The 144179-nt window shown below is 37.6% G+C and overlaps 2 protein-coding genes across 2 annotated transcripts; one reads left to right on the forward strand and one right to left on the reverse strand.

Annotated features, from left to right (window-relative positions):
* The first annotated feature begins 19019 nt into the window (after window positions 1–19019).
* Window positions 19020–68520, forward strand: ITGA4 (integrin subunit alpha 4). Its single transcript, XM_053471944.1, has 28 exons — window positions 19020–19311; window positions 19864–19985; window positions 33870–33973; window positions 35349–35478; window positions 35894–35961; window positions 36428–36557; window positions 39379–39464; window positions 40539–40601; window positions 40690–40827; window positions 43571–43679; window positions 46691–46785; window positions 47801–47891; window positions 48539–48584; window positions 51988–52142; window positions 53229–53383; window positions 53661–53813; window positions 58637–58713; window positions 61880–62030; window positions 62820–62918; window positions 64284–64363; window positions 64690–64779; window positions 64906–64993; window positions 65213–65320; window positions 65431–65550; window positions 66785–66904; window positions 67356–67451; window positions 67941–68060; window positions 68368–68520. Exons 1-28 carry the CDS (start codon window positions 19124–19126, stop codon window positions 68458–68460), a joined length of 3075 nt encoding a protein of 1024 aa, XP_053327919.1. The 5' UTR covers window positions 19020–19123; the 3' UTR covers window positions 68461–68520.
* Window positions 68521–71533: 3013 nt separating this feature from the next.
* CERKL (ceramide kinase like) lies at window positions 71534–119079 on the reverse strand. Its single transcript, XM_053471945.1, has 13 exons — window positions 118626–119079; window positions 100863–101096; window positions 88533–88664; window positions 85471–85534; window positions 81840–81982; window positions 79647–79721; window positions 77673–77850; window positions 77364–77432; window positions 75948–75976; window positions 75752–75860; window positions 73403–73499; window positions 72494–72672; window positions 71534–71761 (listed from the first exon to the last, which is right to left on the reverse strand). The coding sequence occupies exons 1-13, from the start codon at window positions 119077–119079 to the stop codon at window positions 71680–71682; spliced, it is 1845 nt and encodes a 614-aa protein (XP_053327920.1). The 3' UTR covers window positions 71534–71679.
* Between the last annotated feature and the right edge of the window lie 25100 nt (window positions 119080–144179).

The raw sequence follows: 144179 nt of genomic DNA on the forward strand, positions 1-144179 counted from the left end.
CATTAGGATTCGTCATTGTCACATGTACCCACCGTCGTTACAGGCCGTTTTGGCGCTCCTTGATGAGGTAAAGTGGAAGGGACTAATGCCAATCAGCATTTACAAGGGGAACGGACCAGCATTAGACATATAAGTGTACTCAGAGCCGGCCTTAGGTGTTCCGGCGCCCTGTGCGAACTACTCCTCTGGCGCCCCCCCTCACTACCCCCCCTCTGCCCCATCAAACTACCCCCCCTGTGCCTTCAAACTACTCCCCTCTGCCCCTTCAAACTACCCCCCCCTCTGCCCCTTCAAACTACCCCCCCTCTGCCCCTTCAAACTACCCCCCCTCTGCCCCTTCAAACTACCCCCCCTCTGCCCCTTCAAACTACCCCCCTCTGCCCCTTCAAACTACCCCCCCTCTGCCCCTTCAAACTACCCCCCCTCTGCCCCTTCAAACTACCCCCCTCTGCCCCTTCAAACTACCCCCCCTCTGCCCCTTCAAACCGCACAGGGCGCCACACTCCAGGGGGCGCCGGCGCCGCCGCCGCCGCCGGGTCTTCCCCCGCCGCCGCCGGGTCTTCCCCCGCCGCCGCTGCCGCCGGGTCCTCCCCCGCCGCCGCTGCTGCCGCCGCCGCCACGGGGTCCTCCTCCGCCGCCCCCTCTGCACCTAAATGAAAACGTTGTTTTTTTTGTTGTTGGTTTTTTTAACTTTATTTAACATCCTCCATGTTAAATAAAGTTAAAAAAACTTTATTTAACATGGAGGTTATTAAATAAAGTTAAAAAAACCAACAACAAAAAAAACAACGTTTTCATTTAGGTGCAGAGGGGGCGGCAGCGGAGGAGGACCCCGCGGCGGCGGCAGCGGAGGAGGACCCCGCGGCGGCGGCGGAGGACCCCGTGGCGGCGGAGGACCCCGTGGCGGCGGCGGCGGCGCCCCCTGGAGTGTGGCGCCCTGTGCGGTCGCACAGGTCGCACACCCCAAAGGCCGGCCCTGAGTGTACTGAGGCTGAGATTATTGCTCATATACAATACTACAAGTTCATTAATAAAGTAATAATAGTCTATTTTAGAAATAAAAAATGTACTAATGTGAGGTGGATTGGAGGAGCTGTAGGGTACTGCTGCATTCTATGTATATCAGGCGAAAGGCTCGAAGCTATCAGAGATCAGACAAGATTAAATACTGGTAATAACAATAACCTGGAAAAGTGCACCCAGAGATCACAAAAACTGTCTCATTTAACGTCAATGAGGTACTGAGTGTTACGTTCCTGAACACGGAAGGGTAGAAAAGGGGAAATACATGCAGAATTATGATAAAATATTATGGAAGTAAGGGCAAAGGAGAAAGGTAAATGGTTATGGAATAATCTATCTATATATATATATGTATTTACTAAGGGGAGGGTTATGTACACTGAAGTGGGGATGGAGGCAGAGGTGTACAGGCACTGTGGATTTAGGAAGGCAACAGAATATGGACACAGTAGGGGAAAGGAAAGCAGAGAGGTAGGAGGCCTCCATCATTTTATACCCTTATTTCATTGTCAGTGGCTAGAAACCCCAGCCAGACACAGACGGACATGAATACAGACAGGGAAAGTGAGGGACAGAAACATGGAAATACGAGACTGAGAAGAGAAGTGAGATTCGCGATTGCGACCCTGGTCCCATATTCACAAAATGAAGTCTGTGTGAGTGCTTCGTAAATACATTTTTGGTACATTAATATTACGCCTTCATAAAACATTTTGGTAGATTGTTTTTTCCTTTAAAAAAGGTATAAAATTGTAGCTTCAGATCGTTCTCAGGCCATCCCACAGGGCAGCTATTACTGTAGATAGACACAGATGTCTGGTCTTGGAAGACTTTAGTTTGAACATCTGGCTGATCTGCTACTTTAAGTAGGCCACTTTACTAATAACACAATGTTTGCCTTTGGGATTATCACGTGGGCCACATTTTCATCATTATTTACAGGCAGCTATCATCTGTTATTATATGTTAATAATATTTTAATTCCCCTTCCTCGTTAAATTGAAATTGACATTTTTCCGTTACAATTGATATTTCTCTACATGTGTAAAATATTGTTATATCGGAGATAATCGAATGATGTTGATGCTTCTGAATAAGACTTCTTCCATTCAGTTATAACATTAGATATATAAAGTGACCTAGTTTTCTCTAGTTGAGTCATAGGGAGCATCATTGTTCATACTGTACCCGCCTTATGCATCATATGATTTCTTACAATTAACACAAGCTGCGAGATAAGTGGCTAAAACTGAATTAGGTTATCCTAGCCATCGAAATAAATTGCATATAAAGACTATAAAAGAAGCACAGGAACGATCAAGTCATAATAAATGCTGCCTAAATTCCTGATTTTAGTAGTGGCCCTAAAACTTCAACCATCCCCAGCCAGCTCAGAAGATATATTTCCACTTTGGCACAGAAAATAAGCTAAAAGGGATCATACCTATATGTTACACACCGTAAAACTGTTGCTATACCAACCATAGAGGGAACATTATAGCTGCGCATGTGTTCATGATTTTTATTTTATGTATTTTGGGTCACCACACAAACAGAAAAACTTCTTCCCAAAAGTGCCTCGTTTACAAAATAGCTTTGTGTAAAACTATGCATATACTGTATATTCCTAACGAGCAATATATGGTTCTAATGTTGAACTTCCCACAAAAACATTTGTATGTATATCCATATCATTCTAGGATTGTTAGCTAGGAAATTGAATACAAGATAAAAGTGGTAAAGAACTCATAAAGAAACAAATACGGCTTTTCATTATTTATTTTTTACTAACCAAAAAAGCATCGTGACAGCGAAAGAAAAAGTATCCCCCAATTGTAAATTATTGGAAATATCTAACTCACGAAATAGAGACCTGTCTGAGGTATATTTTACGAAAGTTAAGAAACTGCAGGTTGCTGCAAGTAATACACAAAGAAACTAATTTTGATCTCTAAGGTAACCAGGCAACACCATCGTTCTTAGAGTTGTAGACTACGAATTTTGTATTTTTTTAACTGTCTCCTGTAGAGAAAATGGTCCTCCTAGTTTCCATAAACACCAAATATGCCAATAAACGGAAGTTTCAGTGCCTGTTCCATTAGATTTTCGGAATATTTAACTCATATGTATATTCTTTGTTGAATGTGCCACCCCACTGAATATAATATTCATAGGTAACAATGATAAAAAAAATGTAGTGCATCCGTTCCAAAACTATTAGATGCACATTATTTAAATATAATTGTAAAGGATCCTGACTTCTAGGGGAACAAAATATATTGATAGTCTGATTCTTCTCTGCCCCTTGTGTCTTGTCATTTTAACCCCTTAAGGACAATGGGCGGTCCCTTAACCCATTGAAAACAATGCATTTTGAGGCCGTACATGTCATTAAGGGGTTAAGGAGCCATGGTATTTTTTCCTTTCCCTCTTTTTCATCTTCCTTATTCGTTTCATTTTGCTGTTTATCTATGTTGGAATTCTAATTATTCCTTTCTCTATTATAAATTGCCCAATTCAGAGAGAAATGTGTGCTTTTTTAAGTTATTTTATATTCCTTTACAGTGCTCCCAACCATCATCCTGATCAAAGCCATCTGAACAAACAGCTTCAACACATCATCGCAACCAGAACAACTCTTCCCCATCCAAGCCGTCCTCTCCTATTGTCTCACTCCCCTCAACCACCGACTAGATTGTAAGCTCGCAAGAGCAGGGCCCTCTTCTCCTTTGCACCAGTTTGTTATTGTATGTGTTTAACAGCGCTGCGGAATCGGCCGGCGCTTTATACATAAATATAATGTCATGTAATAAATAAATATACTTGTGTATATAATCTTTTGAAATAGATGTAAGGAGTCCAAACCTTTACTAAGCACAAGCTTACATGACATTAGTCAGTAGGCTTGTGCATTCAGATTCATATGAATTTTGGTAAATTCAGCAATTTGTCGAAGCTTCTCCCTTCTCTTTTTCTCTTCTTTATTCTGTCTTCAAATTCAGTCCTTAATCTGGTATCACATCCATTTGATAGCTCCTCTTGTCTTGGCAGTGAGTTCCATGTCTTTATTGTCCTTACTGTAAAGAACCCCTTCTTTTGTATATGAAATCATCGCTCTTCCAGTCTCAGAGGGTGACCTCTTGTTCTTTGTACATTTCTGTTAATGAACAGGTCACTGGAGAGCTCTTTAAATTGGCCCTGCATATATTTATACAATGTATCCCCTCTAAGATGCCATTTCTCTAGTGTACAGTGATGAAACTTTTTAGTCTCTCTTCATAACTAAGATCCTCTTAACACTTTTTCTGGTTCCATAATATCCTTTTTAAGGAATTACCATTGACTTGTGAAGAGGCAAAATTATATTCTTCTCCTGTGAGTCAATACCCGTTTTAAACATGCCAATATCTTATTGGCCTTTGCAGCTGCTGACTGGCATTGCTCGCTGTTGTCTATAATTATTACTAAATCCTTCACCTGCCCTCAGAGTAATAATATTTAAAGTATATGTAGAATTGTCAGTATTTTTCCTATAATGCACAACTTTACATTTATCTATCTAAGTCTTTACTGTAATACCTCAGATTGCTATTCTTTGGAAAAAAAACATACCAGACTGAGTGAGAGTCATGGGAAATGTAATCTCATTAGATGGAATACATGTTTGAAATAAACTGCCTTGTGTCTGCAGCATGCAAACTGTGTCTCTCTCCAGGCAGGAACTCTGTGCCTGTGGAGGAGAAGCTGCCAAAGTGAACGGGAGGAGACAAGCTAGAGGGAGAGAAATAGAGCAGACCAAACCACTCTGACAGCAGGGAGTGTATATAATTAAATAAAAGCTTTTTTGCTGCAACCCCCCCCCCCGACTACTGAATGTCCAGCAAATCTACTCTAAACAGCCTACTGTTTCTCCCCGCTGCTTCTCCAGTGGACCTCTTTCAATTTTCAGGTGGCCTCTTGCCCCCTCCTCCAGACGCCAATGGTCCAGGCCTGTGTGTTTCTATTGCATTCCTCCAAAAACCACACAGCTAAAAGTTTAAGGTAAAAAAATGTTTTCAAAATTATTTTTGTAAGATTTCATACATTCTTTGCAAAATAAACTGTATTCTCCAATTACAACATCTGTGTGAAAATCCCCAGGACTCTGTTAGGTGTAGTCTGTCAGATTATTAAACCCACATATTTGGCAAAGGCATATTATATATTGAGACGATTGTCTCTTTGTGATGTAATACTTAGTAATGCCGTGTGCATATGTATAATATCAGTAAAAAAAAAACTGCTCAATGACATTTATGGAATTTCACATTTTCTTGCCAAATAACATGTGAGGTTTGGGCAAGGTATCTGCTATTCAGATAGGTCAATCACAATCTATGATATTATCCAAGATACTTCATGCTATACTTATTTCTATGAAGGGGGTAATGTGGTTTATAGTTTACATCTGGGGAGTATTATTCTTTTAGCTTTCTAACATAGAATTCCCATGGGTTGATATGCTCAGCAGAAATTATTGCATGATTGACTCATGAAGTAATATCACTGATCAAATATGCCGCTCCACATGGAGAGGCTTATCACATATCTTACTATGACTTCACCATTAGAGCATGGTCTTCTGTCTGCTCTTTATATAGGCACTTTGTGACAGCTTTTCAGCAATATGTAAAAATTTTATGTGTCCTGGAAAACATGGCTAATGTGCTCCCCCTAATTATACCAAGTTCCCAACACCCAGTTAGCTGCAATCCAGACTGTACCAGCATCTGCCACAGATCTTAACTAGAAAAGTGTTATAAATATTGGCGAATTAAAGTAGCCACAACGCAAAAAAACACAGGAACACAGAAGGAGTCAGAGGGTTGGCTCTTCGGGGAACATTTTTATTAATAGACTGATGGAAAGCAGTAAAGTATGTCATAGCATAAACAAGTTGTGATTGCAATACTGAAAGACTGGGATATTCAGGACACACATTGGCTGATGTTTAAACTTTATTTCAACTGCTATTACTAAATATTTAGCATGGGAATGTTCTTAGTGTGACATTAAATTGCCTGCATAGGGAAATATGGTAAAGTAAAGCAATTAATTATAGTTATAAATAAATAATAATCTAACCATTTTCCCAACGTCTGAAAATGTTAACTATTGAGCATATTTGTTAACAAAAAACAATATCTTATTTTGCCCTTGAAATGATTTTGGTTGTTTTTTTCCCCAATCATTTAAACTTTTGAGAATTGCCCTGCATCTATATTAGTAGGGATTCTTCAAAATCCTTATCACATTTTAAACATAAAGCACAATGGTCTTCCTTAATTGCTGCTGTATATAATACATCCAGAGAAAAAAAGAATAATACGCTTGAATAATACATATTTTAGTATTTTAAAATTAGTTCCAAGATTACTGAAACTGTTCCTAGCACAAGGTGAAATGTTTTCAAAACAGTTACTGTTCCAAAAGAAAATAAAGAAAAATAATTCATATACATTTTACCGTGATAAAACCATTTGAGACACAGAATATTGTGTACGCAAAACATGGTACCACAAATGTAATACTCCCCATACTCCTCACTTAAATCTACCCCATTAGCATTTAGCCAGCTTTAAACCCTTAACTCTTAATTCACCCTTCTGCACTTGGTAAGTGACAGATGACAAACATGTGTACCTATGTTAGTTTGGGACCTTTGATGCCACAAAGAATTCTATGAAGCAACCATGTAAACAAAGGTCAGCTGTAAAAATAGTTTCAGTGTGTGCCAGATTTCCCGTGAGTGATACCTGCTTTTGATTACCAAGCCTGTGGATACACACCAACTCAACAATGCCTTCCAAAAAACCTCTGGCAATTATACTATTCTCTCTGCATGCATATATATATTTACGCAATATAAGAGCATTCTTAAAAAATAAATTATTTTTTTTTATATCCGCATAGATTAATATACGGCTTAATATGTGGCTTCATAGAAAGCTCATGTATTGCAAATATGCCATATTCTATCAAGACAGTTAACCCACAATGCCTAGAGGTCTGCAGCTGTGAGAAGAATTGAAATCCTTAAGGGAAAACATATTGACAATTGCCATATTTCCTTCTTTCTCTCCTCTGGTGGAAGAAATTGGGCCTTTTTTGCTGTTAGCATTTTAGAATAGCAATTAATTAGAGAGACATATTATGAAGCACATATGCCAGGGAGTTAGAGTTTCCTGGTGCAAAACACATCGCTGGCAAAGAAACAGAGATTTTACTCCCATCAAGAAAATTATACATGCATTTTAAATTGGGGAATTATAAAAGTGTAAGATGTCACTAATTAACAAATGTTGTGCCAAGTCATTTTGCTAGCACAGTAAAATTACTGTTTAGTAGCCTTGTGACTGCATCCTCTTTTGAACAGAATGTATTTATAATGTTCAATTATTTCTTAATTCATACTTATCTTAAATCAAACTATTTTCAAGAAAAATGTATGAAATTTTATTTACCTTTTTGGCAAAACTGCCTAATCTATGGGTTGATTTAATAATATAGATTATTTTTTTTCTGCCAAGGAAAAAATGAAATACAGTGTAATTTAATCATCTTTACTATCTGAATAAGTACAAGCGTCTTAAAAGAGAAGGGTGAGGCATATTATTTTTATTGGAAGAATTAATCTGTAATTAAACCACATATTGGCATAGAAGAGTGTCTCCATGCCTAGCCCGAATCAGCCTGCCGGGGCGTAAGGCAAGGCATGGAAACACTCTGCTATGCCAATATGTGGTTTTATGCTGTTTTATCTGAGTGCTTGATGGGCAGCAGCTGCAAAAGTCCTTAAGAAAGATTTATTATTATATCACACAGTTTAGGTTATCACTTAAGGAGCATGCAGAAATCTATTTAAGAATGTTGTGCAGTGGTCAGCAGGAGATCTATCTATCTGACAGAACAGGCAAATGAATAAGGACAGAGATTCTGCACTTTTGGTGCTCCCCTGTTTTTTTCTAGCTATTCACATCTTTTCTGTATAATAAATGAAGGCACAAATTTGGAAGAACCTTCACTGATGACTCTGCAGTTTCACCATTTAATGGACAGAATGGATCTGTTTGGTTATGCAAAAAAAAAAACTGCTCCTGAACAAAAATTAAAATAATCAAGTCAAAACACACTAGGGCAGAGGTTCTCAACATTTTAACAATAACAGAACCTCAATGCCCAATATGTCCACATACCCCCTTTGTGTACTGAGGTGTGGTTTTTTTATGTAATTTCACCACAAATCTGTAAAAATAATAAAAATTAATAAACGCAAAATGCAAATTAATTGTTTATGATGTAACAGTATGCAAGCAATATAATTTTGAGACACTTATTTGTAACAAAAAAAAGATGTTCATAATGGCTGGCAATCTAACTCCAACCATGCTCCAACAGATGAGCTGGCAACGCTGGGAAGTGGGAAGACGATGGTGTTGAGTGATCTGATTGATGATTGATTAGCGACCTTGTCTCCTCATTCTGTATTGATAATGAAGATGGTTAATAATATAACATTTTTAAATATCCCATCCAGTCCCATACCCCCATGATTTGGTTCCCATACTCCCAATGGGTATGAATATCCATGGTTCAGAACCCCTGCACTTTTGCCTTCACTACAAACCTGCCTCTGCTTGCGACAAGATGAAATTCCCACGGATGGTTTCCAACAGCTGAGCTTGTTGTTGTAGGCAATTATCAGGAGTGTGGCCATGACAAGGCCTGGATTTAAATATTGTTTAAAAGAGAAAATCCCACTACCCATGTTTTTAAAAAAATGGGGGTACCATTTTATTACATTGACCCACTGAAATATACTCAGCCAAACACACTGACCCCTGATCATTCTAGCTCTACACAAACTCATTTTGACCACTCTTTGCCACACTAAACTAAACTTAAACTTTTCTTATTTAGTAATTTTCTTTGACAAACCCAATTATTTTTAAAGAGGTAAAGCTTGTAATTGAGAAAGTACGATGACATATTCGGATCAAAATCACTTCTTAAACAGCAACTATGTTGTAAATCTAAAAGAGTTGAATTACAGGTCTGTTGGATATTTTTTTTAACAAACATGCCCATCAAAATGGGTGATAATAAGAGTTCTTACTATTTAGCAGGCCAAAGTAGATACCTCTAATTAAAGCATGGTTCAATCGCTCAGGAATGTCAACCACCCACTAAACTCAAAGTAACTGTACTGGAGTATTACGGTAACCATAGCAATAAAAACAGTTCACAAATATGTATCATTTGCTGTTTTTACATGAAAACCATATTGTGTACATACGTATTTACATTTAAAAGGCTAATTGGTCATTAGAAATCCTTTTGCAATTACATTAGCACAGCTTTTCCTTGAAAACAGGAAGTGACCCCAAACTTTTGAACAGCAATATACTGTATATATATATATATATATATATATATATATATATATATATATATAACCATATATATATATATACATTAATACATATATATATATGTCATTTTTAAATACAACATTTCAGAAATTAGATGCCAAAGCTGAAGTGTTCTGTCATCTATGTAGAACATACGTCTGAAATCAAGTTTGTTTATGTATAATGTTAGTGGTTAGCTGTTTGGCATTTTTGCTATCAAAGGTCATGGGAAGTCTCTAATTTCAGAGGAGGAAGAGGATATTTGGAATCTCATGCTACTGAATTAATATCATGTTTACAAATCCAGTCATTTTAAATATATATATTAAAAAATAAAAAGTAATTTAAGTGAGGACAAAGATTTTACCGACAGAAAGGAGTTAAAACAAGAAAGCTGTAATTTAGTTATAGAAAGGAATTTTCAGCATTAAAAAAGCTGCTTAATGTTTCAAAAAATAAAACAAACCACAATGAACTGATGGACAGGAAATTGTATTCCCTGTGTTTCGTGTATCTATTCATTTAGGGTATTATTACAAAAAAAAAAAGTTTCACTTGGCAGACCAAGTCTGATTATTAGGTCATGAATAAGAGATTTATCTTTTGAGACTGGATTTTTTCTAGTGAATTTGAGCTCCAGTAGCTCATCTGTTGGATATGACCACATGGACCAGCCTTTGCCCCCCACATGCATCAATGAGCCTTGGCCGCCCATGACCCTGTTGCCGGTTCACCGTTTTTTCTTCCTGGCACCACTTTTTATAGGTACAGACCACTGCAGACCAAGAACACCTCACAAGAGGTGCAGTTTTGGGGATGCTCTGACCCAGTCATCCAGTCATCACAATTTGGCTCTTGTCAAAACCGCTAGGATTCTTACACTTGCTTGTTTTTCTTGTCTCTAGCAAAATGCTTTGAGGACAAAATGCTGCCTAATATATTCCACCCACTGACAGCTGCCATGATAGCACGATCATCAGTGTTATTCACTTCACTTGTCATAATGTTATGGATGACCGGTGTAAGTATGTAATTGTGTGTGTGTGTGTAAGAGGATCTTGGGGGTCTCAATTGTACGTCTCACAGGCATTTTTTGTTATGCCACTGAGCATGGGGGACAGGACTCTGCAAGGTGGGATGGGGAGAGTGTGTGTATATGTATGTGTACTATACTGTTATGTTAGAGTAAGTATGTATGTAAAGTGTGCCAGTGTGTGTGTGTATGGATGATGTGCGATGACGGCATTCGCGCAATACTGAACGAGTTGCCACGGTGTGAGATACCATTGCATGAGAAAAAAAAATTGAGAAACACAATTGTGGAAGTTTGTAATTCTTTCAGTGACTGCCAGTTGAGAAACAAAGGAAACATTATTGCACAGTAACTTTAAATTCGTAGAACCTCAGCTTTTTCCCACAGCAAGCTAAATCTAATGATTTAGAATTTCTGTTAGGCCTCACACAGCCTTGGAAACAAACACGAGTACAGAGAACTTACCTGATTACCAAAAAAACATCCATACAATTATTATATATAAGGATATGGTAATACATGTCAATTTGAATGGCATTGTTTTGTTTAAAATCTGCACCTCCTTCAAAACATTTTATGAATTGTTGAATTTTTTTTTACACTTTTGTTACACTTAATTTATTTTTTTATTTTTCCCAAAAATAATTACAATGGATTTTAATATCTGTCCCTCTAGCCTTTAGAAGCAAATATAAAAACAATGAACACAATGAACATTATATGCACATGATTGTTGCATGGTCCCTTTACATTTTCAAAAAGAGTCCCTCTTGCGAATGCATTGGTGGGGGGGGGTTCTATAGAATTGGCTCCTTCAAGCGAACATAATAATCCATATAATTTTTTTGCTTAATACTAACATGATAATATGTACATGGTAATGTTTTTTTTATGTAAAACTTTGTTTTGGGGGAAAAGCAATATATAGTTTAGGTGGATATTCTAAATGAGAACATTTCTGTTGGAAAAAGACAGAGAAAATTATAAAAACGCTCTTACAATCAGGTATAAAAAAAATGATTTTTGTGATAGTTTACACATTTGGTGTACATTAAAGGGAAGTGTCATATTCACTTTTAGAGGAACTAAGTTAATTTAAACTGTTTAGCTTGTCCTTTGTTTTTTTGTAAAGGAGCTGAAGTTTGAAACTTTCAATTTCAATTTCAAGCTTTAATCAAAATGTAATAGGCTAATAATACTCATTTAAAAGATTGTTAGAACAAATGTGTTTTAGTTTATCAGACACTGGGATATATTAACCAATTTGCAAATCAGTTTTTTTAACCTCTTTCCTTATTTTGTGTGTTTCTTCCTTGGTTACTTCAAACAACAGGAAGGGCCCACAAATAGCCATTCATAATACTAAGACAAACAAAACACATCCGATGGCTTGTACAAAAAAGATCATTTCAAAACATTACTATTCTGCAGTTTGGTTTGCAGGAACAGCTGTTCCAAACTATATATGATTCCACTATAGTATGCTTTGTGAAAGAATTTTAGTTATTCGCTATAATACAAAATAGTAATAATTCCTCTTGATAGCTGTATCTAGAAAAGCGAACATTCCATTGGTGATAAAAAATGTATCAGGGATGAATATTCAATAAACACAGACTGTAGAGGATTTTGTGCTGTACTGGCCCCACCGTGACAAAAAAGTATTTTTTACGAAGCAGGAGTTTCCACAAGAGCAACAGTTTCAATATCTTACTTAACTATAAATGAGCTTCTCCTGCAAGAGTGACCTGGTTGGTCTTTTGTAATACTGGATAATAAGGCACACAGTACCAAGGACAGAGAGGACGGGATGATAATTCTTACTAAATCTCTTTGTAAACAACATTTGGGGTATGAAACTAGGGGTTTTGTGGCCTCTTGGGTGAAAGGACAAATTTGAAAAATGTTTTTTAGGTGCAAGAGGCAGAATCTGGCGAGAGATTGCATGTGACGGATGAAGGAGAGGGCTTAATCAAAAATAACAAGCAGTTAGTAATACAGGACATGAGAGAAAGAGAGCGATCTGGGGAAGACAGGTAGATTTGGGTATCATCTGCATTTAGGAGATACCGGAAGCAAAATTAGTTGATTAGTTTTCCAAGAGATGAGGTGTATAGAAAGAAGGGCAGAGGGCTAAGGACTGATCCTTAGGAATCTAACAGAAAGTGGACAGTGTAATGTTGTATTGGCAGAGATAGTGACAGAGGAAGAACGATGAAAAAGATATGATGAGATCCAAGACAGAGCGGTGTCTCATATGCCTATGAAGAAGAAAGTGGTGATCAACAGTGTCCAAAGTAGCAAAAGATACAGGAGTATTAGCGGGGAGAAGTAACCTTCATTGGATACTTTTGTTAGGGCCGTTTTTGTGGCATGAAGGGGCCTGAAACCGGAATAAAGAAGGTCAAGAAGTAAGTTAAAAGGAGAGGAAGTTAGTTAAGCGATTTATCAGGTGAGGTGGTGGTGAGTGGGGTAGGAAGTAAGGTCCCATCTGATGTGTTTGATATTCTCTTTGAAGTGGGTGGCAAGGTCTTGGACATTGAGAGAGGTTGTGGTGAGGGTATTGAGGAGCAAAGAAGAGAATTAAAGTTGGAGAAAAGTCATTGTGATTACTAGAAAGGGAGGAGATAAGGGTGGAGAGGTAGAGTTGTGTAACAAGTGAGAGATTGCAAAATTGAAGAAGCAAAGCATTTATATTGAATAAAGTACTCACTAGATTTGGACTTTCTGAAGATGTGTTCTGCAGTGCGGTAACAGGAGAAAAGGTTTAAGGGTGGTGGTCAGAAAGAGGAAAGGGGGAGATAGATAAATCAGAGAATGAGATAACCAGAAGAGGCTAGGGAGAGGCGCTTGTAGCTTGTGGATTTATGAGATGAGTCAAGAGGATTGTCAAAATCATACAGAATGAGACATAGGATGTCAGAGAGAGAAATGAGGGGAGCCAAGCACAAAAATAGTCAAGGAGGTACAGGATAGGCGATATATCATTGCAATGTTAAGAGCACAGAGACAAATTGTATGAGCCTAAAAAGAACAGAATGACAGCGAAGGAATAGTGGATATCTGCTCAAAGGTTCAGTTAGGGAGAACTGCGGCACCCCCTTTTCTATCACCAGGCCTAGGAGTGGAGCTGAAGTCTAGGCCCCCAAAGAAGAGTGCAGCATAAGAGGTAATATCTGCGCAGAGGATCCAGGTTTCAGTAAGAGCAAGGAGGCTAAAGGCATGAGAGAGAAATAGGTCATATATGGTAGTCAGTTTGTGACAGACAGAGCGGGGATGTCACAGTGCACCTGTCACCTGCTCCCGTGGATCCGCTGTCCCCCGTCGTCCTGCGTCCGTCCGCTCGGCTCCCGGCTCGCCGCTACACTTACCTCGTGGCGAGGTCAGGAGGAAGCGTCGGCCGGGTGCTCGGCATTGCGGTCGTGCTCCCCCTGCTGGACATGCGCGTAACTGCAGCTAGGTTTAGCTGCAGCTGCCGCGTTTTGGCAGGTAGGGGGCGCGTGTGACGTCAGCGTTGGGGGCGTGGTGTCTACTGGCGCCAAATTTAAAAATCCGGAAGCCCTGTTACCGGTACCCTGGTGTGGTCTTTTGCTGGTTACCGTTGCTGTGCGTTCTATGAGTTATCTGACCCTTTGGCTTGTCCTGACTACCCTCTGCTCTACGATTTGGCTGTGTTTGTTCCTCTACGTGTATGACCTGGATCGTCTGACTACCCGCTTTGGATTTGAACCACCTTCTGGCTGACTACCCGTCCTGTGTATGACCTGGATCGTCTGACTACCCGCTTCGGATCTGACCCACCTTCTGGCTGACTACCCGTCCTGTGTATGACCCCTGGCTCGTTTGACTCTGCGTTTGTTTTGCTCTCCTCCTACACTATTTTGGTGGAGATCTCTCCAGCTGTACCCAGACACTATCTACCTCTCCATATCTACCTACTCCAGGGGCCTCCTCACTGTTGGGATCATCGAATACCTGGGTGTTGCGTCTCTGCGCACTCCTCCAGGAGAAGAACTTCCGCGGGGAGTGCTCTGGCTTGTGGTAGACGTGACAGCACCGTTGAAGATGGGAGGGAGTTTGACCTAGATATAGGTATGAGATTAGAGATTCGACCTGGAAATACAAATCTAAAATGGGTGCAGTTAACCAGTCCAACATACAGATTTAATGCATGTACAGTCTAGAATCAGCCGTACAACCATACAAAATGGTTAAAAATATAACCATTACATTTTTTTTTATCTCTCCCCTCCCTATTTTCCTTTTCGTATCCCTTTTTAATAAAAATGTATTGTATATAAAAATATATATATGTAACCATTACAAAGAGTACAAAGAGTGCATCATCACACTACCTGTATTAAACATCACAATTTTACTTTATAACATTGTTGCATATGTTTTATAACACTGTCTCACTGCCAATGTAGTAACGCACTGCTCTGCATATACACAAATGCCCGTGCAAGGTAGGAATTAGAGGGCTATAACAACCAGAATGATGCAAGATTATTACTAACAATCCTTTTACTCACATTTGTGAGACAGTTTAAGGTCACCGCAGGTCACCTCAGGGTATTCTGCTTTAGCGTAAATGCTTTATAAGCAGTATTGGTTAGCAGGTTAATAATAGACGAATGAGACCGGTCAAATTATATATCAAGATAAAAGTCAAGTAGTACAAGCCATAGCCCTTTATAATCTCATGGCTTTTTTTATAAGGACTTCATTTAATAGTCTATGGTCATTATCTCTTAATAGGCTTTTCTCCACAGCATTGGGCAATAGGTTGTGTTTTAGGGTGGTCACTTAAAGATGCTGGGCACCAATTGTGTCATGTTGTATATGTTAATGTATGTATTTATGGCTTGTATTTTGCTTTTTTAATTTGTCCTAGCAATGAAAGGCTTTTTTGAATGGTGTGTATGCACAGTTCAGGACTCTCTCCGTTAACTGAAAACATACTTGATCTTGGTCAAAATGAAGATGTCACAATATCATTTTAGAGATGCTTACACATATTAGAGCCAGAGAGCTTTTTCCCAAGCAGTATATTTTTTGCAGGTTCTATCTAGATTCAGCAAATGCTAAATGCATATTAGTGGCCTCCTTAAACACCACACTGTCCAATTATCCGATTCACCGTCTTTTTTCTCTCTTAAATGGAGCATCATTACCTCTGGTTTTAGAATACTGACCAAGTCTACCTTGTGGGAAAAAACCCAAATACAAAAAAGTAAACAAGGAAATAAAACAATACACTTAAACCAAAATGGAAAGCATTAGTTAAATAGAAAAAGGATATAAATAATTAACTGTGTTTATGTTTAGTATACACGTTAAACCTCATTAACCAACTGGCTCTTTGTACTAGTATGTTATATAGAAGACCTACAAGGCATTACCCCTGCCTGGTTATGTTTAGCATCCCCAGCCTAACACAACCCGACTAATTGGAGTTCCCTTGCAGGGGTTGGCACCTACATGTTTTATGGTAAACATCTGACTTAATTTAGAATGTTTTCAAGGAATGTGGAGAAATGTTGTATGATTAGTTTGAAGTCTGAGTCTGAGTGCTCTGTTAGTTGAGGAGAGCTGTGCACTTGGCACTAAACAGCTAAGCATGACAGCTTTGTATTATTAAGCCATCCTTAATAAAGAAGTCTATTTAAACATAAAAGTGAGAGTCTAGTGTTGTGTGGAATAGGAGATGGCTAAATGGGGGGCGGGTATAAACACAGCCCTGAGCAATTCCCAGCCATTATGTTGGGTTTTCCAAATGTGCCCAAATTTACCTCTTTGGGGTTTGACTCCAATGTGAACTAAACAAGGTTGTAGAGTCTCCAATGCCCATGTGTTTTCCTTATGCACTCTATATACAGATATATTAACTCACTTTAAAGATTGAAATGTCCAGGAACAGCTGGTGAGATGACTGTCCAAATAAGCAGTACATATACAGTAAGTGTGCATATACACATAATATGTATGCCATGTTCTGCTCCCATGTGCTGTTGCAGGTTTGTGTACTGTGGTCCTGCTCTGTTCACAGTAGCCTACATAGGGCAGCTCCTGCTTTGTGGCTGGTGGCATTGCACCAGAAGTCTATCCATTAGCACACAGGGGATCTCAGGCACATGTGTGTGGCTAATTATCTACACGAATAAGCAATATTCTCAACCTATTTACAGCTCTCAAGGAACTATGGAACTACTGTAACACAGCCCTACTGTATAAGGATAACGAATTCCAACTAGATACTGATTAATTAACCTGAGTTTAAATATTTTCCGTGCCAGAGCATCGCAGTGGGTTACTCACTCCTATCTGGTATTAAAACTGTTAAAAACTGTGTTTTTTTTCTCTCAGTACACACTCCACAATATACTTCATCTTGTAGGTCATGTCCAAAGTCATGAATGAAAACACTTTCCAGCCAAAGAAAACATATCAAAATAAAGAGGGCCAATTACAAGTATGAAATATAATGCACTATTGTTTTAAACCGGAACATGCATCTATACAATTTGGCAAGTATTCAGTATTTAACATTTCTAGTGACATTTCATCATCAAATAAGTGCAGTTTTACACAATTTAAAGCATATCAATTATTATTTGATTTTTATATAGCACCATCATAATAATTAATGCTTCTTGTTATGCTTCCTACTGTACTTGAAGTGCCTGTCGTAAAGGTGGGGTAAAGAGATGAAGGATAAGTTCATGACATAAAACACTGATTGGCAAACACAAAGCACAACTTATAGGTAGTTTCAAAGACTGCATTAAGTTATGGTACGAGTTGTGACAGGACCTCATTTTAGAGAAATTACCTTGAATAGATAATAAATCTCTAAAATAACACAAAAGCAAATTTGTTATTGAATTCTAGGATATTGATTTAAATCTACTTTTGTATATGTCAAATTCTAATACATAATGCTACACAAGTGCAGTGTATTTTTGCATATTTAAAACACACACACACATACTGTATACTTATTTCTAGTAAAGTGTTGATATTTTTTTCGCGCACAGAGATTGGATCATACTTGATGAATGATGTAATAATGTCTGCACAGAGTTTAGAGATTGGTGTGCATTTGGAAGTACTGGGACTTTGAGAAAAGTATTAAGGATCACACCCGCCAGATTATAGACGACCTGAAATATGAAAGAGCTCGAGCCAACACAGCGTCAACGCAAAATCAAAACTCACAAGGAATTCCCTATCCATTAAGCAGCTCTGTGAGTTGTCCAGAGCCGAGTTCCCATTTAATTGATTCAAGACAAGGGCTCAGTAACATGTATACATACATGCATACTCATAGTGGCATATTCTAGACAAGACCTAGGGTGGTAGCCACTCTATCGTTTACCCAAGGACAGATCTCCCTGTTAGGGAATCAGGCTCCCTATGGCTTTGTTACTCTATGGGCTCTTTTGGGATTTATAGATCAGAGATGTCCCTTGTAACTGCCCCAGTTACACTACTAAGGTCAAAGTGAGTACAGCCTCCATAGCCATACCCCATGTGTTTTTTTAAGAGACCATGAAGTCATGCCTCAGCATACAGAGCATTGAGGCCATGGAGGTAAATTACAGCTTACTAACTAATTACTAATACATGTTTCTCAAATGAATTCATAGGGGTGTCAATAATTGTGCCACGCATAGATTTCCAGTTCTGTTTGGATAAACCTGCGTTGTGTTTGCAATTGTTTCATATCTATGAGAGAATAGTTACTTTTGTGTATATTTTGAAGAAAAGATCAAAAGGTCAAACAATAAATAAAGCCTGCTTTGCTCATATTTACCAAGAGTGCCAATATTAGAGGAGGGCCCTGTATATAATTATATATATATATGATGTATTTATATATCTACATGTATTCATATATATTTTATATATATTTATATACAAACATTGACACTGTAGTTTGTATTACTAGCTAGCATTTGTAAATATTGCATTTGTTTATATATTTAGATTTAAAATATTACTATTTGTTTTGCTTCTTGCAATGTATGCATGCACCATGGATATGAATGTATGAGCTGTAACACATGCGTAATATGAGTACAACCCGCATGACATAACCCATGGGTTTAAATGCCGCGATCAGCCGGCCCGTTTCATTTGCATGAGGCTGGCAGCTTTCTGTCGTTTATGCGACCAGGCGGCTCCGTTTCTCACACATATGATTTTTTTTTTTATCTGCAATAAACATCCTTTTTAACTAAGAGTCTGGAACCGTTTCTGCCCTGTAATGTAACGGCTACAGGACGGAGCGGCCTGGCTTCCTTGCGCCTCGGGCCATGTGGAGTTCATGATGAATTACCGCACGCGCAGCCTTTCATTAAGGGGGAGAGCAGCGGAGACTGAGCTGAGTTTTGGGAATTACAAGGAGTTGGGTGGAACCAATCCCATGAAGGGATCTGATAAAGGGGCGGGGCTTGACTGCATGCTTGAAGGAAATTGGTAGTATGCGGTGGGGATAGAAGGATTCCCTGACTTTACAAACTTTTCTCAACTATTTAGTCTTTACTTTTTTCTGTAACCAGATCGCTCTCCCCCAGCAGCAAGGAGGGACTTTGTCTCTGCAGAGATTAGGATGCCGGACAAAGTTTGGAAATCCTTCATACTGGATCCCATCTGGATTGTGGTACTCGCATGGACTGTGATCACAAGACCCACTGAATCTTACAATATAGAGGTATCGGATCGCCTGCTTTTTAAAGGACCCTCTGGCTCACTCTTTGGATACTCAGCTGTGCTGCACAGCTACAATGAAGATAAGTGGTAAGGATACAGAGATTTCACATCTGTTCTGCTAAGTGATATGCAGACTGTAGCTGCTGTGGACTGCAACCCCAGACACTCTCAGCCTACAAGATCGATTTGTCTGTACGGATGCTGTTTGCACATATATAAAAAATATAGTCTAAAACTAGGGAAAATGTACTTTACTGAGAGGGTGGTGGATAAGTGGACCAGCCTCCTAGCAGAAGTGGTAGCAGTTAAAAAAAGTAAGGGAATGTATACATGTATGGAATAGGCATATGTCTATCCTGGATCTAAAACAAGACTGGGGACTTATTAAGGGAACTCAGCTGCTGTGGACCACCTCATGCTTGATGGGCTGTAGTTACGGCATATGATTCCATATGTAATGAATGGTAATAAAATGTCAGATTTGAATCGTGTTGTAAATGATGGTATTTTTGGAATTACAGATGTGTCTTTGAGCTCTGCTGTAGCAGCTGTAATTTTTATAATTATACAGTATGAAAGCAGCAGAGGGTTTCTGGGTAATGCACCGAGAATCATTCTTTCCATTTATTTTTGTTCCAGGATTGTAGTGGGTGCTCCACGGTCCAACTGGAGTTCACACGTTGACATCACTAGCCCTGGTGCCATATTTAAATGCAAAATTGGAAATAACCCGGATGGCAAGTGTGACCTAGTAGATCTGAGTAAGTTTCAGAAAAGGGTGGGATCTGAAAGTAAAAATGTTTCTGGATACAAACATATGAACACATTCCCTGATGAGCGTCAAGAGTGCAAAACGTTAGGGTTTTTGCATGTGGAACTGGTCCATCTACTGCATTTCTAGTACTAAATTAAATTAAATTAATTAACACCCCGGAGATAATAGATGAATAATCTAAAGATTGTTTTCAGAGTATGTTTAGACAAATACGTATAGCAGTCAGCTTTATAGAACCCAGAAAGAAGTACAGCCATAGACATATGGTACAAAAAGTTAGGAGCAAGATCAAAAAACTACCTGGCTCCTGGGATTTGTCAAGCCCCGGTTTAAAAGTCATATGAAACAAAGTTGGACACTGATAGGTCGTTACCATAGAAACTGAAAAACTTCTTTAAAGTTTCTGTGCGGTTTTTTGTTCAGAACATTAAGATTAAGGAAGCCATTGACAGATCTGGTTTATTTGTTTAGCCGAGTAGATCATGCCCTGGACCTTCTAAGCATTTTCATGGGTATTATTAGCAGGGGTCAGCTGGCCTGGAGGGCAGGGGGCAATTACCCCAGGGCCAGTTTGAATTCTTCAAACAGGGCTGGTCTGACTTGGACTGGTCTGCTCTGAGTCAGGAGCGCAGTGGTGCCACATACGATCTCAGTAACAGCACAGGCGCTTGGACTATTCGTGCGTGGCTATAAGGAAAATCTTTGGGCAAGAAAAGGGTGTGAGGTTTGAAAGACTGAGATGTGGTGATAGAGTGGGGTTGGGAGTGTGTATGTGTTACAGTAAGTGTGTGTAAGTTAATGTGCTAGTGTCTATGATAGTTACTGGAGGGGTAAGGGGCCAATGGGTCACTCAACTGTACTGGCCCCAGGGCCATTAGGTTCCAGGTCTCCCCTGACTATTATGAATTTGGCACACAGACTCACTTTCGGTATTGCCCAAACATGACCTGTATATAAAGTCCATAGAGGAAGCACAAACATAATCTAGTCATGTCTTGTGTGCATGATAATATCCTGGTAGCCCAAATACGATCTGCTCAGGGGCGGTTGCACCACAGTTCTTTTGGGATCTCCAGCTTTATTTTAAGCCCTCTTATAGTCCGAGACACGGTCAGTAATATCGCACAGTGTAAAGGTGATTCAATCATTTTTGTTGTTGTTTTTAGTTCACGGAGTTGATGGTGCTGTGATTTGGTTTGTTGGTTTTATTTATGGAAGTGAGTCTGTTGTATAATCCGCAAACCTCTTGAGTTTTTGGTGTTAAAGTTTCACTTCCTTTATATGCAGAATGTAGGTGAAAAATCAAGACTGACCCATCAGAGACCGACACATAAACTTTAAGAAAATATTTTCCGTCTACAAATAGAAACATTGATTGCAGAACTGTTGGCCCATCTCATCCACCCTTCTGCGTAATTGATTTCTGTTTAATGAATCTGATTAATATTGAAAAAGTTGTTTTTTTTAAACATTTGCTCACAATTTCTGCAGTTAATATGATTTGCGAGCTCGTTACTTAGCCGCAAAAAGGCTTCTGATGTAAAATAGTTTTCGTTTACTGCAGCGCCTATAAAATGACTTCATCGCAATTGTGACTTCGAGAACAGTTATCTGGTTGTTTAAAAAAAAAAAAAAAAACTTTAACTCTCTCAGTGCCCCGAGGACAAGGAGGAAATGGTAACAATATGTAATGCTATAAGCAGACATCTTGTGTGTTAAATAGACCTTAAGCACTTTTGTTTTACGATTCTCGCCCCATTTGGCACGTTAAGGGTAATCGATTTTAGCGAGAAAAGTAAAAAAATCAAATATTACTTTTGTATAAATGGGTTGTATAGATTGTATTAATGGTTTAACAGCTGGTAACTAAGATTAATGTTCATAGTGACATTGATGTCAGGGGATAAAGCACATTTTATTAAATAAATGACAGCTAACATGTTTAATGGACATTTGAAGTCGTGTTGCTGTACTCCAGCATGTCGGGTAAAGCATCTATACAGCGTTCACATCCTGCTGAAACGTGCAGCAGTTTCCTATTCAGGACATATGCAGGATGTGCTCTTAAAGGGACAGTCATGCTTTTCTTTACATATCAGGAGGTTTGCACAGCTATCCATGTAGGCTGACAAGTGTTTCCGTGCATGTGTGTGCCGCCAGTGTGTTTCCTCCTCGTGACTCGAGCCGTAGTTGCCAACTCTTGAAAGAAAATTTCCATGGACGCTTTGCAGCGTAGTTATTAATTACTTTGTCTACACTGACCACACCCACTGCCCCAAAGTCCCACCCACTTTGCCCATTATTTGCCTAATATGTAATTATTCGATTAATATAAATTAATCTCTTTTTTGCACCTCTTTTACTGACTTCTCTGCCTCTTTTTTCTGTTTTTCAGGTCCCTCTCTCATTTTTAATTTATTCTTCTCTCTTGCTGTCTTCTTTTATTCTTACTTGCCTGTTTTTTTTCCTTTCTTTTCTGCTCTACATTCTATTCTGCTTCAATCTTAACAATTAACTACCCTTACCAGCTCCCCAGAAAAAGCCACCACCACTACTTATTGCCTCCAGGGTCCTCCCACACGCTACTGGCGGCCTGGCAGTCAGCTATCTCCCCTGCTGCACTGCGCACCCGGAAATGACATCACTTCCCGTCGCACAGTGTAGAGAGAAGACTGCCTTAAAAGAGTTTACATTTTCCAGTGGTCTGAGTTTACTTCTTTGTGGCGGATGCGGGGGTCCCTGTATGGACATCTTGCCGACCACTGCCCGCGACTGCTGATTTCCCAGGACATGTCCCAGGCAAAGTGTACTCCAATCATTTTAACAATACATTTAAAATACCAAGGTGTGAAACATGATAGTACTATATAAATCCATTAATAATAATAATAATAATAACAATAAAGGTGCTAATTATTATTGACCATTGGTGCTAGAGCCTGTACCCTATGCCCTTCTTAGATTGCTTTTATCTATACTTTGATCTAGAGCTGAAACAACGAATCGATAAAATCGATAATAATCGATAACGGAAATCATCGATAACGATTTCCGTTATCGATTAATCGAGTGATCAATTCGTTGTTGGAGCACTCGGCTCCTTTTACTTACCTCCGCGAGCGTTCCCCGCTTCTGCTACACGCTCTGCAGTCTCCGCCTTCTAGCTACGTGACGGATGTGACGCGTTCCGGAGGTAAGTATTCTTCATGTCTATGTGCACGGATCGCACAGAGCCACTCGCACAGAGCGAATCGCTCTGTGCGAATGGAGCCACTCCATTCGCACAGAGCGGTTCGTGAGTGTGGGTGCAGGGCAGAGTGGGGGTGGGGGTGCAGGGCAGAGTGGGGGTGGGGGTTGCAGGGCAGAGTGGGGGTGGGGGGTGCAGGGCAGGAGACTGGGTGCAGGGCAGAGTGGGGGTGGGGATGCAGGGTGTGAGTGTGGGTGCAGAGCAGAGTGGGAGACTGGGTGCAGGGCAGAGTGGGGGTGGGGATGCAGGGCAGGGTGTGAGTGTGGGTGCAGGGCAGAGTGGGTGCAGGGCAGAGTGTGAGTGTGGGGGCAGGGCAGAATGTGGGGGCAGGGCTGGGTGCAGGGCAGAGTTAGAGACTGGGTGCAGGGGCACAGTGCAAAGTGCTGGGTGCAAAGTGCCAGTGCTGGGTGCAAAGTGCCAGGGCTGGGTGCAAAGTGCTGGGTGCAAAGTGCCAGGGCTGGGTGCAAAGTGCAAAGTGCTGGTGCAAAGTGCTGAATGCTGGGTGCAAAGTGCTGGATGCAAAGTGCCAGGGCTGGGGCAAAGTGCTGGGTGCAAAGTGCTGGGTGCAAAGTGCCAGGGCTGGGTGCAAAGTGCTGGGTGCAAAGTGCTGGGTGCAAAGTGCTGGGTGCAAAGTGCTGGGTGCAAAGTGCTGGGTGCAAAGTGCAAAGTGCTGGGGCAAAGTTTCTTGAACAGTAATAGTCCACCTCTTTTCAGAATGTTTGGGGTTATTTTGTTTCATAAATATTGTGTTTGGGTTCTTGTACTTTGAAAATATTGTTTTTTATTACATCATAACAAAATAAGAATGTTAATGTAAATTTTAAGTTGTTTTTTAACATCCAGTTCATTAAATTCTTTTAAATAAACGAAAAATTTGCATATTGTTTTTTTTTATCCGATTAATCGATTAATCGAAAAAATAATCGGCCGATTAATCGATTATTAAAATAATCGTTAGTTGCAGCCCTACTTTGATCACTGGGGTGGAGGGACAGGAGCTTGAATTGAAAGAATTAACAGGATTCTGAGAACACATATTACAGGTCTAATGGGTTCTTTCACTTCTTAGGCTTGATTTGTTCATCCTAAAAGTTAAAACAGTAAAACCTAAAAAGCATTTTTCAATAGCGATGTAATTTAAAGCAGAGCCTCCCTCTCTATTAAATTAGCTCAGCAAAATAACCTATAATAATCATATACCTTCCCTATTCTGGTATTTTATCCTCCCCCAGAACAAATCAGCTGCTGCCAGAAGGATAGCTATTTTACAAAAAAGAGAGAAATAACAGATACTATGAAATGAAGTGATGTCCACTGGTTTAACCCCTTCAGGACCAGAGCTATTTTACACTACAGAACTACAGCTTTTTTTTTTTAAAAGAAAATGGCAAGTTACAGTTTTACATTTATATAAATTTTACACAACTCTGATTGCAGTTTGCTGCTTCATAGGAGCCGCAGCATACATGTTCAGGAGACCCAGTCGGGGTCTCTACAGCCCCTGCAAGTCCCTGCCGCAGAAAGGGACGTCACTGTCAGGAAATACCCAAACTTTCATTTGGGCATTTAAATCGCTTTGATTTGAACATAACTTTGTGCACTGCCACATTCAATCTGACAGCTCAGGGCCACACATTTTAGCCCCAGCTGTCAAAAGGGTGACTAGGTCTAACAGCCTGATCTCCCATGTACAAGCAGGGATTCACTCCTGCCAGTGTAAAATAATTTACAATGTACGTCATTGGTCCTTAACCCCTTCATGACAAAGCCCGCATTGTTTTTAATGGGTTTAAGGACAACCCATTGTCCTTAAGGGGGGGGACATGTTTGTTTTTATTTGTTACCAATATTATATAATTAGTTGCAGGAAAGTACTTGCATTAAAATGAATAGGACCTTCCACACATGCGCACTGGTGACTGAAAAGACCCCATCCGTCGCGTGTCTTCTGAGCCAACACTGGAGCCGACTGGAGAAAGTGGCAACTGCATTTGCAAAACAGACTGCACACATTTTAAGGGACCACGCAGTCTTATTTATTAAAGTGCAAATGATGGCTACGTTGTCCCGTTAAGTCAACTATGTCTAAGTGTAATGTGCAAGGCCTGCCCTTTCTCAACAGGCACTGTCTGTACTAAAAGTACTATTGTTACAGTGTTTATATATTATTTATACAAAACAGTACCCTTGTCAGCATCATGTACTGTGTGTGTGATTAGAACTGTTCTCCAAATGGAACTATGTACACCATAAATCAATAAAGACACATAGTTTCCAGCAAACAGCTGCCGAGAGGTACAAGGGTGATCAAAAACCTCTTAAATAAAATCTGCTTTCACTTGTAACCTCTGTTGTGCATCTTTATCCAGATACTTCTTCTTTCGTGCTACCGGACTATCTTACTGCTACTGGAGACCTAGGCAGTTCTTTGTTGGAGGCTGCTTTATAACAGTTTGAAAATCTTTTACAGAAGACACAGAGTTATTTTTGCATGTGTGGTGAGCAGGAGCCGGGGGCCAAATAAGGTGCCTTGGATCCTTAAAGGGACATTACCCTAGGTACCAGCCTACCCTGCAAAGTTTTTCCAGCATGTCTACCAGTCTAGGGTGCTAATGGGATGGACTAGTTTCAGCTATAGGGAAAACGCATTGGGAACAAGGGAATGCTCGTTCCCAAAGCCCACGTTCTATTCATGCAGATGCCCAAAAGTGATCTTTCCTATAGTTTGGCTGAAAGAGGGTCAGTAAAACAAATGCAAACATGGGGCATTGTCATTACTTACTGATTTATATGGTGCCACCATATTCTGCTGTGCTGTGAACAAAGGTATATGGCATTTTAGAATCACAAATATGTAATGTAAATGAATAGGACCCAAAGAAATATTCTTTGCTTATAAACATTTCATTTCAAAATATGTATTGAAATTAGGAACAGGAAAGGGCCTTTGTCACTCTGTATGCATTGTATTCTAAATGTATATAGAATCAAGATGTCAGCAAATATTGGATGCAATGATGAAAACTGGTGTTTCATGCAGTTCTGTTTTTGATATTGTTCTGCATGATGAACAGTGTGTTAAACAAGTCATACATCTTTAATGATGTTTTTATTGTTGTAATAAAAGTCAACACTAAGGATAGGAGCTTACCTTTGGGTAGCGCTGGTGTTCCAGCATCTTGGCGTTTTATACTTATACTCCTGCTTATTAGAAATAAATGTGTAAAATAAGCTCTTGACTACTCATTTGTTTTGTTTTTGTTTTTCATTGCGGACATTTAAAAAGTTACTGGACTCCGTGAAGGACACTATACTTTTTTTTATTTGAATCAATGCGGAAATGGGTTCCTTTAGGTTAAAATATGTTAGAATGAATCATTCTTTTCACACTATGACCAAAATAGAAATAGTAATGGATAGACTGTCAAAGCTCATACACATACACTTGACCTTATACACACCTGCCCATAAAAACACGTATACACACTAGGCTTGTGCTTTTGTATTTCATTGCTTTTTCAATCTTACTCACTTATTCTCACACTCTCTTACACTCTCGCTCATTATATCTCATGCTCTGTCTCAATATCTCCCTACCTTGTCCGACTCATCCGTCTGCATTATTTTGACCTCTTGGACTGCTTCTGCAAAAGAGAGGAGCTATGATGGATTCCTCCATTCTGTTAGATGGCGTGTCCAAAGGCTCCGACCTTTTGCTGAAGCGCTCCTAGAGGCATGGTTAACAGAGCTGATACTGAGGAGAATGGGATGAAGAAAGAAGACTAAAGAACAAGAAGAGGCAGGACAAGAAGTGCAGCTGGGGAAAAGGAGATAGGGACACAGAGGCGATCGGCAGAAAAAAATAATTTACTAATATATTATTTCTTTAAATACCAAAAAAACCATTTAAATATCAGCTTTACAATGAATTTCCTTTCCCCATGTAGTAGACTCCTGGACTTCCTCTTTCCACAAAAGCCCCATATTTCTTTTTCTTGTAATTTTTATACATTTCTTGGTGTAATCTATAATATTTGATGAAACAGGAACTATGTGCCTGCTTTAGGTGATTTTTTAAATTATTTATTGATAATACAACATATATATATACAACATATATATACAACATTATCATATTTTGAGGTGCTGTAATGTAAAATGGTGGGTGGGTGTTTGGTTAACATGTTTTTATCCTCCTGTCCATATTAGCATTTTGTTATCATGGAATCTTCATCTTCAATATTGAAACATATCTTCACCTAAACAATTAATAATTAGATATATCTCAACAACCTTGTAGGAATCTATCACACTAATTGATATTCATTTTTACATGAAAATAGCAAAAGTCTATAGTTAGTGAAACTGAGAAAATCTGGTTTATAGTCTAGCTTTCTGTACCTTTTCTTCTTCTTAGATACGGCTATACTACGGAAAATTATTGCTTATTCATGTGCTTATTTATGTGGGTTAAAAATTGAAATTCTTGCAGCCCTAAACTTTATAAGAAATAAATATCCATGTTTGCATAGGTACTGGCATCACTGGTATTCTGAATATCTTTGAGTCTTGGGCTTACTTCACCTTTGCTGGTTATGACTGGGTCCCCCAAGGCCCACTGCAGCCTTGTGGCCCCCTACCAGGAAGAAGTACCTTGAGGCACACCATTCGTGCCTAGGCCCTTACAGGCTTTGGGACCTGGATGACCCGTTTTGGGGCATTGTAGCCTGGTGGCCCCATTATGAGGTGTAAAGCCTAGTGGCCCCGTTGCGAGCATGGGGTGGGACAGTGGGAGGATCATGGTGTTGGACAGGACAGGGGGTGGCCTTTAGGTTTATACTGGGCCCCAAGATTTCTCATGGCAGAGAGATCGCTTTTGCTTAATAGAAGTCTTGCTATGTTGTCACTGGGTATAACCAGAAACAGCTCCATAAAGATAATCAGTGTATCTGTGTCTTCTACCAGAAGAAAAAAACTTATACACTACAGACTCTTTTCAATCGTTTTAGCAGAGACAGCAGACACATGTTCCTAGATTGTTAGCAAGTAATTACTAAACTGCAATATAAACGAAAGAAACCAAAAGGCGCAGATAACACAAAACAGTTAATTGCACAAGCAGAAGTTTTGCTTCATGATAGCAGTCCGTTTGAAATGACAATTTGTCTCATGAAATTCCTGATCTCTCCAGCAGTTTGTTTGCTTAACCAAGTGTCTTCTCCTTTTCATCGCTGCTGACATGTGCTAAACTGTGTGTCCTTTTTTTCTTGCTTTGCAATATTGTAAATTAGATCACAAAGTAGTTTGTTTTATGTCCGTTCTATGTTCTTTACCATTGTCAGTAGAGTTGATTACCTGCCTTATCTCGATTTAAAAAGATATTATATCTCAGATAAATTACAGGGTGATATAACTGGCTTTTGTAGTATAAGTGATAACACAAAACACTACTCTACTTAATGACTGCGACTGTCACACATCCTGTGGTGGAATCAAACAATGTGAAAGAGGTGACAAACAGCAACATCCCTTGTTTAAAGCCATCTAACCGGAAATGGCAGTGCATATGCTCTTTTCAACGTTTTTTATTTTCAATTACCCAACCACATGTTTTTTGTCATCTTCAGCATGCATCTTCTGCATTTGTGGTTATACTCACATACACGGTTCTGTGCTGAGTTATGTGTTATATAGTCAATAGCAAGCAGCTTTCCAGACTTTAACTACAACTCCTTTTATATGAAGTCGAACAGTGCACAGCTTTTCTTGTAGGATGCATGCTGCCGAGGATTCATAGCTATTGGCTATATTTGGTCTAGAATCTCCATTCTTTTCAGCTAGGCTGAAGATGACCGACGTCATATATATGATAAGGCATTGCATTATAAAATATAATGGCACATTAAAAAAGATTGTCTCAAAGGAAATATCATCTGGCCAGAGAATAGTCTTATACATGTACAGAAATGTTCATAAATCATATGAATTAAATTGTAATTGTTGCGTTATTGTCGTTACTATTGGTAACTCGCTGAGTTTAGATTAGGGGATTCATTATTTTGAATCATGTGATTTGAAATAAGGATATTCAGTTTGGGATGCAATTTGTGTGAGGTGGGCCTTGTTAAACAGCAGCATTAGCCCCTTTTAGTATAAAATTGCAATCTGGTAGAAGAAAGAAAATTACCCAACCCCGATCTGTCTTTCCATGGAAAACATGCTTCCTGATGTGGTTTCAGTTAAACAGTTATACCAGCTTTAGAGGAAGAGAGGCCAATATGTGTGAAAATTAGGTGTAAATGCCTCTTTTTCAAATACTGTTGTAGAAAACATTAGGAAATAAACAGCTACAGAATATAATTGTGACCTGATTAATGTATAACTGCCAGCTATTACCATATTTTTGGATTAGTTTTTTGGTTATATTATTGTATGGCTTCCATTGTAAAGGAAGAATAAACGTTATGTCCTTTCAAGAATGGTTGGACTTTTATTCTGGATTTGTCTTAGCTTTTTCTCTGTTAGAGTGAAATTGGCTTTTTTTTTGTTCCAACCACCATAAAAATGTAAAATATAAAGATATAAAGTTATGCTAAGTGTAACAATCTGAATAATTATGTTTTTAATGTTTTAAAATTGTATGGAAGAATACATTTATTAAACTAGTACTTAAAAAATGACTGTTAAACCAAGGTTTTTAACCAAACCTCAAACCACTAAACCACTTGTACCAACATCACCATGGAGATTAATATTATGGTTTTTCGAGAGGGCACTGGTGGTAAAAGGGAAACTCCCACTATACGTTTATATCAACGTTATTATCCTATGGTTGTAAGGAATTTGTATGTAATGTTTGCCATAAAAGTTGCTTAAATGGCAACTGCTATATGAGAAGCTAGTTCTTTGGGACATGGGAGGCTCTGGGAGATCAAAAGATCTCAGCACAATCAGCAGCTGATTGTGTCACATTCACAGCATGTGATGTAATGATGTAAATACTGATGTCGCAAGCATCCTTACGCAAGCTATGTATATTTATGACCACACTCTGGATTTGTGTACCGCGTTTCTGGCATCAGCTCAGGCAAGAACTTCTGTTTACAGCCACCATAACTACCAAACACTGGATAAACTCCCTGTAAACCACACTGGAAAAATAGATACAAAATGTTATGCATGCTGCCTTGCTCTTTTGTTTAAAGTAACAAACCTGGCATATACATTGGCATATAAATATGTCAGTTGAGGAACATACTGAGAACACTATCTACCATGTTATTACATATTTGAATAAATCAACTAGAAGGTGACAAATTAATAAACCAACCATAATAATAAATGATGGATGACAAAAATATTATAATGCATTCACAAACATAATTAATATTGGGGTTATAGAAACAAATCCTTTCAGACGCTCCCACTCAGGTGCATATATTGTGCAAAGAAATAAAAATCCAATAGTTTAATTCATCCTAAAATATTTTAATAAAGAAATCTCTAGATTGTAAGCTTGTCTTAGCAGGACCCTCCACCTCACCTGTTGTTTCTGTAGTCAAATTGTTATGTTATATATTATTTGTTATGTCCTGTCTACCCATTGTACCGCGATATGAAATAAAACAATAAAATAATAATAAATAATAGTAATAAAATTACAATTAAAGGGCCCCAAAAGATGAACCTTTACAAAAACACCATTACACAAAAGAGACATAACTGAAGCGTAAATGAGGGAAGCCATTTGGTCCATAATTTAAAAATAATAATCATGCAAAAATATAAACAATATACAAATAAAAATTCTATATATTTTTTTAACAGCCTTAATGTTAGATCCAAATTGAAACCTCCCAGGGTATGTGTTCCCATTTTGTGTAGGCACATAGATTATATTTAAGAAATAAATCATAAGCCCACCTTTCTAGTTTGAAATATAATATCGATACCTTCAGCCTGTAGTGTATCAAAAATGAAGTCTATCATTGATTGCAATGTCTAAAACCACATTGTAATAGGAATCATCTTTCTATACAAGAGACGGATAAGAATCTACCCAGTCTTCCAGTTTTTACTGCTGTAATCAGAGTGCGAAGGAAGCCCTGCTTAATTCTTTGCTCAATACAGAAGTCACAGTGTCCGTCTGAATAGTTAGTACTGAGCCATTCTATTGTTTAAAGTTAGGCTGTATGATAAGGAACCAAGTTGTTTGTCTAGTAGATAGGGCTAAGATACCCATGACATACTTAGCTGGCTGGAAATATTGTCTGAATTATCTAAATCTGTAACTGTTTTAGAACAGAAAAACAATAAAATGATATACAATAAAATAACAATTTTGAAAACTTAATTTTAATGTAATAAAAAAATAGTGGAACATCCCTCTAAAAGATATGGTCCTTTAAATATATAAATATATAATCCTAATATTTTACAACACTGGAGTTTTGTCACTCAGAATTATGTATAGCTTCGAGATAAAAGATAACGCCACGCTTGAATGAAATTGGAACAACAGAGGGTGACTTATGTGATAAATATTCTGGCGGATGGAGTGTCCTACAGAGTGAAGGGGCTGAGGAAATCAGCGAGCAGGATTAAAGGAGGCTCTATAAATATAGATGCTTAGAAGTGATACTATATTCAGCCTGCTTTGTTTAGTTAAGATTGTTTTCATCTCTGTTGCCCTTAACAGTCCGTGAATTTATTTTCTTAGTAAAGACATCAGACCACATCTCACTTTGATAGGCTTCAAAGGTTATCTCCTAATCTAACAGAAACTGAGTCTAGAGTCACGAAAAAAACAACTGCTTTGCTAAGTTATCTTGATAAAAGATAAAATGGTTATAGACATATTCCCTCCAGAGAACACGGGCTCCTTAGTTGAAATAGATAGAACAAATTTCAACATAGAAAGTTGCATAAGATATAATGGAAGATACCGGTATTACATTCCAATATATGAAAACATCTAAGCATTAACCCCTTAAGGACAATGGGCGGTCCCTAAACCCATTGAAAACAATGCATTTTGAGTCCATACATGTACGGGCTTTGTCATTAAGGGGTTAAAGTCTGTTGCCTGCCTTTACATTTGTCTTGCAGTGTGCTTCTATGTTTTCAGGTGAGTGTGGCAACACCCGGAGTCTCCGGGCCACTCTCCTCTTTCTCCAGGAAGGGAAGTGGCAGTAAGCCATGCCCATTCCCACCTACTACCCATACCACTCAAGACTGGGGCTAGCCCTGCTTAATGCAGTTTGCCTACAAACTAGACAGCTCCTCCCCCTCACATAGCCACTCCCCCAGAAGGAGAGCTCTAGTTAGCCTACATTTTCTCTCTCTCCCCCCTCTCTCTCCCCCCTCTCTTTCTCTGTCTCTCTATATATACACCCATACATATGCGTATATATTGCAATGTAATATAAATTATGGTATAAAATTAAATAGTGTTATTCATTCTTTTGTCATCATCATAGAATCTCTAAATAACATTTGTTTTCATGTGCAGCCAAATGTAATTTGTGGTTGCGTTTCACATGAGCTGTTGTATGGCTTATTATTAAAAGAAGGCATGTGGCTTGAATTTGGGTTAAATATAGCTATAAAAGAATATTAAATTGCTGCACATTAAGACTTCCCACAGAACAGTCTCATATTGCAGAATGTTCTTCCTCTTAAAAAGTTTTGGATTAGCAACATGTGGGCTTCTAGGACGCTAATGTATTTTTTTGTCCAGTTAAAATATGAAGTTAAAACATATATGTATACCTTTAATGTTTGATCACTTTTATGGGTTTCTTGCTCATGAAACCCTGCTTGGGCTGGATGCTTGCTAGTATGAAGTATGAACTGCTGCCGGTTACAATTTCTGGGTTGTCCATTGTGTTAACCCAAAGTTTCTTTTGGGCAACTACCTCTTTTGGCCAAATGATAATGCATGTATGCTTTCAAAAGAGTGCCCTTGCCTTATAGTTGGTCCCAGATATCTTAGTGCTAGACAAGTCAGACAACTACCTCGAGTGCCTAGACCGTGGGGGAGCCAACAGTCTTAACGTGTAAAAGTGAGTCTGGTACCTGATAGGGATGCAACACAATCCTTCACAATGTGTGGAGTAAATGCACATGAGATCTATGCCTATATTGGCATTCTAAAAGTATAAAAAAGACATGGAGTATACTGGTTTGGGGCAACAAAGGGGCTGTTAGGCAGCGGCACTCTTTGCGTTTCTATAAACAATGTCACTTTTTTACCAAAATAAAAGCTAAGAAATATATGATTACATTTAGAGCTGAGGTGTGCTATTTCTAGTCAATGGGACAGTTGTTTGAATGTGTCAAGTTTCTTAATTTCTCATTAACATTTGGGGACAAACACTAATAAACTGGAATACCCCTCCTTGCATAAAAAAGACAAGTAATCACATTCAACTGTTAAGACTTTTACAGAAAGGACAAATTTGGTTGCATCAAAACCCATTCAAAATAGAAATTTGCACTATTGTGGCAACATGGCTTGAAGAAATCCTCTTTTTGATATCCAAATCCCTGCGCTTCTCATGTTTAAGATCTTTGATTTTAATATAAAAAAGTTTAAACTTGTGACATATATTTTACACACAGGTATCCATAATTCAGTATCGTGTGGAAAAACATGTAAAGCAGAGCCAGACAACCAGTGGTTGGGAGTAAGCTTGTCCAGACAAACAAAGGATGGACAAATACTGGTAGGTACCAAACCAGATATCACAATATATGCTTAGAACAGCGATGTATCAGGCATTGGTAAGTAAAATGATCAGTGATGCAGAGGGATAGGTGGTGTTTGTACAGTGAGATCAATGTCTGTGATAATGGCTAGCTACCCGTGATGATGAAGGACCCCTGTGAGAAAATTGCCCCAGCACCCTCTGACATCACCAAGCAACAAGTCTCACTGTGCCAGCTGCTTGCCCCCAAACAGCTTGTGAGTGTCGCCTTTGTGCCCAAATAGTTTATCAGTACCATCCTAGCACCAAAATAGCTTGTCTGTGCCATCTTTGTCCCCAAACAGTTTGTGTTTTTGTGTTCCTAAACAGCTTGTCGGTACAGCCAAACAGCTTGTTAGTCCCCCCAAACAGCTTGCTTGTACCCTTGCCCACACCACTTACCTGCAGGAGTGGTGTGTTTCTCCTCCTCCATGTTACGTGCAGACTAATCCGGCATGTCGTAAGTGGTTGTTATTTCACTTTCAGCACTCTACATCAGTCAAACACAGCGTGCACAGAGAGAGAGAGAGCGTGAGAGATCATCCGATCAGATGATCTCTACACTCTCTGTCAGGGGAGAGCTTGCACCTTTTGGACATCGATCCCTTGCAGCTCCCCTACGTAACATACACACTGGCACATATTTTACACATTCTCAAACATATATAAATGCACACTCATTCTACAAACATGGATAAACAAATACACCTTTACACATTGATTTTAACACACACATTAACACAAATATGCTCATGCTTTCACATACCTCGTTGGAGGCTTTCTTGAGCAGCCACGCTTTCACTGTGGGGTCAAGTGACCCCAGCTGGTTCCTGCCTCCGGAGGAGGGCTGATCAAAGTTGGACCAGCCCTTTTTTTAAGAGTTTTGGAGCGAACCTGTCTCTGCCCTCTCTGCCACTAGCTGCGAGTATTAACCACACCTGGTAGCTTTGAAGAGGTGGACAAGTGGTTGCAGGGGTCATCTGGGCCCCCTACAGTGGTCATGATTTCAACCCCTGCAACCATGGTTTTTACACTGCTGGTGCTTCTCTGGTTGTTTCTACTACTTAAAATAACCTATATACAGATTGTTTTGATGGTCAGTTGCCTCCCAAACCTAGTTTTATTTTAAATATTTTTCATTCTGTCAACATATTCCTACATTTTCTTGAATATTTCAGAATGTTTTGATACCTTTTTTTAAAAGCTAGCACTGGAAGGCCTACAAAGGTTAGTTATTAACTACAGTATTTAAGCACACATACTCCATGTCACATACCCTCTTGTTAAATTATATTTAATTGGAGGATTAAATTGTTCACATCACCAATAACTGTTTCTCTTATTTCTCTTATAGGCTTGCGGTCACAGGTGGAAAAATATATATTATATGACAAACGATCACAAGCTACCATATGGAGTATGTTATTCGATACCTGCAAGTTTGCGGACAGACTTGAGTAAAAGAATATGCCCTTGTTATAAAAGTAAGAAGTAAAGTCTATTAAAGCGTTGGTGAAGTCATTAGCCCAAGTACAGAAACATTACATATCCTGGATATTGTATAAGTATATATATATATATATATATATATATATATATATATATATATATATAATATTTTGTGTAGCTCAATCCTGATTTGTTTGTTGTTTGTGATTTATTTTAATTATATTTAGGTTTGGATCTTCTATACTGTTAACCCATTAACAGTACTTCCATGAGATGATAGGATCACCCAGGACCAAATAATAGTTTTACTGCTATTATATGGCCAAATAATACAGTTGTTATACAGCTTAATATATATAAAGAGCACTGGCGTGTCTGGTGTATTAAGGTCATTAGTTACATGTTCTATGTCAGATATTGCATAATAGCACTAATTACTAATTTCTATAGATTTTGTTCGAAAGTTTGGAGAATATTATGGTTCATGCCAAGCTGGGATTTCAAGCTATTACCTTGAGGTAAGCATTGCTATTTATACATACACATATAAACAAATGTATTAAAGATTAATAAACCTTGGACATCAGAGGTTTGTTTCTCAATTATTACATCGTTGGCTATAGTTTTCATATTGCAGCATATCTTGTTAAGTAAACTCAACGCATGATGCTTTAAGATTTGTATCAACTGTAGAGTGCATTTTAAACCACCCAAAACCCCAAATTCATATTACTATTACATTTTAACAACCAAGAATGCTATAATATTTTAGGTAGTAATTAAAAAACAATGGTAATTAAAAAACACTCGGTAATATTTACTCCATAACAATGATTTAGTTGTACCATCTTAACTGCAATTTGTTAGACAACAACACCCCATAACTGTTAAGGTCAAGGGTTAATTTCATTATTGCCAACAAGATATAAATGTACTTTTACCAGAGAAAAGTAAGGTCATTTAATCTCTGTATTTTCCTCATAGGACGTAATTGTTATGGGGGCTCCAGGATCACATTATTGGACTGGTTCTGTTTTTGTTTACAATACTACAACAAATAAAATCATGTCATATGAGGACCGGACTCACACAGTGAAGTTTGGAAGTTATTTAGGTAAGAATATGTTTTGGTTATTTTTTACTTCTGTCCAACGTTTTTCTCCTTTTAGTTAGTAAAATTTCTATAAACTAACTAAGGTTAGAAGCAATGAAAATTCAAAGTACTTTCCCAATATAAACAGCAGTAGAATCTTCTTCTCTGGGCGGCCAATCCTAACGGCCCCCAACTGTGTAGTATTTTGGGACTTGATTCTGTAATTAGCACTTGTAAGACTGTCAGAAATAGGCAGGGTGGACTTTGACGTGAGGAGATGCCAGAAACTTGAACTGGCGTAGGCATGGATGATTGGAGTTGTGCGTTCTCTGTTCTAGCAATATAGTGTTCTAGTTTCAGACAACTGATCTGCTTTGATGGAAATTACCCTTACAAGTATGTTTTATGTTAATTCATAAATTATAGTTTTTTAATCTTGTATTCTGCTTAATTTACAATAGTTCTTAGTTCTTCTATAATCTGCTGATGGTCTGTAAATAAAATTAAGTTACAATAATAGTAGGTAGAGATATTCTTCAAAATTCTTGCAACCTGGACTGTGCCACTCTTGAAGTCTGGAGCCAGTGTGGTCCCATAACGCAATGTTACGTGACCCTGTGGAAAAAGCGCAGGTGCTGGCGCGATAGATGAGCAGCTATAAGGAAAGTCTTCAGGGAAGTTAAGGGTATGAGGTATGTGGTGAGGTAAGAGAGTGAGATGTGACGAATAGAGTTCATTATGATGGAGTAAGTATGTTTAGTGTAAGTGTGTGCTACAGAATATGTGTGTGTGTGCATGTGTTATAGTGAGTGTGTGTAAGCATATACTAGTGTTAGTAAATTGCTGGGGGACAAGGGGCGGGGGGGAGGGGTGAACACCTGTACCTGCCCCCTGAGCTAGAAGGTGCCTGCCTCCCCTGCTGGGATGGAACCAAGAGACACCTCCTGATGTGCTGTGAGAGAGTCTTTATCCCTGTCCCCTTGCGTCTCTTCACATAGCAGTAAATAAAATAGGCTACTATGAACTTTTATTCAAACCTGTATTCAGTAACATAATGTGAGAAGGAACATGAAGGCGCTACCAACCTGCTGTTTCTCGCAAGGCCACCAAGTAAATTAGATAATTTTACAGAGTAACAGATGATTATGTCAATCCAATTTACTTCCGTTAGTATTAACTTAAACTATGTTTTAATATTAATATAGGGCATACAAGTGTATAGACAATCTTGTGTACCACTGTGGCCAGGAATGTGCTTAACATCCATTCAGATACAACTGCATTTGCATTGGCCACTGCATTTAAAATAAATTCATATATTTTCTAACTAATTTTAGTATTGAGACTGTTTGCTGTTTGTTAAATAATGTCCCCGGTGACATGAGTTGGTAAAAGGGTGAAAGATTTCAGTATAAGAATAAAAACAGGAAATTGGCACCTGATGGTTATGGATATGAGGTCAGGTCTTGGTATTTTTCAGTTTACTGTGCGTTAGGTGAGTTTATATTACTTTTTAAACTGCTTTGTCTAAGTAGATAATTATATTTTATTTTTGAATTGTCCATAATATTCAGGAATCTTGCAATAAAGTATTTCCTTCCATATCTTCCTGAATTTAATTGGGGGGGGTTTCCTTTACACCACATTTATATCCTTAGATGTTATTTAACTTGACCACTTAATCAGTAAAATTGACTTCTGCCATATCTCAGTCTCTGATTTCTACATTCTAACTTTTGCATTTATTAACTGTTATGTATGATACATTTTCCAGTATAGATCTAAAACAACAAATTAATTGTACAGGTTGCCATGGTATTAGGGAACATATTGCCTTCTGGGTTTTTTTCTAAATTGAATAAAAACGACAAACATTTGGTTATGCGGAGTAGCTAAGACAAAATTAGCCAAAAGGCAGGTGTTTTAATAAATTGCCACTCTTATCTTGCTTGGCTAGACTGTGTCTCACTTAATAATGGAAGAGATTTATGTCCATAGCACCCACCTCTAGAATATAAATGATGGAAGGAATCTTTCTTCTCCTTTGGCTGTCAGTAGACTACTTATGATGAACCCTAGGTAACTGACGTATGTTGTATACACCACTGCTGATGTAGTTTGTTGAATATTAAAGTAAGCTGAATAATATTTCCATTGAAAACTCTAATTAAATACAATTCAGTTTAGGTTTGGGGTAGGCAGCTTTGCTTCGGATTTTTCACTTACTACTACATAGGTGCCAATGACCTAGACAAGTCTTGTCAAGGATACTAAAATCTGTGTGAACCCTACTTTAGTAGTTTGTTTAGTAGTTTACCTGGGTGTAACATCCCTAAATATATATTTGTTGTACCAGTACATGGATCAGCTTCTTCCTTCTGCTTCTAGAACCTCCAACTTCTGCATTCCCTTTGCTTATAGTCTGCATATTATCATTTTTTGTTTTACATTTCATGGTTGAAAGGAGATTCTTTGGACCACCTTATAGCTTCTCTGTACTGCTTGCTCAAGATCATTTGTAAAAGTCCATGTAGACATCGCTTTCTACTGGTCCAATGTAGTCCAGAATTCATTGGCATTATCATATAATTAATGTTTTATTTTAAGACTTTTTTTCACATGAGGCATGAGCTGTGCATGGATCGGTTTTCTGTTGCCAAAGCTACAGTAGAATATTATTTATTTGGTAAGAGATCTTCTTTCTAGTCTTCATTTTTCACACTTGTCTTAATCACACAAACTATTTAGCAGTGTGTTTTAAGTAGTATTTACTGCCTGTGATATTCTTTAATTATTACATGGTCTAAACCCATGTATCAATATGTTTATGTTTCATTTCCAGGATACTCAGTCGGAGTCGGGCACTTTCAAGGACCAGATAGTTATGAAGTTATTGGAGGAGCCCCACAACAGGAACAGATTGGAAAGGTAAGAAAGCGATTGACACCAAAGAGTATTGGATCAAGCTATTTAAGACAAACTGTTTCAAGAGATTTAGTGGCTCTGCAGTTTTCAGCTATAACAAAACCCAACCTTACTGTAACATCTAAAAAAAAGTTATAAATCTTTCAAAACGTGCAAAACAATAATTTAGGTAAATTTAGTAGAAAAATGTAGGCTTAGAAAAAGTATTTTGTTTTAAGCACATAAAAAAAGCCATGTTATTGTATTTTTTTTTAAATACAATTCAGATTATTTGGCTTTAAGTGGTCAAATCTAATTGAAAGGTTGCAGTGAGCATGGTTTTTAATGTCTTTACCATAATAATAATAATAATAATAATAATAATAATATTCAACTTGGCTGCATGGTTAATCATAGTCTGATACGCCAATGCAAGGTCCCAAACTTTATGATGTTATGTGTGGGTAGGACACCTCACCAAAATCAGAAGAGAAGAAATAAAAACTAGTATAAAGAATCATTTGTAGTTTTTTAAACCGATCCTCCTGAAAACACAAAAAGACTGACAATTATAGCACTTTAGGTGATTGTACCACATGAGTGCATCGATGCTGAAGTGTGATCTCACCTCTATAGGGAACCCAGTTAAGTAAATCCATGGATATATCGTAGATGTGAACATTTCTTTAAATGGCTCAGCAGTTTTTATGATATTTTTAACAACAGCATGCATTTAAACTCTTTAGGCTAGTGGACGTGTATCTAAGTCACATAGTCCCTGTAGATTTATAAACATACGAAGAGAAATGATAAAACACTCTGAACTATTCATGCTCTAACGATTCATTGTTTGGTTACGGTTATCTCCCTGGGAAATAAAAATATGCATATAAATAGATAGATAGAGTTTATCACTAAGTTGGAGTTGGACATAAAATCAGTGAGTGAGTGATTGCCAGACAGACCCTGAAGTATCCAATCATTTAGTCAAGACACACTGAGAGTTAAATGTGCAATGTGATATGTAAATTGTATACTTTTGTTGTTTTTTTAATTGGCCAGTTGTATATTATCTTGCTTTCTTTCGGGCTTTTCTAGGCTTACATCTTTACATTTGAAGGAACCCAGTTAGATATTTTATTTGAAGTTACAGGTAAAAAGGTAAGTGTTTGAGTCCTTGTGCCAACTAATGTAACTGTAGCTGGGTGAGTAATGAGAATATGTTAATCATATATCTTTGGTTCACTAGATTGGCTCCTACTTTGGGGCTGCGGTTTGTGCTGCTGATTTAAATGGAGATGGACTTTCAGACTTGCTGGTTGGAGCACCAATGCAAAGTACGGTACGAGAAGAAGGACGAGTGTTTGTCTATATGAATACTGGTGGTGTAAGTATTTGGTTTTATATATTTATCCTGTACATGTATATTTAGTTTGTATTCTTTTTTCTACTATATGTGGACTGAAAAAATATAAGATCATGTCCAAATCATTTAAATAAAATGAAAACAAATATATTAGTAGTTAAGTACTTAATTCCCAACTTAATTTGTAAGAAGTATCAATTATTTGGCTCATTAACTCTATTGCATGCATAGGTTGAGCAGTGGGGATCTTAATTTGCATCAAACTCTTGCTATGGTAGGCGAATAAAGCAATCTCCAATCTGGCCAATTCAGCTACTTTTCTACCATGCTGTTACTGTGCCCACTACCTCTATCCAACAGCTAACAGTATCCCTCATGGCCTGGCTATGCTCCCTGCCATCTATCATAATGACAACAAGGTAGAGACCTTTAAGGCACCATTTATGACACGTAACCAGGGCAGTGCCACTTCCGCACCACTGTATTTACTGCTACGTGCCTGGATATGACTTACGCTGGCTCCCCGCCTTTGAAGGTGCAGCATTGGGCAGGGGTACACTATGGAGGCTGTGCTGACCTGTTATAGTAATCCACAGTATAAATTGGTAGGTTGGAGAGATCTCCCTTGTAACCGGCCCATTTGGCAGTGGTGTGATCAGGCTCACTGCCTACCCCCTGGACCTGCCGCCCTAGGCCTAGTCGGAATACTCCACTGGGTGTGCCTATGGATGTGGCTCACTGCAGGGCTTTACTGAGCTATTTGTGTAACCTATAAAGGCCTCTAGAAGAAAAATAATGTACTCTGTTGTTACACTTTATTAATACATTTAAGGCTGTAGAGCACTATAATACACTCATACCCAGCAAACATCATAAGGGCCCTAAGAAGGACACTTGGGAGGTATGGATATCTGGAAGTTCTCTTGTCCACCAATATGCATGGTAACTTGGACATATGCTCAATGCTTTAAATCAATAATATTCAGCAAAAAAACCCAAACAAACATACTTCCGGATAGTGTATGCAGGAGCCAAAAAGGGATTTGTATAACTTTAAGATACTTTGCTGAAATAAAAAGTAGTTTGATTCCAGTTGCTAAAAAGCCCAATTTTGTAGTTCCTTTAAACAGGGAAGAAACTGTTTAGAGCAGATAAACATCTTGTCTTACATGTTTAAAGCAAAATCATATGAGAGAATGATAGTGATCTGTATAGATATGCCTGGTTTGTGAGTTGTCTGAAATGTTAATATGATCATTAAGTAAAATGTTACTTAGTTTTAAAATGTTATTTTCTTATTATAGGTTAGGATTACCAAAATACATGTTATCATAGTACTGATAAACATGGGTTTTGTGGTTGTTTTTGCAAGCTCTGTCCTTATCTAGAATTACATTACTGGAGACGGTAATATTTTGTTCTTGTGCTGAGAAAGCCCTTTCTATTATCATGTGAGGTTGACCAATTTCCTCAAGCTTTTGTAAATAATGACAAGGTTTATAACAGATATGGTCTATTTCTCAATCATCAAGGGTTAATCAAAGATCTAATGACTGCTTGATGTTGTAAAAGTACTTTAGAGTAACTCCATATCTGGGGGTATGGGCCATATACTTTATTTTGGCAATATAGAGTCTAATAGTAATTTTTGTTTTGCAATTATGTATGAATATTTTGTGCTAAGTTGTAAGACAATATAATGAGAGCTTAATGGTTTGCATTATAATAAATAAAATATAAGTGGCCTAATATAATAAGTACAGTAGTGTACATACATTTGGATCCAAGTACAGTAGGTATGGATACATTATGAAAGGAGGTACATTCTGTAATGGGAGCCAGGGATCTGGCGTGATGTACCTGGCCACCGTTCCCACGTCCGCACACTCTAGGCAGGCTACAGATAGGTAGCTGCTCCGGTCCTCACAGTAAAGTGATACACTGGGGAATAATATCCAAACGAACCACAATGGTAACAACGCGACCCAGTGGGGCCACAGACCTCCATTGCAGTTCTCATGTAGCCAGTTTTCAATGCTCTGCAGCTCAACACAGGTTTCCCGAGATGGACTTCTTAAACATTGGGGTATATATCGTTTATGTCTCTGTTCTTTGCTTATAAGCTGGTAAAATTTGATCTGTAAACCAGATGGAAAAACACGCAGCATGTTCAATGCACTCTTGGCAATCCTGTTCAACATATTTTCTTCTAAAGGGCTGGCTTTGATAGAGGTATAAAGAGAGACATCCTGTTATGATATAAATACTGTCTGAAGTCCGTGCTGTTCTACACATTTTATTGGCCTACCTGGTAACTCCCAAAATACATCTAATCTAAATGCATATGTATTATGTACTAAGCTATATGGAAACACAATCTGCTCCAGACAATTGAAGGAAATAACCCCTTCACCTATGGTTTGCTTTTTTGTTTAGCGCATTGTAGTGTTATGCCCTTTGTGTATCATTCCATCAGCATACACTAATATCCTTCAGGATGTATCAGATCTGTTATTCTTCTCTTCTTGTGATGAAGTTCCACTCCAGCACTGCCATCAAAGATATATCAGTATAGAAGCTCTGTTTAATATCGCATGTAGGCTTGTGTATTTCTACACAAATATATTACATATTATTATTTTGTTTAGTTTTGGCACTAGGAATTATTGTCTGTATGTTTTGGCTATATTGGGCCCTTTCAATTATATCACTTATACATATGTCAAAAATAATGTGTAAAGAAGATCTTTCTACCTTGTTTTAGGGAATAATGGAAGAACATAAACTTGAACTTTCTGGAAGTGACTTATATGCAGCAAGATTTGGGGAGACAATAACTAACCTTGGCGACATTGATAATGATGGTTTTGAAGGTAAATCCTTTTTCTCTCAATGAAGAGTTGTGCAAAGACCATGTAGACTGCATATATTATTATTACTACTACTACTACTAGTAGTAGTAGTAGTAGTAGTAGTAGTAGAAGAAGTAGTAGTCCAAACTAAATGACACTATAGACCTTAACAGGAAAAGACTGTACCAACTTAAGCTCACGCTCTGTGTTATCTGATCAGTTGTCCTCTTTTTAGACCGGCTACATTAACAGGAATATCCGTGTAATCTTGCCTTATGATTATATACAGCTAGAGAGAGGGTATGCAAACCTATCCCATGAAGCAGGAAATGTTAGCAAAAAAAACTAAAAAAAGCACAAATTACTATTTTAAACAAGGAAATTATGATGCAATCAAAGTGGAATACTTATAGCAAAACCATGTAAACATTTCGTTGAGCCTGTAGTGATCACATCCTAGTGCAATTGTTTCTGCATTAAGTACTGCAAACATAGCCTGGAAAAAAACACATTTTAAGTTCATTCATGATATTGAGTTGATATTTACTTTATTTGCTTTAATGACTAACACATTCCTTGTTCACCTGCCACTTATGAATCTGAATAGCAGTTCTTTGTTTTGGAAATAGATTCATCTGATCTAGTATGTTAATCTCTATGTTCTCTTGCGTCTGTTTTGGAATGTGTTTCAAGAGCATCAATACACAAGACTGCAATGCTGAACATTAAAGAGCACATATGTGACTATACTATATACATGTATAACGTTGTATAGTGGAGGCAAACTGTGGGACCTACGCTATGACTGCTTGCAGGGGCATAACAGAAAATCCGGAGGCCCCCTGCAAGATCTGTTGAGGTGCCCCTCCCCATATATGTATTCTATGTTGGATCTAAGTGGCTATATCTTGGAACATGTTATTGAAAGTACAAGTTGGTCTAAAAGCCCAGTATGACGGTACAATCTGACTTTGTTGCCACGGGGCAGGGACATCTATTGACAGCCTGAACCCCCCTGTCAGCAGAACCCAGCATCACCGGCTTCTTGCCGACCGATTGTGTGTGCCGTTATATAAGGAATGCCCGATCACACAATTGACACAAGTCAATAGAGCCCTGCTTGCTGATCAACGCAGGGGAGATCACAGGGAACAAAGTAAGAAGTAAAAAGGAAAACAAAAAACTTTTTGAATGAAATGTAAACAAAAATGGAAAATACAAAAAAAAACAATACAATGTGCTCAGTGATGTCAGTGTTACATCACTGGCATACATAAGATGCACAGATACATAAGATGTGATACCTATCGGGATCTCTAACCAGATTCCACAGTACAAAATACAAAATACCCCTCACTCTTTCACGACCCCTATTAAATATACTCCCCTATAGGGTACTATGTGATGGATGAATGGATGTGGCCCTCTAGTACATAAAAAAAAAAACATGTGGGGTATGTCTCTAATCAGAGACTGTTGCTGAACATAAATTGGACCTTTGCTTATCAGTAGCAGCTGCTCTGTAGAAAAAATTCTAAGCTTTTTTAAAAAACAATTTATTTTAGTATAGGTTTTTCACAATTATTATTTTTTGTGTGTTTCTATGGTTTTAAACAAAAGCCCTATTTTTATTAAAAAAAAGAATGTATAGTTTGTGTGGGTACATCAGAAACAGAATAGGGAGGTCTTGATTAAACCATCATATGGCAAAAAAAAAACACTTTATTTGGGGTACTACAAAGCTTCGATACTGAAGGGAATAATTTATATTTACAATATTTTTACTTATATGTATATGTTTATCTCTGGAACTGAAGACTAACACAAGGCACTATTAAAAAAAACAATAGTTATCTAGCATATTGATTACTGCAACCCTGCACCATTGATGTTTCTTCAATAAGACCCAGGTATTCTGATCCTAAGCATTCACCTTCTGATCAGAGATGATCTACTAATTGTATAAGAGACAGCTAAGAGCTCTGTGACTCCTATATGGGTATATCATGGTGCTGAATCATTTAACATTATATAGGGGGGTTCTTTTACAGCCCCACACTCTATAAGACTATATCTGTAGCATTGTATTACTCTTATTCATTCTAAAATCACTAAGATTTAGGTACATCTACCACATACCTCCTTAATATCCACCATACATGGTTCTATAGGTGACCAACTCTGATTGAGAATCTAGCACAGAATCTGGGTGCAGTCATGAAGCAATCATATAAGTGGGTACATCAACGGTCAGACTGAGTAAAATAAAATTAGGCTAAAATTACCCGATTTCTTACTAAGTTTCAGAATATCCTGGTAGCTGTTAATTACAATAACAATAAAAATGATAAAGATAAGATCTTCCTGTTGAGATTTACGGTAATTGACATTTTTTTTATGTTTAAATACTTAAAGCATAGACGTAGAGTTCACATTTTTAGATTTTAAAGTGGTTTTTTTTAAATTGCATACTGTTTCAGATATAGAGCTGCTGTTTTTTTATTCAATTTTAATGAGTTATATGATAAAAATAAATAACAGAAAACAAAGATAGGCTCTCCCTGCACATGAGAATTGCACATTTAATAATCATTGTTCTTATTAAATGTTTATCTATACATTTACTGAAACCTTTCCAAGTCTAATAGAAGTGCTTGGGCCACTAACAATTAATTGTAAGTCAATAACCAATGCAAGCACTGTAAGTTAAAAAAAGGATTAGTTGGTTAGATCAGAAGTAGAGAATTTGCCGACATTATGAACGGTTCCATATCATTAATTGGGTGATATGCAGCACTGCCACTTAGTGGTGAATTTAATTATGGCAAGATATGTAGTCTACAGCTTGTATATAGTGATGGAATTATCCACAAGTTAGACTTGTGCAAGCTTTGCAGGATAACTAACTCTAAGACCTTGGTTCCTATATCTATAGTTAACTAATTATGTTGTTAATGACAGGAAAGAAGTTCATAATATAAACCTAGCTGTAAATTAAATTCCATGGTAAAGATTTTTGTAATTCAATACAGATGTGGCCATAGGAGCTCCACATGAAAATGATCTCCAAGGAGCCATCTATATCTACAATGGGAGAAAAGGCGGGATAACACCTTCATTTTCACAGGTAAAGACATGGAGAGTATCACTTAGTTGAAGGTTTTACAGCCTAGCTGATCATAGATTACCATGAATAGCTGATATTTACAGTATGTTGCCAAATAGTCTGGTGATCAAAGGGTTAAATTGACCCCACCAGACACAAATCCTTAAAGGTAACAGACACTCTAGGGAGCCATAAGAGTTGCCAGACAGTTCAGTAATGCACAGTGCTAATGTAATATTTACGTGCAAATGAGACCCAGGATTATGGCCCCCCACCTCTGGATTAAACTGTAGATGCGGTGTATGATGCCTGAAAATGTAAAACCCTTCTACACAAAGAGAAAACCTCAGTGCATTGAAATAAAAAAGATCTAATTTTCCTATCTTTTACTTCTATGTGTTAACCTAATAATATGCAGCATTAATATCTGTGTAGTAGTCAGGGCCGGCCTTTGGGGTGTGCGACCTGTGAGGGGGGGGCGCCAGAGGAGTAGTTCGCACAGGGCGCCGGAACACCTAAGGCCGGCTCTGGTAGTACTTCCATTAAAAGAGGTGCTTTGTGTGTATAAACGGTTAATTAAAGGGTTAATTAAATATAAATATCCACAAATAACTCTTTACCGCACATGCAAGTATACTCATTGACCCTGCACTAAAAATGCTGACAGTGTTAGAAACATTGGAACCCTGATCTGCATGATTCAGTTAATGGTAATAGGTTGGGTGAGAAGAAGGAAGGGCATGCAATTGACTCATCAGCTATTAAAGGGTTTTAATAAACACATTTAGATATACTGAAACCCTTGAAGGTGATAGTTCCCCTTTAATAATAAACTAAATCAATTGGTTGATATATAGAAAATTAATACTAAGACAAGACATAAAGCACAATGAAATCAGTAATGAAATATATGAAAGCAGGTATAGATCAAACCAGAAAAGGGATAGTACATTCATGTATTAGTAATTGCTGTGAAAGCTGATGTGTCATGAATGAAAGTTAACTTTCTCTGATCATGAATCTATTGTTGTTAAAGAGAATACAGGGAAAAGATTTTGGCAGTGGATTAAGCATGTTTGGGCAGTCAGTTACTGGAGGACTGGATGCAGATGGAAATGGATATCAAGGTGAATAATTCAAAATATTGTAATTGTGGTTTTTTTTGTGGGGAAATATTCTCATTCATTTGCAATGCATTAATAAAATACTATAAAAAATGGGACCAGAAAGTGTTTTACTTATGCTGGGCCAGGTAACCTGTCACATAACCATGGTGCCTTTAGCCAACTGGCCCACCAAGTATTAGGTCACAGCCTATAACCAGGCCATATGTACGCCTAGAACTAGGTCATGTGATATAGTATAATACATAAAGGATTCCTGACATTTTATGTTGTCACATGATATGAATAAATTATGTTATGAATCAGTTAATACCTATGATTTGATACGGCTCCAATTTTTAGAAAACGCTTAGTTTAGTATCGTAAACATTAGGTCAGAATTCAGTGAAGAGCTGTTGTAATATGGAAATCTTCACTGCAATCACTTCATATATATACTGCCTTAAATCTTTTACATTGTGCATGCCAACACAGAGCAGTGATGGCCAACCCTGGTCCCTTTCTGTGGAGTAGAGTTCCTATCCGCTAATGTAGACAGATGCTTAATTCATCGTACTGTGGTCATAACTGACATAATGAGGTTTATACATGAAAAGTTATTCTTCCACAAGACTTGAAAGGTTATTATCATGAAATTTGTCTTCTTGCAGACATGGCAGTTGGCGCTTTTCTCTCCGATTCTGTAGTGCTGCTAAGGTAGGACTAAAGTGTTTTATGTATGAAAACTGTTAGTTAATTGTGCAGAGGAGATCATACAAATATTATTATTTTTTAAGTTTTTATGTATATGTGTAAAGTAGGTAAACAATGTTTAGCTCATATCTTTTAACCCCTTAAGGACAATGGGCGGTCCCTAAACCCATTGAAAACAATGTATTTTGAGCCTGTACATGTACGGGCTTTGTCATTAAGGGGTTAATGAAAAATGTTAATCTTTATAGATATGTTTGGTCAAACTGATTGTTCTACTATTAGATGTGTAAATTATCTTAATTACTTACTTGTAGCTATATAATTGTTTTTATCTTTACACTGCTTTTGTTCTAATAAGTAGTCAGGTTGTTTAGAGAAAGCTGTTTATAAAACTACAATGTCACAATTTCATTTCACTTAATAGAGACCTTGGAATCCACCAGATTGTGTGGTCCCTATTCATGCCCCCCCCTCCTTCCCCAAGCTTACTTTAAAATCCCTTTACACAGGGGCGTAACTAGACCCCTCAGGGCCCGGGTGCGAGAATCTGTTAAGGCCCCCCCCCCCAAAAAAAACATGATTTTTACCCAACAATTTTTTTTCAACAAATTCAATTTACATATTGAATCATTTCTGTAAAAAAATCAAAGAAAAAGGGGCGCATGTTCAAAGGGCATAATCAAAGAAAAAGGGGCGCATGTACATAGGGCCCTTTTTGTACATGCGCCCCTTTTTCTTTGAATACATAAATAATCTTTCCACCAAAACAGCCTGACTGTGGCATTTTTGCCACCAAAACAGCCCGCCTGTGGCATCTTTGCCACCAAAACACCCCGCCTGTGGCATCTTTGGCCCCATAACAGCCCTCCTGTGGCATCTTTGCCACCATAACAGCCCTCCTGTGGCATCTTTGGCCCCATAACAGCCCGCCTGTGGCATCTTTGGCCCCATAACAGCCCGCCTGTGGCATCTTTGCCACCATAACAGCCCTCCTGTGGCATCTTTGCCACCATAACAGCCCGCCTGTGGCATCTTTGGCCCCATAACAGCCCGCCTGTGGCATCTTTGCCACCATAACAGCCCTCCTGTGGCATCTTTGGCCCCAAAACAGCCCTCCTGTGGCATCTTTGGCCCCAAAACAGCACTCCTGTGGCATCTTTGGCCCCAAACCAGCCCGCCTGTGGCATCTTTGCCACCAAAACAGCCCGCCTGTGGCATCTTTGCCACCAAAACAGCCCGCCTGTGGCATCTTTGGCCCCATAACAGCCCGCCTGTGGCATCTTTGGCCCCATAACAGCCCACCTGTGGCATCTTTGCCACCATAACAGCCCTCCTGTGGCATCTTTGCCACCGTAACAGCCCTCCTGTGGCATCTTTGGCCCCATAACAGCCCGCCTTTGGCATCTTTGGCCCCATAACAGCCCTCCTGTGGCATCTTTGCCACCAAAACAGCCCGTCTGTGGCATCTTTGCCACCAAAACAGCCCGCCTGTGGCATCTTCGGCCCCATAACAGCCCGCCTGTGGCATCTTTGGCCCCATAACAGCCCGCCTGTGGCATTTTTGGCCCCATAACAGCCCGCCTGTGGCATCTTTGGCCCCATAACAGCCCGCCTGTGGCATCTTTGCCACCATAAAAGCCCTCCTGTGGCATCTTTGCCACCATAACAGCCCTCCTGTGGCATCTTTGCCACCATAACAGCCCGCCTGTGGGATCTTTGGCCCCATAACAGCCCGCCTGTGGCATCTTTGCCACCATAACAGCCCTCCTGTGGCATTTTTGGCCCCAAAACAGCCCTCCTGTGGCATCTTTCCACCAAAACAGCCTGACTGTGGTATCTTTGCCCCCCCCCTTACACATCCATGCTATCTCTCACACACACACACACATATATATTAATTCACAAATATTTACTCACTAATTCACAGATAATCCATTCAATCATTCAGATATTCATACATTGATACTCATTAATTCCCTCATTCAGATACTCATTTACATATACTCATTCACAAACATTCATTCACTCACTCCTTCACAGATATTCATTAATTCTCTCACTCAATCTCAAATACTCCTTCATGCAGCCTCCCCTTACCTGAACAACCGAAGATGTAAAAAGTATGTGCCGCTCGGCGCTCGCAGACCAACTTGTTCAGTGCATAGGGGGAAGCAGATGCGCAGCAGGGTCATGTGACGTACGTCACGTACGTCACGTGACTGTTGGATTCCTGCGTCCCCCGGCATCCTCGTCTGCCAGTAAGTAGCGGCCCCCCGCGGAATTAATCGTGGGGGTTGCCCGGGCCCCCTAGAGTGGCGGGCCCGGTAGCAGCTGCTGCAGGGTTAAGGGGCAAGTGCCCCTTTTGCCCTGAGTTATAGACGGCCGTAGAGGCCGCATAGGCCCAGTCAGTCCGGTCCTGACTGGGCCTATGCGGCCTCTACGGCCGTCTATAACTCATAGACCTTGGGGCCCCTTGCCGCCGGGGCCCGATTTCGGGCGGCCCCTTGGCTTGGGCCCCCCTGCCACCGGGGCCCGGTCGCAGTCGCGACCCCTGCGACCCCGGTAGTTCCGCCACTGCCTTTACACCTATTGGACTACATGAAAGGTTTCTTAAAGAGGAATCCTAGTGAAAATATACATTGTAACAGCACTGAAAATAATTGTGTTAAACAAAGTTGTTTTAGTAAATCTTGTTTATCTGAAGACTTGGAGGTCACCATCATGTGTGGTCATGTGATATTTTGGTTACATTACAAATTTTAATGCCACACTGAGATGATCCCTTATGACAAGTGATAATGTACTAAAGTTTACACTAATGAAATAATTTGCCCGTATACCTTAGGGGACCATCTGAGTGAATAAGACTGAAACCTACCATTGCTCTTACAACATGCAGTATAATAAGAAGATATAGTTTCTGTCTAGTAGATTGGGCCAAGATAACAGATCTAAACACATAGAAAAAGCCACTTTATAGCTCTTACATACATTGTATTTATGAAAACTTGTAGAAAAAGAAAATGACACCATATTTGTAAACCTTTTTTAAGTGATAAGAACAGAAAAAAAATATTTTGGGAATTCTCCTCTAAATATACTAAATATAGTATATACATTACATAAAACATAGCACTACTCCTATAGCATCACCTACTGCTTTACTCAAACTAGCAAATGAGAGCGGAAAGAAACCCATCTTTGACCCCAGCGTTAAACATATGTTTTAATACAATGTAGTTTATGTAAAAAAAAGCTATTGTATTTGAGCCAAACAAATGTTCCACCTCATTGCCAGTTGGACTTGTGGAAAGTGAGGACAGGGATGTAAGTGTTGCCTAATATTGGTTTTAGTGGAAGTGGAGAAATAGCAGTGATTTCTTTTATTATTATGTTTTATCTTCAGAACAAGGCCGGTAGTTATTATCAATGCATCCTTAGAGCTGCCAAGCACTGTGAATCGAACAAAGTTTGAATGCGTGGAAAACGGACATCCTGCCGTGTGCATGAATGTCACCGTCTGCTTTAGTTATGAAGGACTCGAAGTTCCTGGGCACATCGGTAAGTTAGTGTGTTACCTTTTTTAAAGAATTGTATTAAATGAAGTAGATCCAAATGGGGATGTCTCATGAAATTTGTGTAGTGAACACAAAACTACTAAGTGCTGCACACAATACAATAGGTGAACATACCCCCCCTTTAGTGTTTCTCCAATGAGGAACATGTGAAACAAAACAAAGGTGAAATGTCCATAGCGCAGTATTCTAAATAAACCTAACAAACATATATATGGATTGTGGAGTGTGGATAAAAGCGCACACATCTGTAACACAACTCGTTTCCCTTTAAAATTCATAAAAGTAGCGTCCTCTGTGGTGCTTGACTGGTCCTTCCTGCTGAACAACAGTAAGAGCGATACTTCAGTTGACATGGAAAGCAGAAGTGTCTTCACCTATTGTGTTGTGCGAAGCACTTAGTGGTTTTTGTGTTTCCTCTAAATTGAAGGACACTTGGTGGGAAGTGTTTAAAGTGTGTTGCAGCACTAAAATATCTGTTCTACTAGGTTTAGATCTACGCTTGCAGTGGAAACCTTGGGTATATTTTGTGTGCTTGCAATCACCATTTTACATTTTTATCCATAGTGATACAGAATTGCATTTAGCTGGGTTTTATTTCAAGAAAATGTGCTTATCTTCAGATCTGGGCAGTCCTTTCATATTTTGCGGGCAGTCCCTTCAAGCACCACACTGAGCTGTTGCTTTATGGCAATTCTTATAAAGTCTTGCTTATGCTAATTAAGCCTCATTCCCTATGGACCTAAATGAGTCAAATGATCCCCCTGTGTGATCAATACTGAGACATTTTGTTTGTTTACTACAAGGGGTATGATAAGAAATGTGACATTAGTGTTTCTAAAAGAAACTATTGTCCATCAGATGAAGTCCTAAACTGTTTTGCATGATTTCATCCATGCGTTTTGCATTAGTTCTGGAATAAATTATGTCACTACCTAAGTAGAGGACATATTGATGTTTCAAAATGATATATTCACATGATAAGTGATTTTTTTTTTCTTGGTGAATTATTTGTTTTCTTGCAGTTTTACATTACTTGTTTTACAGTTTTACATTATTTGTTTTCTTGCAGTTTTACATTACAATATCAGTTCAGATACAAAAAGAAAGTCCGGAACTCCTGCAAGATTTTATTTCATCTCCAATGTGACAACAGATGTCATATCGGGAACAATGGAAATTCATAAAAGGCGTGAAAATTGCAAAACCCATCAAGCTTTTATGAGGGTAATTTTTCATTTGCTAATATGTTTGATTTTTTTCAGTAAAATATATTTCATATTGAAGTTTTTACTTATAATCAATTATGTTAATAACCACACAGATTTTGGGCAAACGTGTTTATAAACTATTGTGTTTATTACTACTCTTACTTTCAGGGACTCACTGAGAGAACTATGTGGATAATTAATAATATTATTTATTGTTTTATATAGCGCCATCAAATTCCGTAGAAAAGGAGACATCTAGTAATATCTGATAATCTTTATTTTTTATTTTTTAGAAAGATGTAAGGGATATCCTCACTCCGATACACATGGATTCCCACTATTATCTTGGAAAACATATTGTATATAAGAGAAATGTGGATGAATTTCCTCCTCTTCAGTCAATTCTCCAGCAAAAAGAAGGAGATGAAAATGTATTAAGACGCATGGTAAGAAAAGATGTATTTGCTCCAGACATAGATTCACTGGCTGCAGACACAATGATACCAGATCATTTGATACGAGTGGCTTGATGGTTTGATTAATATCCCTCAGTAAGTGCCAAAGTTTCTGCAGTCGGTACATACATGTTCTTGAGATCTGCTCAGGTGGATCAATCTGTGTCTGCAGAGACGGACTGAGACCATCCAGGGCCCCCTGTGGTGATGCCCCTCCTTTAGCCAGACCCTATTTTGACCACACCCCTTCCTGATTAAGTCCCTCCCCATGGTTACACCACCTTATATCTATTTTTCAGTATTTTTTCCTAATGAAATAAAGATAACTTTATGCCTGAAGGCCCGATGGGTCAGTCCGTCCCTACGTGTCTGTTTTGCTGTAGTTATCAATTAGAGCCAATATCTGTTATCATTCACCACATATAGGTGTAGATAACACAGACATATATATATATATATTTATATATATAGTCTTCAGGAAAGATTGGAATCACATACTTCTAGTCAGTCTTTACCAAGCTGTTTCTGAAATGCTTTTGTCTGGGGTTTATCTACCATGACTTTCATACCTCAGTCTAATAAACTCTTTATGAAGGTACTTAGGTATAAGCCTTCTTCCAGCTCATTGCTGTATAATTTCTCTTCTTTTTAACATTTGCAGATTTATTTGCATTTTTTTTGTACCGATCATGGATAGAAAGGCATTCCCACTGACATGAATGCTAGTGCTTTCTGCGCATGCAGCAGGGGTCTTCTTAGACACCAGAGAACTAAATTGGGACTGCAGCATAGTGACCCAAACCCCCAAACCAAACCGGGACTGTCCCATGCAAAGCGGGACGGTTTGGAAGCATGGTTATGTGCAAACTGTCCCATTGAGTTGGACAAACACCAAGTCACTATGCAGACACGAATATAATTTAAGATGTTGTGTACAAACAAGTCATGGAAAATAAAAACAGTGCGTACTTAATACAGATAATTGAAAAATGCCATCTTGGAAGTTAGCGCATTGTGTGTTTGCTAATCCTTTGGAACTATTATAGTTAAAAATCTCTTTTAATAATATGCATACTAGAAAAAAACACTGTTGCTTTTGAAAAACATATTATAGTTCATAGGCTGGCGAGCAGTTCCAATTGTGGCAAGGAACAAGCCAAAGTATCCACAACCTTTCTCACAATTTAACATAACATTGAAATGGTATAAACACAGACAGGATATCATTATCGTTCAAATCCAGAGGATTGCAGATAAGGCAATAACTAACAAAAATGTATTTTAAAGGAAGAACACAATTGATGGAAGAAAAAAAAGCGGAAATTAAAATAGAACATTTTTTTAAAAAAAGACAATTGAAATATAAATTTAGAACGGTATCTAATCTAGGAAGTGATACCAATAATACCATAAGAATGGAGAAGGGGGTAGAGTTCAAAATATTTGTTGATAATTCAAACATAACTTCCTCTGTGCCACATGGGCATTTTATTTTATATCTGTCCTTTGCCGGGCTGGGAAGCTTAGGGCCATAACAGAAAACAATTACAGTTTTATGGTCCGCATCTTCCCATTGCCAGCAGCACCTTTGATACTGTTAACCTAGATCGTAAGGGGCGCTGATGTCTAATTTGTGTTGCCAGACTTTGGTAACTCTTTGCTACTGCAATGTAAGCTGCTGCAATGCCTTCTAACCTCCTAACATAAAGAGAACTGGGATCTCTTACACAGTGCCTGATCGCATCTGTTGTTTACATGACTTTAACCAAAATTATAACCAGACCAAGCAAAAGCAGCCACCGACTAGTTAACAACCTGACCTCCATGAAATACATCAGCCTGCTTTGAAACAGATGTTGGAAAATATTTGTATTGCAAAACAATAGAAAACTCAATATTCCTTCTGCAATATGATCTGAAAAAAATCATTTGTAGGATATTTGCAGATTATATTCTGAAAGCTCGAGGACAATAGAATATGGAACACTAAGCATATATTATGTATTAATTATATTGATTTATAGGGCATAGCATAGTCCAAGTGAATATTTACAATGAGTAACCACTGGGTCTACTAGCATTGATCAGGGACATTTCTGAACACATGCAAGACCTGGGGCTTCAGTATAAACCAAAATGTAAGAACCCTTCCTATACATGCATATGGACCTTATACAACCCCAAAACACTATATGACAGCACCTTGTAAATACTTAGCTCACACATGCGTGGCAAACGTGCATCTTCTCTTTATGTGTGCACCCCTAGGCTTAAAGCTTTCCCAGTAGTATTGAGGTTTCATTCATCTAAGACGCCCCTAAAACTGCCTCTAGAACAAGAGTACTTTGTAAAATCCAGGAGTAAGCAAAGTATCCTTTACAAGACTTGTGGAAGTTTTTGGGGCACTTAGTGAAATGTTTTCGACTAAGCTCGTTTCTGACTAGTAAAATCACATCAGACTTATAGTTATTTGATTGGTTTAAATAAAGGACCCCTGAATTCATCGAAAAAATGTAATTTACGGTTAACATTGAGGGGAACTTGGTACATGTTTGACATCTTACAGCATAGTAGACATTTTCAATGAGCTCAGGTCTACACCAGTAGGGGGCACCCTTCAAAATGCTACACCCAGACAATGACTCCAGGCTCATCTCTGAAATTGAGCATCATTCTAAGATGATAATATTTTAGGTTTGAAGCTTGAAGGAAATAACAAGGTTCCTAGGGAGAGGTGTTTAATGCTTGGTAATAAGCACATGGCAATTCTTCATTTGCCATGATATAAATAAGGTGGGAAATATCTGAGATGCTTCCGAGTGGGTACTACTCCAAAAAACACTTTGTGATGTTTAGCTACATGAATTGATCTATGCCGATGCCGATCACGTTTAACTTGCTCACTTTCCCTACTAATTATTTTGAGAGGGATTTAATAAGGAACTTGGTCCTCGAATAAGCTCATAAGGATTAATAACTGTGTATAATAGTAAAGCGCAAAGTGCATTAACATTAGATTGTTGAAATATTCAAATTTAACATTGGTAGGTAAAACACCTAGAAATGATGTCTGTTTCACAAAGCAGTCGATACGTGCTCTTGTATAATTTGTTTAGCGTTTGGAGAGCAGATGGCTGTATAATACTGGAGACACGTTCAAAGGCCTGGATACCAGCACTTGCCAATTGTCTCTGCCATCAATCATTAGATGTTTTATTCTACTCGTTTACATTTAGAATGTGATTTTTATATACCGTATTTGCTCGATTATAAGACGACCCTGATTATAAGACGACCCCCCAAAATCTGAATATTAACTTAGGAAAAAAAGAAAAAGCCTGAATATAAGACGACCCTAAAGGAAAAAAGTTTTACCAGTAAATGTTAATTCATGTAAACTATTTTTTTTAATAAAAGCTATGATTGAGAAAAATATTTTTTTTGTTTTTATTTCCTTGTATTTTCCAACCTGTCCCCCAGTTATGCACATCTGCCCCCAGGCTTGCCACACCAATATGGCACTGTGGCCCATGATATGCCTTTTAACCCTCTATATGCCACTGTGCCCCATGGTATGCCTTTTGACCCCCTATGTGCCACTCTGCCTCCAGAAATGCCTTATACCCCTATATCCCATTCTGGCATTTAGGGGGTTAAAATGCATATTATGGGGCAGAGTGGCATATAGGGAGGTATAAGGCATTCCAGGAGGCAGAGTGGCATTAAGGGAGTTAAAAGGCATTATATAGAGCACTCTGCCTCCAGAAATGCCTTATACCCCTATATGCCACTCTGGCATTTAGGGGGTTAAAAGGCATATTATGGGGCAGAGTGGCATATAGGGAGGTATAAGGCATTTCAGGAGGCAGAGTGCACTATTAAATGCCCCCTTAACGCCACTCTGCCTCCTGAAATGCCTTATACCTCCCTATATGCCACTCTGCCCCATAATATGCCTTTTAACCCCCTAAGTGCCAGAGTGGCATATAGGGGTGTAAGGCATTCCAGAAATGCCCTACACACACACACACACACACACACACACACACACACTTACTTACTTACCGGTGCTTCCAATTTCCTGCTGTATTGCCGGGGCAGCGGGTTGACGTCTCATTCCGCGGCAACCGGGAGGAGGTGGAGTTGGCAGCGGGGGTTTGTATGCGTCCGTCGCAAATACCTTCCCCGGCTGCCAGAGATCAGGAACTCTGGAACTCTGATCTCTGACAGTCGGGGAAGGTATTTGCGACGGACGCATACAAACCCCCGCTGCCAACTTCACCTCCGGAAGCACCGGTAAGTGTGGGGGGGGGGGCGACGACAGGAGGATCCAGGTCCCCTGCAGCGGTGCGGGGGATCTGGATCTTAGTCTCCTAATCAGACCTCTATTTGAGGTCTGATTAGAAGACGACCCCGATTATAAGACGAGGGGTATTTTTCAGAGCATTTGCTCTGAAAAAAACCTCGTCTTATAATCGAGCAAATACGGTAATTACCAATATTTCTTTAGTATAAAACTGCCCTCTTTAGCAAACCTTTAGAGATCCTGCTCATTGACTCACAGAAAATGGTGTTTCTCATTCATTGCACGATCAGTAACCAAAACAGGTAGGCGACTACCTGTCATGAGAGGCATTTGCCAATGGCTGCACAACTGCTGTGTACCCAGGGATAAACATGAGCCCATACAGCAGCCTCTGATGCCTGCCTTAAAGGGGGTCCTAGATTTACGGGCTTTGTCATTAAGGGGTTAATAACCTGTGCCGTTAATATCGCTAGCTACAGATTTTGATATTTCACTCCTGTTTTGGCAGGTACATTTTGCCAGGTACTGTGCCTTGAAAAACTGTTCTGCGGACTTACAGATATCTGGCAGTTTTTCCTTTCCCAAGTAAGTTTTCTATGGACTGTTGCATGTTTGCATGGCCAGTGGTGTTATTAGTTAATTCGCATGTGCTAACAATCTTGACATTTAGCTGTTTTGCAAGCTCATTAGTTGTGACTTATTATGATCACACATTTAGCTTTGGAACATATAACTCTCTAATCATTATAAGACAGTGACCAGTCACTTGATATTAAAGGGAAGGAAGATTTGTGTAATTAAGAGCATGTTTTCCCAATCCCAATATGGGTATTACCTCCGTCAGCTCTAGGAGGAAATATATCATCGCCAAGTCAGTAACACCAGAATAGCACTTTTCTAAAAATGTTAATTAGGAGATACAGCTGCATCTGAATTTGCATCCCTCTGAGCCATAAGAAGGCGTCTGCTCCGGGAAGCTGTCAGTCACAGCTTGGCCCACCACTTCTGTGACCACCCGTGGTGTGAAGCCTGGGTGTTTGGGGACGGCATAGCTACAGTCTCACAGCTCCCATGTCCTCAAGAGACATTGAGCTCAGTTACATTTGTAACAGAAAATTTAAAATTGAGCACAAATTATTTGACCTTTTATACATGTCACTAGGGGGTTAATTGCTTCCTCTAATTTGTGATTCTCCATCTTTCTGCCAGCAGAATTATTTTTTTCCCCTTTTTGGTTAGTGGAAAGGGCTGTTTTACAAACAAATCAGCAGGAAAAGGTAGTTGTTCCTCTCTTCTTCAATAAACATGAAGGTTATTTGTAAATTTTATGAGGATATGGTTGAAATAGGAATTAAAAGGTGTTGGGTCGAAGGCCCTCACATGTTCTTGCTAGTTTTAGTATACACAGGCATGCCACCTTAACTCAGATCCTTAGCGAATAGAACCCCTTTGATGTGTCACCCACCAGGGAATTTGTATGATGTCCATAGAGAAGCTTCTGTATTCCTATAGATGCAGCCAGTGGTCATATGGGTCATTATTACTAAAAATGGCTGCTTTTACTAATGCATGTTTTTAAAAATCAGAACAGGTAAACTCTGCTATCTAACATAAACACATTAGAACAAACAGGGATGCAAAAACACTGATTTTAGGTAAAGCTCTCACTAGTTTGTCATTGCATTTTTGGTAGATGAAATGAGGATCCGTGGGGGCTGGTCCTATCCTAGTGCTGAAACTAGGACCCCAAAATTGCATAAAACCTACACTATTAATATACATTCCTATATGCTAATAAACGGTAAAGCCTGTACACGTTGACCTGTGCACTATACTTCCTGGCATATATTATGGCTTTTTAGCGTTGAAATCCAAACTCCACATGGCTTTTATAGGGTTAGGTACGTCCATCACAATTTTGATATACTCACAAAGGAGCAATATCTAAAATCTCCGATACATTTATTATTTTTGCATTCTTAGCTGTTTTTTTCTGTTGCATGAGAAAAAATAAGGAGATACATAAGAAAGATCACACGTAGTTGCTACAGCATCCTCAATATGTTCCTCTGTAATTTGCTGTTTTCTTGGAACCTAGCTGTTTATGCAGCGCTTCTACCTTCTGTTGCTTGTCTCTGTGCCAGATTCTCTCCCAAGGTGCACAATGAGTAATACTTTGGTTTCCAGCCAGATCATTCTACATATGCATCCTTCTTTTCAGGTTTTTACAGACATTTTCAGTAAATTACAGATATATCCTTGTAGAGTTTTTGTTAATGTCATAGTGATACCATTGACGTTATCCAGGACCCCATTAACTAAACACTGTGCGGAGTGGCCAGCAGATTTGATTACCATATAGAAAAAATGCCTTCTAATAGATCCCACTAATATGTACTTGAAAATTATGAGATAAAAACAAGTGTCGCATTTTAACAATCCAGCTGTTTTTTTGGCAGTTTTTGTTTTGCTAAATAATATACTTAGAGCAATTTATGTTTTTGTGTAAGAAGTTTTTGGCATTTGTGCCCAGATTCATGTAAAAACGGAGTAGTAGAGTAGTAGTACACAAAGGTGCGGTTCCACACCTACAAAAACCTTTGTTAAAGTAAATAAAGCAGTGTAGACAATGTTCTGTTATCTTATCATTGCTCAGAAGTCATGATTTATGCATTCTTCTGTTGATCCACATTATAGTCATAATTTAGATCCATATACTGCTTCCTGTAAGCGTTGCGTGTAGATTTTGTCCACGTCTCACAATTTAAGATGAGTAAATTTGTTAATGTCAGCTAACGATGGTAGACCTGCCAATGTGCATTTTAGCTAAGCCTGTGAAAGAACACAGAAAGCTACCAATCCAATCTTTGTAAATACCCAGATTGGAACGTAATATTGTGTACCTTACCGTGTGGTCTTGGCACTGGCAGCTTAATTTGTTCATAAAAGCTTAAGGCTATTATAAAGTTGATTATTAACTTGGGTACAGGCTATAACAAATCTCCTGGGCTCTGTTTGCTAATTATTTTTAAGATATTGAAAATAAGACAACGTGGTAACTATAGATATGTTGTCAAACTTTTACTAACTCATTTGACATTTTGTAAAAGAAATCCATAATAATATACAGTGTTGGGATGCTAAATTAGTTAGGTGGATAGGGCAGCGGCTAAATGGCCTGTGCCAAAGGGTGATAGCTAATGCAGACTTTTAAGAGGAACGTCACATTTCTCATAGAACACCTTGCCTTTAAGGTTTAACCCCTTAAGGACAATGGGCTGTCCCTAAACCCATTGAAAACAATGCATTTTGAGCCCGTACATGTACGGGCTTTGTCATTAAGGGGTTAATGTTGATATCTGCGCAAGTTCAGACCTTCCAATTCCCAAGGAATAAGCAAAATGACAGCTAAAATTGGGAAATGTATGGGAAGTGTTGTGAATGCAACATAATTAATTTGGGAAGTGAAATTCTAAAGGTTTAGTATAATATATATTTTATACAATTTTTTTTTTATTAGTTAAAAGTAAGCAGATAATGTGACAAAGGTGGAAAATGCATGTTAGATGTTAGGTTGTCTTAGGAGAGATATAGCAGTGTTGTGATCCTTTAGATATCCTTTCCATTGAGTTAATACATAATCGTTATCTGGATGGTATAAAACAAATAACAGGGGCAATGCAATTGGCAATATCAGTAGACAAACAACCTTAGTGTTACATGATTAACCATATATTTTCTTGCATTTTAGGACTTTTGAAAACAGCTCTTATCTAGTAATTGGTAGTATGAAAACTCTAATGATAAATATTACCCTGTACAACGGTGGGGATGATGCATATCAATCTACCCTAGAGATGCGGCTTCCCAAAGCGCTTCATTTTATCAAAGTTTTGGATCTGGTAAGTCCGTAGGACAAAGGTAATATATATATTCGTTGGGAGTCACACATAAATATATTGACAATTGCTGGAATAATGGTGTGCAATGTATTGCTAATGCTTCTGGCACTGACAAGGTTAAATTTATTTGTATCTCATTATCTGCTTCTATGTTAACAAACTGTAAAAGCTATTTTTTGTTTACTTGTTTTGTTGGATACATTCAGTGAGATCTTGTTGCATCACTACTTTTAACATGTTCAGTGCTGGAATGATGATAAGCAAATCATTGAATGTGGCTTAGCAATAACATAGAGCTAAATGTTGCTCCTGTAAAATTTGGAGCAGAGGCTCATTTAGATGGGGAGATTCTGCATTTGCAAGGGAGACCAACTCTTATACGTGTTAACGTGCACACGATCCACTAGATCAAAAAACTTGCAAGATCTTGGATGTCCTTTCTAAAAACATTTCTGAAATGTTGAATGTTACAGTTTCTATTCAGGGTACATGTAACACACAAATGTTACACGTATCCTGAAATTATCACTATAAACACAAAATACGTTAAGTGTGATCTGTCCTTTGCCTCCTGCCGTTCTTCCATTTTCTAATCCATTTCAGATCCAAGCACACAAATGTATTGTGTTTACAACTATGTCTGAGCTGTAACCAGAACATGCATTCATTTGTTCCACTCCACCCTGCCAATCAGTTTGCCTCAAACAAACTGGACAGACACTAGTGATAATGTAGATAGTGTTTCTGCGTTTATCTTAATAAAATGTGATTATTTTCTTTTATCTGCAGCCCGAAAAACAGATAAACTGTGCAGTCACTGAAGAAGAAAATCAATTAACAACATTGCACTGCAGCATTGGCCTCTATTATGTTGATTCACTTTCAAAGGTATGTTTAGAAAGATAAAGGTGGATTCCTTAAAATCTAATAAGTAGCATCATTACAGATAATGTCTTGTTAAAACTACTGTGTCTTCACCATTTATTTAGCTACAAATCATTTGGATGAACTAGGAGCCTTTCATTACTGTTTACTGCATGCACTGTTTCTTTATTCCTGGGAATAGGCAACATTAGGTCCTGCAGCTGCTATGCATGGTATCCATTATCATGCAGTTGGCTAAGTATGCTTCTGTAGCAGCCGGTGTAGTAGATGTTTCCTATTCAAGTTAGACATCGAGCAACATGTATGTTGGCTATTTCTTGTGGGAGGGATGGCCACATTTATGAGATGTTTTTCAAGTGAAGGCAGTAGGATTTGGTGAGAGACTGGATGTGAGGGATGGAGAGGGCAGGTGTGACACCAAAGCAGCAAACTTGGTCAGTTGGTTGGATGGTGGAGTCAACAGTAACAGAGATGTCAGGAGTTGTGGGCTGAGAGGATGGTATTTGAGATGTTTTAGATATTTTAGGCGGTTTGTCCTTACAGAACTGCTTAAACTTTTTTTTAAAACATATATCTAGGATGTCTGGGGTGGATGGCTCTCTTGAGGTCATTCCACGCTTAAAATGTTTGAATCTCAAAATAGCTCTCCTATTTGGGTTTATTAATTGGACTCCAGTTTTGCTAACTCCTGACTCCAAGTGATTAACCTAGGTGTCAACATATATTTTCCAACCTACATTGATGTTTGAATGATGTATTTAATATGGATAGTCAAAACAGATAGTGTTTGTTCATTATTGTAACTTGGATGAAGATGCCACTGCATGTCTCAGCCTAGTCAGAAAAGAATGTATATGTAAAATTGCTTATCTGCACTGTGTAGGGAGACCTATGCTTTTAGCTATGTTTGATATCAATAGCAAAACTGCAATAAAAAGCTTTTAGGGGTGAAATCCAGTATAATATAACAATTTTTAATCATAGAAGAGGCAAAGTATTGCAGATTAAGTACTATCAGTACATTTTAGGATGCAGAGCAGGTGACATACAAAGTATACTTGATGAATTGCCATGCCGCATTAATTTTTTTTTTCTTGCAAGAAGGGCCAAGTGAGCCCTCTTTAATGAAGGGATGCACTTGGCTCTTCTTGCAGGAGAAACCCTATGTGATACTGTCCTTTCAGCATCACATAGTTACGTTGGTCAGATATTGTGTTTCAATTACCTCAACTTATGCTGTATTAAAGTGATTAAACCACAACCATTAATGTACATGAACTATTTGTTAATGTATTTAATGTCTGTGTTCCTGTACAGAAGTTTGCAACATAATTAAACCCCATAACTATTTATGTCATTTTTCTATAGCAACAGTTTTCTTTTCTCCTGGATGCAAGCTCTCTTACCAAAGCCGAAGAAGACCTTATCATCAATGTAACTGCAAACAGGTAATCACTCTATGTAACAAAATTACAGAACAATTATATACTCAACAAACTAAAACATATACACACGTGTATTTTTCTAATCCTGATACCAAGATAAGATTTTATTTTGCGTTTTCTAATGCTGTTTACCATTCCCATTGATGCTCATGTTCATTCTGTTGGCAATTCTTCTGACCCTACTTGTTGTTAGACTGAAGTCCTACAATTGACCAACAAGTATTGGATATTTCAAGGCATAGGTTATCCCAAACACAATCAAGGTGAATAACATAACTGCTCAGAAACATGCCCAGAGTTAATTCCTCTTCATCTTGGTCTGTTTACAGTGAAAATGAAGTACACCAGGACACATTATGGGACAATGTTTTCACTTTTGCTATACCCACCAGAAAGGAGATTAATCTTAATGTAATTGGGTAAGTAATAATCACAAGTATTATTCTTATACTTCTTTGCATAAGTCACAGGTAGAATTCGATAATCATTGATTATGATATGTATACATAACACAGTTCATTAACTATTAAAACCCCTTTTTTCAGGAGCGTTTCTCCCTTCTCATTTGTGTATGGACCCTCTGATGAAGTACAGGAGCCATGTGTAATGGAAACGATAGATTTCACCTTTAATGTAAGAGTTTAAGAAATTCCCATATTGAAAGCATTTTTAAAATTATGTTATACAGTATTTTCAGCATGTCGGTTAATATTTGTGCATTTTAAATCCCCTCGTGATATTTTCAGGAAAGGTTTATGGTAAACATTTTTCTCCACCTCTACAATGCATTATACTTTGGATCGTAGCGCCTTGTTTGAAGCAATAGGCTAATGTCTTGAAATTTCATTTAAGGTAATCAATAGCGGACCAAGTGTTGCTCCTGGTGCTGTGCTGGAAATAATGTTGCCAAATACGTTTGCCCCAAGCAAAACCAAGTTGTTCAATTTACTGAATGTCAAGGTAAGTTACCTTCATAGATAGTATGTTATGTCCAACATATCCTGGGAACATTTTTGTTCATGTGTATGAAAATATTTTATATTCTATTCATATGCCTTGACTCTTTGCAGACCTCTGTTGGCGAATGCTCTTTTGAAAATTACACCCAGGAGTGTGCAACGCCGAAGAGCAACAGAACAATATTTGGGGATCTAATTGCTTTCTTTTCAAAGCCGGAAAAGAGAACTTTGGTAAGTTGCTTAAGTTATAATTTATTTCTAGTTTACAGTAAATTGCTTGACATAATGTCACGCTGTACCATATTTGTTATAGCTTAATGCAACCTGAAGTCTTTTTATGAATATACTTAACCATCAATTGATATTTGTTAACCTTTCAATTTAATTAAATGATATATCATAAATTATTTGAACTTAACTCAGTAAATACAGACAAATGAAAGTACATATGGCTCACACTTTTAATGTAATCTAATTGCTGCTCATTATCAGTCCAGTCCCACGCAGTCTCTTTCCTCATGCGTGGTTTTGAAGTCTAACCTTGGCCGTCCACACCTTTTAAAATATGAAATAATGACATAGAAATACATAATGGGTGAATAATGGGAGGCGAGGTGTATCTGTAAAGTTTCCTTGGTGAATCACAGAAGGCCACACAATGGAATTTTTTGTTTTGTCGGTTAAAGTGCTTTTTTGGCTTTGGCTTTTTGTTTCTAAACAGGCCATCTCCTAAGACACATTAAAAACAAATACGCTTTTCACATAAATTAAGCTAACCTGTTTTGTGTCTAATTTCTTGTTGAATTCCAGAATAAAACATGAAAAAAGTGTAACAATGTACCAAAAATATGAATCACATATATATCTGAAATGTACACCCAGAGCTCTGTGCTGCCTTCTTGTTTTATAGGATCTCAGGTATATATTGTACACGATTCCCGATGAGGACTCCTAATTCAGTAATAGGAAAGTTGTCAGGACAGTTTGCAGGAGAGTGGTTTCAACCACCTCACTTCACGATTCATATATACATTGCTAGCCAATCTCTTCTGCCCATTCAAGGGATTAGACCTTCACAATTCATAGTGTAGTCAATGAGTTGAAACCACATATTTCGCTTTTAATAAATACACTCTACTGTTTTTTTTACTGGTTGAGAATACTAGTATGCTTTTGGGTCATCAGCATTATCTCCACTCGGTTATTGCAAACAAACTGAAAGCTTTCTACACAGTAGAAATAGAAGTATTTGGGGAACATACCATTACCGGTCCCATGCTCTCACTAGTGCTTGTTAAAACCCAACAAGTCATTACTAAAGTTCCTCTTATTCTACTAAACCCACTCCATTTTGAGCAGAAACTTTATTAAAAAAATATTTTTGTATTGTGCTAACAATCATTAGAATTTGTCAAAAAGTAGAATTCTCTAAGACTACTACTTATGATAATTCTGTTTTATTTAGTTCTGTTTTCACGATGACGCTTCCTGTATACGTATTTTTTGTACATTTGGAGAGGTGGGAAGTGAAAATGAAGTAGTTGTGGAAGTTCAGCTAGAACTAAACAGATTGCTTCTAGAAATGGTAAGTTACCAAATGAATCATTTCACCCACTTGCTTGTTTTCTTATTAAAATAGATATGACTGCGTGAATACTAGGCACCGCTTTACATACATTGTACAAAAAATCATACATGTAAAAACTCATATTTAAACATGTTATGCTTTGCAGTTAAACTAGATTATCATGTGGATTCTATATTTGTCTTTTGCTGGTTCCAATCATAATCCAAACACCATCCACAAATAATTTTAAAAAGGATATCCTTGGAGAAGGTTGACCTATGTGACATAAACAGTATCGATCCAAAGGTTCCAAACGAATGTTAATGTACAAAGTGGCAATTAATGTTTCTTCATTGAGGGCAACCATCTGATGACTGAGTGGGTAAAACGCTGTCCTCTATAAATATATAAAACTGCTGTAATAAATACTCATTTAACTATTATTATTCATTTGTTTTTTATTTCTCAGGATGACTCTTCATTACTACACTTTATAGCAACAGCTACTGCAGGATTTGAGAAGAACCCTAGAGTAGTCAACATAAACCCAAGCAATCATACACATGTAAGGTTTTTTTTTTTTTTTTTCCTCTTAAATGCTGTTTTATATGGTTTGGAGTGGTTTGCTTTTTGTACATAAATATTTCCACTTCACCTAAATAAAACTGAGATTTGATTTTTTTTTACTTTGTTTCATATCCGTCTCTGGATTACATGCTGCTAGGTCTCTACACAGTATTTGGCTTATGCTTTGTTTTATATGTATGTATGTATATATATATATATATATATATATATATATATATATATATATATATATATATATATATATATATATATGTCTCATATTACATTATTATACATTGGATTTATGTAAAGAACTTGGTACCGCATTTAAAATGAACCTTTGTTTTTTAAATTTATTTTCATAAAGGTTTTATTTGCATACATTAAACTTACACGATGCATGAAATGTAATTAATATAAATTAAATATAACTGTAGTATTGTAAAATAAGAGGATATCTTAATAACACCCTTTTCCATTTCTTCAGGTTCTAATGGAAGCAATACATAATCAAAAACCGAAGACTCATGTTGTCTACCTGATCATTTTCTTCAGTTTACTATTAGGTCTAACTTTATTTTCAGTGCTAACGTATCTATTATGGAAGGTAAATATATTTCTACTTCAATGGGGGATGTGCACGTTTCATTAGTTAGACACTTCAATAAAATGTTTCTTTGAAGGAACATATTTTTAACTGAAAACAGCACCTTATCAAACATTTTATTCTACCTTAATATTTTGAGCTATTCTAATATAAAAATATTGCGTTGCCCCATTGTCATTGTATAGCTCTTAATTACACCTGTGAAAATGTTCAGTTATTTTAGGTAATACAGTGTAGTATGTTTTTATATTGCCTGATCATATTTTCCTGTTTAATTTCTTTTTTTTTTTACCATTTTTTGTTACAGGTTGGCTTCTTTAAGAGAAAATACAAACCTTTAGATTCAGATAGGAGCAGAAGAGAAAGTTGGAACTATGTAAACAAAGAAGAAGAAAAATAGGAAACAAATCTATATTTTTAAGAGTGGATGAACTTTTACACCACGTAAATTAAAAAGAAAAACAGGGATTTTTTGAGTGCTGTTTGTTGCAGGTTCACCCGTTAGGGGGAAAAAAGCTCTGTACTTTCAGAGAATGTTTTTATTTTTTTAAACTTAAGAATGCACTGTTACCTCTTGAGTCATATGTATATTCAACCAAAGATCTCAGGAATTAAGGAAATCATAACTAATATTCGTTGGGGTAACAACCTTGGAACAAAACTACTTTAAAGCACATGGCTATAGTCATTTGTTGATATATAGCTATCTTGCAAAAATAACTGCAAAGAAATGTTAGTTTTTAGTTTTCTTGAATAAAGGTGACAAGGGTTCGTGAGAATATTCACTAATTTGGACACGGCCATTTGAAAGATGCCTAAAGTGTCCACAGCCAGTGGCCTCCAAAGCCTTCAACAAAGGAAAGACGAACATTATTAATGGAGAAGAAGAGGATGATCAACGTAAAGTTACTTTAACTCTCATTTTGGGTGCAACACCAGTGGCCATGAAAGTGTTTCTAAACCAGCACATAGAATATACGAAGATGGAGAAAATGAACAAGATCATCATCATCAATATGGCAACTGGTTTTAAAACACTAACAGGTCTAAAGACTTTTTGAAACAATAACATAGCGGGCTTTTGGACACATCAATGTAGCAATATATAATTACAGATTATGATGCGACAGTGACCTTTAAAACTATAGACAGCTATAGAGTATGTTTTATAAAAAAAAAAAATACCATTATAATAAAAATTCGAACTTTTTGATCTGGCAGAAGCAGAACTTGTTTAAAGATCCAGGCTAAAGTACACGGTATGTACAGAGTGTGTTTTATCTACCTGACGGCTCTGTGGTTTAGAGAGAGAGACGGTTGTGCTGACTTGGTTACTGCTATTGTCCCAATTAGTCAGAGAAAGCTTGAAACATACAAGCAGATTTTGCAAAATTCAACCGTCAACTTAAGCTGAATTTAGGATTCTTTGTTAGTTTTGGAGAAAAGTTCATTCTACATTTCTGAGGTTTCTAACTGCAATGTTTGAATTTATACTGCATTATCACTGAAGCTACTGTTGTTGAAAATGTTAATGTTAAAGTATTTAATTAAGTAATGTTAAGTATTTATCTGCTAAATCTCTGTGGATTTGCTCTAAATCTTTATTCACCAGGCTCACTAATAGAGTTTACTTTTGTCTCGCAAGAGAAAAGTCCTTCCAAATGTAAGGATAATGTAGATATTACACCAGTGGAATGACGTTGGATGGTGGTGTGAAATGGTGCCTGAAACTCACTAACACGAGAACATTTTATGAGACTTCCCTTTTGACCACTTTCAAACACACTGGCGCACACAATTACTCCCATTAATCGGACAAGCTGATCCGACCTAAAATACACTGACAACTCACAGCTTCACTGACGCACACGCATACTCACCACTCTTCTGATATCAACTCAAATACCACCAGTGATCCCAACTGTAGGCACACTGATGACTTCAACGCATAGAATGCACATTTGGTGTAAGCTGCTGTCCTAATAGGCACGTTTTACATCCAGTATTACATATCATATATTGACAAAAAGGCAGAGACTCTGGAAGAAGCACCTGTCTGTCCCTGCCAAATATATATCCTTAAAAGTGATATCCAGCGGTACCAATCGGCACTCATGTAATTGCACAATGTTATGCAGAGGCCATCATACAATTAAAGGTTTTCCTTAAGTGCATGATTACACTTCAACATGTCCCTTGTGAAAGGCTACACAATATTGTTCAAAATGTTCTATCACAAGCAGACATTTGAGCAGCTCCATAAACCCTGGGGAGCCCCGACTTCTTTCTCCAGGCTGCTCTTACACCAAAGAATCCTCAGCTATAACATGCATACTCCTATCTATAGCTGACAGTACACTGGAATATAGCATGATCAACTATAAACCTCTCTAGTTTAATACATGTAATATTTATAGCCGTTGGCTAGTTCGAATGAGTGGTTGCAAATAGTTGCTATTGGTCAAATAATTATTATTTAAATATAAAGTTTGGGAAACGGACAGGAAACCTCTTTAGCTAACATGTTATTTAAAGGACCTTAGGCTTTATGCTAGAAAAAAACAACTAAACGCAGTTCTATTGATGGAAAAGATACTTCGCACTCCCTATTTCTTTGCCACTTCAAAGTGTATTATTTAACACAAAAACATCAATTGTTGAATAGGGCAGTGATCCATGCCATTCATTCCGATGTTGTTTACGAGCACAGCTACATCAGACTTGTCAAGGACCTGGACTCGTATGTAGAAATTATAGAAATAATGTTATGAAGTGTACAAAAAAGCAATACACATTTTTAGTTAAATGGGGCTATTTGCAATACATTGTACTGTAAAAAAATGTAAAAATGAAATTGCACAATAGAAGTGAGCTGTAAACCATGCAATCGCATGTGAACTGTAAATAAAAGGAGCTTTATTATTGTTGTGTAAATTAACTGTATGGGTGTATTCACCAAAGCAGGAGTTGGCAGAAAAGTTGCTGTTCCAACCTCTTCAATTTGAAAAGTGGCAAGAAGGGGTGCAAAATGCATAGATCAATCATAGTAATAATAGATCAATCAGTGGGGTGACTAAGAAAAATCTCACTGATTTAAATATGCTGTGCACAGGGCCATCCATGCTATTCTGGCAACTGAAGCTTACTGAGGCTGGCCCTTCATGATGTGTAGTGAAGTATGTGAGATGAAACTGGAACTTGCATGCAACTCTTTTAACTCCACACATTCTGTCCCAATGAAAAGTTACTATATTACTAATAGCACCCGAGTCCCCCCAACATTAAAATGTTGGCATGCTCCTGCAATATGAAAACTCATGATCTCATGAAAAGAATTCTCAATGATATTTCTGGCATAATTTTATTTAATATTTTTATTGCAAAACTTAAAAATTCTAGTATATAATCTATATTTCAAATTCACATTTCCTATAAAAAATGTAAAAAATCTGGTATTTTTGTATGGCGTGCCTACCACTGTAATTTCTCATTCTAAAAATGATCACTTCTATGTATTTTTTTTTTTTTAAATGCTTTTACTGCCACAATTTAATAAAATATCTAGAAAGAGATTAGTAGTTTTTTTTTCTTTTTTTTGCTTCAACTATAAAATGTATAATTACAAACAACTGCATTTATTTTTGCAATCGTCGAGTTCTTCAATGTTACTTCCATAGAGATTAATGAGTTCAGGATGCAATCTATATAAAAGAAAGAAGAAAAAAACATCGGCTTACTCAATAACCTAAGAAAATGAAAGCATCCTCTTAAGTTTTACTATTTTACTTTCAGAACACAAGAAAAAATAGTAGACCTAATTGTAAGATAAATTGCTTTAGTAATTTGGGTGTTTCCTACTAGTCTCTAGGTAGCCTTTTTGGTACCTCCTGTCTTACTTTAAGCAAGGTAAACTTGAGTTTTGACAGGTAGCTAAATCACATAATAATTATTAAAAATAATGTGTATCGTATAAACATTTTGCTCCTTTTATCTCCTCCAAAACACAAATGTATAAGGGGTAATAGGGGGATATTGCTGAACATAAATCCCAGTAAACATTGTACATATAAATGCAGTTTATGTGGTTATAATAAGATAAAAATTTAAAAAATGTTGGTCTTTAGGGTACAAAATACTCTTGAAGATAAAAAGGGTTCAAAACAACAAAGTAAATGTGACTTTAAACACCTATTTGAAATAAGGCATTCAATTCAGTGGTATAATCTAAGGACAGATTAAAACAAATGAAAATCATGTTTTCTTATTTGAAGGAATTAGAGAACTTGATGTAAAAATAAGATGGAGATGAAGGATTAGCTGCAGAGACATGTGAAAACTATAACGTAACATACAATCCCAGCTTTAATAATGCCTACAATTTTATGAACGTTACAATCTCAAAAACACAAAGTATTATCGGGGCATTCACTCACCTAACATGCACCTCGGACGTCGCCTCCAATAAATCCCCATCAATATTCCAGGGATGATTGTCTTCAGAAGAATGGGTGGGCACGTCATTATTGTGTTTGTCGTAAGCAACGTTATATATGGTTCTCGGGCACAATTTAACTTCTTCAACCAAGTAAGTTTCCACAAAAGGAAAACTGAACTAAAACGGGTCAAAATGGATCAAAATTGTAAAAGTGTTAGAACATATATTAAAGCAAGAGGCTATACTATTACTTACAGTGCCGATAACATGAATAACAAGATTACTGTTGTTCACATATAAATCACACCAACTTAAATGAAAACAGGCCTCTAAAATAAGAAATATATTACATGCCACGATAACAAAGTAGAGGATTCAGTGACATGAGAGCAATGGAACAATGTGGAGTAAAATCCAAAGTTGGATTTATCTGACACTCACAAGTGTTATTCATTTTACAATTCTAATTTTAGAAAAAAAACATGTTGTCAAAACAACAAAGATAATATCGGAGAAAAAAAAGTTACTTTATTTTAATACCAGATGGAATTGAATATTTATTAACTGAACAAGAACACATTTAGAATTTAGCTTTAAAACAAGAATGGATTAGACTTTACTTGCCAAACACATTATGTAAGGATATTCCTCTTTTGTATCCCTGAAGTTAGATATCTGGAACTTTCAGGAATAAAGCTAAGTAGCAAGCGTGATGCATGGAATGATAGAGGGATTAAAACAAACTAGTTTTTGCTTGTTCAGGTGAAAGGTGTGATGTCATACCGGGTGGAAAACAGGGGTAACATCAGGAAATGAGGGGTTCAGGTGAAAGGTGTGATGTCATACCGGGTGGAAATCATGTTAACCATTTCACCAATTGGTGTGACGCTAATATTAAAATCCCTACCTGGTTTTTCTCAGTGGCATATCGTTTCAAATGTCTCACAAATTCTTGTCTTGAAGTATTTCTTACAACAATAAGTGCCATGGTGCCATCATTTAGCCTAAAGAAAAAAATATCCACATACATAAAGAGCATTATTAAGATATTAAGAATGGGCTAGAAACGTACATAAAATGTGTGGCAGATATTTTAGCATTCAGGTATTATATAATGGTGCCTATTTTAAGATATTTATAGGGCAATCCCCTCCAAATGTATTACTAGTACCAGATTACAAATACATTTTCTTTTTTTTAAATCTTTTTTAGTTTTTGCACAATATAAAGTTTTCAGGCAGCTGCATATTAGTTATGTATGTGTTCTAGTTCTGCTATCGACTAGACCAGGGGTAGGCAATCTTCGGCTCTCTTGATGTTGTGGACTACATCTCCCATAATGCCCTTACAGTCATATTGCTGGCAAAGCATCAAGGGAAATTCAGTTCACAACATCTAGAGAGCCGAAGATTGCCTACCCCTGTACTAGACAATCATCTGACTCCTTGACTCCTGAATTCTTTTACCCCTTTTTTAAGCTTGACGGATATAAACAGTTGTGGAGGTTTTTTTTGTGCTGTTCATAATGGAAATGTGTTTTAGTTTGCTTGTTACATCAAAAGCCACAATGGAATTTTAAACGTTTCCTGTTGTTGCACCCAGAGGATAAACAATTGTTGTTTCAGAAATAACACACAGGTCAGATACCATATATCATATCCCTAAGCATAGCGAGGATACTGGAATGGAACTCATTTACAGCATTCTGAGAAGATGACTCACTTTATCACAACACCGCATGCAGACGTCAAAGCCGGTACATGTGTGTTCTCTAATATGAGGAGTTATCCATCTGTTATTCCTTGTGTATTATTTCTTCTTAGCAAATCATATACCTCTGTTTCCTTATTCTATATGCTTTAAATACTAATAAAATGTTCTCTCTCCATCCATTCCGTTATTTCTTTTTAATCACATAAATGGGCATTATCAGGTGCCTTACAAACCCTCGTTTGACCTGTGAACATACTGTGAAGAAACAAAATCAGGATTTTCCGGACCTGACAGACTAAGTGTAATGTGCAACAGCATATAGCCTTATAGGTCCATTTAACAGTTATGTTATTCTGTCTCTAAAAAGTATTTCTCTTGGTTTAATTAATTAGAACAGTGACCTTCCTCCGTTTGTTTTGTGTTTTCTTTGGACGTAGGCCTAGATGATGAAGCTTTGCTTGGCACACACAGACATTTTATAGAGAGTAAAACAAAACTGGGTAATAGAATAAAAGGCAAAATTGAGTTGTCAAAAATGAGTAATTGAGTAAAAGATAACTAAAGTAGAATGACAAATGACAATTTACTAAATAAACAATAGATGCAAAAGTATAACTATAGGTGCTTCTCAGCAATTAGACACAGATAGAGAGAGGGATATATAGCTAGAGATAGAGAGATAGGTAGATAGATAGAGAGAGAGAGAGAGCGATAGAGAGAGGTAGAGAGAGGTAGAGAGATAGAGTGAGATACAGAGAGATAGAGAGAGAATTCTAGTGACTGTCGGATTGAGAGACACAGCATTGTGGGGTTTTGCTGAGGGGTGAAACCATTATTAAGGGCTTTGTTTTTCGTGCAAATCAGCAGAAACAGACGAGTCATCCAACCAAAAAGTTAGGAAAATATTATGTTTAGTTAATGGCAGATTCTGTAGGAGAATACAAAATGAAGTATAACATCAAAATGTAAAATATAAACAATAACAAAGAAATGTACAATGTACTGATACAAGAAGAAGAGGGCCCTTTATTTGTAAACTCACAATTTGGTAGGAGGTTGAGAGGGAATGAGACAAAAGGAGAGAGACACTATTATAATATATATATATATATATTATTACTTTATACATTTTTTTTCACTTGTCATACTACTGTAATTTAAAGCTCATTGTACATGTAGAATCACAGGACACTGCACAATCAAGAAGTACCATTAAAAAGCACCTATCTGAAGCATAAAGTCACAAAATTGCCCTGCAGGGTTTTCTCCACCTCTTTCTGAGTTTCTACTCGCACATAATTACAAACAACCTTAGCCTTACATAATCCTAGAGGACTACAATCATAGTAATTATACTTAGAATATTCTAGCTAGACTACTTGACCTAATTTTACTGATCCAATAACAGATTATAATCCTTAAACCGCAGTGCTGCCCATTTTCTGGGTTCGAGTCAGTGGCCAATCTCTGGAAACGCTTTAAGAAGGGCTTAAAATGAAATTGACAGAGTAGGGAAGTTTAATTCTTTTAAGCTTCCACTGACCTGGTATTAGGTGCCAAGCCTCTTGGAGCCATGGGACAAAGGCAAGGGATTGCCATAACGCTTACATTCAGCAACTGACCCTCGGTGCGCTGCCACTGATCCTTGCTGCCTGTAAGGAATTAATCAGATTCTTAGCATGGCTCCAATTAGATCATAAGAGCACTTGCAAATAGATTTAATTTAGTTTCAAACTCACCACATCTGTCTTCATTCCTGTTTTGCTCTCTGTGTGTAAACATATATTTTAATTAGTACATATTTATCAGCAGCATTCTTAAATGAAATGCCACATACATACACTTTTCTTAAAAGAAATATAGAAACATAGAATTTGAAGGCAGATAAAAACAATTTGGGTCATCTAATCTGCCTATTGTTTCTGATGTAAAGACTTAGATTCAGGATAGCTTAATGTCTATCTGATGTATGTTTAAATTCCCTCACTGTATTGACTATCACTTCTTCTGTGAGGTTGTTACATCTTTCTACCACCCTCTCAGTAAAAAAAAAAAGAGTTCCTTACATTGCATGTAAGCTTCAGACTAGAGCCCTGTGCGGGACTGCTTTTTTTAATCCCGCTGATTTTTTGTCCAATCCCGCTCGCTCCCGCAATGTCGGTGTTCCACTCACGCAATGTGTGCCCGCTCCTGCCACAAATGTGGACAATCACGCCCACCTCCTTACCTGAACTGCTGATTTCCTGCGCAGTCCCTCAAGGCTGCCCTCGAGTTGCTCCCTCACAGCGTCTCTTCTCTTGCTCCGCCCAGGAACACAGCAGAGTCACGGGAAGTGATGTCACATCACGTGACTCCGCTTTGTTCCTGGGCGGAGCAAGAGAAGAGACACTGTAAGGGACCCGCAGGTACAGCGTCTGACCGCCCGCTCCCACCCGCAAAACTGCCCGCGCCCGCAAGTTTTTTGCCGGTCCCACAGGACCCGCATCCCAATGCAGTGCTCTACTTCAGACCTTCTAGTTTGAATTTACGACCTCTTGTGCTAACGTTTTCCTGCTTTGAAATATACTTTCCTCCTGCACTCCCTTTATGTATTTAAATGTTTCTATCTCATCTCTTCTTTCTCGTCTTTTCTCCAAGCTATTCATAATACGACCCCTTAGTTATTCCATTTGTTTTCCAAAAACATCAATAATGGAAATATAACACACTAACACAAACCCAGTTATAAATGAAGAACTTCCCAGCACGAACTCGTAAAGTGATCTCAACATATTTGTGGCTTAACATCAATTCCCCCCCTTTGTTTGTCGGTATGCAGTGGTTAACCAATATTGTCATATTACCCCAGTATTTTGTACTTCCTTTCAGTACATCAGGTGTACCACTTATACAACTTCCATCCGTAGCTTCTTACGAAAAGGGACGTGGATCAATAAGCTACAGTTGGGGACTATTGTAAGGTGTGGGAGCTTTGTGCCCAGTATGGATACCACTGTAGGATTCCCTCATCTAATCTACTACTTATATCATGTCTAATTCAAAACCTCCTTTACGGAAAGTATGGGAAAGAGTGCAAATTATACACAGAGGTGTGACATTACTTTGTACTGTTAACCATTGCATGTGTTTTAAGTCATGTAAAACCAGCAGCTTACTTGCTATCATCACAGAGTGTCAGTTGATGGCTCCTTACAGGCAAGAATGATAATTTACAATTATCTGGTCTGTAAACAAAATAACAAAAAAGAACAATCATTTTTAATTTTGTAACAGATACTGAAAACATTGCAAATATAGGTGAGTAATGAGTAACGATCCTAGCTCAGAGACAGGATTGCAAAGAAAAGTAGACATTTCCACCGTTACCGGTTACATGCAGATGTTAGCTACAATCGAGCATTAAGATTATGATTTTCTTTGAAGCAGTATAATATAGTTAATAATCAATATAAATATCAACTAACTTTAAGTTGGCAAGTGTCTTAATAACAGCAAAATCTCTCCTCTGGTTGGGTGGCATCCAGCGGTGCTTTTCTGCAAGAGAAAGGGTCTTTCCTCCAAATCCAAACATAGACGAGAAGCCAAAGCGAAGTAGCTTGTTGTTACTGCTAAAAGTGCACACATCGACTGGTTGGATATTCCCTGAAAAGTCAATGCATAGCATTGTAAAGAAAAAGAGATTAAAAACAAAAACACAAAAGAACCAATTTTTAAATCATGCAACAAATGGGGTTTTAAGGAAACTGGAAAGGAAATAATAATAAAAAAAAATACATGAGATTTGTTATACATTGTATGGATGACTTGTTCTCCAAGAGTTTGGAATTATATCAATACATAGTACAAATATTTTAAACTTGCAAGAGTAGGGCCTTTTTCTCTTTCTGCAGCAGTATGCCAAGTGTTAACGTTATTGTCAAATTGTATATTGTTAATTGTAATGTTGTTGTTACATTTTCACTGTCCCCATAGTGTAACAGCCCTACAGAATCAGCCAGCGCTCGGGAGTGAAGCTATCCTGATAAGAAGAAAAAAAATAGCCGAACTTTTAAAATTTTTAAATAATAAAATAAAATAACAAGAAAATGAAGTAATAAATGCAAAAAAAAAACATTATTTTTCCTTTTCGTATTCCTGTTTGTATCATAAACAGGATAACAAAGGGTTAAGTCTCTAAAATATGGTCTTAACATAACAATCTGTCCTTAACAAAGCCACTTTATAACCCCCCCTGCACATCCTTTACTTCCATAAATGTGTGTGTGAGTGCATATGATAAGAGTGGCACTATACAAACTTGCCACTTTATTACAGGACCAAGGAATATATATATAGTGATATATATATATATGCAAATTACAATTTATTTCAAAATAGCTTATCATATAATTATATATTAACATTTCTTTAGAACTATAATGAACTTTAGTTATGTAAGTGGTGGGATGTCCACCACGTTCCAGATTAATAAAAAAATATTTGGCTTCATGGATTGGAAAGCAACATTATTCCAGATACCAAAACAACAGGATATGTGGTTAAAATAATTTACCATTTATGGTATACTGGGACAGGGGTAGGTAGTAGAAAACTTTCCAACTGTTTTTCAAGAAGGCATTGCCAAAGGCTGGGTAAGAATTTTGGGACTCTGAAGAGCTGCCTGTTTTAAACAGTTCTCGATTACCTAACACATATATCATTCTTTGCCCACAATCTAATAAACTGCCTGAATACATAGGTATAACGATTGGGAGGACAAACGTAGAACGCTGATATTTTACTTGCTAGGTATAACTTTAAATATGAAACCGTCATTCTCCAGTATATTGGGGGTAGCATTATAGCTCAACTATCTGTTTGCGCTATCTAGACATCCCGTATCCGTAGTATATTTGTAACTTAATAAGGCACACAAACATAAGCTATCAAATGCAGAGAGGCACCGTGACATCCTGGGTAAAAGGGATGATTGCCCACTGGGCTATTATTTAGCAAATTAGGTCCATTAGCAGTTATTGGAAAATGGTCCCTAGGTGCAAAATTTCACGGTGGAATCATTTGCCGAATGCAGAGCTTTGGTTCTAGAAGTATTTAAGTAAAACTCAGGGGACCAAGGTACATTTTAAGTGATCTCAAACAAGAACATGTGTTATTGAAGGCTGCCAAAGGGAATATTTGAAAAAGAGGCATTATTAAATGGCTAATGAATTGATACGGAATTTGATGGCACTATATAAAACAATAAATGATAATAATAATAATAATAATAATAATAATATTAAAAAGTGTATTAGGGGAGAATATAACATGATGAGGAAGGATAAATATTATTAACCTCAGCAGACGGTAAAATGCGGTGTTTTTAAAGAAGTGAGCTGGGATACAACCCGCAAAGCTGCAAATATATTTCCACAAATAAATACGTGAATAATACTGACCCATGATAATATGCAATGCAGCAGTTACAGGGTGTCTGATTCCATGTAGGGAATATGCTAGAATATTGGTAGTGCCTAGAGAGAAAGGAAGAAAATACACACAGAGCTAATGAAAAACCAAATATTTAAAAAAATCAAAGATGTTATGTAACAACACGTATCAAGTAGTCTTGTGAATTTCAATAAGGTGGGCAACTAACTCTATGCTACAAAAGAACCCCTCTAAAGTGAATTTATTACAACATATATTTTTTTTATTGCAGAATTGTTGATTATTTATGATAGATTAAACCAAAATATCTTTTGAATACGAAGATGGATATATATATATATATATATATATATATATATATATATATATATAGACATACATACATATATATACACACACACACACACACAATAAGAATTCTGCAATAAAGGAATGATGCTGCTTACTAAAAGCTGCTATAAAAATGTGAAAACATTTCAGTAGAACAATTAACTTAATTAGCCAGATTTCATGAATATTCATAAGGATGTTAATGTCTCCAACATCAAAGAGATAAACATGATGTAATGAGTTGCCACTGAAGCATGTCTAAAATTATTGTGAAGAACTAAGCCAGACTTTTGTGATTTTTCTGAAATATGAGCATTATGAACAATTCCTTTTAAAATGTGTTATTTTTGCAATTCATTTAAAGAAAGGTTATTATTTGGAATTTCAAATTACGTACATATAGCTGGGACACCTGTAATAGAAATTGCAGAAAGGCTACTATGTCTGAAACAGACATATTATCATGCTTTATCTATGTTGATTACACTTTATATAATATTTATATATAATAGTATATATATATGCACATATTCAGTACAAACAAAATATCAATAAAGGCTGTGTAGAACCCATCCCTAAGATGAGTAAGGGCATTAGAAAGGTCAATACCTAGTAGTTCAGACCAGAATTTCAAGGTTGTAGTAGCTAGTCTGACGCTCTCCGATTGAAATGCAGTGGAACCTGAAGAGACCTATGTTTAAGCAAATGCCCACAAACCTCAATGAACTGAAGCAATGTTGAAGAAGAGTGGGCTAATTCCTCTTCAAAGATGTGAAAGACTGATAAAGTCATACAGAAAACAAGTTATTGCTGCTTAATGTGTTTCCACAAGCTACTAAATCAAAAGGTGTACTTAGTTTTTCACGCATGGCTTCTCCATTTAGGCTTTATTTTTGTTGAATAAATAATGACATGGTGTAATATGTCATCTGAGGTTGTATCTACCTAATTTTTAGACCTGCTAAGGACCATATGAATTGTATTATGCCCTGATATATATATATATATATAAAACCATGGAATTCAAAGAGTGTGTACTTTCTTTTTAACATGACTGTATGAGATAAAGCTCACTAGTATTCAAGAAGATTTCAAATGTATAAAAATCATCAACTTCGATGCTCACATACAAATAAACAATATGAAGTCAACTCTACATTTTATGAGCCTTTGAATGTGCTCCTATACCCTGAGAAACAGGGTCAACCACAAGAGTTCATATGTATGCATATTAATCAATTTTAAATAGTTAATTTAGAAACATACTACAAATAGTATATTACTAGGAAATTAATTGAGTGACAAAGAATAAAAATAGAAGACAAAGATCTCTATTCACTAACAGGATGACTGATCAGATGTGTCGACTGAGGTTGCATGTTTATACACATGCAATGGCCTAAGACTTTAAATTTTGCAAGTTTCCCGTGAGGCCATGTAAGTTTAATGACACCTCAAATGTCCTCTCATGAAACTTGCGAACTTGTAGTATCGGTAATTATGCAGCCCTACAAGCTACCGATTATGCAGTAAATATGCAGCAAGCTCCTGACCCAGTGAGCCAGATGGTCAGGTCAGGCCAGGCCAGGGATGCAAGGAGAATTTAGTAATTTTGTAACTTGCAGGTTAATGAATTTGTTTATTTTTCAACCTACATCAACAAAATGATCTACTCTTTTGCAGGTGAGTGTTAAGAATTACTTTTTTGAGTTAGCTTAAGTGAATTTGTGAGTTGTATTTGCGAGTCTGACAAAGGTACATTTGCTGCTGCAAAGTTTCCTTGCCAACTCACAAGCACTCAATGGAATAGACCCAAATGAATACATTGAGCAACGGTAAGCTAAAGTTCAGATCTTGATACAATTTCTCACCTGCTGATATAATGCCAAGAGGAAGAGGTGCCCTGACAGGTGTGAAGTTAGAGTTTGTATTCTTCCCAGCATCCATCTGGGCTCGGAGAAGGAGACCATGCGCAACCTCACTGGCTGATCCATCTCCACCAACACAAACCACCCTGCACAAAACATGTTTTATAAACATTTCATTCATATCGGCTTTATAGTTATACTCTCTCGTAACAAAGAACTAGAACTAAAATTAAAACCATACTTTTACTCGCTTGCATGTATGATATATATATATATATAAGTCTCATTCACATAGAAGCAGAGATTAATCATTTCTATCTTGACAAATCAAATTTATTTGCTCATGTGCTGTAGTACTTTCTTATCTATAACACTGTTCATAATCTGTCACTAAATTTTGCTAATCGTGCATAATGCATAATAGATCTCAAAAATAAATAATATATATATATAAATTTAAACTGTGGTTAATTGCCATTAATATGCAAGGCTAGCAATTACTGCCATGAATATGGATGTATAATTTACATCTCATTTCTGTCATTATTTATTTGTAATGGTAAAATAATTTGTGAAATACAAATCACTACTAGGAGAACATTTTGGGAACATAAAAATAAAGAATTACATAAATTGTACAATTATACATTCTGCACTATATAACTATATATATAACTATAAACGCATTCTAGCTTCCATGCTGCTCTTCCACAAAATATAGGTTTGTAGCTATAGATGTTAGGAGCATGACAAGAAAAAAGTCCAAACCATAGAAACATAATTTACTGTAACTGATAACAATAAAACGTAGACTTGGGCACCAGGGAGGTCTTCGTCTTTGTGCTCGTCTTCGGCAAAAAAAAAAAAATGTTCGTATTCAACAAATATTCCCCCGTTCCTGTCTTCTCTTCGGCGAATACCTGTGGACATTCTTCGTGTTCGTTTTTTTCTTTGTTTTTTCCAGTTTTGTATAAGGGGTTAATACGGGGTTACCGCGTACCGCAGCAGCTCTGGCGCGAGGAGTTTAAATATCCGTATGAGCAACTCTATTGGTCGCCAGAAACAGTTAAAAGTCCGTACGAACGACCAATAAAGTCGCTTGTACAGACATTTAACTGATACAGCAGGGAGACCAGTGGTCTCTCCCGGCCAAGTTTCGGCACCAGGATTTTAAAAGTCTGTACGGGCGACTCTATTGGTTGTGATTTGGGGATGTAGATCAGTTTGATACTCTTATACTCACTAAACATTCTAAGATCCTAGAAAGAGGGACATCAAAGGAGGAAAGAGGAAAAGGGATTTGGTGATATACCTGGTGCTTTCCTTTTAAAAGGGACACCTGGTGTGTATATGTTTAAGTACAAGGCAACAAAAAAAAAACATACATTAATAATTATATAGAGTTTTTAAGAGCCTGTAGTACATTGTAGTGGTCAAAGACATTAATGATGTAGACACACTTAAGACAAACGATGTCCTGTCTTCTGTTTCAATATAGGCATGTTACATGGAACCAAAAGAGCAGGGAGAAGATTGTGTTTGGTCCTTTACACATTAACTTTATTTTAATTTGTTCTATCTTTTCCCCAAATCTTATATTTTACAATGTGTTTATTAATTAATTCAAATAAACAAGATATATGAGCTAGAGACCCAACCGAAATGTGTACAAATTCCTGTTCTTTGGATCTGCTTAATAACTCCCCCTCATTTAGTTATCTCTTCCCTGATGTTAAGTTGCTGATTCTTGTTCATTGAGTAAGGCTGATTGTATAAGTAGTTTTCTTTAATTAATTCATACTAAAAGCTGTGATGTTCACAGATCCTCATTAAATTTATTATGTGGCATATTTAATTTTTAATACGTTTATCGTTGGAAAGTTATAGAAGTAGTGGGTCACAAAAGATATATTTGGTGTACGTTAAAATAACAAAATATATAATTTTGATTTAGTATATTTCCTGCTGCCCAGAATGACTTTTTTTTTTTACTAAACCATCTTTATCATGGTATCTATCGACCAGTGGTTCATCCATCAATTTACTTGGAACAGGCTCAGACTTCCAAACGGGTAATTGATTTTTCAATGCAGCATGTTCATGCCAAAATAAAATGAATACATAAAAAGTTACAGTAAACCATGTTTTTATAGAAATTGTTTTAATTAAAGATACAAAAAAAATGTTACATCAACTTTACCAAAGAAATATTCAAAAGTGAAATGTATATATTTCTTATATTTCTATTTTAACAAAGATGTAAATTCACTTAATTATAAAATGTTTAAATGTTAACCTAATTTAGTGATTTACATAGAAATTGCCAAGCCATGTAATTGTAGTCAGCAATATGTAAATACAAAACAATGAAAAGAGTTTACTTTAGCTGAAAGGACAAACTTAAGTTTTGCAAATATGGCACAATACGATAACAATGCTTGGTGTCTAATAAGCAGTAAAGTCACAGCGGAATTACTAGTAAACATATGTGCACAACACCATAATGCAACTGATTATTTTTTGCATGATTAATGATGGTAACAGAACTATTTAATGTTTTTTTCCCTTATAAACATGATTATGAGACACTATGCTTAGAACAATGCATTTGTAACCACATTATATTAGCAAGTGATCATTCATGGACTGAAGAGATAGAGAAAATGTATTAATCAGAGTATTGACTGTCCGGTTATGGCGATGATGGCTTAACAGAATCAGAGGGGTATTTGCAGAAACTGGTATTTTTGATAATTAACCTCTTTTTAGAAACACATAATGTCTAGGGCTGGAAGCTATAGTACAATAAACACTATGCTTTCACAAAAGAAGAACTAAAGCTGGATCTTGATGGTAGGTGAAGTTGCTGCTGTCTTGCAGGAGACACCGTATGGGCTAAGCTCCACTGGAGAACATCACTGATATCTGAACACCTTTTGGATGATGTGGAACATAGATTGTGAGCCAGGTCTTCTCCAACATTACTGCCTGACCTCAAAAACGCTCTTTTGCAGTACATGTGTAGGATGATATGGGACTGGGCCGGCCCAAGACCCACAGTGCTGCCTGGGTCCAAGGATTAAATGCTGCTCCCTCAAAAACCACTCCCTTATCCATTACGTTTAATGATCAACAAATTCACTCTCTAATGTTCTCTCACACTTTCACTCACGCACTTGTTGGTATAGGATGACTACTTCTTCCAACATACACTTTTCAATCGGTTTTGCCCACTCCTTGGCTTTCTTTTTCCTCCTTTGGGGTTCTAATGCCTTATTATCATCCATTGGTATTCCATATCATACTCTTGTACTGTTAATCTCTTTCTTAATCACCTTTTAGCTTTTATCACCTCAAAGCTTTTATCCTTTCTCTAATACTACCTCTCCTCTGACATCCCTTGGTGACCACAACATCCCTAACTGATACCCCTAGGAACTACGTGGCCCCTAAACTTCCTTACCTCTTTCTTCAGTCTCATTCAGTAGAGTTATAAGGATGGACGAACTCTATTATATTCTTTCACAAATAGAATATTTTTCTCATACAGGAACAACATGTTTTGTATTTTTGGTGTGTAAATGTATAATAGATAATGTGCAAGTATTTTTTTTTTAACTATTAAAACACATACCCGTCATACTCTTGAAGTTCACATTCTTTCAGTAATGCAAGGGCATGTCCTGCATACTTAGTTACTATGGAAAAAAATATATATATTAAAGTATATTTCAACACCTTTTTTTTTTTCTTTCAGTGAACATATGGCAGACCATACCACACATTTTATACCAATGCTTTGGCATTAATCAGAAGGAAATCACTATTTTAAACACATAACAAGAACATGAAAAGAAAAGTTACAAAAGACATTATCTAACAAATATTATTTAAAACAATAAAGTCAAATCTGGCTGCTTAACTGGAGTTTTTTCACATAATACAGATTTCTTGTACAACTGCTAGGGATTTTTAAGGAAAAAATAGTATTTCATTACGCTTTTTTTTTGCCACCAAACTACAATAAATCGGGAAAACAAAAATGAAAAGGTGAAATACCAGTGGGAATGTGACAAAGTGTAAGACGTAGGGTGGCATGCCACACACCAGAATTTATATACCCTCTAGAGGAAGGGAATCTGTCACTCTGCATTGCCATCTTTTGCCTCGCTCGATGCCTTGGGAAGCATCTGAAATGCCAGCGCAGAGCAGACAAGTCATGTTGCAGATGGCAGACAGCATCATAACCACAATTATGATTTTCTAGGGCAGCTTTGCCAGAAGAGACGACACAGCTGTATCCAACCATCAAACATTTCTCTTGACTGACATGACACGTACAGATGGGTGTTTTGTGGAAGAACGTGCATAGTTATATGCAAGATTACAGAAATCTTTTATGCCTGTCTATTCATGGCTGCACCGCGGCACAAGAATTGGCTATAAGGCTTTTGGTGTCTTTTGTCAAGTTTAGACTTTTTGTAGAATTTACACATATATATTTATGTTACATGCTGCTTTATAAACCTTAAGGTCCTAGAAAACTGTTTTTTTATTGCTGCATCCCCTAAATTGATAAATGTTACTTTTTTGAATGTTTATTTTTTAATGCAAACATATTATTTTATTATATAGGTGTATTTTAATCTATTTTAAGTCTACTGGAGAGCGTGATAATACTAGTTTTTGGTATATATATAAAAGCCACTGATGAATGGAAGATTATAAATAGTACACATTTGTCAATAACTTCATTAAATATTTCATCATTTTTTCACCCTCAGAGATTTATTAGTAATTAGTGATTGGATAAAGCAAGAAACATAGATTTTAGATTTTTTAGATAACTCTTCCAAACACAAATCAAATTAAGTGTCCATTTACTGGGAAAGCTAAAGAAGAAGTCTTATGAAATGTATTGAAAATAATTTTGGTACCTAGGTGTTATCAAGTATTTCATGTAGCTAACTAACTCCCAACTCTTTATCCTTAAAAAGCCCTACTGGTCTAACGATGACAAGCATATTTTCAATGTCTTTTAGAAATCGGAGTCTGAAACACTAACTGTTCCCTTCCTTTTGATGATTTCCATGGCTTTCTTTGAATTTAATAGTATTTATTTCTAAATTTGAAGTTGATACCCTTTTATGGGCTACACAAATACTTGGGATCCTGGAGATCTCCTCTTTTTCTACGTTCAACTAAATATTTCTCTTGGGCTAATACGGCTACATCCACTGTTATTAGTTTTTTGTTATGAATTCTAATTACCAGTTATAATTTAATTTACTATTGGTGTCATTCAATGTAAAAGCAATTTAAACTTGCCACTTTTCCTTGAAATATGCGTCTAAGTAAACTGACCAGTAGGTGTCACAGTCAGCAAAAGAAACCAGCCAAGCACAGCAAGGATAAGGTCATGTGAAATGTGAAAAACACACATACGCATACTATCAATGCTCTAATCAGTATAGATTTTTAACATAACTACGAAATATTTTAATATTATATATAATATAGCATAATATAATACCAAGTGTCTTTTTTTATATCAATGTTGTCCAATCGGCCAAGTGATGTGGACGTCTGGATTGAAAACATTATGTGGACCATAGCCAATTTTCTTTTTTTTTAACTAGTTTTTACTGCTGGATAAGAGTGAATATTGTTAGTATAGAATACAATTTGATATGTTTTATAAGTTAGGTAGTTGGCTTGCAGAATACCTAGATCAGGATAACTCATGTCAATTTCTTTAAACCTAGGATATTATTATCTACAAAATATAACTACATATTACCAGCGATCCTGACAGGGGTAATATTTGTACCTCTGTATTGAGCAACTATGCCATTTTTCCCATTTGTTTTAAGGCAAAAGTCTCCAATTGTATAAAAATAATCTCAGCAGAAAATATTTATTTAGCCCTATAAACCAAAACTGTCAGAATTATGCATTTGGATGAATATTAATTAATGAAATCCAATTCAGAATCATAAGTATTATACATGTGATATTAACTGAAATGGCATAATAGAATTTCGCTGACAAGTACTATTCTACATGCAATTATCTTAAATTTTCCCAGATTTCATTTGCAAAAATCTGTTCCTGTGGTCGTATGTTCCTACATTATAAAAGGAAACTGAATCCAGTAGATATTAAAGTTTTTTTTCCAAGAAGAAGATACTCATTTTACAGATTTCCCCTGAATATGAAGTATTATTTTTTTTTTAGGTGTATAAGTTTCTTTCTCTTTAAAAAAAAAAGAAAGAGCTGGAAGGTTATAGATAGACATGTGCTAGGTTTCAAACCTTTGTAAATGATTAATGGAAAAAAAACAGTGAAAATCCACATATTTGTATCTGTAAACATGATTCAAATATCAAATATTTATAAAGTTTTCTGTTACAAAGTTGCAAGGAAAAGTTTTGCTTTATTTTTATTCAAAACAGAAGTGCAGTTCTGCTCCATAATTTGGTTAACGTTAAAAGTTGATGCAAAGAATGAAGTAAACTGTTTTCTGCACACAAGGGGATCTGACAATATAAATAAACTGGTTATATAACCTGATTTAGCGTACTTTAAGCTGCTGCCGAAAGCCCGTAGGGATTAACAGAAAGTTCATCTAGTCTTTGTTGCCTAGCGATCTTTTCTGTCTCGATTCATGCAATTTATTTACTGAAACAATCTTACCTGTAACATCAGTCTGGATGTCAGCAAGCTTGAATAGAGGTTCAACATGCTTGCGGTATACATTAACGGCCTCTCCTTTATGGCTCTGCGGGTTAATAATTATCTTAAGGGATTTGGGTCTATTTGGAAACCCTAAAAATAAAAATATGAGACAACATTAACACAATGCATAAACATTCTTACAAAAACACTTACATTTAGGAGTAATTACAGGATTGGCCTAAAACCGACATACAAATAAAAAACAAAGTACCGAAGATGTAATTATGGAAATAATGAAGTCACTCGATCACTAAGCAACGTTCAATATAAATTTATATGTAGGTTTTGTTTTTTATTCTTTATTATCTTTTACATTTTATAAATAACAAAAGACGATCATAGAGACATATAGAAGGATACAAAATATATTCATAAATATGAAGTTACAATTGATACATTTCATAAGGAATTATAGTATGTGACAGATTTTAGTACTGCAAGTCAGAAATCAAGTCTGAAGTCAGTAACAAAAACAATACTAAACAGTAATATACATAGACTCTGACACTAACATTCACATCGGTCACTTGTTTCATATTTATATGAAGATATTGCGAGGAAGAAACTTTTTTTCCATTTTAGATTGATAGTCAATTTGGTTCAAAACTTCTAACCAACTTATTGGATCAATGATTCTTCCAGTTCCTAGCTATATTGATTGTTATCATAATGTGAATAAATAGAGCTTTTTGGCTTTCATTGTAGTTTTTTTGCTTTTTAATATATTCCACTTATTGTATTGCCAGTTGGTGTTAAATAAAGCCTTCCACCTATTTCCTGACAATTTACATGAAATCTTATCTCATAAATATTACTTGCTTATAAATAGCTCATGAAATCTAAGTAATGTACATACTTTTTGTCCTATACATTAAAAAATGTTTTCAATGTTACGTAGGGCACATTTGCAGCAGGGGCACATTCGGTGGACTACCTGGTCCCTTTCAGAAAAAGCCTGGGAGTGGAAAATTGATTAATTTCTTTGACTGCGTCATGGCTAAAATCCATGTGTCCATGCACCAGACCTTTAGACTTATTTATGAATATCAGGGTGGGGGGGGGTAGCCTACAAAGTGGTTGACAATGGTGAGCGAAATCGGGTGAATTTGAAAATTGGCACCGGAAGATCTCATTTTGTCTTACTATCTGATAAATGTGCTAAGATTTGTGGTTGGCAGACAGGTGTAAGGCACATTCATAAGCAAAAGCATAAAAAAGCCCAAACTCTCAGTGGCTTGACTCTCAATCTATACAGGATGCAGGGTCAGCTTCTGTTGTGGCTGTCTGCTGACCTCTTGCGACTTGGTGTTTTTCTCTTATATTAGCTACCGGACTGCAATCCTGTCTGAGTAGCCAGAGAACGTACGGCCCGGGATAACACACGGTCTTTAACCTAGGACATTATCAGCCAAAGTCTGAGCATAGCTTAACTTAAATCAGTACACTGAGGTTACACAAATACATCTACAAACTTCCGACACAGCTGAACCTAAACCGCATTTTCCAGCAAATTACCAACCATGATGTAGAGGCAACATTTGTCCCTCTTAATTATGAAACCATGTAATTTCTTTTCAGTGACAGGTGTGCTTGTGCTTCAATACTAAACTGAGGATTCTGAAAGAACACCAAAAGTCTTGTTCAAACTTACTATATAAAAAGGATATTATAAATAAAAATAATGGGCTGGATTCAATGCCAGTGATAACTCAATTAATAACAGGTAACTGAATCGCTGTACATATCATGAACAAAAAAAGAAGATAAAAGCAGATTTATTGCTGCAAATTTATTAACCGAGATAAAACGCATCGGTGTTGTATCTCATTTTTTTTTCATAACAGATTATGGAATGATTGTTATCCAATTACTTGTGATAGATCTGCCCCCAGCATTGAATCCAACCCATTGTTTTTTGCTTTTTAAACCAGAAATATGGCAAAAACAGGATTTGAATGAATAGTGTTGCAGTTATTATGACATCATATGTATCATATGAAGCACCGTAAGCATAATTAAGTAAAAATGTGCTTTCTCTTCACTGTCTTAACAAAGGTCTAAGCACAGCCTTTCGCAGTGTGAGCAAGGCATAGGGTGAGTGACGTGACTGCATCTATACAGAAGACCCTGGGTCAACTTCGGTTTCAGCCTCCTGGTGACCTAATGATCATCTACTTCAATCCGATCATCACAAAAAAACTAACATTGCATATAGTTAATTCTAGAACATATATTATACGGTTAATAACTACAGTGCGGACATTATGATCATTTTCCGAACCAAACGTTCACTCACTTTTCAAAACAAAAATAAATAAAATAATAAAATAATAATATGCTGACTACAGTCTTTGTCAGATACGCAAAGTAACAATGATATTATTATATTTTGTTACCAAAAACACAGAAATCAAACTATTTATATCATGTAATCATACAAAGATTTTGCAGTCTTGATATTTTAAGTGAAAATGATCACCTGGATAGTTAACTTTTCAGTGATGTTTAAATGTTAAAAGTATTGGGTTTTTTTTAATGCCGAAACTTAAATATAATATATACCAAAATTTGAATGGGTTACGGAAATCATGCAACAGGGCAGCGTATGCTGATTTTAAGGCAAAAGACTGAAAATGACACCCAAACAAACCCCCAGGCTAGTGAATTCTTGACCTGCTAATGAGCCCGTGGGTATGTACACTTAGCGAGGATGAGCCATTACTAGATAACCTATATGGCATAATGTGATGGTAACCAACAGAACGGGTTGGGTCAAAGTTCAAGCTTTAAACAGAAGGAAGGGGGAGAAAAAAAAAGAATAACATCCTCCAGGGATTTGAAGGGAAACTGCTCTCAGCGGGGATTTGATGATAGTGGTTCTGCACAGTTGGTGGAGTGATTTGATACTACAATTTTCTGGATGTGTAGACGCCATATCACTTAGTCCACAGCAGGAGCAGGTGCGCAGGAAATTCACTACCAAGACCATGCCTTGTAAACCAAAAGGAGAGAAAATGGCAACGTAATTAATTTTAACAACCCACTGTCATTAGCCCTATTAATTTTAATATATTTTCCATTGCAAAGCAACTTCAATAAAATTAACTTCAAACCCAAACAGTTGTTGCGATATTAAATATAGAGGTATGTCAATTATTATTTATTACTTGGTCTTTAAAAAAAAAAAATGTCAGGGGATCATTTCTGTTTGGAATTCATTTTTGAACAGAATTGTTTAAAATTAATTAGAATTTATACTGGATTTGCTCTATTGCGATTGGGGGAATTTTTATTTTTATTTTTTACTATTTCTAACTACATTTAACCCCTTAATGACAAAGCCCGTACATGTACGGGCTCAAAATGCATTGTTTTCAATGGGTTTAGGGACCGCCCATTGTCCTTAAGGGGTTAACTACATTTAAAAATTAAATGCAACTTTAAATATATGCAATTTCCTTTTCAAATAATTGCAAATGTTCTGGATGTTTTGGCTCTTTAATTTCATTACGCAAATATCATGCTGGTAATCATTCTAAACAGTAAATTATTACCTACAGTGTTGCAGTAATAGCATAAATTGAAACTCCAGATGCGCTCGTGTTCATTAAGCTAACGCAGTGAATGCATTGAGCATCTCTGCACCAGCTCCGGGGAAAGTTCTCATCAACGATCCAGCATGTAGGTAATATATAGATATTAGCAGATCTCTTAAGCTGTAAACTAATTACATATTTTTGTGTTAGTTTCACATGTTTTGCATGGGAAAAAAAGCCCGGATCTTTAAATCTTCACAAGTATCATAGCAACGTAGGCACATCACATGGGAAGCTAATTCTTAACACCATCTCTTGAGATCATATGTAAAGGAATTAGTTTTATTAGCATGAGCCGTATACATAACAAGCTGTGCTGCATGTTCATCTGCCACCTGGACCCTTCCTAAATGTTAAGCTTCTACCGCACGCCATTGATTATGTTATTTTGCACTTTTTATTATTTTCGATCAACTTGAAAGAAATCAGTCTGTTTTTGAATATTTTTATTACAGACTAAAATAATAAAATAAACGCATTTTAAAAGTCTTTCATTGTTTCTTGATGCATGTGTTATTGAGTAAATCACTAAGTTATGTTACTTTAAAAATAAAGAGTGCAATGCCACCAATTATCAGTGATTAGAATCACCCCATATTTAACACAGATACAGGAGTGTAGCCTATTTTTTGGGTTGCTTTAACGTAATTACATATCCTTACATATATTTACCCTTTTGAGCATTTATAGAGTCCACTTGTAACTGATCCGTGTAGTTGTTTTCAGGGTATTATTACTAATGTTAGGTATCTGCACGGCAGAGCATTGATCTACACGGACACCTATAATTAAGCATGTGAGATACGCAAGGCTGTGTGATTTGCTTGTGGTGACATCCTCCTCACGTCCTCCTCTACTCAGACCCAACTACTGACAAACCACACTGTAAAGAATGGATGTACATAAAAAAGCAAAACAGGGGTTAAATTATCCCTCTGCTGTGCAAGATTTGAAACAGAAAATCCATTATAGTGGATAAACATTAGATTAATTACCTATAAGGGTAAAAATACTTCCAATCGCCCCAATGCACCCTATACAACAGGTTTAACTCAGATCTTCAGAATGGCGGCAGTGGGTCGATGTCTCTCAGCCTGCTCCAACACGGATATACAAATGAGGCCTTAACGTCATTATACCCTCAATAAAATTTGCCAACGCAATGTATTTGCTCTCTTCTATGTACCAATGCAGTCATTCAGTCAGTATTGATGGTACTTTTGCAAGCAATCTATATCATGTTTAGCACTTTTCTTGGAATCTCATTTGTTGCTCCTTGGCTTCCATCTCCAAATCTGGAAATGTACCCTAAGGCATTTTGTTATTGATTATACATTAGTTGTTCCTGTCACTTTTAATAGAAGCTGCCTATGTATACATCATTGTAGAAACCAATCAAAGGAGAATGAACTGTGGATTATTACCCCATCTCCCCATGACTAGGGAATATGAAGAAGCAAATACTTAGCCCTATTCATGTTGGGCTTATAACATCTAGCCCCCCATATATGCTGGTTTTAGGTACTAAAACAACACAGGGGTTTTGGAAACCCGAATTTGAATTTAGATGATTTGCATCACATGATGAATAGAATTCAAGTAAGATACCCAATAAAGTCCAAGATCCATGAATTCATATTTAAGCAATCAAAACACTTTCCAAGAAGCAAAAGATCTAATAAAATAGAAATACCCCAACAATATATATATATACACACAGTGCCATAAGAAATTTGTATTGCTTTGTACTTAAGGTACTCTCAGTGGACTATATTAGAAAAAAATATCAGCATTTTTTTATTTATTATAAAAGACAAATTTCCTATTTCACAAAATACAATCCAGGGACAGCTATAGCTGAAAAACATTATTGCCTACCAGACTACTGTACTAAGTAAACATGGCTGCTTTATTTTTGCAAGGGTATTCCGCCTGATATCCCACTAGAATTGGCTGATAATGTATCTGGAAGCGGGGAGCAGTTTGCTACAAAGAGATGGCTCAGTAGACATGTGTTGACTAGGCCTTCTCTATTAGGTAACCCTGCCCAGCTGGGCTCCTTACCACCAACAGATACCATATGGGAGAGGTGATCTCTCCTGCATGGCTGAAAGGCTTTAGCCCACTGAGAATTCGCCTTAGCAGACTGCTTGAAGAAATACAGTATACACCGAAAACACGAGGGCTTCCTATTCATACTATAAGAAAGGGTGACTATTCAGTTTTTAACCCCTTAATGACAGAGCCCGTACATGTACGGGCTGAAAATGCATTGTTTTCAGTGGGTTTTGGGACCGCCCATTGTCCTTAAGGGGTTAACAAATGACAGGGAAACTCATTTTAAAGCATGCTACTTCTGATACACTGTATATAATAGAGGGGTAAAGAAATAACTTTCACTGGCAGCACTTAAATCTATCTGTAGCCTTCACAAACATGCATTTATTAACAAAACTCAACATTTTAGATAATTGATAATAAACAATTACAGAGGAAAAGAACAAAAACCACATTTAATAAACATCTGAACGTATAAGCCATGCAAATACTAAATCTATTATATATCCTGCTCTAAAAAATACTTTCAAATCTATAAAAGACGAAAGATTAAGATACAAAGTAATCTTTTTTTTTTGTTTTGTTAATATACATAGTGCTAGAAGCAGGTCCTTAATAGTGCAAAGCACACCGATGCTGTTCTGTGAAGTCGAAGACTATTATGTCAGATTGGGCGCTAACTGGAGTATAATATTTAAATCCCATTGTATGTTTGCAATTCATATTCTATTACTTTCTCTTCAGCATTCAAAAGCATAGAGAAGCAGCGGTCGGGTAAAAGAATGGCCAACTGTTCCTCTCGCAGTAACAAACGTACTAATATGTGCTAGTTTAAACTTGATCTATCAGTGAGTCGGTGATCCATGAAAAGTGGGGGTTAATCAGGGTGTTCTGAAAACAAAAGCTGATAGGGAAGCAGAGACGCTACTTGCAGACTCACATCTGTGCAGCTTTAGAGCTCCCTTTTTAATGGCAATCGGTTCATGCCTAAAAAAAAACAAAAAAACCTAATTCTTTGAAATATATAACCGTCATCTACACACATTAGTAATTCAAATCTTGAAGGAGATACTGTCTGAGCCAACGGTTGCTAATATACTAGGTATGCTGATTGCCTAGGTGACTATGGCTAAACGGTAAAGGTTAATGATAAACCATCAGAGTTAATGAATAACATAAATAATGCTATAAACAGGTATAGTGGCATTAAAATGCTAGCTGTATAATAAAATAAAAAAATTAACCTTTTCAGTACCGGTGTGGAAGCTGGCAAGTACTGTTGGCAAACCTCTACCTATGGGGTAGCTTTAAAAAAATTACTTTGAAGTTGTAGATAAGCGCTACTTGTATAAATTGTTTATATAACCAAAAAATAAACAAAAGGATATAGTATTAGTATATAGTAGTAAATACCAATCACATACTAAGTTACTTTGTTTTTTTTCAGTAAGCATAAAGATTAAGAGATTGCAAAATAATAGATAATGATAATAATAATAATAATAATAATAATAATAATAATAACTACATACAGGTGACACAAAGAGGTAAAATTAACTGATCGCTGGTTCCATATGTTAGCAGCATGACGTATCCTGTGAAGCCACATTGGGGAAAAAGGTTTATTGTGCTTTAAATGCAAAATCAATGTATGCTGAATGGTCTAAAATATACCCGAGACTCACCGGAAACATCCAGTACAATTATGGAGTTCCTAATGCCAGTAACTAAATAATTATGGGAATATAGGGAATTTCGTATTTTTTATTTGTAAGTATTAGAATAACACATTTCCAACTAGCCCATCGCATTGGACCATCTTGTCATCTGTATAAGAAATGACCGTAATCAGTCAATGGAAAGGTATTATTGCAATTATACAAAAATAGTAAAACCTCTGCATGCATTACTGGGAGACATCTCCAAACCCGAAGACAAGGCATATATTTATTGTTCTAATATGCCTCTTATAATGGACCCACAGCTTCTGCCTCATCTATCCCTCTGATGAGGAGACCTCTGGGATCCCAAAAGCTTATGTGACTCTGCATCCTTTTCTATATTAGCCCAGTAAAACATATCACTTTCATCTTAAGACTTTATTTTATCTTGAACCAATAAGACAAAGTCACTTAGCTGACGTAATAGATGTCCCAAGAGAAAAATGAATTGGCAGAACTTTGAGAACCTGCAGAAGTGGAACCGGAAAGATACTTGTCTAGGACTTGTATATGTAGGAAGACTATTTACTCACCAACAATAGCATCATGAGTAATATCAGAAGACAGTAAATTGCAAATAAATTAACACAGGCGCTTAACCCAATTCATAACTCAAGACTTTCGTTCACAACCTAAAGTATCCCAAGTACAAGAGATTTACAGAACTCCAGAAGTAGAATTTGTAATTTTATAGTCTTATATTACAAAGGGTTTTTGTAAACACGTGATATTGATTTATAATGTAATAGTCAAACCAATTCTACATAACGAAGGAAATATTACAATAAAACTTAGACATACTCAAAAAAAAATTCATTATAGGAATGGGAAGAAATCTGATCATTGCTCCTAAATTAACTATTTAATCATTAATCTTCAAAAAGCAAGTGAGTGAACAACACAGGACTGCAAGGAACTTGGCCTAAACTACTGTAGCCAACCCACCAGATGAATTACAGCCCCCGAGATTCTCAACAGTGTCTATAATAAGGTAGCTCATGCTTTGAAAACATCTTTAATGCCAAATGATTTATATACTTTAACATATTAAAATCATAATTTTGGTGAGGCAAAATGTCTTGAGGACATTGTAACAATACACATTGTCAATGTCTATGAAGTTCCATGAGTTTACTCCCAAAGAAAGTAGATATGTTGTATAGGTAAAGCCATTGGTATGGAGGGTATAGAGATCTAATAGCAAAACATATATATATATATCTGAGAAAAAAATAATTGCCCGAAATAAACTAAACAATTATTTTGATATTTTGTTTTCTTAACATAAGGAAAGTGAAGAAAAAAAAAACATTTTTGGATAATGTCTTGCCTTAAAAAACAATCACTTTCTTCAGTCATTTTTCAGTTTTGTATAATTAATAAGCATTTTTCCATATTGACATAAGTATATTTTATTTTGCAGGTAATAGTCATAGGGGTTTATAAAGGGCCAACACTGGAAAGCTTCTCCAGCAAGACTAAGCTGGCCCTGCATAATGCATAATTTATTTGGGTCTATTCACTAAGAAGAAAAGTTATGGCTAACACTAACAAAACCACTTGCAGATCTATTAATCTGCAAGTTGTTTGTGAAGGCATGTGAGTTCAATTTTATCCACAATATAGTTAAAAAATATATAAATTGTGGCCCCCAGGTTCCCATATTAACCAAGGAAGGTAAACATTGCCTCTCTCTTTCGCCACGCTGCACACAGTGAGATGGGGGTAATAAAATAAACGGGGGGGGGGGATATTGCCGTATATACTGCTCCCCCAACTCACGGTGGGTAAATATAATAAACAAATATGTGGAAAGCATAAAGGCTAACCGTGCCTACCCCTGACCCCCATTCCATTCCCAGATGAATTGAGATGGTTAAAATTAAAAACCGTGCAGGGGAATCGTTGCCCACTGGGGTGAAGAGAGTTAAAGTGTCTAAAGGCCCCTTTGGGGTGGCACAGACCGGATCTTGTGCCCCCTCCAACCCTGGTGTGTGAAGAAGATCAAAGGGGCTGGATATGTTAAGTTGAGGAGATGAAACCACAACCCTCATGCAAACCCTCCTGTCAACTTTCCCTTTAGTGAATAAACCCCACAATGTCATAACTAGACATTCTTGTGGGGGGGAAAAAAGTTTATAAAGAAGATCCGTCACTTTTCTCAAATCCTAAAACATTCTACAGTTTCACAGCAAGAGAAAGGCCGTCAATGCTTATAAAACTTTACAATTGGACATGTTCTTTTTAAAATAAACTACTTTACTAAAGGCATATCCGAGTGTCACAATGGAGTAGTCCCATTAAGATGTTTTTAACAACAACCTGAAACCTCTGCTCAAATTAACAAGATTTTAAAGCGAATGTGTGAAATTGCAACCTTGCTAATTAAAGTGCCACTATCTGAAAGGTAATTTAATTGTAGGGATCTTTAAACTATTTCTCACGTTTATCTTAACCCTGTCTGTGACTACATTATCGGTTGCCTATACCTATACCCACGTCATTTGCATTCAAATTCACAAAGAAATCACCGAAGATTATGTACACTCCGAATAACCAATATAAATATTAATAAATTCATGAGATTTAAATAAGTCAGAGGATATCTTCATACAGGACATGATACACATACTTGGGAACTTCTTGGCTCCAGCTACTCAGAGCCTTCCCTTGCAGGACGCAGCCAGGACTGCACGCTGACGCCGGTGGGCGGTCCCGCTGACGTCGGGGGAGTTCTCGAATGGGGAAACACCCCCATTTGAAGGAAAAATGGGTGGGGAGCAGGGCGTGTCAAGACCCCGCTGCAGCGGCCCGGAGGATTCGGGTCTTGACGATACATGATGAGATACCCATTGGCCATTTAAACCCATGTTCACAAGACTGTGCCGTAGGACTTCACACAAGGCTTGATGATACGCAAACCCATTTGATGACAGTTTAGACACATCCTGAGATTCTGACAGGGTTACAAATCGAGAGTAAAATGTAGCACAGTGAGAATTAAAAAGTAAGAAACTCTGCCGGTTATTCTGTTCTCGTGTCTCAAACCCATAGCAAAATGAAGACTACATGTTTGTATAAGTCAACTGCATTTTGCCAGTGCAGAATAAGCTAATTCAGTTTTGTTCACCAGAAAGTATTTCATGCAGACTGAATCTCCATTTCCCCCCAAAATCTCCTTGTGATTTGTGCACTGGAATATTCTCATCTGCCCAAGTAGGAAGTTGTAATATGTGCTTCCTTGTCTTCGACACTTACCCCTTTAAACATGTTTTACTCAATGACTTCTGATTGACAATTATTATTCATTTTCATACTTTATTTAAATTGGACAATATAGGATATATATATATCTCATTCGTTATGATCTCATGAAAACAGCGTCAGTCTGACAGATTCAGCACTATTTTTTTTTGCATAATTTTATATAGAATGAATACATCGTATATTACTTTCAATGAACAAATCATGTAAACAATGACTGCAATTGTGGATCGGGAGAGAGGAATAGAAAGAGAGAAAGAGAGAAAGAGAAAGGAGGAGAGAAAGAAGGAGAGAAAGAAGGAAGGAAGGAAAAAAAGAAAGAAGGAAAGAAAGGAAAAAGACAAATGCAGACTGTTTTTCTACTTTAGATTTGTGCAAATAATGCATGGATACATGTTTATCAAGCAATTTGTATTTCGCCAGCATATCAGCAACTTAGCAAAGCATAACAGATGTGACGTGATAAATTGCCTAGGAAAGAACACTGCAAGCATTTACTTAGGCAAATCCAGCCCATTATGAGTTGACACACATATTGGAACATAATGACTAAGTGGTGCTATTGCATAGTAAAGCATACAGGCTAATTAATTACACTGCAAGGTACCTTCTGGGATTGGAAAGGGTATTACGGGAGAGCACGGTTTACTGACATAAGACATTACACTTTCAGGCATGAAATCTGAACACCTATCTACCAAGGTGTACGCATTAGCTGTTATCTTGTTAAAAATTATAGATAAAAATCAGATGACTAAATATTTTTTTTTTAAAAACAAGCCTTTCACTAAATCTAAATCATCCATTTTACAGATCTATATACTAAAAGCTCAATGATAAAAATGAAAACACAGGCTATACACTAAAGTATATTCAAGATGGCAAAAAATGATTTTACAGCGCCAAACTCAAATGCATTGGACAAAAGCCTTTATGCTCACAAAAAAAGGAATGGCAACTTGTTTACACTCATCTGCAGGAGAGTCAAGTCAACGTAAGTTTAAAAACAGGCAGGTAAATTTTGCCTGGCATCTTGGGGGGGGGGTTGAGGTTGATTTGCGAGTAAAACCACAAAATAGATATAATGTAAAGATAAAATATTACCCAAATCACCATTCCCCCTTCACTCACCCAGTCTGAGATGTGTTTAATAATATAAGCCTTGAATATGAACCCCCTCTGCTTGATGGAGTATTGAGGCAAGGACAAAATATAAACTTTGGTACCATCTTGGCACTTAAAGGGTGCTACCTTAATCATATAGCAAACAATTTAACAAGCCACTGGGTCCTCAGTTTTAGCCAAGGGAAGCAGCCTATCCACAAAAAAAAACACATTGCAAAAAAAAATCACATCCAATAGCAGGAGGTAGAAAAGGCCACTCAGGGATGTATATACTAACATGAACCAGTGCCCCCAGGTGGTTGGAGGATGCATTGCATTGACATGAATCGTGCCCATAGAGTCTAGGGAGACCATACGATGTGAGGTCACCAGTGCACAGCAGCTTACATACAGGGCAGGAAATCTAGGATTTCTGTATACCGCCAGGAGACATTTTGGAAAAAAATATACTGCATATAACGTACAATACACGTAAACTAGAATAATAGTTTTATTATGGGAAAATAATTTTCAAACTTACTGACCATTCAGAATTTCTTTTAGTTGCCTGAACCATAAATCGCAGTAGTCTTCACTTAGGTTGTGGAGATGAAGTGAGTCTTCCTTCAGTTTCTGTCCTTTTCTGACACACAAAAATATTGTGATACCCAATAAGGTACCACCCGTTTTCTGTCCCACTAAACGGCGTCTCTTGACTTTCACAGAGAATATATCTCTCAGGTCAACAAACTCTTCTTTATGGAAGACCTTAGAGCTGCCTGATTAAAGAAAGAAACAGAAAAAGAGTTAGAGAAATGTGGCGAAAATATTCACTTAGGCTGCTCATTTTTATAGACATAGCCTTAATAGGTTTTAAAATATCAATTTAAAAAAAAAAATCTATATTTTGGACTGTATTGTATGTATACTTTTTGGAGAGACTACAGAAAAATCAGAATAAGGAATAAGAATATATTGCAGCACATCAACCTGTATAATGCTAATGTTATTTGTTCATCGTGGGATCAGTACATCTACTGAGTGTGGCAAAAGATGGGAATATTGTCATCACGTAGTGGAACAGACGGCCAACCACAACATGGGGCAAAAAAGCAGTCGCTTTGAATTATGCCTGCTGTAACTCATCCGTCTAATCGTAGATTCATGTCATATTCTACAATATGTTCTAAACTATATATCTTTGTAATATTCAAAGAAAAACTGAAATACATGAAAGTCATAAGAAGCCGTTCTATAGCACAGCATACAAATGCTACTTAAACACAATTTAATAAGCATTCATTACGTCCTGGACCCCTATAGATGCACAGAACTAATCAGCGTTGGAAAGATTCTGGTTCCCATCTGGAAGAAATAAACTCTTCTAAAAGGCTGAACAGCGTTATTTAATCTGCGACTTCGTACTGTGACTTAAATTAAGGTTTGCTGCTGTTTCGTCATATCGTATGGATAGCAAATTAGCTTTGATGAATCTAGTGGTCCAGTTAAAAAGAAGTAATGATAGTACGATGTGTTCAACAATCACTAGTAAAACATAGCTATGTTCTTACATTTTTAATAGCCGCTATAGCTGATTTTTGGAGAAACTGTTATAAATCAATTATTTACCGTACCACTTAGCTTAAAAAAAAAGTTGTTTCTAAGGACGGATTTTAAAAATTGTGAGAAAGCTGCTTACACTTCAGGAGACACAAGCTGCTTTCTCCGAGACACCAAGGTTATCTGCATGTTCTAATTCAACCTAGAATGATAGAAAGGACCCACTCAACTAGACCCCCTCAACTAGATCCCCTCTCTGGATTCAGGTTAAAAAAAAGTGGGCATAAAGTTTTGGCATATCTCAAAACCCATCTGAAATGGGTGCTTTCAGCTGAATAGCAGAAAACTGTGTGCATCTCATTATTTTTAAAGTTCCATAACTGCAGAAAGAATAGTTACGGCACGTCTCAACGTTGACACTTACCGGGACCTCATCAGATTAAAGGGGCATTTACGTCTACTTTCCATGACATTGATCAGAGAAGTAAATTGAGTTTGCATTAGTCTCGTTTCATTGAAATCTTACTCAGCAGTTACCTGCTGGCATCTGTCAGTCAACACCTGAGCATGGTCTTGGGTGCTTGGGCATTGAGATTTTTTTTTATTGAGATCATATGTTTATAGTGTGTCTCACTTGAATTGAGTTAAGCGATGACAACAACAATACCTAACATGGCGTTAGCACACTATCCCACTAGACAGGCAGCGGAGCCTCGGGAGGGCAAAGTATGGGGGCAATCGCATACAGCTGTCTCAGAGAACCCTCATCATAATCCATAGGCAAGTCAGCAAACTAAAGCATTTCAGATCAGCTCAATTTACATATAAATCACTATTTGGTAAATAAATCCAAAAGTTCTGCTATTTATGAACCAGTTCCCAAAAGCAAACTTTTTTTAAATTAAAAATGATCTTTTAAATAAAATATATTAAAACTAAGTGTTATCATTTAAACCTTTAAGTCATGGAAATGTATAAGCGATTTATATGTAGCTTCCACGTTGCAACACCAGCAGTATTGCTGTAAAACGATACATTAAATTACCAACGTCTACATTTCACATGAGCCTCACGCTACGTTATCACATATTCTAAATTTATTTCATTCTTTTATCAAGATGTTAAGATTTCCTGGCAGAACCGATTATATAAACCCCCGTTGACATGAGGCTTGCCATGGTGCAAAGGATATTTTTATTGTATTAAGGATAATAGAACCGCCTGAAGAGATCTGTTCTCTGAAAAGCTAAATACTGTAAAAATTTAGAACAAACATCACCATATTAACCATCAAACGCATTTATTTACCAACGTGCATATTCCGATTCACCGGCGATTGTAACCCAGTGTTTACCCAGCACGTGGTACATTCAAACACAATTTAATATTCCTAATTATTAGGTGATTAGATTAGTGGTTCTAAGATAAAATGTCCCGGATACCCCCCCCCCCCGACACAATGCAGAAGAAAGCTCTCTGTATAAAATAGGTCTGGTTGAGTTATACGAGGAGGGCTTATTTTCCAGGCAGCATTAAAAAAAGCGAGCATGTTTAAAAACTGCAAGAACAATTAGCGTCAAGCAGATAAATCCTGTTCTAATCCTGTTTATGGTCTGCATCACGCAGATGTGCCAGGATTGATTCAGACAAGACCTCGGCTTACAGTAATATTTCTTTTTAAGTGCTTAACAGTATTCTTTTTGCTAAACCTTCGTTTCAGCACCAAGCCAAAAAAATACCCCAGCAGTCTTATTTACTCCTGTGCATCTTCTCTGTTAAAGTAGCAACTTGATCATAGAATTCCTAAACAGCAAAATTGCACAGTTTCGTATGAAATTCAACAAAAAACTCTGTATTTAACAATTTAATAATATGTCTTATTGAACAGATGGTACCCTGCGCCTTAGTAACCGACAACCCATAATAGCTATTCTAAGATTTCACAGTTGTAGCAGACAAAAGTATAAAACACCTTTTCTTTCTTCTCACACGGATGTGCCTGATTTTTAATATTGTAGGGGGCTTAAATACAGGACATAAATTGCAATCAAAAACTTCTGTGATAAGTCATCGATCCCTATGTATATGTAAGCCCTATTTGATAATGTTTTATACGTATAAAGGCCATCAGATACTTTAATACACATACAAGCTAAGAAGTCCCTTCTTAGAACTCCACTTGCAAATGCATTGAGGGACTCTCCAAAATTCCTCCGTATCCATTTGGCTATTTCCTAGCTGTCATGCAGGAGATGTGGTCACCCAAACACATCTCCTGCCACGTGATATACCGTATTTGCTCGATTACAAGACAAGGTTTTTTTCAGAGCAAATGCTCTGAAAAATACCCCTCGTCTTATAATAGAGGTCTGACTATGAGCCTAAGATCTATATCCCCCGCAGCGCTGCAGGGGACCTGGATCCGCCTGTCTTATGCCCCCCATTTAACACTCCCCCCCAAAAACTTACCTGTACGTCTGACTCGCTGGTGTGTAGTCGGGGCAGCGGGTAGACGTCTTAATGCCACTCTGCCTCCAGAAATGCCTTTTAACCCTCTATACGCCTCTCTGCCTCCTGAAATGCCTTATACCTCCCTATATGCCACTCTGCCCCATAATATGCCTTTTAACCCACTAAATGCTAGAGTGGCATACAGAGGTATAAGGCGTTTATGGAGGGAGAGTGGCACATGGGGGGTCAAAAGGCATATCATGGGGCACAGTGGCATATAGAGGGTTAAAAGGCATATCATGGGGCACAGTAGCATTTAGAGGGTTAAAAGGCATATCATGGGGCACTGTGGCATATAGGGGGTATAAGGCATTTATGGGGCAGAGTGACAAGCCTGGGGGCAGATGTGCATAACTGGATGGCAGGTTGGAAAATAAAAACAAAAAAATATTTTTCTCAAACATAGCTTTTATTAAAAAAAATAGTTTACATGAATTAACATTTACTGGTAAAACTTTTTTCCTATAGGGTCGTCTTATATTCAGGCTTTGTCTTTTTTTGCTAAATTAATATTCAGATTTTGGGGGGTTGTCTTATAATCAGGGTCGTAATATAATCAAGCAAATATGGTACTTATCAATCAGCTTGGTGAGCATTACAGGAAAGGGTCTAACAAGACCCTCCATGCGCATGTGTAGAAAGTGCTCCCATTTCTTTCAATGGGAGAGCTTTTCTGACACTTTTCAGCTCCTTCAAGAGCAATGCGCTGCATCTCCTAAAAGGTAAGTCATGTATTTGTTTAATTTATGCATTTTAAAGAATCATCAGATATGATTATTCAAAAATGAATTTAAGCATCAGCAAAAACTGGACCACAGCACATTTATTTCATACATTTTACCTGCTTTTACCACAAAGTACTCAGATCTTTACAAAAGAACACTGCTTTCAGCTTACAGTATTTAATGCTGATGTCAGCGATTGTTTGCATTTGTTGGACAAGTGCTTGTTTTTCTAAGAATTGGATTGTCCTCTGCAAAGATTAGTTTCCAGGAGACATGAAATTATGAGGCGACAAACATCTGCCACAAGGTACCCAGAGCTGCATCAGGGGATGCGACAAGTACCGCTAAAAGCGACCTAGCTTCTATACAAGGACCTTGGAGCCTCCAACAATTCCATACGAGTGTACCCCAACAAATCCATACCTTAAAGAACATTATATTTGTTTTGTGACACTTCTAGATTGTATTGCTTAGCAGGGCAATTCTCTCATCTTTTGTTATTCAATAAACTATGGGTTTTTCCTGTTTAACCACTTCATAGTGCTGTGGAATATCACAGCCCTATATCAATGACTAAAGACAAAGAAAAAACACGGGGGCGAGAGGCAGAGGTGGGTGAAGTGATGTATTCTGTCCTAGGCTGTCAAGGATTACTCTGTAACGGGTCAGTGGGACGCCTACGAGGGAGATCTCCGCTTACGATGGGCCCACCAGCCATTTCCAAAATGGACGACTTTGCCGAGGCAGGCTGGAGTCTTCACCGATGCCCATCTAGTGTATAGATCATTTTAATAGAAAACATTTTATTAACCTCTTCTACGTTTGTAAAGTTTTTCTTTGTTATGTGTGCTAGGGTCATTTAAGTAGATAAAGCTTCATAATAAAAGACCACATTCAACAGAACCAGCCAAAGCAATGTCAACGGAGAGAATGATTCAGCTTTCACATGCACTATAACATTTACCACTCTATCAGCAATTTGCAGCTCGAGTGAGTTCCGCATAACGTGTACTTACATGTAATTATTGTATAAATGTGCTTTGTACACTAAAGGAAATATAAGATTACAAAGAATCAGTTCTCAAGGTATTTTCCCGATAGACAATAACCTAACCACAAATCAGAAATAGAGAGTATGCAAGTATTCCTGCTGCTATCAACCTATACTAATAGAAATAACATTTTTTTTTTAAATTAGACACATATTGAGAAGGATTTTGTGCACACTTCATCAAAGAAAGGAGGCACAAAGTTAAAAAGTCAAGACCCCCTTGTTGTATGAAAAATTGATCCAACAATGGCACAGATAAAACAAAAATACTCTAGGATTTCTGTCCCATAAATAGATTCAGCTTTAATTTAATAGGCTGCAGGCTTTCTTGTTTTTCAGAAAAAAACATGCTTCTCCCTAATATTTATTCACATTATTACAAAGAGGAATTATGTAGTATATTCTCATTAGACATGCATTAAACCTTGTGTCCAAAGAGAAAACACATTACATGAATAGTGTGCAGGTGATTTCATTGTCTTCTCTTCTTTAAATTCACTTAGCCCCCACATACACCCAACTCGGTAAGCTGGAAACTGAAAAACACTTCTTTATTTCAGGAAACATCTCAATATACTGTATGGTGTCAGATAAAGGTAAAAAATACTGACAGTGTTTTAAGTACATTTTTTGCCTTTGCCGTCAAACTTCTGATGTTAAGTAATCCAATTTTAAAAATTAAAGATTAAGAAAAGCGTGTCCCTTATTTAATTACGAACAGGATATGGAAAAGATTACATTTCATTTTAACACCGTTTATTGTTACTTAATATGAAAAAGAATGCATAAGGAATATGTACACGTGGGTAATTATACATAAAATTGCAGCTATACAGCTTCCACTCCTCTGGGAAGGCTTTCCACAAGATTTTGGAGAGTTTCTGTGGTAATTTTTGCCCATTCAACCAGGAGAGCATTTGGGAGGTCAAGCACTGATGTTGGACTTGAAGGCTTTTTCCAGTTATCCCAAAGGTGTTCGATGGGGTTGAGGTCAGGGCTCTGTGCAGGACAGTCAAGTTCTTCCACGCCAAATTCATCCAATGATGTCTGTATGCTGATGGGGACATCCCAAGACATTATGGACAATGCTATACTATTTTGTGGGAATAGTTTGGGGAAGGCTCTTTTCTATTCTAGCATGACTGTGACCCAGTGCACAAAGCAAGGTCCATGAAGACATGTTTGGATAAGTTTGGTGTGGAAGAACTTGGCTGGCCCGCACATATATTACATATAAGTGAGGTCAGGCGCTACATGGGTGTGACAAGTTGAGGGGCAGCTTGATTGAGTTTATTCAAGAACAGATTACATACAATCTATGTAATTACATGCATTACATTACAAAGCTGCGATGATGTGCGGAACACAAACATCAGCAGCGTGCCCAAGTATATAAAGCGAGGGCATTTGTTGGCTGTCAATAATATAAACAGTACAACTGAAACAATCAATAATCCAAAATACAAAGAAGGATCAGTAAAATATTTAACAGTTTCAGGGGTCCAAAAAAACTGCAGTAGGAATAGAACCTAAGGATTGGGGGGTTGGGTGGGTGGAAGGGGTTATGACAAATTTACAAGGGCTGAGAGGATCAGGAGCGTGAGGACTGGGGATTAAACCTCCTCCTGCCAGCCTGCTTACTCAGTGTAAGACGGTTCCCGACAAATCACAAAGCGTCAATACAACACATTAGACAACAAACTTCTTCAATGGCACCCTCTGTGTAAGTTCTTGCAAATAGCCCATACAAAACCAAGTGGTATGAGAGGAACTTCCTCGCTGCAGAATCTTTCAGTTACTTTTCCAGAAAGCCTGGGCAAAAACATGGCCAGAACAGATGCAGTGAAGTCTCCCCTGCTGGAGTGCACTGTGGGTAGTGTCTGAAATTGAGCATTCCCCTAGCATACATAGATGTCCTTAAGGGGAGGCCTTATATAATGGCCATCCATGCCATGTCCTTGTTTCTATTGATCAACCTGCTTGATGCCACATGAGTGCAAGCAGTCTCTGCTGTGGAAAACATATATAGGTGACCGCGCCCCTCACACCAAGTGAGTATAAATAATGCAAATGATACCAATTCAATGTAGCTTCAAGGAAATCCGAGCAGTATGTAAAATTCAATCATAAAACAAAGAGAAAAGAAAAAAACATCATAGTGTAATTCATCAAAATAGTTGTGTGTATATATCTAACAGGCAAAATGGACCCTTACGTTTGGTGGGGCTTATTCAAGCCCATAAACCGCGTAGGGGGGTGAGCGGGAGGGATTGTTCGTCTCCCGAATAAATTTCAGTCTCCACCGTAGAATTATTCAAAACTTCGTGATCTCGGAAGAAGAGCGAGAAATCGAGGTAACTACTCCCAAATTCTTCAAAGCACAGATCCGGAGGCGAGGGTGAGATAAAGATGAATACTTTAATATATAAAATAAATAAATAATCGGACTAGCGGCAGTTTTCAAAATCACGGCGTCCCGCGTTCATCCACTGCTGCACAGCCGAATGTATATCCGCAAATAAAAGTCACGTCCTCCTTCTCCTCTGTCACAACGTGCAACGTACGACGCGTTTCGTGCTATACTTCCTCAGGTACGTTGGTGGATCCCTTTCTGTGCTCCTTTATAGCCGTCTTTAATTGATTAGATCAATGGTAAATTGTCCACATAGATTTGTCAATTGTCCATAATTGGGTTCTTCATTATAGTTAAAGTATATGCATTTAATAAATTAATTAAACAGGATCACAATATAGAATCATATTAAAATAGTCCTTAGATATATTCAAAACAATCCTTAATTATATTTGAAATAGTTCTTAATTGTATTTTAAAATATAGGTCTTTATCATTAATACTATAAGGGGATAAATTAGTTAATATACATTATCATAAGTAGTAAATCTATAAGATAACAACTATATAATAGATCATATGTAAATATACAGGATAAGAATATAAATGAATAAATATTCGCGTAATTCGCATATGTGGTATAAAATTATTATCACCATCCACATTAATTGGCCATGTAGTTAGGGGGCTATTTAAACTTCTTGCCTTAAAAATACATTGTCTCCTGAAATGGATTTATAAAAATATAGTAAGAATTCGATAAAGAAAGTACTAATATACCGATAAAAAAACGATAAGAAAAAGGCCTCAAAATCATTTATACACTAGATAAAACAATTTTTATAAAATACATTATAAAATATATATATATATATATATATATATATATATATATATATAAAACCAAAGTATTGATATATATATCATAATAAATAATTAAAAAATAATAATTTAGAGAAAATGACAAAGTTCAAAGTCATTATTCAATCCGTTCGGTATAAGAGTTTTTAAATTATAAATCCATTTCATTTCAGCCTTACCTAACTGGTCTAGAAGGTTGCCCCCTCTCCAAAAGCTATTTATTCTTGCAATCCCTAAAAATTCGAGACATTTTGCATCTTTATTATGATGTGTTAAAAAATGTAAGGGTACACTATGGTTTAATGCTCCTTTTTTAATGTTTCTCATATGTTCTTCTATTCGGATGTGTAATTGTCTCGTAGTGCGTCCTACATACTGTAGTCCGCAAGGACATGTTAGCATGTAGATCACATTTTTTGAATAGCAAGTTAATTGTTGTTTGATGCAGTACTGCTTCTTTGTTACAAATGAAGAGAAAACCTTAACTTTGTTTCTACTGCTTTCTTTAATGGTTCTACATGCTAGGCAGAGACCGCATTTCTGAAAGGCATTGTCTCCCTCCTGTATTTTTTGGTTTGAGATTTTTAAATAACTTCTAACCAGCTGATTTTTAAGTTTTGGTGCACCTCTAAATACTATTTTTGGATGTTGTCCCAAAAGTTCTTCCAGGTATGGGTCTGTTTTTAGTAAATGCCAGTGCCGATTAATTACCCTTTTTATTTCCATCCCTGCTCCATTATAATTAAGGATTAGAGGGATGTTGGTTGGTGTCTGATTTATTAGTTTTTTAGTTGCATTTGTCTGTGTGTATATCATATTTAACCGTTCCTTTTCTGCTACTTCTTGTATAGTTTTTTCTAGACTTTCAGGACTGTAACGTTTTTCTTCAAATAAGTTTTTAAGTTGTTTGGCTTGTCTCTCAAATTGTTTTTTTTCTGTGCAGTTCTTTCTCATCCTTAAAAACTGGCCCTTAGGAATATTTTCCAACCAAGGTAAATAATGACAACTATCTTTTAAAATATAACTATTTACATCCACTGATTTAAAATAAGTTTTCGTTTTTAAGACAGAGTCTTCTATATATATTGTCAAATCCAAAAAATTAACCTCTGAGGTGCTATATTGTGTAGTTAATTGTATCCCCCATTGGTTATCATTAAGTCTAATTAAAAATTTGTCCAAATCAGTTGGAGAACCATTCCAGATAAAAAACAGGTCATCTATATAGCGTTTATAGATTACTAAATTACCTTCTGGACCTAAATGTTGATGCACAAAAAGGTTTTCCCATGAAGACATAAATAAATTGGCATAACTCGGGGCAAATTTTGTGCCCATGGCTGTGCCTCTTATTTGCAGATAAAATTGGTTGTCAAACCAAAAATAGTTATGAGTTAAAATTAAATTAATCCCCTCAATAATAAAATCGATTTGTTCTTTTTGAAGATCATTTCCTAAAGTCAGTAAATTTCTTGCAGCCTCGCATCCTTTTTCATGTTCAATAATGGTGTAAAGGCTGCTGACATCACAAGTTACTAAAATGTAATCTGGATGCCACTGTACCTTATCCAGTGACCGTAACATATCTCCTGTGTCTTTTAGGTAAGATTGCTGTTTGGTTACTATAGGCTGTAATAAAATGTCAATGTACTCGGAGAGTCTGGAGGTAATAGAGTTAATACCTGATACTATAGGTCTGCCTGGTGGGTTTTTAGTATCTTTATGTATTTTTGGCAATAAGTAGAAGATTGGAATCATTGGATTATCTATTAATATATAGTTATATTCCTTCTTCGTAAGTATACCCAAAAGCAGACCTTTATCCAATAATTTTGTAAGTTCTCCTTTAAATTTACTTGTGGGATCCATACTTAGTTTTTGATATATCTTTGTATCTTCTAATTGTCTCATTGCCTCTTCTATATATTTTTCTCTCTTTAAAATAACGATCCCTCCTCCTTTATCAGCTGGTTTTATTACTATAGAGTCATCATTACTCAAATCTTTAATAGCTTTTTTCTCCCCAATAGTTAAATTAGAGGTATATTTGTGTTTCTTCTCCAATTTTTCTATATCTAACATCACTTTATCCAAAAAAACCTCCATCCCTGGGGATTTCTGTGTTTTAGGATAAAAATTGGATTTGGTCTTCAAATGGGTATGTTTAAAATTTGATTCATATGTGTCTTGTATGTTATCTGCAGGAAACTTTAAAAAGTGTTTTTTTAGACATAAACTTCGAATATATTTATTAATATCAACAAAAATATCAAACTGATCTAATTTAGTTGTTGGAGCAAACTTGAGGCCTTTATTTAATACATTTATATGATCATTAGTAAGTATTTTATTGCTTAAATTAAAAATCCCTGTTGTTTCTACCTTTGGTTTATTCTTTTCGGGAATCTTAATTCCTCTTCCCCTTTTTCCCCTTCTTCTGTAAACCTGTGTCTTTTGTTGGGGATAGGGGGAGTATTTCTCCAGCTCCAATCCTGATCTAAAAAAGTCCTCTGCCTAACCCTTCTAATTGGTGTATCAACCTCAGATCCAGATATCGACGGTCTTACAGGTGACTTTCGCATTACAGGCCGTTTTTCTATGTGATGATGGTAATTAGTTTCATTTTGCTTTTTATCATTATATTCTACTTTACGTTTATTGGGGGGACTATTCCTGTCATATTTTTCTTGGGGTCTGTACTCTTTTGAATATTGGGACTTTTGTTTATACGGGTATGTTCTATTCCTAGTATAATTATTAACCCCATAGGGTCTTTGAGTATATGTAGTATTAGATATTTTTTCAATTTGTCTATCAAAATTATTTCTAGTTTTTTCAAATCCAAAATTTCTCACTCTATCATAATGATAGTCATTTTGATCTCGTATATATTTTTTCTTTTTTATAACTCCTATTTCTTGATCTACTTGTGTTACTTTCTCTTTAATTTTTATTGAAAGTTCCTCAAAGTCCTTGGTTCCTACGAACGGAGAAATTTTTTCTTGCATAGTATTAATTTCTTGATCTAAGATGGTTAGCATATCCGTTCTGTGTTGGATAATCAGTTGCATAAGTGCAATTGTTGATTTCTCTAGAATTAAATTCCACTGATTCATAAAGTGTGTATTGTCTTTTTCAAAGGTGGGGGTTTTGTGTAAACGTAGCCCCCTCGGTGTAATCCCTTCTTTCATATATTTTTCCATTACTGCTACCTCCCATCTTATTTTTGTTTCTTTAATTAGTAAAGTTTCTAAATTTTTCATTGTGATATCTAAATTGTCAGACGTGTTTTCATTTTTATCAAAATCTTGAAAGATATTGTGAACTTTATGTGCAAAATCCTTTCTAAAGTCGAAGAGTGACATATTAGGGATTGCTGCTACTTCTCAATAATAGGGGAAAGTGACAAACTAGAATAAAAAGTGAGTAGTGCGCAATAGAATTATATAGATAATATAAGATGCAAATATACAAGCAAAAAAATGTAATAAATAAATAAATGTGAATGTGCTGCTGGTACATAGTGTAATTCATCAAAATAGTTGTGTGTATATATCTAACAGGCAAAAAACGTAAGGGTCCATTTTGCCTGTTAGATATATACACACAACTATTTTGATGAATTACACTATGATGTTTTTTTCTTTTCTCTTTGTTTTATGATTGAATTTTACATACTGCTCGGATTTCCTTGAAGCTACATTGAATTGGTATCATTTGCATTATTTATACTCACTTGGTGTGAGGGGCGCGGTCACCTATATATGTTTTTGTAGTTTTTCTTTAACAAAGTGGGGATTTGTTCTGAGGTGTACCAGCAGCACATTCACATTTATTTATTTATTACATTTTTTTGCTTGTATATTTGCATCTTATATTATCTATATAATTCTATTGCGCACTACTCACTTTTTATTCTAGTCTCTGCTGTGGCATTGGGGAGCCCTAGATTCTGTTGTATTGTGTCATTGGTTCTGATGAGCTTATAGATCCTATGTACACAGTTGAAGTAGAATGTAGTGGATGAAGTAGAAAACTGTCCTGGGGATGGCTCAACTGACTGTGGCTGACTGTGGCTACATCTGAGCTACATACTGAACATTGGAGTAATCTTGGCAGCGGAGCACATGGCTAGCTGTTGACAAAATGTTCCCTGGTCAGCACCTCTTCTGGCTCACACTAGGAGAGGAGGAGGGCATTCCCCTCACTAGGAGTGACCACTCTCACACCCAGTTAAGTGACAGTGAGTGTTTCCTTAACATTCCATTAATCCCCTTGCGTTTTTTTTCTGCCATTACTCTCTATTGGTTGTATTGGTGGCCATCACTCAGCAACCATTAGAAACTCACACGTCGAATACCCCTGACTACATATAAGGGACAGGGCTGTATGTGGTTGTGGGGATATGGGTTCAAATAAAGGTCAGGTTAGGGTCAAAAGTTTATAATAAAAATAGGATGGAAGCTTCTGGTTGAACTCACGCTAGCTAGTGCTGCCCGTGTTTTTTTTCCCACCTAGCGCTCGCGGATGTCTCGTGCTGCGCAAAAGCGGGAATTTACACTATAAATAAAGGGTTTTTTGCCGCTAGCGCGTTGCCTGAGGCGAACTGCAAGCCATCTGTACGGACCTCGTACGAGCGTCTGGTGAGCAGCAGCATAGCGGGAGAGCCAAAGGCAGAAGCATGGAGGAGCTTCTTTTCAGACGAAAAAAGGAATATTCATTTTAAATAATCTATTTTGTCGTGGCTGGGATGGCCTGGGATTAGTTAAAGTTTGATTTCACTCTGGGTTTGGGCCAAGAGTGTTATAGTGAATACATTTGTTTGAATATGTTAAGTAAATTAGTTATTTGGGACCATGGCCTGCTTTAAGTTGTTTGTGCTTTTCTTTACCATTCAAAAAATAAAAAATATGTATACATATATTTTTGGTTATTTGTTATGTGTTCAGTTATTAGGGTTATTTAGGCTGAAATATATCCCTTACAACCACATGCAGACTGCATTTAATGAGGCAGCATTTAATGTACAAGCAAACGTGTGATTTTTGTTTCTTTTTAAATAAATTTCTAAAATAACATTCTAGTTTAGCACACCGCTTCAACACTGGCATAATGCAGCTTGTCCTGCCGAAAGAATACATACAATAGAATTACTTCATGTTCATTTAATGTGGCCATTTCCCTGCTCAGCTATTGATTGTGAAATGATTAACGTGTGGCATATCAGTTTTCTGGAGCAACGCTGATCGTGTTACTTGTGACAAAAGACCGACCCAAGATATTGACAATATTTACCAGCAACAGCAATGATGAACCAGTAAGTAGGACAAGCTAGGGGTTTTTAAAGACGAGTCGGATGAAACTTCAGATACCAACACAAAACTGGCAGATGTTTCAGAGGTCATGTGTTCGAAAACACAAGCATATGTGCAGGAAATGTGACACTATCATGGAATCACTTGGTGTCTAAAATAATAGCACTTCCTTATGGCAGTGTGGCAATATGAGTATCATATACACAACACATTCTGTTTAAGCACAGTGTCTATGTGTATGATGCCTACCGATGAAAAGAAATGCCGACAACAGGAATGATATTTGAGGCAGAAGTTTGAAAAAAATATACTACCATTTTAGTAAATTTCTGAACTGATTCCCCAATTTGTTACTGGATTTCAGTAATATCAAAAACGAATAATCTTTTGGGTGATCTTAAAACACGTTTGGTGACTCATTAGGGTGTTCAGTCCATGATGTTGCTAGTGTAAAGGTTTATCCTGTAGGAGCTACAGCCGCTCCTCTCCTGCACTGAGCATATCTACAAAGAATCGAAACGGTCTGCGTGACGTACAGCTCATACACTGCCAACCCTATGACATGGTCAAATGGCAGAAATATGAGAAAGGAAACAAAAATTGAGATACCTGTGTTTCTGTGCATGTCTTATTCTTATTGACAATTTATTTTGCTAGCTGTGCTCTGAACAGCAGAGGGCTTCTATCATTTATGGTCCACCATAAACTATATCGAGCCCAGTTATGTTCATCTGATACAACAGAATAATTTTGTTCTTTAACTTCACCGAGAGAGTGGTAGATAAATGGACTCCTATTAGAAGTGGTACAGGCTAACACAGAGAAGACATAAAGCTATCCTGAATCTAAGACAAGACCTAAGATTAGAATTAGAAAGACCAGGAACATTAGATGTGCTGAAAGGCTCTTCTCTGCTGCAAAATTCTATGAAGCCTTGCTTGTATATTTTGGCTACTCTTTTACAGTAGGGCAAGGAAGAAAATTTATATGCAATTAAACTAGATAACCAGTTCAATGGTTATTTCTAAACTAGTAAGATGCATATATTTATTAAACTATTATCTGACACCAATCTCATAGTGCTAGGTGTAATATTTATATATGCATATTTAAGGTGTTTACAGGTTATATACACTTACATACTGTATGTGTATATATATTATATATGTTATGCGTATGCTATATGGCACTGTGCTCACTGTCCACATTCACCTCTACCTATAGGTCCCTGTGTTTTGGCTTCATGTGATAAGTGTAGTGCCTATTTCTGTTGTTATGTACAATCCATGAGATTTTCTTACACATGGCTGATTTAGTCAGGTCTGAGGAGCTAAGTGGGACCAAGCGTCAGAGGAAGATTTGAGGATAATATACCAACCAACGTCTAGTCTTATTACTCTGAGCTGCCTTCTCTATTCCATTACAAAAACGCTAATTCATAAACTGACAGATGTCTTACTTTAGGTATCCAAAACAGGCTAAGAGTATCCATTTCAATCACATCTGCTCACAAAGCCATGGCAGAAGAGGATATAGACTGAGAATTAATTATGTTTCAGGATCTTTTTGTCTTTGTTATCATGTTGTAAAGCTTTTCTGCTGTGCCCTGCTGTTTCTGCTTCACAGATATCACATAGCTAAGAATCTGCCAAACTACATTTTATTGTATTGCAAAAGGAGTGTTTTGAAGCACTTATGTAAAGTGATCTCAGAAAATAGCCCTCTAAACTATGCAGCTTTCTCCTTATGAACGAGGGATGGCCTCGACTAATAGACTACACCTTTGTGTCTTGGTTTCCACCAACTGGTGGGGTAATATTCAGGGCTACAAAAACAATGTGCAATTTAAAAAGCAGATTTAACATACTGATTATACTCTATATGACCAAAACTAAGTGGACTTCCCTCTGAGTTTAGGTGTTTCAGCTACATCCATCGCCAAAAAATCAACATAGGTGGCTATCCCCAAGGACAAAGATTGTCAGTAGAATAAACAGCTCAGTGACGTTAAATGTGTCGTAGGATGCCACCTTTGCCAAAAGTAAATGTCTGCCTTGCTTGATCTGTCTGCTCAACCACAAATTGGCATATCATGCACACTCATAGAGTAGGGCCGGGATGTGCTGAAAGAGTTTAGTGCATAAACATTGCCTGCTCTCTGTAGCATCTCTAACATCAGAGATCCAAGTTGCCTCTGGAGGCAACATCAGCACAAGCGCTGTGCGTCGGGAGCTTCATGAAATGGGTTTACATGGCCTAGCAGCTGCACACAAGCCAAAGATCACTATCCACAATGCCAAACCACAGCTGTAGTGGTGTAAAAGCACACTGCCGCTGGACTTTGGAGCAGTGGAAACGTTTCCTCTGAAGTGGTGAATCACACTTCACTAACTTAAAGTCTGAGGGATGAATCTGGGTCTGGTGGATGCCTGGAGAATGCTAGCTACCAGAATGCATAGTGCCTAGTGTAAACTTTGATGAAGGAGAGGTAATGGTCTGGGGTGGTTTTTCAAGGTTATGTCTAGGCTCCTTAGTTCAGGTGAACGTATAATGTTAATACTACAGCATTCAAAGGCATTTTAGACAATTATGATTCCAACTCTGTGGCACTGGTTTGGGGAAGGCCCTTTCCTATTCCAGCATGACTATGGTCCAATGCACGAAGCAAGGTCCATAAAGACACCGTTGGATGAGTTTGGTGTGGAGGAACTCAAGTGGCTGCACAGAGCCGTGATCTCAACCCTACTGAACACCTTTGGGATGAATTGTAATGCAAATTGTGAGCCAGACCGTCTCATGTAACATCAGCACCTGACCTCACAAATGCTCTTTTGGATGGGCACAGGTTCCCACAGACACTCTCCAAAGTCTTATGAAAAGCCTTCCCGAAGACTGGAGGCTGTTATCACTGAAAGGGGAGGGGATTCCATATAATGCCCATGGTTTCAGAATGGGAAGTCCAACAAGCTCATATAGGTGTGATGGTCTGGTATTCACATACCTATAGTCATAATATGAATGTGTGTGGGAATTTATATATATATATATATATATATATATATATATATATATTTAATAACAGGGCAAAGTGTGTATATGTATGTGATATATAGGAGTCAGAATAAAACTCAGTTTTTTTGTTATTTACACCTGTGATTTGTAAGTTCATAAATAACATGAAGCTCTATAGGCTGTAAGGCCCTCTTCTCCTTCTGTACCAGTATGTTGTAATATGTGTTAATATTGTTGTCATTTTAAATGGTCTGTCAATACGTTAACTATTATAAACGATTGTAAAAGTGCTAACGAACATCATAGAGATATAAAAATAAATGTAATGAAAGCTATAAAGCAAACCAGGAAAAAGTGCTGCAGCACTGTGCAAACTGTCACAGTCGTGAACTTTCAGTGAAAATAACCACATCGTTGTCGAGTGTGTAAGAGCCGTTTTGTTTTTCTTTTCCTTTTGTGTTGTGAAATAATAGTAGGGGCACGAAGGGGGCTCATTAAATTTTAATGCACCGAAATTCTACTTTACAGGAAGTAGAACACGCAAAATAAAGGAATTTAACAACTAAATAAACAAATATTCAAAGAGGTCCATTGTTTCTGTATCCTGTGGAAGTTCTATGTAAAGTTCAGATCACTGTGATCAACCTACATACAACTCCTACAAGCACAACCACAATATACATTATACACATTATATTATATATATACGTACATGATTAAAGGTGTAAGTGGCAGCATTGCTGCTATCTATCGCTTTGGTGTAAAGGATGTCTGACTGCAGTTATAAGGTGTGGCAGGTGTGGCGGGTGTGGCAGGTGTGGCAGGTGTGGCAGGTGTGGCGGGTGTGGCAGGTGTGGCGGGTGTGGCGGGTGTGGCGGGTGTGGCAGGTGTGGCGGGTGTGGCGGGCGCTCCTCCCTTACCTGGGGTATCAGGCTGAATGGGGCTCCACAGCAGCTGGCTGGAAGTTAGTCGGACATCACAGCTTCGCTTAGCGATCTCAAATATGCCCCGGAGCAGAGCCGGCTCCCGGCCGTGATCCCGCGAGGAGCGCACACTGAACGCCCCCATGGACCGAGTTTCGGGGTCACTGTGCCCCCTGGCACCGGACCGCTCGCTCCCCGAACTCCACTCATCGAAGCGCTCACTAAGCCGCCGCGGTGCCGAGGCCGCTCGCTTTCCGAAGTGCCCAGGACTCGTTGGTCCTTCCAGGTCTTCCAGGCTACCACTCCAGGCGCTCACCCGGCGAGAGAAGCCGGGGAGGTGTAGGGTCTCCCCCATCCCGTCACTCCTGGAAGTCCTAAGTTTGGGAGACAGGTGATCGGCGGCAGCGAGGCCTCGGCTGCCAGGGTAACCGGCGGGCTCCCGCGACGCCATCTCTGTAGCGCACAGGAGCTGACGGGAACGCGCATAGACATGTGTTTCGGATTCAGGCGTCCGAAGTATCTGCTCCGAAGGTTGTTTGTTGTTTCACTTAAACTCATCGTATAACCTACACCATATTTACATAAACGGATGCAAACAAATTATCCCTCCTCCATCATCTACACAAACTTAATATAACTATTAATTAAAATGGTTTACATTTATCTCACTGCTAAAAATGATTAAAAAGAATGTTATTACAGGCACATTGCCAATATTATTGTGTATAGATCTCCCTTGTAACTGGACCATCAATGTTCTCTCTAATTGTTAGTAGTTGGTGTGAGCAGAAATCATGTTTTTTCCCTGTTACAAAAGTATTTGCTATAAATATTTGCATTGCCGGCTCATGAAAGTCACAAATAAAACATCGATATTGTATGGGAAAAGCTGCTTACAATACGAAAAAATATTACATATAATTTAATAATAAATGGGAGCTCTGGTACTCAGAACCAAAAGGAACCCAGCTTGAAGGAGGGTAGGTGCATGTTACTACTGAGTTTATCAGTGTCAGCAGCTCTGATAACATTTCATTAAATCCTGACCAAAATGTCCTGTCTGTAAGATGTGTGTGTTTTTTTTATTATTATATTGTATTATTAATGGTCAGAATCATTTAAATTCTCATTCATTATAAGAATTATTATTAGAGCTGGCTCTCCAATCACTCCCAACATTCCATCACCTTAATAAATGGGTAACCAAGTGGTACTTGCCTTTGGCTTGCACATCAATGCCTCCCATGAGCCTCTGGGAACAGGTTCCTGGCTCAAAAAGAACCCCCTTCCTATTCTCTGGGTCAAGATGTACTAAATATACCAGAAATAGATAATGGAATTTTATGTCACTGGTGAGAAATATCTGTGATGTTTATTCACTAAAAAGTCAATAGAGGACTGTTTCAGGATGATTTTCTTTCACCCAGCAACACACTTCACTTCAGAGGCGCACCAGGATACCACATCACATCTGGGCACCCAGCAGTAAGGACAGTGGAGAGGAGGGGAAGGCTGGTGGCGTTGCCTTGGCTTAGGCCTAGGACAATGCTGAAGATATGCCACTGCCTCGGCCATCACACCTTAATGCATAATCCCCCATAGGCATTTGTCTGTTTCCCCGCACCTGTAGCTATTTGCAATATAGGAGATGTTCAGCCGAATCTATCTACTGCCACATAATATTCCTAACTCTTAAGTGCTGACTTAGTAAGCATTGTAGATATGTGAGACGTCAAGACCCCCCAGAAAGGGGGGAAGGTACTGAATAGGGGTGCTTTCCTGCTACAGGTGGATTGCTGCAAGCACTGTTGAGTGAATAGCCACCTTGTCTTACTGCACTATATTGTTTCATGGATATTTTAACATTTAAAAAATCAAAATGAACTAAACATTTGTCTGATCTCTGTATGAAAACTGTCACGCTTATCATTTAAATGTGCCTTGATTAATCTGAGTTAGATGTCAAACTTTCCACTTGGGAAATTATGCCATTTCATAATATGACAGAAAAGAAGTTGTTTAGGGGATTACTTGTCTAAAGATTTTGGTAGACATGCTCCAAATATTATGTCTCTGACCAGCATGAAGCTCAAGTGTTTTCTGAACAGATGGGATAGGCTTAAAAGGACAGTCTGTGTGTACTTAATTCTTCTAAAATTAAAAAAAATAGCAATAACTCTCTTACCCACAACAAAAGAGGCTGTCCTGCAGCAGCAGCAGCTACCATCCTCTTGCATGGTCTGGCTGTTAATGTGACTGATTGGCTGTTAGAAGCAGCCAATCAGTGGCAGGAAAGTGATCGCATTGAAATTAATGACAGCACTTTCCACACATTGCAAAACAAACAACACAGAAATTTAAAGGTACTGTACAGCTATCATATGCATTAAACTGCATGGGATGGATGAAGTGTCCCTTTAATGCAGCACAAGTTAACATTTCTGACATTTGGAATAAGGAAGTGTATGAATATATTGATATGTTGTTTTTTTCAGTTCTATTTGAATTAAAGCAGGCTGCTCTGTTTTAAACATTTGAAGCCAGTGCTGGAAGCTTTATTCTCTTTTTTTTGTCTATGCAGCCACCTTAGATCTCTAGTGTAACAAGTACTTAAGGCAACATTAATGCTATACACAGGTTCTCCATGTAGTCCCTTTTGGCAAAGTCCTATTTGACAGATCTGGGCAATGTGCACTGAGCATGCTGTCTGCCAAATGGATTGTGGGGCAAAGTATTGATGACCTGGGTCACGTGGCTAAACCTCCTACCTAATTCAATTTTTTTAACCTAATACCCCAACTAACTAATAACTAATACACACATTTTAACTAATACACCACATATGACACACCATCTTCCTGCGGTATGTTAAATTTGTAAAGCTTTTTAGCAGCCAATTCCTATGGAAGCCAAACTGAGTTCACACAACAGTCAATCCTTAGGTACAAAGACTATTAGCTTGTGTTCACTATAATGTTTTTTGATGTACATTTGTAGACATGGTTAGAGAACAACCAGTCCTACTATATAGGCAAACCAGGTGCCTGCCTAGGGTGCTGAACCAGTCAGTCACGCTTGCTTTCTAATGCTTTCACATCAGTCTAAGTTTTCCCCCTCTTTCTTCAGTGCTGGCTTATAGGTGCCAGGACCAGAGTGGCAATGACGGGGCAGCTCTAGCACTTAAAGGCCAGCGTCCACCAGATAGCATAAGTGCGGCCGTCAGCTATTCTGCTACATTTTTTACGTTCAGGTAGTGTTCAGCGGGACATATCCAGCCACTGGTTGCATGTGTTGCATCTGATCTGCCAGATGGCCAGGCCGGGCCTGGTAGGCACCATATGATATTTCCATTAAATGCTCAATGAACTTCTCCGAACATATGAAATTAAACAGGACTTCATTTTAGTGACTACTTGGGAATGGTAATAAATAAGATACATTGACGTAAATGGGTCATCAATGATTTGGGGCTTGAGATGTAGTTTGAGATGACAGGTAAACGTAATTGATTGATTTTGGGGGGGGTTATAAGTTTCAGAACACTGTACTCTTCACTACAACAACTACTGTCTTTACAAATTAAATACACTTTTAAAACTGTGGTACACAGTTTTAAAAGTGGTCTTTTAAAAGACCAATTTTAAGTGGTTGCTTTTAATTAATATCCCCCATTGCTTTGCAAATGGAATTATTTAATTAAGAATAATATGAAGTTACCTGCTTGCAAGGATGGATGAAATGTCCAATTATTTTCTCATTGTTTTTTCCTAAATAGAAAGTTAAAAATATCATATGCAAATTCGGCTACTTTAATTGCCAGTGCATAATTGGATGCACACTCCGTGTATTATGGATTGTGGAGAATTGTTTGCAATAAGTTGTATATCAAATTGCTTATGTGGCAAAAAGAAGGATAGAAGTCACATTTAACATGGTCTGTGGCGAAATCTTTTTTTTTTTCCTTTTACTTTTTTGATTTCCAGAAGAAAAAAATCACTCATCCATAATGATCGAAAGGAGACATTCAGTCTCCACTGTAGAAAACATGGTTTTTCGTGGGTGTGCCTGAATGCAGGTATCTTGCTTTGAATGTGTGGGAAAAGGCCCACCATAAGTGACTCTAAATTCATGTTCAGTAAGTCAGATTTATTTGACAGCAAGAAGGACAGGAGATATAAATGGAGAAAAAGCATAAAAGATTTTGTTGCACAGTGAAAAACAGCTCCACAATGCACTCAAATGGGGGAGCAATAGCCATGGGATTGTTTTGGAGTTGAAAGGGTTGATCCCATGGGGAGGACATCTAGAAAGTCAGGGCGAGGGAAAGTGCAAGTTGAATTGGGAAAGGGTTCCAAAACTAGGAGAGATTTCCCCAGAGGCAAGAAGAAGAAGAAACACCAAAAGAGAAAGGAGGTGTGAGGCGGCTTCTTTGTGCATGATTTCAACCAACCACTGCATAAACAATGTTCTACAGTTTGAAATTACGTTTCAACTTTGCAAGTAAAACTTGTTATTTTTTAACAAAAATCCACAGTATATGTTGCAGTTAATTTGTGTACCTGTTTATAAAGAAATATATGCGTAATTGCAAATGTCAGGCGATAGGAGAACAGGCTTTCCTTTTGCTAGTATTAAACAGGGACCCAGCTGGTGATTTGTGGTTTGACACTGCAGTTAATCCAGGCTTTGTCTGGGTAGACAGCCAGCCTCCACAACCACAATCTACAGGAACACAGTCAGGGTTAAACCGTGCTTAATCCAGTGGAAATTTGCTTGAAGGGATTTCTTTTTTTATTATTTATTTTATGCAAAACAACAAAACGCATCTCTGTTAATGGTGTCTTCTTCAAATGCTGAAGGCTAAAAATATCCTGCTGTAAGCGGAACATTTAAAATCATTTTTATTTTGTTGTCTTCAGTCGAAGAACCTTGTAAGGAACTTGATCAGTAAAGTAGCACGGCAGTTGATCACATTGTGTTTGCACGAACAAATTTACAGATACTCCTTGTTAACATTGTCTCAACTAAGAGCAGAAAAAAATAATGCTCAAAATTATTTTAAAAAAAGTGTAAATAGCAGGTTGGTAGTGGTTTTCTCTGGCTATGGTGTCAGGTTCAGGGAGGCAGTAAACCTTCTGTAACCGCACCATATCCCTTGTGCATGGCTCTCAATGGGCCGGTTACAAGGGACACCGGCTGTTTTACACTATGGAGGACTGTGCCTAATTATCCAAGGTCCAGGAGACGACATATCCCAGAGCTCAGCAGTGAGAAAGGCATCCACAGAGGCGACGTCATATCCCACCACCTCGTATCTTAAAGGCATACATCGCCTTTTAATAAAGTCTATAGAGGCAGTGATGAACGGGCACAGCCTCCATAGCATAAATAGGTAGGTTGGGGACATCAAAGATCTGCCTTATAACTGGCCCTTTGTACGCCAGAGAGGGCAATCTGCCCCCAGTTTGTACCAGAGGGACTGCTGTCCCCCTGGACCTGCCGTCCTAGGTGGCCTAGGCGGGATACATCACTGTCTGTAGTATTACCATAAGCTTCAGCTGCAACGACCGTTCCCGGTGATCCATACCGTGCTTTCTTTTAGCGTTATATATAATTTGCAAACTGGTAAAAATGGAGCAATGAAAATGAACATGGTTGCTTTTCATTTCACTTTTGTCTTGTGATGTAGGCAGGGGAGGGCTGGCAGCCTAAGGCCTGGGGGCAAGTCACGTGAAGTGGCTCCGCCCCCTCGCACTCACCTTTCACCCCTCACCTTTCAGACTGCTGGAAAACTTACCTAAACGGCCGCTGGGTGCTGATGCCACCGGCCGGAGCTACTTTAATCCTTTTTTTTATTTATTTAATATGCCGGATCGGCTTGCCATATTAAAAATAAATAAATAAAGTATTAAAGTAGCGCCGGCCGGCAGCATCAGCACCCAGCGGCCGTTTAGATTTCCAACAATCTGAGGGCCGCATAGTGATGGGAGCAGCGTGAGGGGTGAAAAGTGAGTGCGAGGGGGCGGAGCTTTCACCCCTCACGCTGCTCCCACCACTTGGCCGCTGGGTGCTGATGCCGCCGGCCGGCGCTGCTTTAATACTTTTTTTTTCATTTAATAGCCGATCGGGCTTGCCATATTACATTTAAAAAAAAAAAGTATTAAAGTAGCGCCGGCCGGCGGCATCAGCACCCAGCGGCCGTTTAGATTAGATTTCGGGCGGCCTGGGGGGCAATTGCCCGCCCCTGGATGTAGGTCTCTTGAACATAGATTTATGGTACTTCATTGCCATTAAGCAGAACAAACTGCCTAGTTAAGTGGATCAATAACATACTGTACAACAGAATTACTTTTTCTAAAATAAAATTACATTTCACCCATCACCAGATGTTTACTGTATATACCAAACTTGTATTATTTGCAAAAAAAAGTTTCCAAACCAACAGGTAATTTTCAATGTGATAACAAAAGACTGATTGGATATGTTATTAATGAAGGACTGTATTTGTGAGAAATGTTGGACTTCACTCATCTTAAGTATAAACTGACATTCTATATAAGATGTAGATTTTATGTGAAAAGTAATCAGCAATTGTGTTCAAAATAATCAAGCCACTGTGAATATTGTCTTTTTGACCCACATATCGCTTGGATTATTTGGGCATGTCAGCGCAAAGGAAAACCATCTGTATATTTTGCTTCCACAAATGCACCTCAGCCAAAATATTCCTCTGCCAGATCAACACGAGAAAATCGGACCCTTGGGTTTATATATAGATCTGTATGCTTAGGGCTCATTATTCCTAGCTGAGATTTTTAAGGATCAGAGTATTATCACTGTGTTTAGTGTATTTAAATATTCCTGCCATTAAGCATACATTTTATGGATAAATAATAATGTCTAAAAAAATAGACATATAGGTTAAAGCAGCTTAATCTATGCAGCGTTTTTGGTGAATGAAAATACAGCACTTTTTACCCAGCATGACTATGTATGCTCTCCTTGTTAGTGCATCTTGATGAGATGAAAGCAGATTTTCTCTTACCAGGTGTGAGAAACTGCCTTTTGGAATTCTGGCACACATTGCTGTAAAATCACTGGAGACACGCTGAGCTTCCTCTCAGTCTTTATTAAGAAAGAGTAAGATAGCTTCTATCACTATAGAAAGAAGACATAAGGTGTGATGCCTCAGGCTTTCGCACCTTTATTCCACTACATGAGAATCTTGATACCTATAAAACAAAAGTGGTATTAATCAGAAACTGAATTGCCGCTTTTAAACCTTTGAAAAGCCAACCGAATCTAGCATGAAAAGCCATTAATCACTTGCGTTATTAACTTGCTCTATTTTTAAATTATTCAGTTTTGTACTTTAAGTATGGGGAAAAAATACATTTTTATCTTTTTTTCATGACCCTTCAATGAAGATGGTATTGTAATCCCACTGTCTGTCCAGGTATGACACTGGATTCTATCTGCATTGTTGGTTAACCTTCCCCAGAAATGTACAGAAGTACTGAAGAGAATTCAGATGGCTAGTAAAATGTTGAATGGTTAACAAAAATATCAGGAAAGATTAAGGGATTTCGAGAGAAGAGAGAGATGTGATAGAAACATTTAAAAACGTAAAAGCATTCAACAAGGTAGAAGAAGTATAACTGAAAAGAGGCGGAATTAGGACTAGAGGACAAAGTCTAAAACTAGAGGGTCAGAGGCAGGGCCGGCCGAAGACTTAACGCCGTCTGGGGCGAAGTTTAAAACGCCGCCCCCCCCCGCCGACGCCGGGGGGGGGCGGCATTTTAAACTTCGCCGACGCTATTATCTACCCCTGCCCCCCCCGGTACTTACCTTTAAACAGTCCTGCGCCGGAAATTAACGTCACTTCCGGCGCTCTGCATTACAAGCCGGCCCCGGGACCGAACAGGGAGACTCGCCGCAGAGGAGAGAGAGAGAGGGGCGCCGAGCGGGTAAGCGAAAACCACTCGGTGCCCCTCTCTCTCTTCTCCGCTTCAAAAAAAAAAAAAAAAAAAAAGCGCTTGGGGCGGCAAAGTGCCCCAGTCTGCCCCATTATAGGGCCGGCCCTGGTCAGAGGCTTAGATGTAATATAAGGAATTCACTGAGATGATAGTAGATAAGAGAGACAACCTCCCAGCAGAAATGGTTGAGTTTTATATAGACAGCAAACATGCATTTTGATAAGGATTGAAGCAGGAAAAACATGAACAGGCTAGATGGGCGAAATGGTTATTATGTGCCGTGAAATTCTGTTTCTATGTTTCATATGACTCTCTATTGCTCACAGTTGTTTGCAGTCTTCAAGTTGTGCAAAACTATTATCATGAGTATCCTAGTGGGAAACAGCAGTTGAAACATATGATGGAGTAGGAAAATAACAGCACTGTATAATACAGGGAAATTTTAAATAAATACTGGTCAGAAAAAAAACATTGTTCAAATGATGTTTATATCCAGAAGAATTGGGATAAGGAATAATTTTCAATATCATAGTTCTTTTGAATCGTGAAATAGGTCTAAAAATGTTACTATAAATGCATTACAAACTACTTCATACCTATATTACAAACAATGGCATGCTATAGACCATTGCATCATAAAATGAAACAAATAAATATAGAATGTTGGATTTTCACGCTTTGATCCTGTGTACTGTTAGCTAATAGTTTAGAGAGTGAAACCATCTGTGAATATGAAGTTACTGAGTATGTGAATGTATTCATGTTTCCCAAACCTCTCCATCTGTTCACAAAGCTTTTAATGATGACCTTGTGCTAGTGAAGGTCACCAGAGTAACTCTAGTTGATGTCTTTCTTCTCTTATCCTATCCACCTAAAGATGTATTTTTATGGCCAATTTTGTACATGAAACAGAGTCTATTGTTTCTCATTAGTCTTTTTTACATTGTTGGATGGGTGTGCATTTTACTTTTTAAGTCCACATCCTACAATGTCATTTCACAGTAATAATATTGTTAGGATTGTGATAACTGGAATATATTTTTTAGATTCTACTCATTTTTTATATCTTGATTTTTTTTTTATTTTAAAGGTAAAAAAACAACACTAAAAGAGTATCTTCACCAACGTTAATAATATTCTCATGGTTGCAAAGCCTGAGAATATTCATCACTTTTTCAATCCATTCCACTGTCCCACTTCAAGTCCACGGCTTGTTTAAAAGAAATGTTCAGAAAAAAAACAATCTTATATAAATTCAGGAAATTGCACAAGGCTGTTTCTCTGTTACCTGCCATGAATTTGAAGAGGGACAGTAGGACAGATTGTATGTAATCTAGATGTTCATTATAAGAGTGAGGGTATTTGGGACGGCTTTGTAGAAAATATTCAGGTACTTATATATGTTTTAAGTTTATGGCAAAGGGACCTAATTTATTGTATACACTACATACAGTTACTTTATTTTTTCAGTCATTTTTTCACCTGCAATTCCAGTTTTACCAAATAAGTTTTTCCTTCCCTATTTACTCATAAACTCAATAAAAAAGTCTAGAACTGGGGTTGGAATGATAATTCACTTTTCCGGAAAACTGAAAGTTCTTAAAGTTTCTATAGTATGTGGAAATATTAGAAAATATATATTTCATAGATAAGGTATCTTAAAATTTTACTGTTTCAATATAACCAACATGAAAATATGCATTGTTTCAAGGCAGCAGATTCTAGATAAAAAATTCAGTTTTAGATCAAATTGCTTTTATATTTGAAAAGTGTCATTGATGTAGATGTATATAATGTTGTAATAGAAAGGTTCTATTGATATTACAAATAGCACTCATTGGGAGTGTGCAGACAATTCCCCAATGCATTTAGGCTAGTGTTTGGGATCAGAATGAATCAACATTGATGGTGCATTTTCAGTTGCAATGGAATACGTCCCTATATTTTCAAAACTAGTATGTGTTACGCCGGATCAGGCACCACAGGTGATGGACCCACGATGCAGGAATGGCGAGAATATCCGATAAACAAGCCGGGATCGAGGCAGGCAGAACAGGAGCGTAGTCAATACAACAGCCGGGGTCGGGGCAGGCAGCACAGGATCAAGGTCAAACAACAAAAGCCGAAGTCGGGACGGGCAGCGCAGGATCAAGGTCAGAAGAGCAAAAGCCGAGGTCTGGTACACGTGGAGATCAATTAAAAAGCAAGAACACCCAGAGAACACTAACATGGACTCGTTGAACGGGCAAGGAAACAAGGAACCAGGAAGGTTTAAATAGAGCCAATGGCGGGAGAGCAGGTACGATGACGTCATCGCGACAGGCACAATAATAGCGTCGTCGCGATGGCAACAAAACATAACTTCCTGCCTGTGTTACACAGGCAGGGGAGGTAATGCAAACAACCTCCGTGGACATGCAGCGGCGATCAAACACTTGATCGCCGCCGGCATGCCCTCGGCGGTTAACTACAAGGTCCTCTCTGCCTGTGTTGTCGCCGCGAGCGACGCGGCAGCGCCACACAGGCAGAAGAGATACTGGTCGGGTGCCGCGAGCATGTAGCGGCGGATCGTTTCTCCGATCGCCGCTGATATGCTGCGGCAGCCCGAACAGAGCTGTCAGTGGCCGGGAGGCGTGCCTGCTCTATACGCACGCCCCCTCGTGTGCGTGTAGAGCGCACGTCAGTACACGAGGGGGACGTGCGCGAGGAACGCCGTGGGACCCCGGCCGGACAGGTAGGTGTGACAGTATGTCTTTCTTATTGATGAAAAATATCAAACTAAAAGTGAAAAAAGGACCAATTGTCAATCATGTGGGGAAAAAGTTAGTAGTCCACCAAATATTAGGTAAATGGGGAAGTCTGAATTTTTCATAGTCACCAAATGTAAGTAGAATAGTGGGAATTTGATAAGAAAAGCCTTGCTCAAGAACACATTTATCAGTAATAAATTGCATATTTATAATAGAAACTTTATAGAGTGCTGAAATGGAATGAATAAGAAATTGGAAATATTATTCTGTGATTTCTTTGCAGCACATCCAGGAATGTCATGACAACTAGCTTTGTTTACCACTGAGGGCAATTATGTACTTGATAATAGCATCCTAAGGGTATTCACATGGGATGTTTTCTCCCCAAGCTGGAACTTAATCACACGTATTAGCAATAAATGCACTGATAAAACAAGGGACATTACCCAAATTAACTTAAGTTAGATGATTAATACCAGAAATAAATTACAAAATGCATTAAAATGACAAATTACCACCTCAGGAAAATTCTTCCTAATCTAATGAAAAAAAATTCACAATCATTTAATCAAATATATTGCCGGGGATTGCCTTCTATTTTGAAAGTTTTCAATCCTCAAATCCCAGAGGTGGAAAGGTGAATCAGCTTTCTAGAGTTTGCACCTGAGAAAGGTAAAGATCATACAAACGACAACCAATTACTATTCGTTAATGATCCCTAGGACGCTGCTTGGATTCTCACTGTTAACTGTCATGAGATTTCAGAAAGGAAAAAGTAAATCCTTTTGGCAGACAAGATTGGCTGACATTATATGAGGAGCATATTAAACGTTAATTTCTCTTAATTATGGATGACTTGGTAGTTTGCCAAACATTCCTAATAATTACCAATACACACACTGCAGGACTTGATCTGCTGCTGGCGGTATTGGGGATCTATCGGCCAAATATTGCTAATTACTAATAATAGAGCAATTTATCAAGCATTCCATATAGTTTGGTAAAAGGATAGTTTACAGAATATTCATAAGAAATACCAATAATGGGGTAGTATCTCAAACTATTGCTATTACGGTAATTAGGAATTGCAAATCAAGTTGCAATCTATTGGTTTTTAAGCACTGACAAAATATTTTGTCTAAATGCTGTAATAAAAGAGATTTATGGTAGTATGATTACTGGGTCTGGTCAAGAAAGAGTTAAGAATAAGTAGTTATATAACAAGTTGCATTAAGTAGTAAACAATAACAATACTGACAGCTGCATGTTCTCGAATATTCGACCAAGCCACAAGTGCCTGGCCAGCATCGAAAAGCACGGCCAAACACGACTATTTGCATCACAGAACTGAAGCCACCTAAAGATAAAAGCATGATGTAAAGGCACTCGCCCCTGGAAGATTCTGGAAAGTTCTTATAATGGCTATGTATATATATATATATATATATACTATATTGGCCCGAATATATGCCGCACTTTTTTCCCCCACTTTAAGTCTTTAAAGTGGGGGTGCGGCCTATATTCGGGGTCTAGCGCCCGACGCCCGGGACATGCAGTTCCGGGCGCCGGGCAGGCAGCGGAGTTAGGATACAGATCCCCCGCAGCAGTGCAGGGGACCTGTATCCTACTCTCTGATACGCTCAGACAGCCTCCCCTGCCAGCACTTCCCACGGGGGGAATGCCGGCATGGGAGATTGTCTAAGCGCATCGCGCAGACGTTCACCGGCAGCGGCGATGAGCGTGAACGACCTCCGCTGCCGGCACGTCTGCTCGATGTGCTTTAACAATCTTCCTTGCCGGGAATTCCCACGGGGGGAGTCCCGGCAAGGAAGATTTTAAAGCACATCTTGCAGACGTGCCGGCAGCGGAGGTTGTTTATGCTCGCATCGCCGCTGCCGGTGAACGTCTGCGCGAACAATCTTCCTTGCCGGTACTTCCCACGGCGGAAGTGCCGGCACCGGAAGTTGAATACGCGTTATGCATAGATGTCCCCCGCCGGCCCCGAAAGACCCCGTGAAGTCTGCACCGGTAAGTCTGGTGGGGGGGGGATCTTGGGGACAGAGTGGCAGTATATCTCGGGGGGGTAGAGTGGCAGCATATCTCGGGGGGGTAGAGTGGCAGCATATCTCGGAGGGGGGTACATGTTCGGGACAGAGTGGCAGCATATCTCGGGGGGGCAGAAACTTTTTTCTTTAAAAAAGCACCTAACTTTTAGGGTGCGGCCTATATTCGGGTGCGGCCTATATCCGAGCCAATGCGGTATATATATATATATATATATATATATACATATATATATATATATAGTGGATATAAAAAGTCTACACACCCCTGTTAAAATGTCAGGCTCTTGTGATTTTAAAGAATGAGACAAAGATAAATCTTATCAGAACTTTCCCTCCTTTAATGTGACCTATAACGTGAACAATTCCATTGCAAAACAAACTGAAATCTTTGAGGGGGAAAAAACACTTCACAATAAGTGTGCACACCCTTTAACTAATACTTTGTTGAAGCACCTTTTGATTTTATTACAGCAATCAGTCTTTTTGGGTAGGAGTCTATTAGCATGGCACATCTTGACGTGGCAATATTTGCCTACTCTTCTTTGAAAAAGCGCTCCAAATCAGATTGCAAGGACATCTCCTGTGCACAGCCCTCTTCAGATCACCCCACGGATGTTCAATTGGATTCATGTCTGGGCTCTGGCTGGGCCATTCCAAAACGTTCATCATCTTCTGGTGAAGCCATGCTTTTGTGGATTTGGATGTGTGCTTTGGGTCGTTGTCGTGCTCAAAGATTTCAGCTTGTTTTGCAATTGAATTGTTCACATTATAGGTCACGTTAAAGTTGGAAAACATTCTGACATGATTTATCTTTGTCTCATTCTTTAACATAACAAGAACCTGGCATTTTAACAGGGGTGTGTAGACTTTTTATATCCACTGTATATATACTGAATATTATTTAGCTCTTGTCAATTAATGTGATTGTTGTGGTGAGACTTCATTTAAAACTTTACCTCATGGAACCCAAGACCAGCAGCAGTCTGTGGCAGAGCTAGGATTATTTTAACAATTTCCTATCCCTATAAAGGCTGCTAAAACGAATAACCAGTTGAAGAGCAGACCAGAGATAGCTTAATAAGAAGGAATATGCATGCACATCTTCAGAACAGGAAGTTATGATACCCTTTCCTGCACATATAACACACATATTTATTTTAATCAGCAAATATGGTTATATTGGTCTATGTTGACCTATACCACAACACCAAACTGTAATATTTTATTTTTCAGATGCTAGTTTAATGTGAGGTTGATATACGATTGGTTTATGATTTCTAAACACATGAGCTCTCATATACCACACTGTGGAGTTATAATGAGCATAGATGTTGCAAAAATGCATGCTTTCTCTAGAACAATATTAATAAACAGTAAAATAATAATTATGTCTGTAGTGCCTGACAATTCAAGCTGGGCCTTGCTTGGAAAAATTGTATCAAACCCAATGAAAGCTTTGGTCTGGTGGGCATAAGCTCTTTCATTAAAGATGATGATAGTTTAGTCACAAACTTTTTTTAGTGGTTTAATGAAACACCATCTTCGGTAAAAATCATAAATGCCAAATATACTTTTAAAGTGTTTGGCGACTGACATTGGAGATAATAACCTAAAGACGTAGCCAGGGCCAGCTCAAGGACTTGTACCACCCAAGGAATAATAAATCTCCATCATACCCTCCTGCATGACCAAACTACAGTATATAGTTTGGTAAATTATTATTTTTTGAAGCACACAATATCCCTTTTTGTTTTTTCATATATTCTAATCTGTATGTGATTGAGGGAAGCACATAGATATTGGTGCCGATAGTAAATATTAGAGGCGCTGGTATATTTCACATTTTTGCATATGTGTTTTAGAAAACCTCTATATTAGTTCATATTTATCTACCATTTCTTACAATACTAAACACAATAAATCACCTTCTAACTGATGTCTTTGGTGAAGCTGCTAAGTGAAGCCTTACAATCTATCCTTGCGAAAAGCTTCTTAAGAAGCTCTCACATTAACTGTTGTTGTGCAAGTGAGGAACAGGGAATACAAGTTGTCATATGCGCATCCAAGACTCAATTCAATGACCCGTCTAAACCTTAGATGCTATTAAATGTGATGGAAAACGCAAGGTCTGCAATTCAACTATTGGCCTCAACTAAATTATGCCGTTGTAGCATGTAGGCTCCTACTGATACAATGTAGAATTGGCAGCAATAAGAAACAATGTCTACTATGTCTGCTTAGTAGTTTGCATAGGGCATCTACAATAGATAACTTGTTTGTTCTAGATTTTATTCCTCCACAGGGGGTACCATGGTCCAGATGCCCAGGTTGAATCTGGGCAAGTGCCCACAAGACTGCATAGTTCGGGGGGGGGGGGGTCTGTCCCAGCAACGCAGATACTCAAAGAAAATAAATTGTGGTTATTTATCATGGGAATAGTCCCAATTATCTAGAACTGTCTAGCAGTTCAATTATCTAGGTTCAGTCATGATTCCATTGACACAAATGTAAAGGGGCCATGGGTGCATGAGCAGATTCTGAGGGTTACACAGTCTGGAGTCAGCTCCTTTTCTGCTTTAACGGTACCTGAAGATCCTAACATCCTAATTTTTACCACCTACATTGTTTTTGTCACAAGGACTGATATTATTAGGACTGATATTATCTGCACCATTACTGTTGAAAAATACAACCTTTGTGATAAACTATTAAAGGAATATTACTTTGAACAATCTCATTGCCACCATAAATGCCAAGGTATCCTAATAGTTTTATCTTTGTGGTTAATTTGTGAGTGTAGGGAAACACGCTGTCACACAATTTAAGTCACTCTCTAGAGTGGTCTCTAGCCTTTCTCTCATATGCCCCAATAATCTTCAATAATCAAACATCATGGATTGGTGGAATTTTGTTTTCTTTGCCAAATTGTGTATTTTGTATATTATAATATGATTTTCAGCCATCTGGATCAATTCATTTGTACTGATTTTGCTGTGGTTTAAAGCCAACAATCTCTGCCAGATCAATCACACAAAAATCCCTAAGCAGCAGAACAAACCTAAAGTGGGAGCTAGTGTCTTAAAAAAGCAAATAAAATATATATATATGTATATATATATATATATATATATATATATATATATATATCAAACTCCAGTTCTGTACATCTAAGGATTATTTTATCAAATCGTGTTGACAGCCGCCAATACATGTTTTATTGGTCCATGTAAAAAACAAATAAATTAAAACAAAAAAAACATGTGAAAACATGGTTATTATCTAGTATTTACATGTATTTTAATGTGATCCAAAGCTATTATCATTGTCTTTAACCCATTAACATTGTTAAGTGGTTTTAGGATTAGAAATCCAAAGATTATTAGCAAGCACCAAAAGTGTTTAAGATCAAAACATGCCAGGTTTTGCTTAAAGAAGATTTAGGTATACGTTGCACATGGGTTATTATAAATGTGTTTGGGGTCCAAAGTTATTAAAGCCATACATTTGTTCATTTTACAGCCAATCTGCACAAGGAGAAACAGTATCTGTTTAAACGGGGCCTGGAATATGCTTGTTAAGTGGACAATGTAGCCACTAGCCTCTTAAGTGCTTTAAAATATAAACTGATCTGGGCATGAAAGAAAGTCGGTATGTGTACCAACTCTAAAAAAAAGTTAATTGTGAAGTTAAACCGTATGTAACAGTTAAATGGGGGGTGCTGACAAAACTTTTCATATCGTAACCTTTCCAGAAGGTCTCATCCACCCTTGGTATGCTTGTGTCAACAGGTATACTGTCTTTTCCCAAAACATAAGGCTTCGGTGGTTTCAAACGTTTGACAGATAATAGGAAACCTGATAATATGTACCTGTTATTTACTGTAGCATGGTGATACATGGAAACTAATGATTTTATCATGACACAAAAGGATGGTCTTTAATATGGTTGTAGAGAGAGACAGATGGTCTGTATACTTGGCACATAAGGAGTCTCTAACCAATAGAACCCGGTAGCCTAGCAGGGTTACCTCAATGTCATAAGAGGCAGTTTCTGTAATTATCGTACAGGAGAAAAACAGATGGCATGTATAGCTGTCACCTATGTTATTTGCTGTTGTGCACATGCTAAATCTAATAACATTATGCCAATATAAATAGGCTGGGTTTTGCCACTAGTTGTACAGTGTGAAGAAACAGATGGTGAGTACCTGGCATCTACGGTATATGGTTTGCAACCTTATGGTGTGACTCCTAGGTTTGCCATGGTGTGATTTAGACTGAAGTGCTGTTTTGCTCTCAGATCTGTTGCATTCAATGAAGGTAGGGTTACGATTCAAAGTTATTTTTTTTCAAAGGGACAGCAAAAACTAAAACTAAAAATGATTTTATTAACAGATTATTTTGCACACAAATAAATAAATAAATAGCTTTTTGAAACAAGGATTCCAAAATTAGACTCTTTGTCAAAGCAGACAGATACTGAGGCTTTGCTTTCCAAAACCTGTTACGCTGTTAAAAGTGAGTCGATATTCTGTTTTGAGACCATTTTGTATTTGTACCATTTATAGAGAAACTCAGGAAACCTGATTTAAGTTCAAGGGAAGCTGCCTTGAAAAATATAAATGTTAAATGGAAAACTTAAATATAATTTGGTGGTTAAATATCTTCTATCTAGATTGTTAGCTCTTTGACAAGGCCCCTCCTGATGTTTTGCTCCTTTAAGTCCAATGTGTTATGTGATGCACTACTTGTTGTGTCCTGTTTATCTATTTTACAGAATATGATGTAAAAATCATATTTTATTATTGCAACAGGAACCAGGGTCTACCAAAACATCTCTGGCCATCTTTGCCTCCTTCATTAGTCTGTGCCAACTACAGATGGGTAGCTGCTACAATCCTAAGAGTAAGGTGCTACTCTAAAGAAGAATCTCCTAACCAACCATCAGGGTACTGAAACGACATAGAATTAGATCAAAAATTATAGGGAGTTTTTTATGGACAAAATTGACAATGAGTAAATAGACAAGAAGTAACTTTTTATCAGTTATCATTATCTGATCTGCGAATCTGATCGACATACCTTTGTTCTTGATGTGGAATTGCCCTGTCTGTTTCATTCTATTTGAATCTAAAAGATCTTTTTTTAGACCTGCATTAACAATGCTTTCACAGGTACATCTTAACTATGAGGCATGGGGGAACTGTCAGTCAATCTGCTTAAAGGTGACAGAGATTAACATTGCATTAAGCTGCAAAGCTTCTCTGACTGGCAAAAGGTGGAACGTGTGAGTAATGGAAAATTAACAAAAGGGAGAGGGTAAAAATACTAAGAGGGAGCAAAGGTGATAATTATTCTGTGAGAAATAATTAACTGGGATGTAAATGTGCAATGTGAGTGATTTTCTTTAGTAAATTAACCGTTGATATTAAGTGATCATGTTTTTGGTTTTAGAAGTGGGAAAAGTTAAAAATTACTATTTTCTTTGTATTTCTTTTAATCCATTTGGAATTCCCTAATTAAAATTATTGAACAAAATAAGGTATTTAGTGTGAATAATGACATTTAAACAAAGTATGCTGGAAATAATGTTTCAAAATGTAATGTTGGATAAGTATGTATATGATTATAATAATGTACTTGAGTATTATGATATTAGTCAAAGTCCGACCTGTTGAATCTTGACATTTTAGGTTGAGAAGCCTCAAATATCACTGCCGCTGCTGCTCTTCCTTCTATGACAGCGAGTAAACAACACAGTGATAGGAAAAACATTGATAAACAAATGCATGGTTCTGATCGGATATCACAAATGCAATGGAGTTAGTGGTGTGGTCTCCAAGTTTACCACCTCCCACCCCCACATCTAGCAATGGCACTAGCAAATGCAGCAAAACCATACCCGGGGAGAGAGTCTCCAGGTGAAGGAGTAGATTCTCAGGGTCACACAGTCTGGAATAGGCTCTTTTATATTTTATACCGCTGTGATCTGCACACAAGTATGCTATGTCTGATACCCCTGCTTTAATTTGGGTGACTCAATTAAGTATATCTTAAATAATGACAGGTCAATATTTCCACGAGAATCACTATTATCGCCATTTAGTTAATACATTTGGCGAGTCACTACATAGAATTTTCTTGATGGGCTATTAAAGGGTTAATATTTCAACAGTCTCAGGGTGAGCTTATTTAGAAAGTTTTCAGGTATGAGCATAACAACAAGTTGTCTAGCATGCCATCATCATCATATTGGTGACAGTGACTTACACTTATCTTAAAAATGTTAAAATGCAGTATTATGTGATTATTATAATGATTTAGATGTAAAGAAAGGCCCTAACCATGCTCCATCAATACAAATTAAAATAAACATTGGTCCTACTGAGTCTGACACAGAGGATGAGGCTGATGATAAATTAGAATTAGTGGAAACCACTAATCTGAAAAGGTCTGAAAAGTCAGAACCTTCCACGATATTATTATATGCAGCCCAAAGCAGTTGCAAAAATTACAATTTCTGCTTAAATAGTCACACCTGACCTCAGAAAAATAGCTCTTATTACTAAGGTTTAAAGAAAGGTCTTTCAACCTTTAATGCATAGAAAATCTACAAATCTGCCCCCACCACCACCACATCAATATTTTCAATGCCTTCATCACTACCAGTTCTACCTGCACTACCAGTTGGTCTTTAAAAACAGCAATAAGTGTTGCCATTCTACCAAAGTTTGCTGTTGCCACTAACCACATGGATGGAATCTCCATTCTCCAGGAAACCCCAGGAATCTACGTTTTATGGCCTCTCGAGCAAAAAGGCACAGTCACGGGTACATCCTCTCCTTTGTTCCTCTACTCAGGGAAGAAAGAGGATGTGCCTGGAAGCGCCACACTTTAGCCGAAGTGAACCAGGAGAAGAGGCGTACTGAAGAGAAAACAGAGAAGCAGGAATGTAGTGGGATCATGTAACTTTGTTACAGTTAAAAGCAAGGCTGCTCACAACCGGAGGTAAGCTTCAGTTGAGGTAAGTGTGTGAGTGAGTGAGTATGCATGCATGCATAGATGCAGATGTGTGTGAGCATGAATGTTTATGGGTAAATGTGTCAGCATGGATGTGTATCTGCTTATTTGTATGTGAGCATAGATATGTATGTGTAAGTGTGTATGAGAATGTATGTGTATGTTCGTGTGTGTGCATGGATGTGTATGTGTGTGAGCATGGATGTTTATGTGTGGGGGTTTAAGCATGGGCATGTGTGTGAGCATGGATGTGTAAGTGTGTGTGAGAGCCTGAATGTGTGTGTAAGCATGAATGTGGGAGCATAGATGTGTATGTTTAAGTGTGTCAGAGAGGAAATATGTGTGTTAGTGTGTATGTGAGTTAACGTCGTGAGCAAAGGGCCGATGAAGGGAGGCCAGGTTAACAGAGAAGCGTGTAAAGACAGAAGACATGGGGAGAAGCGGACGAAGAACAAGAAGAGGTGTGGGAAAGGACACAGGGACAAGGAAGCTGATGGTGAGCATGAGAGAGTGTGTGAGAGTATGAGAGAGCATGAGTGAGTGTGTAAGAGTTTGTGAGAGTGAGAGAGCATCAGTGAATTTATTAATCGTGTTATAAAATCATAATGGATTTGGGCATGGATTTGGTGGACAGCATTTCATCCTTGAACCCAGGCAGCACAACATCTTGGGTCGGCCCTGTATTGATGACAAAATTAGGCATTGAACTAAGTTTGCACGCAGTGTGTTTTAGTTTGTAAAATACTGTTCCTGAGTAGAGTTTAAGACTCTTAAGACTATTTATGCCACCAGCAAAACCTCTGGTTTGAGGACAATACACAACAATAATTAATTGATAAATATTGGAGACAAAATTAGGCATTAAACTGTGTGAAATTCCTGAGTAGGATTATACATTTTTTTTTTTCATTTTTTCCAGCGAATACCAAAAATGTGGAAATGTCTGTGAGAAGGAGTCATTCCATTTTTCGTTAGTTGCGCAGAGCTGTTGGCAGGCATGTACGAAATAGTAGTCAGGTGACCCCTGGTATACCAGATCCAAGTAAGCTCAGGGCTTCTTGCTCGGAGTCAGAACTACTATAAGCTGCATGCATCAGCAGTATGGAACGCCCTCACTTTAATAGTGCTAAAATCATATCCAACCCACCTGCCAAAATAAGGTGTGATTTTAGTTATCCAGGGTGTAGATTTCTTGTAAGCTATTCTATGGCAAAGCACGGAATTAAACCACAACTGCCCCTGGTGCTACCACTACTACAACCACTGCCAGCACTCCCCAGAGCAAAGATTGGTTGCACCTGGATTTACATTATGAGCCAGAGGAGGAGTCAAGGGACACATCTTCCATTCCATTCCTCTGTTAGATGTGTTGTTCCTTCCACTCTGCAGAAACAGCAGCGTAGCTATGCTACAGGTTCCCCTACATGCACTGGCAGCACTACCCCCACCACCGTCACAACCATCACTAACAATATCATGGAAAAAAAAACACAAAACACTAGTACCACTGCTACCTTGCCTGGTGGGCCAAGTACAGTAAAATGTGGGATCATATTGAGAGTGTGGAAGATGGGCTCCCTTCAAGGTGCAAGTTCGTTTGAAAGGAAGTGAGACGGGATAAGGTGTTAGGACATCTCACCAATTCTGGTATGAAACAACACAGGGGCGGGCTGGGCCGGGGGCAGGGGGGATTGTTTATCCCAGATTTATATGAATTATGTAAACATATTTTGTTTAAATCATTTTAAAGAGAGAAGAGAAAAGACGAAGAACAAGAAGATGTGGAAGTGGAAGCAGAGAATACAGGGAAAGAGTGAACAAGAATGAAAGGGGCCATGGATTTCAGATGAAAATTTTGAGCTTTTTTGCTTAGTTTTGCTCCACTTCATGGGGCGGTCTGGCTTCATTTTCCTGGCTTCATACAAATCAACAAATTTGTCAAGTTTTGGTAAATTTGCAAATCATACCAATTCAAACGAGCAAGTTTACTTTGTTTTCAATAATTCATTTAAATAAACTTAAAAATGGTTAATTGCATACTAAATATATTATTTAGAATTCTTTAGACTAGTTGTGCTCTCTCAGTTGGGCCACAGTGATAGTACTATGTCTTGTCATATTTGTCTTACATATGACTGTGTTCTCCAAATATACTTTAAAAATACATGGTTTGCCCCAATTATGAGCCAAAAATTAGGCTAGCACTTAACACAATTTCACAATAATGGTGACATGAAATATAGGGCTGGTTTTTAATTATTTCTGGGGCTGGTATTCAAGTTTTTATTCCAAGCCCTGTCTGAATGTATACATTGTTTATTTCTTATGAGGAACACACAAACCAGCTATAAAATAATAATAAGTGATAACATTGAAACATCTCTGTCTCCCCCTTTGTAAGCATCATTTATGGATGAATGCATAATAATGCCTTGGGGATGCTATTAGTAAAGCTGATGATTTTCCCATTTCATAATTTCTCTCTGATTGGTATAAACCAGTGTTTATCTTTTCATGTGTTGCTATCATTATGGCAATGGATTATTAGCACTATGTAGGTACTAACGACACATATATAAAGCGGTGCAATAAAACATACAATCATCTTTAAACAATGACACAGGCAGGTACCTGATAAAAGGATTCCAACAATGTAAGTTTAAGTAGATTCTTTTATGATTTTGTTCAAGCCATGTGTTGTGAAATGAAGCAGGCTTCCTTGTGAAATTTAACAAAATATTAATTGTAACAAGCTGCAGACCCCAAAGTCCTGCAGAAATCTCACCACACATTGGCAATTTACACGGTCAGTCCCCAAATGATATTGCTTTCACTACTAAGAAGCTTGGCTACACTTATTTTTTTTAATGATTGTTTTCTCTTCTCTGCCTGCATTCTCTTTGTAGTGGCATTCTTTTTATTACGTTCTTCTTCTGTTTCTTCAGTTTTTTTATGTCAATATACCCATCACTTTATTTATAGTATATTCTTTAAAACTTAATATTGACCTTTGATGGTATTTTTTGTCTGCTACCTCAAAATCACTTTTCACCAAAATAACAAAGGAAGCATATGTGTAATGTTTTGTGGATTCATTTTTATTCCTCCCATTACCACTTTTCTTTTTACTGTCCCTTAGCTCATATCTTACTACTCTTGCTGTTAAGCCTTTTCCCCTTGCATGCCTCTATCTTGCTACTTTTTTCTTGGTTTCTTGCTCTATCCCTTTTATACTTTAGTTGGAATAAACTGAGATTGAGTGAGAATAAGGCATAGTTCAGTGCCTGGGAACAATAAGCCTCCCCTCGAAGATGAGTGTATGTGTTCCAAAGTAATAGGGCCATAATGGAAACTAGATTCCCATTGTTAGTCTTCCACAGCACTCTCCACATGGGATATGCAGCCCCTTCCTTCCCTTCAAAAGTCAATAACATGGAGAACTAAAACATTGCATTTAGGTGTAATGTCTGGCCCCAGCCCACCAGCCATAGGTAAGGGCGCTGAGGGAAAAAGTGCTTGAAGGGCCTTCACAAACTGTACCAGCACAATGCACACCACCGTGCATCTAATGAATGGTGGACCTTCAAACATACCCCTTGTTCCATAGTCTCACTGACCTTAAGGCCAGTGGATTAGGTATTTCCCTCTGTTTCCCTTATTTGCTGAATCTCCATTGATGATATGAGCAGTTGCATACATAGCATAGATTGCACATGTATATGATTACTATATACGAAAATCTATTACATTTATTGAGGGGTCTTTGCTGATCACAGTACAAATCTACAACAATACATCAGACTGGTATCTCCATGAAGATACGTTGCACCAGATCAAAAGCCAAATTTGCAGCAAAATTAAATATTTATTTAGCCATTCACACAGTTCATCAGCTCAGGGGAAATCCCTTAAAGTCTTCAAGGACATGCAAATCTACACTGTATGTACACTGCGTGATCAAAAGCATGTGTACACCTGACCATTATGCCTATATGAGCTTAACAAACCATGGGTATTAATATGGAGAGGACAGGAGAAAAAGAACTTCATAAGAACCCAGCATTCCTTCCTGACATTCTGGCCAAGCAAGGAAAGGTAGTCAAAGATCCATCGCTGTAATAGACACACCAAATGCATGGTCATGGTATAGTGCAGTTTCAAAGATTGCACAGCACCTTCAACATCTGGCTTGGTAGATCATGACATTGAGGCACTTACTTTGGGCTTCAATCTGTTCTGAAATGTGCCTCTGTAGTTCTTGGAAAATGTATCTATCTTTCTTGCTCTGGAGCAACCTTGAGACTAGAAAGAATAGTCTTGTGTAGGTGTCACAGTAATTTAGAAATACTAAACTCGAATTTACGATGAAGCTTGTGAATACTGAAAAAGCACATCTGGGCTTAATGTTGTAGTAAACTATCTCTCGTCTAGTTATGTACTGTCCTACTGGGTGCAATCACTCTGATATTTTAAAGAAGATTCCTTCCTTCTAGTGAGCACATTATAGTTTGGTACCCTCCATAGTTAGTACCCTTAGGATAAGACATTAAGCCAGTTAGTTTATTTAGTTTAAAGGATTCATATGCCTAGCTCTCTCAAACACGGTGAAGAGAGTTACTTTCCAGCAGCGTGTAAGCATTTATGCACTTTATTTATTTATTTATGCATCAAGTTGCAAGGTCCGTGTGAACAGCCATAAGGAAAGACTCCAGACAAAATAAGGTTGTGGCGGTCTGAGGAGGCTGTAATATGAGTGTGTGACTATGCTAGTGTGTATGTGTAAGTATGTGTGTGCTAGTATTTATGGATCCAGCCACTCAGCTTGTTGGACTGACAAAATCCAGTCCTCAATGAGGTTGGACAGTACTGAACTAGGATATTAGAAGGGGTTGCTTGCACACAAGTGTGGTGTTTGAGGTTTGAAGCTCTATGTGTGATCTTTTTATGTGGAATTTCTAAAATGTACAAGCTGGTAAAAGACAAGATGTTAAGCATAAGAGTACAGATCAATATGCTTACCCAAGGTACCAATAAAATATATGACGGCCCTGATACCAGGTTTACTTATGTGTGAGAAAAGCAAGTGATTTCCTAAGAATGATTCCAGTAAATGGTGATACCACCTACAGTCAAATGAGCAATTTCACTTTAGCAGCCCAACTCCAGCTGGTGAAACAATTGCACATTTTCTCTGTTGAACTCAATTCACAGCAAGAAACATATAGCTTGATCTCCTTGTAACTCTTACAGAGAAAACAAAGTGTGGCAGTCTCAACAGTATACTGTTGTACTTTGAACATTATGTTGTTTTTTTTTCTTACTATTAAGTAATAAATTATTTGAATAACTAAAAAATAAATGTACATGTCTATTGTATGCATTAATTCTCGGCCATACTCCATGGGATGTAAAAATTATACTAAAGTGCCAAATTATTTAATTCACAAAGCAGGTGTTTAACAATTTCAGCATTTACTTGATGATCACATCACCACATTGATTTAAAACCTGTTCTATTCTATGTACATGAAATTACCAATAGAGCTGGTGCCCTTTAAATTAAAGAAGAAGAAAGTAGGAGAACTGCTACTGTGCTCCTGTGTTTGTGGCATCACCCTCCTCAGATGGGATCAGGCTGTGTTGTGCAGAGTGCTTCCATGCATAAAAAATATAATTTTCATAAATTAAAACCTCCCCTGCAGAAGCAACATCTGTGGCTAGCCCACTTTGAATAAACTAT

This window comes from Spea bombifrons, chromosome 7, assembly GCF_027358695.1.
Source record: "Spea bombifrons isolate aSpeBom1 chromosome 7, aSpeBom1.2.pri, whole genome shotgun sequence".
Lineage (NCBI taxonomy): Eukaryota > Metazoa > Chordata > Amphibia > Anura > Pelobatidae > Spea > Spea bombifrons.

Coding starts and splice junctions, on each gene's coding strand:
- ITGA4 (XM_053471944.1), top strand. CDS start 19,124: ATGCCGGACAAAGTTTGGAAATCCTTCATACTGGATCCCATCTGGATT. Junction 43,680..46,690: donor TGATAATGATGGTTTTGAAG/GTAAATCCTTTT, acceptor AATTCAATACAG/ATGTGGCCATAGGAGCTCCA. Junction 53,384..53,660: donor CCCATCAAGCTTTTATGAGG/GTAATTTTTCAT, acceptor TTTATTTTTTAG/AAAGATGTAAGGGATATCCT.
- CERKL (XM_053471945.1), bottom strand. CDS start 119,079: ATGGCGTCGCGGGAGCCCGCCGGTTACCCTGGCAGCCGAGGCCTCGCT. Junction 85,535..88,532: donor CATCCAGACTGATGTTACAG/GTAAGATTGTTT, acceptor TTTTTTCCATAG/TAACTAAGTATGCAGGACAT. Junction 73,500..75,751: donor GGCTTGGCACCTAATACCAG/GTCAGTGGAAGC, acceptor TTTTTTCTTTAG/GCTAAATGATGGCACCATGG.